The sequence below is a fragment of the Lonchura striata genome, chromosome 11 (assembly GCF_050655825.1).
Source record: "Lonchura striata isolate lonStrDom1 chromosome 11, ASM5065582v1, whole genome shotgun sequence".
In the NCBI taxonomy this organism is placed as follows: Eukaryota; Metazoa; Chordata; class Aves; order Passeriformes; family Estrildidae; genus Lonchura; species Lonchura striata.
Genome location: NC_140713.1, coordinates 11519216 through 11636549, shown reverse-complemented (window position 1 = coordinate 11636549; position 117334 = coordinate 11519216). Strand labels below are relative to the sequence as shown.

The 117334-nt window shown below is 42.3% G+C and overlaps 6 protein-coding genes across 26 annotated transcripts in view; 4 read left to right on the top strand and 2 right to left on the bottom strand.

Annotated features, from left to right (window-relative positions):
- Positions 1-1238: 1238 nt before the first annotated feature.
- HDIP1 (HDAC and MIER1 interacting protein 1) lies at positions 1239-16307 on the top strand. 2 transcript variants are annotated; one of them, XR_014957856.1, is made up of 6 exons: positions 1239-1347; positions 4880-4976; positions 6228-6410; positions 11818-12010; positions 13561-13691; positions 16238-16307. XR_014957856.1 is itself a non-coding variant. In XM_021540475.4 (4 exons), the coding sequence occupies exons 1-4, from the start codon at positions 1282-1284 to the stop codon at positions 11934-11936; spliced, it is 465 nt and encodes a 154-aa protein (XP_021396150.1). In that variant the 5' UTR covers positions 1239-1281; the 3' UTR covers positions 11937-12367. The 2 variants fall into 2 exon arrangements, 1 of the variants encoding a protein (XP_021396150.1); XM_021540475.4 differs by lacking the exons at positions 13561-13691; positions 16238-16307 and having other exon boundaries at positions 11818-12367.
- On the top strand, positions 16171-56637 carry MYLK3 (myosin light chain kinase 3). Of its 15 annotated transcripts, XM_085589540.1 has the most exons (18): positions 16903-16978; positions 20474-20538; positions 21530-21660; positions 23785-23905; positions 24173-24322; positions 39696-39761; positions 40691-40781; positions 42016-42454; positions 44485-45029; positions 46211-46316; positions 47357-47450; positions 47739-47848; positions 48485-48626; positions 49360-49430; positions 50870-50998; positions 51998-52150; positions 53913-54045; positions 54951-56637. In XM_085589540.1, exons 5-18 carry the CDS (start codon positions 24305-24307, stop codon positions 55020-55022), a joined length of 2169 nt encoding a protein of 722 aa, XP_085445666.1. In that variant the 5' UTR covers positions 16903-16978; positions 20474-20538; positions 21530-21660; positions 23785-23905; positions 24173-24304; the 3' UTR covers positions 55023-56637. The 15 variants fall into 15 exon arrangements, with proteins under 15 accessions (XP_085445668.1, XP_085445665.1, XP_085445670.1 ...); XM_085589539.1 differs by lacking the exons at positions 20474-20538; positions 21530-21660 and adding an exon at positions 16273-16307 and having other exon boundaries at positions 16873-16978; XM_085589538.1 differs by lacking the exon at positions 20474-20538 and having other exon boundaries at positions 16868-16978.
- Positions 56182-63046, bottom strand: ORC6 (origin recognition complex subunit 6). 3 transcript variants are annotated; one of them, XM_085589546.1, is made up of 8 exons: positions 62968-63046; positions 62519-62648; positions 61577-61740; positions 60428-60517; positions 59222-59334; positions 57936-58007; positions 57445-57590; positions 56182-56962 (listed from the first exon to the last, which is right to left on the bottom strand). In XM_085589546.1, the coding sequence occupies exons 1-8, from the start codon at positions 63030-63032 to the stop codon at positions 56936-56938; spliced, it is 807 nt and encodes a 268-aa protein (XP_085445672.1). In that variant the 5' UTR covers positions 63033-63046; the 3' UTR covers positions 56182-56935. The 3 variants fall into 3 exon arrangements, with proteins under 3 accessions (XP_085445672.1, XP_031361715.3, XP_031361714.2); XM_031505855.3 differs by having other exon boundaries at positions 57936-58004; XM_031505854.3 differs by having other exon boundaries at positions 56182-57590.
- Positions 63047-63181: 135 nt separating this feature from the next.
- VPS35 (VPS35 retromer complex component) lies at positions 63182-87485 on the top strand. Of its 2 annotated transcripts, XM_021540485.4 has the most exons (17): positions 63182-63226; positions 69960-70058; positions 71407-71503; positions 71981-72104; positions 73543-73725; positions 74027-74240; positions 75010-75093; positions 75536-75645; positions 78650-78746; positions 78838-78986; positions 79470-79677; positions 80185-80340; positions 81961-82083; positions 82950-83129; positions 84286-84525; positions 85233-85376; positions 86599-87485. In XM_021540485.4, the coding sequence occupies exons 1-17, from the start codon at positions 63224-63226 to the stop codon at positions 86776-86778; spliced, it is 2391 nt and encodes a 796-aa protein (XP_021396160.1). In that variant the 5' UTR covers positions 63182-63223; the 3' UTR covers positions 86779-87485. The 2 variants fall into 2 exon arrangements, with proteins under 2 accessions (XP_021396160.1, XP_085445657.1); XM_085589531.1 differs by lacking the exons at positions 63182-63226; positions 69960-70058 and adding an exon at positions 71151-71272.
- A 2179-nt stretch (positions 87486-89664) lies between these two features.
- On the bottom strand, positions 89665-93443 carry LOC110475975 (histamine H3 receptor). 2 transcript variants are annotated; one of them, XM_021540505.4, is made up of 3 exons: positions 93139-93442; positions 92906-93072; positions 89665-90806 (listed from the first exon to the last, which is right to left on the bottom strand). In XM_021540505.4, the coding sequence occupies exons 1-3, from the start codon at positions 93362-93364 to the stop codon at positions 89922-89924; spliced, it is 1278 nt and encodes a 425-aa protein (XP_021396180.4). In that variant the 5' UTR covers positions 93365-93442; the 3' UTR covers positions 89665-89921. The 2 variants fall into 2 exon arrangements, with proteins under 2 accessions (XP_021396180.4, XP_085445659.1); XM_085589533.1 differs by having other exon boundaries at positions 89781-90806; positions 92906-93443.
- A 19811-nt stretch (positions 93444-113254) lies between these two features.
- SHCBP1 (SHC binding and spindle associated 1) overlaps positions 113255-117334 on the top strand; it is an 11812-nt gene continuing 7732 nt past the window's right edge. The window contains exons 1-6 of one of the 2 annotated variants that reach the window (XM_031505852.3): positions 113255-113382; positions 113883-114071; positions 114569-114684; positions 115314-115522; positions 116311-116403; positions 117118-117334. The exon at positions 117118-117334 is cut by the window's right edge and continues 17 nt beyond it. In XM_031505852.3, the coding sequence (XP_031361712.3) occupies positions 113289-113382; positions 113883-114071; positions 114569-114684; positions 115314-115522; positions 116311-116403; positions 117118-117334 (918 nt within the window). In that variant the 5' untranslated portion in view covers positions 113255-113288. Of the gene's footprint in view, positions 113554-113882; positions 114072-114568; positions 114685-115313; positions 115523-116310; positions 116404-117117 lie in introns of both variants that reach the window. The other variant, XM_085589532.1, reaches the window with a different exon arrangement.

The following is a 117334-nucleotide window of genomic DNA, read 5'->3' as shown; positions in this document are numbered from 1 at the left end:
TGGACCTTATCAATTAAGGAAAAAAAATTAAAAATCCAAATGTAAGCTCAAGGTCCTGGTTGTTTGGATTTGTTCTGGATTCAGGAATTAAATCCGGATGTTGTGCCTACATAGAACATATTTGCATTTTGGCAGCAGTCACAGTTTATATGAAAAATAAACCTGTCTTTGTTGTATCTCTGGAGAAACACCTGCACCAAGGGACTGGTATAGGCTGGAGAACAAGGAAACAAATCCACCCTCTGAGTCATAACTGCAATACTGAGGAGGAAAGGAAAAGGGCAGACGAGGCAGTCTGGTACCTGAGCGCACAGCCAGAAAACAACATTCACCTGGGAGCCCCAGTGCCCACAAGGACAGCAGGACGTGCCCGTGCCCTCTGCGGGAACCGGGCTCAGGGCAGAGACTGGTGGAAGGGGAAGAAAAACAATCAACAGCTTGTCCTGGCACAGGAGAGGACATTGCGAACAGTGTTTGAGTCCTTATTCATCATGCTGTATTCATAGGTTGGAGAGGGCTGGTATGACAATCTGGAGGATACTCGCTAGGACATAAACGCAATATATGTGTCAGAAATGAACTGAATAGCTGTTCCAATGGCTGTGGTCCTGGTCCTGATAGTGGCCTGGCAGTAGCACACTGTTGTCTGAGGGCATTGTACTCGAAAACATCCCGTTTGTGACGGAACCCTCCAAAAGGCACGGCCAGACACCCGGCTCTTGGACCAGCAGTGCAGCAGGCGATAAACACCCGCCTCTGCTGCGGGCTTGTCTTTTTCTGAACTGAGGCGGACACCGGAGAAGTGGTGTTTGGTGCTTCCTGACGGCAGGGACGTTTCTGTCAGCTCCCTCATTCCCACTCCCCTCACAATTCCAGCCCCGGGGCCGTTCCCAGCGCGGCCGCCAGGGGGCTCCGAGCGCCGCCCACGCGCAGCCAATCCGGCGGCGTGGGCGGGGCCGGCGGCGCGCGCGCGCGGAGGTGGGCGGGGCTTGTTTTCTGGCGGGGGCGCGCGGGGCTCCTCCCGCTCCTCTCGCCGGCTCCTCACTCCCGCCCCTCACTCCAACCCCACCTCCTTCCCCCGCTCCTCACTCCAACCCCACCTCCTTCCCCCGCTCCTCACTCCAACCCCACCTCCTTCCCCCCGCTCCTCCTCTGGCCGCCCCCTCCCGCTCCTCTCGCCAGCTCCTCACTCCGCCTCCTTCCCCCCGCTCCTCCCGCCGGCTCCTCCCGGGGCGGGCGCTCCGCCGCGGCCGTGTCAGCCCAGCCACGGCAGCAGCGAGCATGTCCTCCAGTAGGGCCAAGAAAGTGAAGATGGCCACCAAGTCCTGCCCCGAGTGCGACCAGCAGGTGAGCGGCTGCCGGCGGACGCTGGGCTGTGCAGGGGCGGGCTCGAGTCGGTGTTTGTGTGAACCAAATGGTTGTTGCCTTTGCAGCTTCTGCATGGAATGCGGGTTGAACGCCGCGTCCCTCCGGCAGGGTAGTGGAGTGGTTGTATTGTGCTGAGGGGTGTCTGCGCGACTGCAGAACCTCTTGTTTATGTGCTGGTGTTGTTCAGTAACTCTGTGATGTATTAAAAACACAATGAACCGGGTGATGTATATAATGCAGTTTGTCCTTTGGATGACTGGTGAGCCCGGGTCTCGGCGGGAGAGGGCTCAGAGGTGTTGTTTTCTCCGGGGGTGGTCGGGGAGCAGCGAAATGGAGACCTTTGGTGCAATTGCTGCCCGGTCCCCGAGTGCCGCCCGAGATGCTGGTGTTGCGGGTTCCTGGCGTGCACAAAATGGAGCTGCTCGCACATACAGAGCTGTGCACCGCTGCCTTGCCGTGTCAGGAGCTTGTCTGGTTTGCTGGGAGTGATGTGAGTGCTGGAAGCAGCCGGTTCGTGCAGCCGAGCCCGAACAATGGCCCGGCGGTGCCGCGGGCTCGGCCGAGGGGCAGCGCCTGTCACAGGGACCCCGGTGCTGTGACCCCGAAAGTTACCCCTGTTCACTGCTTTAGCCACACCTGGAAAAACATAAACAGCCTCATATCATTTTTCTCTGCTTGCAGAGCTTTAGAAAAAAAATGGCATTTTTTGTTCTGACTTGCATAGTTTTTGCAGTATTGCTGCTCATCCTGGCACGGTTGGGAGCGCTGAGCTGTGTGTGGGCGTCCTTTCATGTTTTAACCAACAGAGCAACCGCTGCAAATGCACGTTAAGCACGTCACTGAAATGCTATTTCTGAGAAAGAAATCGTGTGCCAAGTTCTGGTTATTCAGTTGGTGAAAGGAGAAACGAAAACGAGGGAGAAATCATACACGAGAGTGGTGGTGTTTTTATTTTGTTTTCTTTTTTTTTTAATAAATGTAGTGAATGTCAAACTACCAACAATAAGTAAGGAAGCACTGTAGGATTTTTTAAGCTGACGTGAAAACTGTCACTTTGTTCTGCACTTACATGCATATCATGTATTTTAATATTTGTCAATGTAGATTTTCTGTTAGGAGCTCTTCCGTGGCTTCCATGGATTTTATGTGCTTATATGTCCTGCCCTGGCACACATTGCTCATAGGACCTTGTTTTCCACTGCCAAATATTTGAGAGGGAGCAAGGAACTAAGGCCAACAGTACAAGTCAACCCTTTGCAGATTTTGAGGAAACTCATATAATCCTTCTCTGACTGTGTCCAATGCTGGTGTTTCTTAAATGCTTCCATGAGCAAGGGCTTAGCATTTTTTTCTGATTTTTTCAGTAGAAGTGACATTAATGGAAATATTTAGACAGCCACAATTATTGGAGCAAAATATTGAGTTACACTTCTTAGACTTCAAAACATTTTTCTGTTGTAATTTAGATAATAAATTTCAGTATTTTCACAATCAAAGCACAGTTCCATTAAACTAGGGAGCCTGAAGTACTTGTAGGCAATCTGAGGAAACAATAGTCATTTTTTAATTTAGCATCAGGTAAAATGTCTTCTATGAGAAAAATTCCCTTTTTATTAGGAAAATGCTGAACAATGTGAAATAGTGTTTAGGACCCTTTTGCCTTAATTATGATGCAGGATGTTATCAGTGTGGATCTTCAAAGGATAACTGATAGGTTTCAGTGATAAGCCCCTTCCTCCAGGCCCCTTCACCCTCAAGTGCTGCACACCCCTATTGCTAAACCTGTAACACGAGAACAGTATTGTTCTGTTAAATAGACTTGAGTTCGTTGAAAAATACTAAAATACTGACCCTGTTCCAATCCCCTTGGGTGGCTTTGCCAAAGTTTTGTGGTTTTTTGTTTTGTTGTTTTTTTTTTTTTTTAGGCCAAGCCTGGAAAGGTAATTATTGGAGAGACCCAAGTGTTCAGAAATGGATTTAACTGGAATTCTGTATCACTTTAAGAACACACACAAATTATCAGTGAGATAGGAGGGCTTTAGTACTTCTACACTGGCATATGAACCAGGAGACAAATGTGCACACAAGTCTGCTAAATTCTGGCCTTTAAAGTTCAAGAAAGCTCTATTGGACTCGTTTTTATCACATCAGTGTCTCCATAAAGGGAGTTAAAATTTCTAGTTCTGCAAAACCCATGTCAAAAAGTCTATCTGCAAGCTTTTTGTAGGATGAAATGCAGGAGTTCAGATGTGCTACAGAAAGCAAAATAACTTGTTTATTTTGAGTAGCAGTTAAGTTCCCCTGTACAAATTCACATACTAATTTGGCAGGGGTTTTTGAGTCAGTGGAACTTTGGAACTTGGTTCTTCCTCATGTCTGGTTAAATTGAGGGGGCAGTTGTGGTTCTGTGCTCCTGTTTGTTCCAGTGGGTATTGGCAAACTTGTAGTGACCTGTCTTAAAGAATTACATTTGAGAAATTGCCTCTTTTTTCCCCCACTATCATGCTTCAGCATGACTCCACTGTAATGTGTGTTACTTAATCTCTTCCAGATCTCTGCCTAAACTTGCTTTGATTTGTGTTTTCAGTCTTAAACCTAATCAAAGCAACATGGTGTATTGCTTAGTACTCTAAAAGATCTTAAAAGATCTTGGCACTAAGGTAACGAATTTTGTAATTTATCAGTTTTTTTTTTTAATTGCACTGAGTGGATTTTTGTTATTTTTCATATTAAATGTGGCATTTCTTGTTTTACATTGTCATTTTCTGGGGGAAGCATACTGCTGCTGTCTGCTTAGCTGATCAGAGGCACTGTATTCTCTCAAACTCCTGGGCCTGCAGTCAGTTCTTGCCTGCCTGGGCTGGGTTATTTGCATTTTCAATTAAAGAGGTCCTTCTGTACCCACCCGGCCTTGTTGCCTTGTCTGCAGCGCTGGAGCAGAGCGGGCTACAGATGCATCTGTTTTGCTTCAGGCTCTATTGTGCCTCTAAAGCTGCTCCTCTCTAAAGGAGCTGCTTTCAAATGCTGCTGGAAGTGAATGCATTCACAATGTACTGATGGTTTTAACTCATAATTATTTTTTTTTACAAGTATATAGAGGAAGCAAAACTGGAAATGTCTGACTGATTTGAGTACCGATATTTGAGAGCTCTGAAAAGAAACTGTAATTCTGTTTTAATTCAGCCTTCTTTTAATGCTCTCTACTTTCCCCCACCCCCTTCCTGTCAGTATGGGGAAAAGAAGTGCAAAGCAGTCGCAACAGCTGTACATTTCAAGCTTGATTTTTAACAGCTGCATAAAGAAAAGGCTTTAAAGAAAGGTGAGTGATTTACAGCAGAATTTAGCTTTATGTTTAAATACAGTAACAGGACAGGCTGTAGTTTGCAGTACAGACTGAGTTTAAAGAGTTATCTCTGAGGACAAAATATGAGTTAGTGTATTTTTTTCTTCATGGGACAGGAATTTTGTCATAATTTGAAATTTCTGAAAAATTTGTCTTTTGTTTTCCCAGGTTCCTGTTGCATGTAAATCATGTCCCTGTGGCTACATATTTATCAGTCGAAAACTCTTGCATGCTAAACGTGCTGAGAGATCACCACCCATCACAGGTAATAATTGCAGAGGAGAGAAGAAGGGAGCAACAGTTCTTTCCCCTTATTTCCTGGAGACAAAAGATAGTGGGTTTTACTTCTCTGTGTAAATTGACTGTTGTCAGTTCACTTTCCTTCAATTTGTGCATGGTAGACTTTGAATATGTTAATTTTTCTGGAATTATGGGGAGAGGAGGAAAGCTGGTGTTTTCAGGCTTCCTTTGTCCTCATGATGTTAGCATTTATTCTGTGTATATTCCAGCTGCACACATTGAGCACTATGCAAAATAACCCCTTACAGAATGCTTTGTGTTAATCCTGTTTTGAAGCTAAAATGTGTAGAGGTCCCAAAAGGATCTGATTTCAGAGCACATGCTGATTGAAGCTGGATTTTCTGAAAATAAAAATTGGTCATAATGTTTTATCTAAAACTGGGTGGATCTTGATTCTCTCTCCATGATTAAATTAAATAGTGTTTTTTTTGTGCCTGCCTTATGTGTCTTTTGTTGATGGACACAGTAAGAAGTCAGTTGAATGTGCTTTCTGGCATGAATAGCATTCTCCTTGTGTTCATTTATATCGCTTCCTCCAGTGCTAGGAATTAAGTCAGACAAAGAGCCTGACAGGGGAATATATGTATTTAAAAAACTCCAAAAAACCTGACCCAAACCCAACAAATATCTGATCTATAACAGCTATTTTTTAAAATTATCTACCAGATCTCCAAAATGGAAGTCAGCCATTTTATGTTTTGTGTCAATGTTTTGAAGGATAGCTGTAGATTACCACTTGTAGGAATTAGGTGACATTATGCAGACAACTGAACTTTCAATGTGTTGGAAGTTAAGAAATGTCTCCGGTAGATTGAAAGTGTTGATCAATTTTCTTTCCTCCTCCTTCTTTTTTGATAAAGTAATTACCAAATGAAGCTGAAGGCCATAATCTGGTTGTATAATTCAGTTTTGCACAGAGGAAATGCACCAGGGGAGGCAAAATGGAAACATGCTGCTGGAAGGCAGCTCTTGAAAGTGCTTTTTACTGTGAGTGTGACCAGCACTGGCAAAGGTTGTCCAAGAGGTTGTGGAGTCTCCATCCTTGGAGGTACTCAAAAGCCTTCTGGAGATGGTCCTGTGCAGCTGGCTCTGTAAAGGTATAGGCATCTAAACACGTGAAAAGAAAAGGTTGATTGGGTGGGGTAAGCATTAAGAGTGAATTAAGAACAAAGGTGAAAACAATCCTGGATCATGCCGTTTCTGTTCATTTGCACAGAAAACAAGAATGAGGCCAAAAGGAGGCGGACAGAGAGAGTTAAGCGAGAGAAGATCAATTCTGCAGTAAATAAAGACTTAGAAAACCGAAAAAGATCCAGGTCTAACAGCCATTCAGACCATAGCAGACGAGGAAGAGGAAGACCTAAGAGTGCCTCAGCGAAAAAGCACGAGGAAGAAAGAGGTATGAGAGCTGGAGAAATCTGTTTGTTAGATTTTTCTATTTGTATCTTTTTTAATTAGCAAACCTTTACACCGTTCAAACCATTTAAGTAGAGTAGTTTAGCCAGTACTTGATACCTTAATGTTGGGAAGGGACTAATTTGCATATGTAGAGACCTCTGGTTTTATGTTTCAGTGTCTGATGAAACTAACTACAAAGATCTAAATCTGTATTTTTAGCCACTGTATCAAGTTTCAACATGTAGGTTGAAAGCTATTGGACTGAAGTGTTAAGTAGGTGTTGTTTGGTTTTTGTTGAGGTGCTGCTGCTCTGTATCACAAGAAGAAACCATATAATGATATCTGTTGTCAGAGAGGGGATTAGGATGACTGGATTACTTAAAAAGTTTCTGGAAAGCTTTTGGAGGGCTAAAGTAAAAAGGGCATCTTGAATCACTACTATGACCTGAATTTTTGTCCCGTGTTTCTGGAGGAAAGAATGATTCCTTGTCTGTTAAAGTTCCTTGGTGCCCTGTTGTTTTAATCATTTTACAATAAACAGGCTGTTACATAGCTCGAGTATTTCTAGAACCTCTCAAGAATGTAACTGTCGCTTAGGGTTCCTCTTGTTTTAAGTGCATTTTCTAGCTGTGTTTTTTGAGATAGTAATTTTAGACCTGAGTTATTATGAATCCAAAACTTAGCATGGGCTTCAGAAGGTTGGAAGGCACATAAAAGCGGAATGACAATACTTCATACAAATATTCAGCAGATATTGTTCCCAAAACTCCTGAAATCTTGAAGTATATCAGTGGCATAATTCAGAAATGCAATTATTTATTTCTTTCCACCTTACAAAAAAAAAAAAAAAGCATGTTAATCCATGTTGAAAATTCCTTCAATTTGACTTCTTAAAACCAAGTTTGCTATCTCTGCTGTTTAATGTAAATCTGTTTCTTAAAAAATCCAAGTATAAATTTGGATTTCATTGGGTTTTTAGTGCTTTCAATGTGGGAGGAGGAGGAGGTGGAATTTAATTTCTGTATATTTTCCAGATGGCATTTGTTTTACTGAAGCAGAAATGCAGTTTGTAGTATCTAATCTCTCCACTACTGCATATGCCTTATTGATGTGTGTAGCTTCCCTATTTGTTACTGACCCAAGCTGGATTGTCTGGTAGCTTTAGGATCCTTTCTAGGCATTTAAGTGCCAGTCTAGCTCACAAACAGCTTAAAATTCCACTGAGCTGGTTGGATTGCCCTTTAAAAGTGAATCTTCTTTTCTGTCCCCTGACGAAGAGGAAAGCAACCTAAGCAACCAAAGGAAAAGATCCGTTTTCTTAAGACATGTTTTATAGTTTTCAAAAAGCGAGAATTTGACAATGGGAGAGATATTAAGAGAACATGTTTTCCTATCTAAAACTAGGGTGAATGTTTCTAACCTTTTGCTGCAAACTCCAAAGTGTGACAATACTGCAGTGCTTGGAGGTAGAAGACACAATATCTGGATATAGTGGGATCTTGGCATAAGTGTGTGTGTGTGGTGTGCCTTTTCTTAGTGTTTCCTTAAAGTTGAATCTTACTTCATAAGATTGCCTTCATCTTCTTGTGCTGTTTTTACCGTTCCTTTTCCTTGATCTTTTTTCTTGTTTTGATGGCTGTTTCTTCCTCAGCCTCCTGTGTAGGGATTTGGCTCACACCCATTTGTCATTGTCTTTGCCCCAGTGTAGCTCATCTTATTGTTCAGGAGTAAGTAGGCTTAGAATATGTTTTTTTACTTCTGGTTATGTCAGGTTGTAATGTGTGTAGACCACTGTGCTGATTGTCAGGCAGATTAAAAAAAAATTGACATAAAAGGCTGCCATGGCTATAAAAATAAATTCAGCAGGGAGATAATCTTTTTGTAAGTAATTACTAAAACAAGTTAACATTGACCTCTTCCTTTTCAAGTTCCTTACAAAATTGAAACTACTGTATGTGGAGTAATTAGTGGGAATTTTAGAAATATTATTCCTTTACCACATGTGCTCCTTGATAGTGTTGTTTGTGTATATTAAGGAACTCTATTTCTACTACAGTTAAGGTGTTTTTTGTGTGAGTGGTTGCTAGTCCTTGTAGCAGTCTGTGTGTGTTGAAAGTCAGCTCTGGAGTGCAAGATGTCATGATCCTATTTCCTTGCCTGTTGTGTGTCTTGAGGATATTTTGGGTACGTGTTACTTGCCACTAGAGGTTGTGCTTTTACCCCAAAGACTTGAAAAGAAGCCCCTGCTTGCATGGTTTAGATAGTTGGTTCCTAATGCATTTGTAGATGGAAAAACAGGCAGACAGAAAACACCTCGTTTGTATTAACATGGAAGAGCAGATTATCTGTACATTTGAAGACCATCCAGCTGTGAAGATTTCTTTCCTAAAGACCCCGATGACATCTGTGGCTCTGCTTCCTTGCTTTTCATGCAATTCCATACACAGTGTGCTTGTTCCCAGTTATGTCTGTGCCTTTGACTGGTTCTTTTGTGTCCTTCGTGACTGGCTCACATTAGAACAAAGAGCTGCAGCAATTAAGAATAGAATAAGCAAAAAGGCTTTTTAAAACAAGCTATTTTCCCTGCAGATTTAGCAAGAAGGAATGGAGGGGGAGGAAAGAGGAAGCAGATGTAGATTGAGGGGATATGGCAGTACTGGGACCCAGAAAATTATGCTATCACATGTTTCAGAGCCATGTGATGACCCTGGAAAATAGGAACTCCTCTCTGCAGCCTTGGCTTGTCAAAATTGTAATTTAATTTCTTTGTCAGATGTACTACAATGTATTTTGAAAATACAAGCACTCCATAATAATTTGATTTGGTTGTGGAGGTGTGTTCTTTCTTTTACTCTGTGGGGCTGTGACACACAGCTAGACTGATTCCCAGGTTGCCTTGTTATCTGGGTAAAAACTCTGATTGTATTAAAGCAAACAAAAACCCTTATATGCTAGAGGAAGTGGTAGTGGTTGTTCTGAAAAAGGTTACGAGCAAGTAAGTCTCAGTAAGAGTAGTAGACTTGCTAAAGCAGACTTGTTACTTAGCAGGCCAAATCTTCATAAAGATACATACATACATTTCAGTATCCTAATAAAACTTAAGCTGAATACATTTTCATGATGCAAGTTTTCTTTTTCCTGTAATTTCCAGCTGCTTTACTCACACATTTGCTTGCCCAGTGTGCATATTTGAAGTAACTTGCTATCTTGAAAAATTAATCCATAAAAATTTTGTGAAGGGGGAGGTCCATATGTGAGTTATACATAATCGATGTTTTAAGGGCTGCAGTATAAGGGGGTTGCAGGAGATTTGGGGATACAAGAGATGTGATCCAGAAAAACTATTTTTGCCTAAATAGCCTCTTAGCTCTATAGCAAACCCCCTATTTTTTCATGTCTTAACTGTCTTGTACAAGCACAATACTATTTTTCTTTTGCTCATAATAGAGAAATTAGTCAAAACTACTCAGATAAGACTGAACTGGAAAGTTTTCAGAGTGTGTGTGGAAGCTGTTGTATCCTAGGAGTAGTGTAGGATAAAATGTCATGCAGGTGTGAGCTCTTCACTTATTACTAATGAGAACTACAATTGCCCTGAGAGTGCATGAAGCCTGCACACCTGTTAATCCCTCATACTCTTTGATACCAAGATTTCACTAAGCTGAAGCCTCAGAGTGATGCTGATCTGGGAGGATGGGGAGGAGGGGAAACTAAGAAGTCCACAGTCTGTTAACAGCAACCAGGGTGTGGTGCAGGGGGAGTATTTTTAATTTTGCTGGATGCTGATTTGTTCAAGTTGTGGCTGGATTCGTTTGGATCAGGAAGTATGAAACAAAGGGTGGGGCATAGATATGAAAATAGAAAAGGTTAATGTGGAATAACCAGTGTGTGTAGTGTCTGTACTCAGAACTACTCCCAGCATTGTTAATTTTTAAATGGTGAGAGGGAGGAAGTGTACATACAGAAGCTGATTTGTCTTAAACTGTGGGGTAGGAGTGGTAGCAAAACTCACTTTCAAATCCATTTCAAGCTCAATACTCTAGAGGTTATTGCCTTGCATAGCCAGGAAGTCAGCAAAAAGCTGATTTCTGGTGTTTCTGTGTCAGTATTAAATCAAAACACAGTGGTAAAGGATTTTGGAGCTTCTCCCACTCAGTTGTTGAACAATTTGATTTCACACGGAAGGCAGTGTGCTGGAGTTCTCTCCATAGCTGTAACACAAATGTGAAGCCAAATCTAAAGCCATTGTTATGAGTGTGAAACCATTGAAGGGTAATTGTGTGGGTAAGTGGAGATAGGATCTGCTGGGATCTTTGTTCCTGATTGTGCTTTCTGTAAGTTTACAATACTGCTTTTTCTTTGGCTTCCCCATGCTAGTTTAGGTGTCTTGGTGGAGCAGTTGCCAGAGTGTGGACACTGTGACTGTGTGTTAGTGAGACAGAGGGGTCTCTCAAGTGAGCTTTGTGTTGTAATTGGAAATTAGTCCAGGCCACATGGAACCTGGATTAGAGATGGAGTTCCACAGCTGAAAGCTCTGCATGTATTTCTCTCTTCCTTCTGTCTACAAGCCTGGTCTTCTGCTGACAAAATAGGTTTTTTGTTGGCTTTATTTTCTTAACCATTTGTGTGGCTAGCTAAACTGGGAGAGAACTAGTTAGGATCTGGAGGAGGTGGTATTTATGCAAGTGGTATTGCTCAAATTTTATGAATTTTTGTAGCATAACTTAGTTTATTTGAGCGCTGCAGTATGGAAACTTTTTGATGGCTTCCTGTTGTGTGTCTGTGGCTTTCAAGCAAGCCAACATCAGCAAAGGGGACTCATGGGCTTTTACTTGCTCAATGAGGTGTGTTAGCATTGTTCTACAGCTGGGATAAGATGGAAAGTCTGCAGTGTAGAAAGTCCAGAAATATGCACAATGATAAATTTGGAGCCTGACTGCATCCAAGTATCAAAGGCTCTTTGGCCTTTGTCGTTAAACTCTAGGATTTCTTTCATGTAGTTGTAAAGTAAGGGGGCAGATCTTGTGTTTAATGAGGATATTGTGAAATAACTTTGTTTTCTTGGATGGGAGGTGGTCATGTATAGAAAAAACCCAAACCACTAAAACCAAAAAAACCCTGAAGGAACACTTGAATACTTGATTATCTTTATGTTAACAATTCATTCTCCCATCAGTTTTTAAAGAAGAGAAATTCAGTCATGCTTTTGGCTGACTCATCCTGTGGCTCTTCCAGCACCTTTGTGTGCATCTGTTCCTTCCTCCTCTTTCTCACTCCCTCTGTGCATAGGAGTCGATTGTCTAACTTAAATTCCAGTACTTCACATAATTTATTAATTTCTGTGTAACTTGCATTAACTTGAAATAATGGAAAAGGCTTCTAATAGTGACTTTTTTTTTCTTCTACAGAGAAACAAGAAAAAGAAGTTGACATGTATGCTAACCTTTCAGATGAAAAGGCCTTCGTATTTTCAGTGGCCTTGGCGGAAATAAACAGAAAAATTATCAATCAAAGACTTATTCTCTAACTCGTGAGCACAATCTGATGCAGTTTTATGCAGGATGGCTAGCAGATTTCCAAGGTGCCATGGACTCTCGGAAAGTATGTTGTCTGCACCAACAAGGACCATAGCATTTCCTGTTAAAAATTCTACTCCTGTTCTTGGAAATCAAATTCTGTCTCTACAAATCAGAAAGAAAGTGGTCACAAGATTGTGCTGTGAAAAATCAGAAAGCAGATATATTTCACGCCTTGAAGACAAATGCTAGACAAATGCACAGAGAGACTGCACCCATTCCAGAGCACTTCTTTTGAATTTGCTGCCAGAAATGCAATATTTTAAATATTTTCAGAAATAAATGATTTTCCTTTAAAATTATATATTTCAGATTTTTCAGCTATATTGCAGTTTACGTATGTACAGTTCACATAACTTTTTAATAAATTGATATTCCAATATTTTATTGAATGGAGAATTAAGTACATTTGTGGTACTCAGGGTGTGTTGGTTTAATCCTTTTACAAATATGGTATTCATGCTAGGTATGACTTCAGTTTTACATTTTTTAATAGGTGTGATATGCTTCTGGTAGGAAAAAAATAAAAGTGGTTTAATTTGGGAGTATTATTTTGTTAGACAAAGAATTATTGCTAGAAAAAAAAAATAATTCTTGCTCCATAGAGTTGTTTTTTAAAAATCATGTACTTAGGGGGTCAGACTCCTGAGGTTTGAGAGCCAAGAACTTGTTCTGTAACAATTAATTGCTGAGTATCTGCCTTGTCCAGCTGGTAAGTTCTTGTCCCATACTTTTTCTTGGCTCATTACTTACTGGAGAGGGAGAGGAGACATCAGAAATGTAGATCTGCAGTTGGCATCCTGTGACTGGTATTTCCCAAACATGATGTGGTACTTCCTTTTACTCCCCATAGCTTTTTTTGACTGTCTTTTAAAAGTAAAATTCTTACTGGTATTGTGTTTGGATTGTTGACTATAAATGCCAAAGCAAAGTCTACCTGAGTGTGCAAAAATGAGCTGTTTTGATATAAATAGTTCTGGGGAAGACATTCAACAAAGTAGTCTTTCTTAAAGTGGTATAGTGGTTAGTCAACTAAAACTCTTCCTTTAATAACTATATAGGGACTTTATTTTACCAAGAAAAAACCCCAAAGCCTCAAGCTGTGTGAAATCCTGAGGGAGGAAGTGTAGGAGATAATTACATTCACAGAATCTGACACACTGGGGTTTAGTCACCTTTCATTTGCTGTATTCTAGGAGGGGGAATGCAACTAAATGTCTTTTTCTTCAGTATTACTGGTGGTTTTTCATATGACATTGAGTAATGAGAATTGCCTAATGAGGTTCAGCTATAGAACTGATCTCTGGGTGGAAGCCAAGATGTTTATTAATCAAGCTGGACTATCAAATACTGGCTGTTTATTAGTTACTGATTAACAGAAGGAGCTGTGATAGCTTCAAGTTAAGCCACAAGACACTGATCAAATGCAAACTCTGTAAGTGAAAGCAGGAAGCATGGAAAGGGTTTTTCACTCCTTAACTCCTAAGGAATAATTTGCATCCTTGTTAACACTGGATGAGAGAGATGGTGTGCAGATGTGGTTAAGCCACTAAAACACATTTGTCTTTATTCCAGTAAATGAGAAATTGCAAATACAAGATCTACTTCTCTGCATCATTGAACTTGTGCTTCCCAGAACTGTGGCCTGTCACAGATACCAGTAGTAAGGACAGATGAGTCTTAAGGATAGAGAATACATTTACATGGTAAGTTACAAGTCCCAGTGACAAAAGGGAAGTTCTGACTTAAGGGTGTGGTCAGGCTGGTGTTGCTTGTGATGCTGGAATGAGATGTGCTGTGTTAGGAAGGGAGAGAGGGAGCTGCCAAGGCAGTCTCTTTGGTTTCTGACCTGCTTTCCTACAGGTTTCTGTCTCTTTCTGCTCCTGCACATGGAATTGATTACCGTCACAGGACCAAAATTAATGTTGGATGTTACAAAACTGTAAATTAATTTCTACATTTAGATTGGTGCCTTTTCTAATCAGTACTTTTGAAAAACATATTTGTACCTCTCAAATGTGCAAGGCCATTTATTCTCCTTCATTGGTGGAGGTTCTCCTGAAACAGTGGTTGAGTTCTATTTCGTTATTTCTTCTCTTTGTATTCCCGAGGTCACTTCTGTCATCTCTTTCCCACGTATCCTCAGGCTACTTTTCTTCCCCTGATGGCTTCCAGTTTCTTTGAGAAAGCTGTGATGGAAGCAGGTGGCCTTGAAAACACTCTGGGGAGGGAATGGGTCTCTGCCAGGGGATCTGGCAAAGCAGGAAACCTGACTTTCTCTTCCCACCAACCAGAAACAAGCCATTCTTTCCTGTATAGACAGGACATTTCGGCCTCTTCCAAAAGCACTGGTAACTGTGGTGTGCCAAGACAGATTTCTTGGAACATATTCAGTAACTGAACTGGAAAGTGTCTGCTTTGTACAAAATAGGCATCAACATGATGGATCTCAAGAGCTCTTTCTTTTGTGTGCTAGAGATGATCCATGGATGAGACACTGGCAAATCACTAGATTATAATTGTAAATTGCATTTGTTCTCAGTTTATGAAAGTAAAATAAAGCCAGTGACAGCTGAATGATGAAAGTAAAATTCTATGTACTGCAGCTCTGACTTGCTTGGAAGCTGCATGGTTTATGAGAAGCAAGAATAAATATGGTAAGGCTTCAGGAAGTTGCTTACGTGAAGGTTTTCTTGTTACTAGTTTCAGTGTAAGATTTTAGGCTCTGCTTTTGACTGTCATTGTGGTTCAGGCTGACTTCATTTATTTCACTTCATTTTTTGTAGCCTGCAGCCTCACATGGAGAAATACTCTTTCAGAAAAATTGAATTAGGCTGCAGTTTTTTAATGAAAAAAGAAGATAAAGTGCAGTACCACTGCACCTCTGTACATGTTGACTTGCCTGAGTGGATAAACTGTCGTGAACCAAATAATTTAGGATTGTATTGGGAACTGTCTGTTTGTAAACCACCTTTTAACAAATTCTGCTTTCTGCCACTTCTTAGCCATTTTTTCCCTAAAGATCTATGCTTCCAGTGTTTATAACTTTGTGTAATAACATGTCTGACCATCAAGTGGTCTCACAGTTCAGATTTTGGCTTGAGATTTCTCTGCATTTCCTCTACTCTGCTCCTAGATGGCAGCCGTATTCTAAACAGCTCGCTGGTGTTCAGGCATTCTCACCATGGAGACCAGGAAAAGGGAGTGTTTATATTTCAGTGAAAGCAACCTGAAAGATCATTTTTCTTTAGAACATCACTCCTACCTAACAAGGGAAATTAAGATCCTGCTAATGGGTATTACAGGCTGTCTGCACTGAAACATTGCTTCATCAGTTGTGTGGGACATCAGTTCTGGAGGTGTGAGGATTGGTGGAGTTGGATAATTTGTCAGGACCAGAGAATTCTGAACTTTAAATTGGCAATCAAATAGAAAATGGTTTAAGGAAACCCTTCAGCTCTCCTGGAAGTCCCCTGAAAGTTTTCTTTGGTGAAATTTTACAAACATCGTTTAATGGTCCAGTTACTTTTATTCTGAGACTGCTATGGTTGATTTAAAAAAGGTGAAATTGGGACAAGGTATTGAGGAATACTTTGCAGATTATCATTGTCCTGTGGCTGGGCAGGGTTTATTGAGAAAGAAACTGAAAATGACATACTGGATTTGAATATCAATTTCCAAAGAAGGTCTTTAGGTTGGTTTTATGTAGTGCTTTTTTTTTTTTTTTTCTTTTGTAGTTTTTTTACATTTTGGGGTGTTTTAGAGTGAAACCGTGATCACGTAGGCTATTAGCAGCTCTGTGTCTATTCCTTGTATCTTGGACTATACTATGAAGGATGTTTAGCATCTTACTGCCTAGCAGGACATGGTGCTTGGCTTCTGATAATCTTTTAAGGTATTGACAACCTGTGATTAAACAGTGTGAGCAGAAAGCTGTGTTAAGCCACAGTTTAGTTTGGGCCTGTTTGAGAAGGATCCTGTGTGTGCATGAACAGCTGCAGGTGTGTTGTACCCCCTGGGTGTTCTGTGCAAGTGCTTTTGCTTGCATGGGGAGTGTGTGTTCCCAGCAAATCTCATGGTACTCTGCGCCTCCAGTGCTTAGATTTCATCATGGACTAGTCTTGGGAAGCAGGATTCTTCCAGGAGAATTGGCCTGGAAGGTTGTTCAGCTGCCAGTGGGTGTTTGGTCTGCAGGACCTGGACTACTTGTAGCAGGTGCTGGGCTCTCAGTACCAACTGTTCCACTCCACAGATCTCCTGTGCCTCGCTTCCTGCTTCTTATGGAAATACAGAGAGCCAGTGTTAACAACCAATGCTTTCAGGTGAGTCTAAAAGCAATTTGTCCTTCAAAGTATTGACAGTGCTGTCAGTGTTTTTGTAGTAGGCTTCTCATTAATTTCGCTGTGGGTTCTGGCAGATAACCTCTGGCAAATGTAACTGCAGCATTCCAAGGCATTGCTTTCCCCTGTTATTTGCCTACGCTTTAAGGAGGTTGCCACTTTGATTGCAGTGGTGGTAGGACAGCTCTAATATATAATTGAATAATTTTATTTCCTCTTTTTTTAGGTTACTACTTTCAAAACAGGTTACAGAATTTTAAGTCTGGTTGTCCCAATGTTATAAATGATTAAGCAAGCTGTTTGGTTGAGATAAAGATCAGTTTTTCTGCATTATGGCAGATCAGACACTGTGTGATTTCCACAGATACTGTGAGTTCATAATGAAATATACTATAGTGTTTGGGGTTTTTTTTCCCTTCACTTACTTTAAAATGGTTTCTGACACTGCCAGCTGTTGGTTGGGATGTGCCATCTAAGTAAGAGGCAAGGAATTGATTACGCAGGAGGCAATGAAACTAGATAAATCTCTGTATTTTTTTTTCTGCAGAAGAAAACCTAAACCTGCTTTCACCAATGTTATTTAAAATTTCAAGCCCAGAACATGGTTCACATGAATCATGTGGTGTCATCATGCAGCATTTCCCCAGGAAAAGGTCAGGTACCTCTTCTTCATCTTCCCCTCAGTCTCCCACATAAGCTGCATTTTTTGGTGCTTCTTAATATTTTGTATGTCAAACCTGAGCTCTGTCTTAGTTTATTGCCTTTGGTCTTCTACTAATTGTTATTTCTCTCAATTACAACTTACTAATTTTATTAATCAGAGTTAAGAATTAAATACTATTTTTAATCCTGGACAGTGTTAAGGACTATAAAATGCTGTTAAGAGCAGTGAGTGTTCCAAATACCAGGAGTACAAATATTAATTGTCTGGCAGCTTACCAAGTTTCTGTGGGGTTTTTTTGTCTTGGGAAAAAACAACTTATGAATATTTAATGGAAAATACCATGCTAATAAAGAGAAATCTTCGGACTGAGGTCAGAGTTGCTTTATTTGGAGAAGTTGTGGAGCAAAACGTGTGTCTGGCTGTGTGAGCAGGTGTAGTGATGGAAGATTGGAGTGATGGAGTTAGAGGCTCTGCTGTGGAGTTGCTCTGGGCCCCAGCTCCTGGTTCTCAGCAGCCCCAGAGAAGTGTTTCAGGATCAGTGAACTCGCTGGAGCAAGAGGTGACCCAGGAGTTCTGGTTTGCAGTAAAATGAATAAATGATTTTTTTAGCACAGCAGTGTGTAGTGTATTTGAAAGTAATGCTTGTTGTAGAAGTTTACTTCTTTGGCAAATAAAAAATTCTGATGTGTTAAAGGACATTTTTAAGGAATGGCATACAGTTTATTAGCAGCAGAGTTCAGGGATATTTAGCTCTAGACTTGTCATGACCTGCATGAGAGTGCAGGAGGTATGAAATCTGTGAAACCACACTCAGTGTCGTGGAGATGGTATGGGTTTTGTTGTACAGTCAGAGGAAAAGCATGAGTGTAAGAAACTCTGGAATAGAACAGTTGTTTATTTTGCATGAGCCTCTCAGCTAGGGACTATTAAAACTGTGAAACATTGATGTGTAGCTCAGGTGAATGAAGTTAGAATAAGGCTCAATTTGTTTTAAGTTCACCGAGGAACTGTGGACTGAGGCTTAAGGTAAAAGTGGTTTCACTGTAGCTTTCTGAAATGGTGGAGGACAAAGACTGTTTCCTGTCATCTTAGAAAACTAACAAAGATCTCTGTTCTTCAGGACAGAGCAATTCCAAAGGAAAAGTGGTGCAGGAACTAGGAAATGCTTAAGACAGAGGTATATTGAGTCTTTGCCAAGTACTGATTCAGAGCCTGATTCTGAGGTAGTTTTACCTCTGATCGTGTTACAAAAAAGAAACTAAACTAGAAACTATAAAAAATGTGTATATAAATTGCACAACTAGAATTCCTTATTAAACTGTGTGAACAGATGTATCTTAAGGTTAGAAGATGAGCATTAGAATTTAAGATTTTTTTACAATGGCAGGTCTTGACATCTAATGAAAGGTTTTCAAAGAGGTACTTTTAAAACAAACTTTTTATTTAGCTGAATGATCACAATTACTATCTATAACACAAAGAGGAATGTTTTGAAAATAATACCTCAAAGCAGCATATAATGGGCTGAGTGGAAATTGAGCAAGAAGCCTAATTTAGATAAATACCAATAGCTGCATTCTGAAATACAGCCTGAGTGTTCTGATGGGGAGAAGTGTCCTGCAGCGTTAGGATTACTCATGAGTCTGGTCATCTCCAGATCTATTTTTCTTTCATTGTTGCTCACACCCATTTTAAGAAGACTGGGAGTCTCATCCAAAATATTTAGCTTACATTTCTTGACGCTGAGCGAATTCCAAACGTGGCAGCTGTGGTGCTGTTGCTTACAACAGTGGCAGGGCAGGCTCTGGCACAGTTACTTAGCAACAGGGAAGCTCACGTTTGCTTACAGCTCCTGCGTGTGCATCTAAATGTAGTTCTGGAAAAAACTAAAAGGTTAAAGGACTTTGGAAGGGGAAACAGACACTTGAACAATTCATACTGTTCAGTGGTTGAGACTGATGGCGACAGTACATAGGAAAATTATTCTCAAGATATTTTGTCTTTTAAAATCTTTATTAGACTGTTAATATGTTGCAAAAAATTGAAATCAAAATGAACAGAACCCTACTCCTACCAACTACAGAAAGATCAAAAATAAAAATACATCAAATGGTAAAGAGCAGGAGGATGTGCTTGTTTTGAATGCCTGTGTTAAAAATGCATTCCTTGGAAATAAGACAATTCATTATTTGAACATTGGGAATCTGAGGAAGTAATAAAAATTATGTTTTGTGAGACTAACAGATGGGTTGAGATTATATTAGATTAATTACTACTGATTGTTGATTGTTGCTTGTCAGTTCACAAGTGCTTTTTAGCTGATCAAGCTGTGAAATCTTAATGGGTTTTTGACAGCTTGCACTCTGTGACTGCAGTAATACTCAAAAGCACAGTGACTTAAAAGGGCAGTGTCAGACTGTTCTTGGATTGTGTTATGATTACAGTAATCTCAGTTTCTGGGGTTTCAGGCATGCAGTTTTCCTTATTAGCCAGCACTGGAGCTGCAGTGGGGTTTCCTTATATAGCAAAGGCAGGAAGGTGATTGCAATTCACTCCAGACGTGAGGGGGAGGCAGGGACCAGAGAGAGCAAGCCTGGGGTGGAGAGGGTAGGAAAAAGGCTGGATTTGGCTAGAGGATGGAGAAAGGTCTGATGGTGGGAATGAATAATGAGTGTGTTCAGGCTGTTGGGGAGAGGGATGTGGAAATCTGCAGGATATCACTGAAGGAAGCAGTGCACTGCTTCAGCCTTTGGGAGCTGGGAGGAGGAGCAGGGCAGTTTGGAGAACAAGGAGAGTGACTGGAGAGGTGCTGAATTTACAAGAAGTAATGATACTGCTATTCCATCTGCTCCCAGAGTTGTGCAGTTCCTTTTCCTTCCTAGAAATTAAGTGGTTGCGAAAAGGAATTCTCCAGAGGCTGTGTTCTTTTGTTCCTGTGTTTGGTCTTCCCCATCTGTACTCTTACTTACGAGTTTACTGGACTTTTCTGTGGGAAACAGATTCAGACATGATATGGAAGGTGAACACGATCTCACCACCACTGGGAGTGGGATTGAGAGTGTTAATCCTTGCTTTTCAAAGCTGAGTCAAAATGGGGAAGCATCTTGTGAAGGAAGTTTTTAAGGGCTAGAATGAACCTGGTTAGGGGACAGTGATTTAAAAGATAGGGGAAGAAAGTCATCAATCCAGGCTGCCAGAGTTAAAGTCCAGCTAAAATATTTACCTTTGAATTTAAAATTCAATCTAGAAGATTCTATAATTCTGATTGCCACATGTATATTCATGTGCTTCATGTGTACTGTACGGGGCTTACTCACTTAAATGATGTCTGCCCTGGTTAATGGACCATTAAACGAGAGGCTGTAATTACCACCTCTCTGGCTGCCTCAGAGCGGGCAAGAGAATATGTGTTAATTCTTTATAAAAATGACGGGATAGTGCATCTGCAGAATAGGAGCTTGATAAAAATCTCTCACCCATGCAGGTGACAGCCTACTCATCCCCTGCTGGGAGAGTCTGCTCCTGTCCCTGCTGAAGGTTTTTTAGAAGGCAAGTAGAAGAATGCTGTAAAATAACTTTGTTTCCAGTTACCTCTCCATGTTTCAAACTAACAGGCTGTTGAACATGAAATCTGTGCTGCAGCAACTTTTACCTTTTGTGAAGGTAAAATGAGAAAAGTTTGGTTTTAGTTTTGCTGTTGATTCCTTCAGTAGTGGAGATGAAGGATGCAGGTGCTGTCAGGTTGACCTGTGTAACAAGGCTTGGGGTTTCACAGAAGGAGTCTGCTACCCAAAAATTGGACCCCATCCTTACAGAGAAGGCTTCAATCTCTTCTCTTTCGGACCTTTCTTCTGACCATCAAAGCCAAGTTTGCTGTGTACTATGATAGCTCTCAATGCAAAATCATCTACATCACCCATCCATGTTTGCCAGGAGACAAAGTACATGGAGAGTAACTTTGTCTTTTAATTTGGTTTTTTTAATGGTAGTTGTAGCTATTTTCAAGTCTTCCCTTGGTAAGTTGCCCTTTGTGAGTTTATTCAGCTGCAGACATTATATGCACCTGCTTTAACAATTGGAACAAAAGCAGAATATTGACAGAATTAAAATTTGCTGGCAGTTGTATTTGTGCTTTGCAGACAGGATTCGTTGTAGTGCAAATCTTTGTGGGCTAATGAAGTTAAGGCAGGGCTTTAGATAGTATTCTTTTCAACAAAAGCAGCTTGCCTAAAACTGTCTCTGCTAGTGTTTTCCTTCTGAAACAATGAGACCGAATGCTGCAGGTTTAAAAATGGAATATAATTTATGAGGCATCAAGCCATGGGTATGAGTCCTTGTGTAACTGGAATTTAAAGTCTAAAATGAATATTAATGAGGTGGGAAGGGCTGCAGACCTGTCCTTTAATACTAATCCATTGTGAGTGGAGCAGCTCTAGCAATGAGCTGATACTGGCACAGGGACAATCAGGAATTGACTGCTCTTAGAAAATGCCTCATCAGTCAAAGTCTTCACAGGCTCCTGAATACTTGTCCTGATCAGATACAGAGAGGCACCTGAACATTTGTGGTGTCAGCGCCCTGCCTGCTGATCTCCTGTGTGCATTTCCCTGGGGACACTCCTGTGCTGGTTTCAGCTCTAGCTCATGGTGTGGATGGAAGCGTAATGGAAGGGTAAGTTACCAGTGAGTTTGGAAGTACCTTTGGAAGAGAACTGGGAACCTTCAGGCTGATGTTTAGGGGATAGTCATGGTGACTTAGACTGGGTGACATCAGTGTTAGAAGCTCCCTGTCCTTGATTATTAATGACAAAGTTTTCAAATACTTAAGTGATTTCATAACTCTTAAGTGTGTGTAAAAGAAATGTGCCAAGTGAGAAAAGCTTTCCCTCATTTTCAGGAAGGAAGATACTTTGTATTAACCATTTGATCCAAGTAATGTTTAGATTATAAATTCCCTGAAAATGGGATGTTTGTGGACCAGTGCACCTCCTCCTAATTGACAGAAACTGGTGCTGGGAGATGAGCGAGGTCACCTCAAAAATGCTGAGCCCCTTCATTTTACTCTGTAGTTAGGGCAGGAATTGGCAAATCTGTCAGTCACTGGCTGGAGAAGCCAGTTATAATAAACCTCTTTGCCTCTTTCCTTGTCTTGGACTGTGCTCCAATGTGCTGCTAACATCTCTAGTTTGAGAGAGGAGTTTTGGAGTGAAAGTGTAGCAAATTTGAAGAGTTCCTCTAAAAGATGAAGTACTAACCTTGATTTCATTTGTTGTATGTTATGTGCATGAATTTTGGTAAAGTTCTACATTTATTCTATAAGTAAATGGTATCTTGTGACACCTACAAAGCCTATACTCAGAGTGATGGCTTTCCTTGCCTCTAGCTCAAGGGCAAGGCACCAAGATCTGTATTTCTTTATATGTAAAATCCATTAGACTTTACTCAGGTACTAAAGATAATGCAGCCCTGTGTCCATTGCCACAGAAATACATGTAACTTTGTGAAAAGTGGAGTATTTCCTTGTCAGGGATTGAAAGTTACATAGTTTCTACTAAATTGTTGCCTTTTAATACTCACAGAATCACACAGTTCAGATTTTGTATTGCAAGATTGTAAATTAAACTGAGGGAGAGAGAAGCGCTAAATTAATTATTTTTCAGAACCTAAATGGCAAAAAGAGCAGTCAGTGAAACTCATCATAATAATGATATTCTTAATATTAATTAATGCAAATACTGCAGGAAGGTGTTGTTTTACACTATGGTTCTGTATTTAGATCTGCTAATGGAAGGCTGCAGGCTGAGCATTGCTCATTCCAGAGTTCTTGCCAAAGTTTCTAAAGGATTCTCTTTGTCATGCAAGCCTTCCCCTGTGGCACAGTGCTTGCATGCTGTACATGCCTCTGCTACCACATGAAGTAATAGTGTCTCTTTACTAAATCTAGAGTAACTGCATGGTTATTTGTGCTATTGGAAGAAGTCGCAAATATATAAAAATACTTCTTTCCCTCCTTTGGGTCTAGGATCATTTAAGCCCTGCACCTCTTGAGCAGTTCTAATATTTCTTCTTTTCTTAGGTACTGGAGTGGGGGTCTTTAATTCCCACAATCAGTTACATGGTAATAAAAAAGCTGAAGGCAATGTTCAAGAGCTTGGTGCCCATGTGGATGGTCTCCTGTTCCACTGAGAGTGGCTGGGTGCTGTTCCCAGTGCCAGGAATGCTGCTGGAGGTGCTGCCACAAGGCCAGCAGCATCCCTGGCCTGTCCATGAGAATGGCTCAGTAGGGCAGGGCTTTACACCATGAGCCACTGTGTCCCTCTGCCACTGCATGCACCAAGCTGATGGGTCTTAAAAGTCTTGGGGCAGTTTTGACCTAGAATTTATGGTTTACCTCTGCCCTTTAAAAGGACAGAATGGTACTAATAGATCTTAAAGCTGTGAAAATATTCTGTAAGACAGGGAAAGTTTAACTGTGTTTTACAGGTGGAAAGGCCAAGGCACAGAGATTGAGTTAGGAATTACCCAGGGGTCTGGCAGTTGAGAGTGGTCTCATCTCTGGAGTCCAGCCTCAGTTTGCCTATGTCCCTTTAGCAGGATGTTACACTACTAGCATCTCTAGAGCTGTGTTCAAGTCACCCCAGGCCATGCCTGTTCTGTACTTGTTTGTTAAATAGCCTAAAAAACATTCCCTGCCAGGCCGTAAAGCAAGCACAGGCATCTCCTCCCTGGCTTTTGATCACTCGCCTGTTTCTGGTTTTGTCTGTACTAACGTTGGTTTAATTTCATTTTTTAACAGCATATTTGTTATTTTGCTGTACAAACCCAGCTGGAAACACACCACTTGCTGCTGTGAGAGGGGCAGCCAGCTCTGTACCCCCACGTCTGGACCTGAGTTCTCTTAGATCATAATGCTAAAGGTACAGTATCTTATCTCCATCACTGGCCTGATTGTTTCAGGGGAGGGTGCCTGTGCACCCATCCTGTGGTGGAACAGGCTCCTGTTGGGATTGCAGCAGTGAAGATGTGGCTCATGCCAGGCCCTGCTCCTGCTTCCTGAGGTGCTTGTCCACCTGCTCAAAGGCAGGGCTGTAGTGAGAGGCTGTCATTTTGTGTGCCTGTGCCTGATGGATTCATCTTAATGCTAGATCACTTGCAGCTTGTAATCAGAGATAATTCCATTACAGCTTGTTGGCTGAGTGGGAGAAGAAGGCACAGATTAAAACTGAAAGCAGATTTGCTTCTACTTCTCTAGAACTAATTTCATTCTTAGGTCATCCAGCATCTTGGTATCTGTTCTGTTTGTGTATTTATCCTCCATGGACACAAACTTACAGGTAAGACCTCTGTTAAAGCATATCTTACACAGGGCAAAGTAAAAAGGAATTCATTGGCTGAGAACTAAATGCATGAGGAACATCATTTGGGTGCATTGTGGCTGTGTATTTAACTGTGTAGGTAGAAATAAAACATCCTAGATCTAGGGGTTTCACAAATATGCCTACATGGACTTCATGGCAACATACACTTGTGCAAGTCAGGTATTCTAGAGGTTCTGTGTGCATAGCATCAGATGTAGAAACAGTGCTTAAGGCATAATAGGTATGTGAATTCTGATGGAGAATGAACCCTCCTGAATGGTCATTTTTATGTCCATTCATTGTTCCCTCTATTCATGTAATTAAGAAATTGGACATGCAAGAAATTCTCACATGTGTTATATTCATGTTGTGTTGAAGCAAATATCCTGGAGCAGTTGCCAGTGTCACTGAAAAATAGAATAGCACTTGGATAAATTACTGTCTTGTCACTACTTGGCTGAAGCCAACGTGCTGTCCTTAAGTTACAGCTACAGCAAAGTAAAATTGGATTAAAATAAGCAAAGGAACAAAGAAAAGCAAAGAAGGGACTGTTCAGTGGCTCCAGAGGTCTGGCTGTCGTCTTGTACTGTTTCCATGCCCTGGAGTATCTGTTATCAGTGGTTCAGGAAGTGAACTGCTGGGATGTGGATAGAACTTAGTACTGCTGATAAGGCAGTGAAATGATTGAAATGCCTGGTGTAGTGTCAGATAAGATGAAATGCCTGGTTTATCACACAAGCAGAATTCTAGCAAGATCCAGGGAGGCTGTGCAGCTTTATTCAGTGAAAGGCTGCAGTCTACCAGGGTGACCACCAGACAAGACAAACAGAATGGGGACTTTATATCAAGAATCTGCCCTGCACAGATCCCTACGTTTGAGCATGGGAGGATTTTGTGTTTCAGATTACATAAAGAGATTTACGGTAAGGGACCCCTTAGTGCTTTATTGTGAGCCTGGTTTGAAACAGGAAACTTTCTGGATGGCACAGAATTGGTTTCTGTGCCTTTTGTAACATGCTGTATGTGTTTGACATTCTTGGCCAGGTTGTGCAGCCTGTTGGCTTGCAAAACACCTGCCAGCATCAAGGAGGTGTTTCTGAAATGATGACTGCAAGCTTTGCCATTGTAAATAAATTTACTTTTCATGGGAGCCTTGGCACATTAAAACTTCTATTGTGACTGGAATATTGGTTGTATAGGATTGCAGACTGACATTCAAATTACGTAGAGGCTGGCTGTTAGTGCTTTTTGCTTGGCTTGCCATATGTCTGTGAGTTTTAGGACTGTGACTCTGTTGGGCAGGCTGACCCTGAGGTGATTTAGTGAGCAGCCAAGTTCTGCATGAGCCCATCTGACCTGCTAAAAGCAGTGCAATCACCTTGAGTGGTGGCACTCAGTGCCTCAAAGGGTGCTCTGGGGTAGTCCTGGAAAGCTGTGAGATCAGAACCCCACAGTGCACAGGTCTGAGGAGCAAAGCAAGAGAGAGCTCTCCCCAGAGCTGAAGCCCTGGTGGACAGAGCACAGACCCTGTAAGCACAGAGAGCCGTGGAGAGGAGAATGGGAATCTGCTTTTCTGCCTTTGTAAGCTACTCATTAAAACCCACTGTGTTTTCAAGCTGCCTCTGAAGTTCAGTTTCAGTTGCTACCATGGTAAAAAGCCTAGGAAAAGTATTTGTTTTCAGCAGCCTGTTTGCATTTACTTAATTTTTGAGCTGCTGAAAAGACTAGTAGCAGAAAATGTACTTAAGCAACTTTGAAAAGAATTCAATGGACATATAATAATGCTCAAGGAATTAAAAAAAATGTAGGAGTTGCATTTTAATTAGAATAGATCAGGTTGTTGTGAGTTTTTTGAAACTGTTCTCTTTCAAAATTTTGAAGAAAGGATTTCCTCATTTGTTTTGTTCAATAATAGCTGTAATGGCTTTTCTTAAAGAGCTTGTATTCATAATAATCTTTGTGTTTTAAAGAGCCAGTGGAGGAATTAAACTAAATCAATAGCAATAAACTGAATTCTGGCTCAGTTGAAAAAAGGAAAAAAAAATTACTGATTTCAATAAGTAGGATATTGTTCCAAAGCCTTAAATTCCTCTAATGTAACAACATATAGTGGATTTAATAGCCAGGTGTATGATGATTTTTTAAATCATATCTAATATAAGAAACAGGCTCGGTTGACCAGACACAGTTCATATCCCCATGACTGCATGTTTTGTTGTCTATTTATGGCAACATAGCAGAAAAATATTTTGGTCTATTCATTTGAATATACTACTCATCTGTTGTTCTCGTTGAAGAAGTAATGATGTGTTTAAATTGTTCATGTTCAGCTTTTTAAGTAATAAATAGCCTGAAATACGTGAGATTTTTCTCTTGGTTTTTGCTGAAGGAGTGCAAGTGAAAGATATTTTCAGGACTACAGAAGGTGACCCTAGAAACATAAAAACAAATGAGCCAGGATTTTTTTGACTAGTCATGTCCTGGGGGCAAATTAGTCAGTACTGCAGTTATCTGTCTCCATGGCATTCTGTGGCTTGGCTCTGTGCAGATCAGAGTTAGTGTTTTGCAATGAAGACTATAATGAGATTCAGAATATCTTGTTTCTCTGTAATTGATCTGTTGGGTGACTGAGTAATTATTTCATATTCATTACTTCAATTTCCTTTTCTGTAAAATAGTGATAATGGTACTTCTCTTCTGGAAATACATTAAGGTCCACAGGTGAAAGTTACCTTAAGATTTATTTTGATTTTTTGGTTTTCCTTGTCCTCAGTGCCTAACAGTCAAAACCAACTTTGTTTTGGATGTCTAGCATTGGATTACATCACTTTGGCCAGTTTACCAAACTCATTATGTTTATCTCTTGGAAAATCATCCTTTGTTTTGTTCACAAAGCTAGTACTCAAATTCATGGAGCACTGCAAAGGGAAGGATGCTTTTGGAGGAGGGGACTGTCAGAGAGCACATAAGGATGAATAGTCTTGGACCACATGTGCAATTCTTACTAAAGCTGGTGAGAACTGCTCTAATGTGTAAGTTTAATATTAACCCTAGGAAGAGCTCTCTTTTCCAGGTGTCAGCCTACAGGTCAGGTTTGAGCCTGTCCCAGCAGGTGAGTACAGTCCTGATGTCAGTGCTTGCAGGAGGAATCTGTTCTTTGTGTGTTTCTGGGCTGGAGTCTGCTGGTGCAGTTCCTGAGGCTCTGCCTGCTGCTCTCAAACAAGGGGCTGGCTCAGCTGTCTGGGCTTTTGGAAGGACTCATAACCCCAGGCAGCTCTGCAACAGTGCCCTGCATGTTTTACAGATAGATTGGAAATCTATTATTGCTCAGAGATACAGTGGAGGGGGGAGTTAGTCTCAAGCAATAAGATGAAACATTTTTTTTCTCTGAAATTAATTGGTCTCTTAGGAGAGGCAATGACAGGAGTATTCTGACATGTGCCTGAAGATCAAGGCACCTGTACTTCCTTCAGGCTTTTCCTTTCTGGAGCTTTGATGTTCACCTACATCAATCCTTTTAACTTTAGTGGTGCTGCTGTCTTTCTTCTGATTTGCTGGACTCGGTTTATTTTTTATCCTCTTTTAAGACACAGCCACTTAATGAGATACTCGAAGTCACCTAGTCATTCCTATAAGTTAATCTTGATGCTTCTCTGCTCATTCAAGTTTGTGACTAGGGGTATGTGTCCCACTCTGGGGTTTTTCTGGAGGGGCTAACATCTTGCTGCTTTTGCTGCTCAGAGTTATTTTTCTGAGTCCTATGTAGAGTTATTTAGACCTCCTCAGATGCTGTTGGTTCACATCCTGAGCTTTGTGTTCTTGCACAATTACCTTTAATTTCTTTAAACAGTTGTCTCCTGTTTTGTGGAGTTGGTGCTTGGACTGCAGAGCTGCTGATGGAGATCAGACCTTGGCAGCTGCAGTTCAGGCTCCTGCTTACCTGGGGGTCACTCCTCTCTCCTCAGCAGAGCAGCTCTGGGCAGTCCATGTACTGCAGGACCCAAACAGCCCTCCTGGGGTCCAGGTTCTTGGCAGGCTGTGTGCACACTGCTGTGGAGAGCTCACAGAGGCAGACAGACTGAAATAAATGGTTGGAATTGGTAAACCGTTCTGAAGGATTGGGATTTTTAGAAAAATACATGATTGAAGAATTTCTGACCATCTCAGTTGCTAACACTGTCCACCCAGGTTTTGTGGGAACTCAAGAGGAAGATGTCATGTGTTCCAATTTAAATTTTGCACCATAGTGGTCTGCAGGCTAAATATACTCTATTGAGTATCCTTTCAGACAGTTCATATCCCAGAAACTAAAGTAGTAAACTATATATAGTCTCTGACATTACAAACCAGGTTTGTTTTCACCTTCTCCGTGGCTGAATTGAGATAGCAGGAGCTAACAGGTCCTCCTGCTGTTGTCTTCTATATTTGTGGCTCACCTTTCACTCTCTCATTTGTGTCCTTGTTTTGTTGTTTAGGCTTGAGCAGCCCATGTGCTTTCTGGCCCACCTATCTTAGGCATACTTCTGATTTCAGGTCCTGAATGCTTCCCTTCAGAGACCTGATTCCTTCCAGCACTGTCATTGCACGATAGATACAGTGTGGGGCTGGACAGAGTTGAAAAAAAAATGCCCTTTTTCTATCAATAGCTCTGTTCTGGATGTTTTCTTGGTGGGTTCCTGTTCCCAGTTTCAGCTGAAATCCCCAGTGTGGGAAGCTTCAGGGTTCTGGTTAATTCTCAGCACCCCTTTAGGAATCAGCACAGCTTAATTTGCATCTTCCTTAACCTGTCTTGCTACAAAAAGAAAATAGTTTGCTACAGATTTCATGACTGACTGACCTGCTTGTTTCTGGGTTTGCTTTATGCAAAATTGTCAGGTTTAGGTCCAGAAAACTTCGGCACAGGCTACCAAATGGCTGTGGGTCATCCCACCGTGTGAGGCAATTGTCACCATGGGCAGCAGGAATGGCTTGGCTTGGCAAGCAGCTGCCAGTCATTGCTGTGGGACACTGAACTGCTTTTGGGGCACTTTTATCTGTTTTATGGTCAGTGCAGAATCCACTCTTCAGTTTATGCAAACTTTGTCAGAATTTGTGGTGGAACAAGAACATGAGACCCCTATATTTCACCATTTTCAGGATATTATGCAGGGACTTTTGCCAGCTGTAATTTGCTTACCTCTCTGCAGAACATGGCAGCAGTATTTTCTAGCATCCAGCCCCCTGTTTTAACTCCTCTCCTAATTTCTTGCACTGAGGAGATCTTGATGCACTGTTACTGGATTTCTGGCTGGCACTGCCCTGCTACCCATTAGTGACAAGTGCTCTTGGTATCAGCTAATATGAAATCCAAACCATTTATATCCTGGATCTTTTATCAGCTCTGTTATTTGCTTGCTTTCCTCTGAGTGATTTTGGCTTTGTGGTGCCAGGCCTTGGGGCTGTTTTTGTGGTCCAGCACTGATAATCAGTGTGTCTGTTTACACTACAGCTGTCTCTGCAATGCAGCTGGAGATTAATTTGTCACTGATCTAACAGCAGAATTCCAATCAATGATTTATTTGTTTTAATTCAGGAGCCTCTTATGAGTGCAGAGAAATGTCTGTGTGGTTGAGGAAAATGAATGCTCTGGGGTCTGTTGACTGCTGATTTAAGGTGGCGAGGTGGTTCAGAAGCAAAACTTCCTGAGTCCTGATAGAAGCTCTGCAGAGAAGCACTGGGGGGTACTTGCTGTTTTGGGAGTGGAAATGGCTGTACCAAATGTATCCTGTTCTTACTGGATATCTGTGCTGGGATACTAGTCCTTGATGGACAGATGGATCACTCTGCTTAATCATACCACTGGAGCCCTAATTCAAGGCTTCTAATTCACACCCAACTTTTTAGAGAGATAAAGTTAAAAAATTACCTTCTCATTCCCTGCTCTGAAAAACTTGATTCCTGTTGTTAGTTGCTTTCTACAATTCCACTGGCATGTGGTATAATGTTTCTTTAGGGAAGCTTTTCTGTAGATCACATTCTTTTTTTTGTTTCCTGTATACTTCTCTCAGCCTGATAACAACTTTTGTAAGTTTAGCTGGAGATATTTTTCACAGCTGAGATGGATGCAGCAATTTCTCTGCTTTTTGCCAGACATTGAAACATTCACCTAAAGGACAGCAAGTGGCTTTTATGTGAGCTTTGATTACTCAGAAGAGTTTGCAAAACCACTGCTTTTTGTAAACCAGTTATTTTATTCTGAATCTTTTCAAAGCAGTTTGTGTCAAGACTGATGGTTATTAAACCTGAACTGATGGTTATTTGTGAATGTATTTGTGATGGTATTTGTGAATGATGTCAAAGCAAAGTGTCAGAGATCTAAGTCAGCAGGTGAATATAGCACATAACAGACTTCATTATAGGGCAGATAAATTCTAAAATTAATGATCTAAAATTTTGTTAACGTGGTTTGGGTTTTAGTGAGAAATACCAATGTCAAAAAGTTCCTAAAAAATCCCCCCACTGTTAAATTCCTGTAAAGAGCATTATCAGCAAGGAGCAGTGAGTACAGTGTGTTGTACCACAGCTGGGGGCTGTCAGGTGGGAACGTGGGTGAGAGAAACAAATCAGGGACTGAGACCCAGCTTCCACAAGGCCTGACACGATGGCAGGAACTGCTTCTGTAAACTCCACCTGGGAGGAGTTTCTGAGAGTGTGGCAGTAGCCAAGGGATGCTGAGTCCAGTTGGCTGGTGCTGGAGGCTGCCTCTTGCAAGGCTGCCTGTGAACACTTCTGTCTCTTAATTCTGGTGCAATCCAGCATGATTTGAGTGTGTTTTACCTGTCAAACACCTAAACCACTGCACTGTAAAATTGTGCTCTAGGTGCTCATACCTCAGTCAGGATCCATGAAGGGGGGCTGGAGCACAGAGGTCTTGCCTTTCAACCTTGGGAATGTAAGTGGAGGAGCAAAGAAAATAGCATGATGTATTCTTACAACAATTGTCAGTCATGGTGGTGAGAAAGGTGAAGGTGGAAATGATAGTTACAAGTTAACAAGATAGTACAATTCTGAGTGTGCATTTTTGTTGTATCTTTTCAGACTTGAAATTAAAAAGATCTTCTGAAATAGGAAGGGAACAGAAATGCAGCAAGTGCAGTTAGGGGATTTGTATCTTCTCAAACAAAAGCAAAGTACAGGCTTTTCTGAGGGATTTGATTTGAAGCCACTCAAATTTCAAGTCAGCAAGAACAATTGTGCTGGTTTTAATGTGTTTTGGAGCAAACTCTGGATTATGTAAGTTTGTTTTTCAGAAAAGTTGACTGTCTAGAAATAACTCTTATGCAACAGGTCTGTTCCCTGTGTGTGTATCCTAAGAGCCCTATCTCATCACTTCAGTGAGGAGAATTTGCTTTTCCTGGTTTTATTCCTGTTGGCATTCCTGCACAGCCAGGGCCACTCTCCTGTTGTGGCAGATCCCCACTGACACAGAATTCTTGTACCTGAGCAAACTGCCATTGACACAAGAGCTTTTGGCAGGTGTCAAGAGGGCCTCAGGGCTCTCTGCTGAGCTCCCTGTGGTACTGAGAGAGCATCTTAAATGTGAGAGGCTTCTTGAATCTGAGAGAAGCTTTTGTGGCTGACCCTTAAAATCAGCAGGCTTTATGAGGAACTGACTACATTAGATATAAACCCACTGAAATTCAGGGGAAGCAGGAACAACATGACTTCTTTGTTCAGTTTCCAGAGGAGAGGTCTTTGTTGGAGGGTGTGGAGGAGTGGGAGGGTGAATCCTTACCACCACACTGAGGAAACATTCTCAGTTAGCACTCCCCTGCTCCAAGTTAGTTAAATAGTTTAATAGCTGCTGTAAAAGAAAGTAAATTGAAAGGATGAAAATTTCAAGTAAAAAGCTTTTAAATGTAGTTTCTATGAGTAACAGACTTGGTGGTGAGGAATAAGCTCTGGGGTCAAGTGAGTGAATGTGGATAGACAGCAGGTGCCCTGTTGGCATCCTGAGAGGCAGAGTAACCTGCTGCAAGGACTGTGGGCAAATGGTAAACAGTGTTATCTAGAAATCTCATCACTTTGATGTAGATGAAATGTCATAATTGATCTGTTCAGCTCTCTGCTGTCAGCTGCCTGAGTGAGATGCATTACAATAGTGCACATGATATCAGGCTCAGTAACCTATCCTTAGCCCTGCTGCTGCCTGGAGACATCCTTAGATTCAGTTGTCTGGAAAATAATGAAATGGAAGTGGGGAAGGAAGTCAGGACTTGCAAGGGTATTTCCTAATTGACCGTGTTAGCATTTTTCTCTCATTAAAGACATGGAAACCCCAAGTTTCCACAGTGATTGTTGGGTGTACCTGGCACCAGAGGTATGTTGTGACAGTGGCAATATTGAGTTGTCCTTGCCAGGGTCACTTGGGCGTACCAACAGTGTTCCATAGATCCTTTTACTGGGCAGGTGGATTTCAACCAGCAGGGCATGACTGATGCATTAACTGTGGGGTTCTTAGGTTCTAAAGCAGGTGTGGTCCAGTTCCCAGAGTGATCTGGTCCCAGCAGGAAAGCTAGGTGGATTTATCCAGGCTGTATGGCACATCTTGCCTTTGGAAGTTATTCCTCTGAATTAGAGCCAATATCTCTGTTGTGTTTGCTGTTGTTAGAATTGGTCTGTTGCTGCAGCATTACCCTGTGGACATAATAAAATCACCTTTTGTGCTGTTCATGAGAAACTAGGTTTAGTATTTCAAAAATTTAGGTACCCTAAAAAGGTTACCATTTAATTTGATGGAGAGAAAAGTAGGAAATGTATGTTAATGAGCTGCAGCAATTAGATGTAGATTAAGTAGATTTCCATTATAACTTGAAAAAGCTGACATCTGGTTTCTAAATATGTAAAAAATATTTGTAAAAAAATTTACTTTTTTTTCTTGCCTGAGCAGTGTTTATCAGATGTAGCCAGACTGCTTTGAGCTTATTTGCTTTGGTTTTTCCGTTTGTAATCTCCTGATGTTTTGCCACATTGCATTCTCCATCTCCTTGGAACTCCATTGCACTGCAAACTTTTCCCAAAGCCTTTAAGTTCTATATTTAGCTTTGGCTTTTTATAGGCCATATAAAAAGTTATTTTTTCATTTTCTTATGTATTGTCAGCCATCTCCAGTTTTACAATGTTGTTGGAAGCAATACAACAATCTAATGAGATGATCTGTTTGAGCAGCTGGTTTTAACCTCTGTGACATTTCTCATTTGGAGTATAAGTCTCTGGTTTCGCTTCAGCACATGGTGTAGATTTTAATATTTTGTTTTCTATTCACTCTGTTATTGAGGATTTTTTCCTTCCTTTGGGTCAGACCTCGCAAGGAGGAATTGTAAACTAAACTGCCATGTGATAGATTTTCTGTGTTGAATCTGAATTTTTCTCTTGTTTTCTGACATCTCTCTCTCCAGCTGGGAGTGTGTGAGAGGTGTGAGCCAAAGAGGAATAAACTCTTCTCCCCCTTGAGAATAGAATTCTCTTTGGCATCACTGGTTCAAGGTCACTTGTAGCTGTGTTTCTCCAGGATGCATGTTCCTTTTCTCTGCATTCCTGAGATACCTGATACCTTGGAGGTGTTTTAAAGGGATCAGGAAAGTTCATTTCAGTCCAGCAGACAGAGGAATCCTGCACTCTCCAGATCCCAGTGCTCATTTTTTGTTACCTGGAAGAAATTGGAGACCAATTGTCATCAGAAAGTGTGTTCAAGTTATGTCCAGACAATGTTGGAGTCTTGTGGGTCACCAGTTTTGGCAATGGCAGCAGGGGTGACTGGACATGACTGTGCTCTCTGCAGGAGTGCTGCAGCATCCCCTGGTATCTGTTGTTCCTACAGCACTCTGTAAATTTGGGGGCTGAAGATGAAGCACCCTGTGTTGTGGTATCTAAATGCAAAATGTCCTTGTAAGCAACAGCACCTCACAAAGCAAAAGTGACTTTGAGAGGCTGTGGCACTTGTCACAACAGCTGTGCTTTTTGTGGCGTCAGGCATTTTAGGATTTTTCCCTTATTTTTTGGTAACTGTTGAAAGACTTGGGACTAGCAATGGAAATAAATACTCTCTGCAGGCTGCTCAAGCATGATCTGAACACTGGGCACTGAACCAATGTTCTGAACAATTGTCTGCTTTTGTAATTCAAAGCAAAAGGAATAAAAGGGTTTTTGCCAGTATTTGAGCATATTATCATCCTGAAGGCAAGACAAGCTATTAGACTTGCCAGAGCCATTTTTTATGGTTGTGTGTTTGTCAGCAGTGCAAAAGGGGAGGGAGTGGAGGAGAAAATGGAAAGAATAAAGAATAGCTGACCTTAACTTTGTTACACATGTTTAAAACTTTTTTACTTTGGTGCAAATGAGGTTTCCCTCCATATCCTTCATCCCAGCTGTAACTTTGCAGTTGTTTATGGATGGACAGTTTGATGTAAGTAGTATAATAAGTCAAACAACTGTATCAGAGTAGGAGGCAGTTATGGCTGTACCTGCCCTGTTCCTCAGACAACAATGGCAAGGAATATTTGCTGCATATTTTTAGCAAGAATTCTCTGTAGAGCATTATTTCAAACATCTCTGTGCTCTGTGTGAGCAGTTGGGTGGTGAAATTCCATGTGGCTGAAATACACAGAGCATGTGGCTGAATCCAGAGGAGAAAGGGATGGGATTTTTTTTTTTTTTTTTTGAGCCCCACTTTTTGATTTACACAGCATTTATCACAGTCCATTGTACGTGAGGAGGATTAAATCAGCAATTACATGAATAATGGCACTAGATAGTAACAACTGGGCAGCAATCACGCTTTTTCTCTCAGTTGTTAAATAACTAAACAGTTCAAGGTTTTGCAGGACTCCTGTTTGGCCCCAGGCACAGCCAGTTGTGCTCCTGGTTGTACTTGCATTGTTTCCTGGCCTGTGCTGTGCCTGGAGTAGCTTCAGTTCTGTGTGTGCAGCTGGGGATGGCTTTCTGTGGCCGAGCTTCCTTGTTGAAGTATTTGCTGCAAGTTGTCTGACTTTAAATACAACACTCTAATGACTCTACCACTTCCTTCTTGTACCTAACAGGACAGCATTCAGCAGGTACTCTTGATTTAGTGAATTATGTTGGTTGTTTTTATTTTTTGTCATCAAGCATGAAAGAATTCCTTGGAGTCATTTGGCTAAAAACTCTTGATTCTTTAACTGCAGTAGTAGAGTTGCAAGGCATTTATTGCCCATGTCCTACACCTTCAAGACAGAGCTGTATATTTTACTCTGTTATATGGGATATCACAAAACTTACACCAGTCTATCCCAGACCACTGTGAAAACACCAGTCACTTTAAAATACCTTTTTGGTCAGGAGAAGTGACTAAGTGCTAGGTTTTCTTCTAAGGTCATTGCTTGGTATTCAAACTCTTCTGTGAAGGTGATGAACAGTCCAAGTCTCACAGCTTTGGCTGTGTTTGGTAAAGCTGATTATTTGCCTCTAAACGTCACAGAACCCCAGGGTGGCTATAATTATATGATGGCCATATAATTATATGGTCAAATTTTTTTTTAACTGTAAATAAAAATTCTCATCTTACAGAAGTGGCAAGGATTAAACATTGTCTTGAGAGGGTAACTTTAATGCTGCTGCTACTCTGAGGGAAGGGTTTTAATGTCTAGAATGTCCTATGTCATACAGGAAATTCACTTTGAGTGACATTTTCTTTCCATATGCCCTTTACAAAAAAATGAGGAAGGGACTGGAGGCTGAGGGGTGCTGGGTATCCCAAAGGCTTTGCTGTGGTTCCATTGTTCCTCCTCCCTGCTCTATGCTCATCAGTGTGACAGTGTCACAGCTGGTGTGGGACAAAGTGCTCTCTCCTGATGCCACAGTTCATCCTCTGTGGCAAAGAACTGACTCCCCTTCTGTGTGGTATTGTAAGGGTACATTCATTAATGTTTCTAAAGCATTCAGAGCTGTGGCAGTGGAGCCTGTGCAGTGTGAAGTGACTTTTTCTGTTCTCTGTGACTGCAATTTGTATATTAGATATGCTGTGATTCAGAAGTGAAAATCAAGTCAATAACAAATCCTTTAAGATTTGTAATTTAATAATTTAATTGCTAATAGACTAATTCTGTGCTGTGTCTTTGTTATGATAATTTTTTTTTACTTGGTTCTTTTTTATAACCTGGGAGAAAGATTTAATTTTAGAAGTTTCAGTTGACAAAGACATGCTGGTGCTAGATAGGTATTTCAGGTCATTGTCATTGTATTCTATTTTTAAATTTAAGTACCAGCCAACTGAAAGAGCACCCTGTATCTATGCTGGGTGTTCTGCATCTGTGCTACAGAGCTGAATTCTTCCAAGCTTCAGCACAAGGCCAGACAGTTTATTTTTATTTTTTTTTTCCTGTTTAATGAAGGGAAATGTTCTAGCACCTTTTCATTATCACAGAACTAAAATTGGTCATGAAAACAATCCCCCTCCCTCCAGAGGCCTGCGCAGGCATTGGCCATTGTTAAGATGCTTGCCTATCAACAGCCACTCAAGAAAGAATTTTAAATGGTTTTGTGACGTCAAGGATGCACAAAAAAACACAGTCTGGTGCCAAATTGCCTCCATCATTGAAAGCACACAGTAAGAAATAGATAACACGGAAATAAATCTTTTGTGCAGTAGCTATCTCACTATAGGCTCTAGCGGCTCCAGTAAGTGAGCGTGTCTGGTATAGGAATAGCTGAAGAAGATGAACTTTCAGAGCCGCATTTTCTAATTTATGATTCATGCAAAGCCAGCCTAATCTGTCTGACTTCCTGCTGTCTGGACACAATGTCTGCAGGGAGCTTGGACCTCGCAGAGGGAAACGCCCTGACAAAGTTTCAGCCTGCAAAAGTGAACACTTTAAGTACGGTGGACAAAAAACTGTATCTCTTGAACGAAAAGGTGGACAAACTGTTGCATTTCCAAGAAGACCTGACAGGCAAACTGCAGCGAGTGGACAGAGGCATTGCTGGTGTAGAAAATGGCATGAACAAGCTGACAGTATCCCGAGCAGCTCCTGCTGACACAGAGGCATTGCAGAAAGGCCCGAAGGAACCGGAGAGCGCTGCCCAGGCTGACGTGCAGAGCATGTGCTCAGAAGTCTTGAATTTGATGAGAGCTGCCCAGCTAGATGCCTCCAAGCATAAGGAGAGGCTGGCAAAGATAGAGAAAAGGGTTGATACACTGGATAAAGTTATTACATTTGTGGGAGAAGTATTAAAAAATTCTAAAGTTGTGGATTTCATTCTTAAGGGCATTGTGCCCTGGAAGAAGGGGAGTCTGCTGGAAATCCCTGTTGAGGTTGGTTTAGTTTTACTGTTCTTCATTTCACTTTATGACATAACAGGTCTTTAGGCTCTCCTGTCAATCTCTTGCATTATGTTGAATTCAAGTTTTCCTTTCTGTATTGCTGGTACAGGTTACTGCTGGGAACTTTGAATTGCAAGACTCTTAAGGCAGGGAGCAAGCTCAAAACAGTGTCTGAGGTTTCTGAAGGGTGCTGGGCAATCCTGTAATGGCTGTGAGAAGGAAATTGCTACTGGAAAGGAAAATTCAGTTTCTACCAGTGCTCAAGGCTCAGCAATGTCACCCAAATCAGTGACTAAATTGAGGCCCTAGTGAAAAGTATGAGTAGCATACTAGAAGCTTTTGGGGTTTGTTTGAGAGAAGCTTCTCTTTCCTTGTTTGTTCACACAGCACCAGTTCCTGAGACCTGTGCTGAGTTATGGTCATGTTACTGAGCAGATTTACACATCCTTAGACATCTTAGCTGTCTTCAGCTACGTTTTTGTGATGCAGCTGTGACTTCATCAACTCCATCAACATCATTTACTCCTGAAATCAAGTAGTTCTTGTGTTTGCAAGTTCCCAGACTTCAGTTCCCAAGCATTTCTTAATTATTGTGGACAGTGAGTGAGGAATAGGCAAGACCAGTACTTAGCTGATACGGTGTTTTAAAGTAGATCAACCTTGTTTTTTAACAGTGACAGACATCTGGAATTAGTTCTAGGTAATGGGAGTTTCTGTTTTTCACTGTGGCTTCTACCCCACCATGGGAATGAAAGAGAGGAAAACTGCAAGAGCTGGAATATGTTTATTCATTACAAATCTCCATGTATGTCGATATGTGATTACAGTAAGGAGAATTTAGCTCAAATGAAAATGTCCATTGGAATTTTCCACCAAAGCTGTAAAATCCTTTGATGGGAAGATACATCTAACCCATTAGAAGAACAGGGCAATGCTTGATGGCAATGTACCTTTCCAAGCTTTCAGTGCTCTCCTGGTCTCCCTTTCTTAAGTGCCAGAGGCTGACAAGTGAGTTGGGCTGTTAGGAGACAGAGGAGTTTATTAAGTGCTTCCATTAGTGTTGAGAACAATAAATAATGCATTAGTTATCAACCTTAAATCTGAATAGAGATAAAGCTCATACTTGCAGTTCCAGCTTCAGTTCTACAGGTTTTTGGAGAAATGGGAAATTCTGATGTGTTTTTTGTAAAGCTGTGTTATTGCAGTCACTGCCTGCACTCGCTGCAAAATGCCTGGAGACAGATACTGTCCTTTGCTTGATTTTGTGGATAGGTGGATAGAGATTGAGGTGAAATGACTTGCTGGTGACAGCCTGGTGGAGTGGGAGGGGGTGGAGTTCTGTGTCCCAGGCTCTAACACGTGCCTTGGTTGGAGAACAGTCAGGGTGTAGTGGGTGAGCACCTTTATGGCAAACTCCAGTTTTGCAATACGACCATCATTGTCCCCCTATTTTGTCTCTGGTCATGAACACTTTTTGAAATTGGAGCATGAGGTCAGTTATAAGACCTTAAGTCTGTGCTTTGATCACAGACTGCTGAGTGATACCTGAACTAGGCTCGAGTTAGATTGTGTGTACGTGACCTGGCTGGGAAACGTGGAGCAAAGCACAGGTGAACCAATTACCTTGTGCTGAGCCAGGGCCTGACTTGGTCTGGTTTTTGCAGCCTGTTGTGTGCCAGCAGCTCAGACATGTCCAAAGAGCTGCACAGTTGCAGGGGGAGCACAGAAAAAGAACTTGCTGCCTGCTTGCTCCTGTTTTCCAGCCTTTGCTCTTTGTACCAGAGCTCTGCTTATCAGGGGCTGGGCTGGGAGCGGGGAGGTCGTGTTTGCATTTCTGGGTGAAGCTGTTTGTGGCAGCATTCCAGGCATGCCTTGGGAATGCTTATGGAAGAAGTTTTGTGAGGTTGGAGTTAACAAAAAACTATTGAGCTTCCTAGGTTCCAAACCTCTAACTTCTTACTTAAAAACACCAGCATTAAACTGTCACTTACCCAAGGCTTTCTTTGCATGTAGGATTGTGCCAGAATAATGTTCACCCTGGTCATTGTTGCAGGTTTGCTTAGAGCTGTAATAAAAAGGGTAATGATTTTTTCCTACTTTTACTCTTTGGGTGCCTTGATTTTTTTGGAATGGGGAGGTGGGGAGGCTCTGTTCAATCTGTAGGGCTGGTGCATGAAATCCTTAACTGCTTTTACTAACAGGTGAAGGGCTGATGTGCAGCTGTCTTCTAATCAGTTACCTGCAGAAATACTTTGTGTTGCTTATTTGCTTGTACAAATCAGGATAGGAGGCTAGATCATCACTAGATTTTTAACTGTACACCAGCCACAGGAAATATTATGCCTTTTCCTAATTTTGTGTAATGCTTTTTGCTACATAGAAGTCAGTTGTAATTTGATTTCACATGTATTGCTGTGTGAAGTGTTTAGTGGTCCTGCTACAAAATATCCCTCCTCTCCAAGTAATTGGGAGAGAAGCACTGCTTAAAGATAAAAATCTGCTTCTGTTTTTAATCATTCTAAATGTGACATGTGAAATGTCAAGTACATGCACAAGAGTTGATATAAAACTAGACATTATTTTTTGGTATCACCTCTTATTGGGTCAAATAATTAGACAAATATGTTTTGACAAATATATTTAGAAACATTGTTTTTTGTTCTGTCACCAGCCAAAAAGCAACAGAAATACAGCATCATTTCTTTTTCTACTGTCTCATATTTCACATGTCATACTTTTTTTTATCAATGTGAGTAAAGATGACAGGAGGCAAAAACCCCGACAAGTGAAAATTTTGGAAAGCAGTGAGCTAATGTATTAATCTGTTATGTTGTTTTAAAAGGATGCCTGCCTGCAAAGGCAGGGAGAGACTGGAGGAAGGAAGTAAACACAGCACTGACTAATAATTCAGAAGAGGTGTAACTGTCCATTTTTCAGAGTCTGAACCTAGTGGGAAATAGACACTGTTAGCTGTAACTGTAATTTCTGTGTTGCCCTGTCATTTTTAGGCCAAAGATAAGTCTGAGGAGAGTGGTGCAAAACCTAAGCATGTGCTTAGTAACAGAGGAACCCAGACTGAAAGCAAGAAGCCTCTGGAAGGTATGTATCACTCCAGGCATGCTGCAAGCGTTGACTCCAGAATGTGCAGCAGACTAACTGGAAATTAATAGCCTGCTGTTTCCTACTACCTGAATTACTTAGATGTAATTCAGTAACTTTGCCCTCAGTATACTGAAGTAGAATTGTTCTCACCACCTTCACAAGATTATTTATCCCCAGGATCAAGCACTACAAAAGGCTAAAAGACACAGAAATTAAAAGGAACACTTCTGTTTAGCTGAGGTTTTTTGAGTTGGGTTTCAGTGAGCTGAATTCAGAGAGCAGAGCTTGTTTGGAGATACTGTGAAGATAGTGGCCCTATCACATAGCAAACCCAGTAAGTTCTTTTCCATTAATACCTCTGAAGCAGCCCTCCCTCTTCCCCCTCTCTGAAAAAGGGACGTGTTGACACTGGAATATCTTCTTTTGATCAGCAAGCTTCACTGGTGTGTCAGGGCCAGATTCCTATTTAGGGTGCATCTGTCAGGGCATTGCCCTGTTGCATCCACTGTCAGTGCCTGTGGCGTTGCAGCAGGGTGAACATGATGTTGAGCAGGCCCTGTCATGCTGCTGTCTTCACAAATTGTCAGTGAATCCCTTGCCTTATGGGCAGTCCCCTTCTTAGCTTCATGGCTTTGGAAGTGACTAAAACAAAGCAAATGGTCACAATTCTGACTCAAAAGCTACACAGAGTTGTGAGCTAACCTTGGCTGCTGGTGATCTGGGCATGCTGAATGTTAATAACCACAGCCACTGTCATGGGAAGGCAGTGGAGAACCTTTTAGTCCTTTTGTGGAAACTGCAAGTGGGCTCTGTCCCGTGCCTCAGAGTCCTGCTGGATGTGTCTCTACCCCTCTAACTGGGGAGAAGGCTGTATTGGGATCAGGAGGGTCCTGCAGGACCTGCAATGCCTTAAACTACCTGTTATATTTGCCCACAGAGTGATTTCAGATTTTAGATACGATGAACTTGAGCCTTACAGGTTTTTTGTTTCCTTTAAGGAATCCAAGTCCAATCTGTGGCACTGCTGGAAAGGCACCAGAACAGGTGAATCTCTGAGCATTAGTAGTAGTTTGAGCCTGATGGTGTAAGGATTTTAAACCTTTTGGGGAATTCTTGCTATCTTTTCAGGTGTAACTCTGTAGGTTATTTTGAGAGGTGTGTTGCTTTATTCCTCCTTTGTTTTGCCATCACTTTTGCCAAAGATTATTTATTAATGGATTATTTTATTCAGAGACAAAAAGCGTGAAAAAGCTGGATGAAAACAAGGGAGCATGTGAGAAGGTGAACACTTCCAGTGCTGTAGCCCACAAAGCTGACTCCAAACCCCAGCTTAAAGACAGGACAGCACAGCAGCAAGGGGTAGAAGGTGCTGGCAAAACACAGAGCTCTAAGAGCTGTCCACAGCAAAAGGACATCGATGTCAAAGCTGTGAATCAACACAATGGTCTTCGCTTCGTACATCAAGATCATGCAGACAACCAAAATGCTCCTGCTAAAGCACAGAAGGTGGACAGAGCCCCAGGCCTTGATGAGTGCCACAGGCAGCTTGTTCATCAGAAAGCTGGGAAGAATGAAAACAAAGCTCCAGCATTGGGTGCAGCATCCCGGGAAGCTGTGCCCTCCACATCCCGGGCCGTGTCTGACACGGGCTGTGAAGTGACACATACCAGGTAATGGCCTTGTGGTGGCTTTCTGTGGGACCTGAAACCTTTCTAGGTGTTACAAGGGAGAAAAGCAAAGCCAGGCCATTAAAGGAGGCAGTTCCTGCATGGTGGGACCTTACAGGGGTTAAGGCAGAAGGCACAGGTGTAAAGTTCTGTGCAGCCCAGGGCTCAGATGGACAGAGGGGTTTGAGGCGTCAGCACTTCTGTGTGCTGACATAGAAAGGTGACCACACAGAGGAGCTCAGGTGGTTATAAACCACTCACTCAAACCACTCACTCCCAGATCCTTGGTTTCTATAGCTATGGGGATGAAAGAATTTGAGATATTTATTAGTGTATGTCAAAACAAGAACTTGTGTTTGTTGTTTTCAGTGTTTTGGTCACCTAAAGATTGTTCATGTATTATTCTCTATCGGACTAATATGTTCCTCATATAGGTGTTTCCTAGTCCATTTTCTTCTGGATTATTTATCTAGTATTTATTTTAATCCCATTTATTTAAAATTTGAAAAGGCCACACAACAGAAAACAACAAAACCCACAACCAAAAAACCCCTCCCAACTAAACCCAAACGAATGGAACTTCTGTGGCAGATTTTAACTGCCAGTACTTCTCTGTCTGGGTGGGTGGCTGTAAAGTGGTTTATATGTGTCTATGTGGGGGTGACAGACACTCATCCATACACACCCACAAATGTATGTATGACTTGGGGTGGGGAATTTCTCCATTGTTCATGTGTACAAATTTGGTGTTTGAGCCCCAGATTTTGATTTGGGGATGAGGGAGGCCAGCAGGTAAGTGGAAGGCAGAAGCTGGAGTAAAGCCCACAGGCAGTTGCAGCCCAGGGCATTGTCATGGTTTGGAGTGTGAAGTCACATGAGGGTGGTAAACACCTCTCTAAAATGGATGTGACTTTTAATGAAGTTTGTAAACCCACACAGAGGCATCAGAGGAACATTGTGTTCCCCAGTTTGGAGAAATGCCCGAGAGTCCCACTGTGTTCAGGCTTGTCTAGATAGCAGAGGAAGTGTTTACTCAGAGCTGGTTTCAGCTGCTCTCACAGCTCACACCAGAGCAGCTTAGATCCAGCACAGCACCAGGGTGTTAAAGTGCAGAAAAATGAGACATTTCAGACTCTTGTTTTACAAAAGCAGAAACATTTTCTTCTGTAACATCTTTTGTAATGAGGTTGCTCCACCAAAAGAGGCAATTATCTTTGTGAAAATGAGGTGTGTTCTCTCCCAGACATCATTTGCCATTGTATAAAATCTGCTTTACAGCTTCACAAGTTTCAGTTCAGCCTCACTAAAATCAGACTGCTCGTGACAGTTGGAGCTGTAACAGTTGACTCAAACATTATCACTCAAATATCTTTAATGGAGTTTAGGAGCACAGAGAATTGGTTCTAACCTGTATTCTTTTTAGGCAGCACAAGAGGGAAAAAATCATTAAACTTTTCCAGTAGTTAAAATGCCAAGGAAAATAGTACTGATGGAGTGAGAGAGTTTGTCAAAGTTTGATTTTTAAGAGAAGGCTGTGGAAAGAATGCTATCCATCAGAAGACCCAAACACAGATGGCTGAGTGTGCAGGTCAGCCAGCTGAAAGAGGATACAAACCATCAGATTTGTGGAGGCATATGAGCAGCCAGCCATTTAGCTAATCAGCCTGTAATTTGTGAAGGCAATCACTATCCTCTCTCTGCCCAGATGATGATGTTTTATTAGACCAACCATAATAATTGCAAAAAGTGGGTAAGTTTTCAAATGTGGGATTAACTCTTTGCAGGGTGAGGCATTTTGTTCAGCAGAAGGGCAGACATGTAGAGAGATGAGGACACAGAGAAAGAACCAGCATGCTTTTTGGAGCTCTCCCCTTAGTGTTCATGGGTTGTTCCCAGCAAGATTGGTGCAGTTAGGTCTTATCCATACTATAGAAGTGTTCAGGTTCGGAAAAGTACAGATTTTTCTTCCTGAAAATTACAAAATCCAGCTGGCCACCTGCATCAATATCAAATGTCTCCTGTTTGCTCTCCAGGATATCCATCAGTGTACATATGACTGACATGAAAGAAAAGATTGAGATGGCCAAGGAGGGAAATGTAAGTGACAGCAGAGGTAAAAGTTCCAAAGTGAAATCCACATCAGCAGACTTGAAAGGAGTCAAGCCTGACAAATTAAAACTTCAACAGGGTCCTAAAAACATCAGCTCCAAGCCAAATTCAGAAGTTAAAGGGGACAATAAGCAAAATGAACTTGCACCTCAAACAGGGAAGCAAAAGCCATTCCTGAGCAAACCCAAACCAGGTGAAAAAGCTGAAGAGAAATCAGAATTAAAATGCGAGCCCATAACCTCACAGAATACCTCTGCAAAGGAGCCTGTGAAAGATGCAGGGGTAAAAGTGAAAATTCATCAAGAAACAGCAAAAGCAGAAAAATCCCCAACAGATACCAAGTCTGAGAGGAGGGAATCTGAGACTGCAGGGGGAAGCAGACACGATGCTCAGTGTACAGGAGTGGCACCAGAGAAGACCAAGTCTCTGGCAGCTGGCAGAGCTCTTCCCACTCTAGGAGAAATCATTGGTAAGTTGCTCAGAGTTACTCCTGAAACTTGTGTGTTGAGGATTTTGTGCTATTCCTGCCTGTTGTGTAGACAATAAGAGCAGGAGCAGTGCTCAGTGGAACACCCATGTCTTACACTTCAAGGGCATTTTGTATTGAGTACCTTTGACTATGTGACTAACAATTCACAGATTCTTTTAATAGTAACTTTCCTTTTAAAGTGTGTTTTGGGGAAAAAATAATTTGAAATAAAATAGCATGAAGTGTAGGTGTGATGAGAAGTGCGAGAATTTTGAAAAAAATCATTTTGTTTACATGAAGCATTTGTCCCTTCAGATAAGAGTGTGCAAACCAAGCACACTTTAGCAATTGAGCACAGAAAAGTACTGCAGGAAATGTTTCTTGTTGTGGCCTGTTGTGTTATTGGCCATGGATCTCTTGGTTCCTGAGGGAACACTTGGGTGCTTTGTCTCAGAGAATGCTTTGTTTCTCTCCTGGCAGCACATGTGTGTGTACATTCCAGAATGTACAGACATGGGCAGATGACCTGACTGCTCTGGCATGCTGAGCAGGGGCTGGAGATGAGTTGAATACATGTTAAATTGCAGCCTGAGATACCTGGAGATTAATTATAAAATTGCTTTTACTGGGGGACATAAAAAATGGGTTTGATGAAGCTTTACCCTAGAAAGCCTTGGATATTAAGTGATCACAGTTAACTAATTTAGCTTACCACAAACAGACTAAACTTAGTAGTTGTAATGCTAATAATTTTAGATTTAATTTGGAAATTGTCTGCAAAATTCTTGCTGCTAAGAGGAGCCTCATGATTTTATCAATCACTGTCCTCATTCCTCAGTGCTGTGTATTTCTGCTGGTTTTTCTGGCTGTCACATAACAAAAGATGTGTAATTTTTTTCAAACTTTCGGGTAGTAATTTCTGGTGGCCCTTTCTGTTAATGCATAAACGAAGATGTTGTTCTCCTAAAGGTGTCCAGTGGGTTAACTCCATTAAAAAACCAGAGTGGAGGTTCAGGAGGTGGGATGCTGATCTCAGTTCTGGGACTGTGTTCCTTGTCTGTAAAAGGCATTTAGGAGGGAAAGCCCCTCACATTCTGTGGGGTGAAATCCGTGGTGTGAGGAGGTGGAAGAGGGCAGTGATGAGTGCAGACATGTCAGTGAGCAGCCTGTCTCCCCTGCAGATGACAGCCCCTCTCCTCCAGCTCCCTTTGAGCACCGCATCGTGAGCGTCAAGCAGGCGGAGGTGACCACGAGCTACTCCGTGTGTCGTCACGAGGTGCTGGGGGGGTAAGTGTGGCTGTCCCCACTGTGCTGTGCTGCTGGGGAAAGGCAGCGAGCTGCAGGCTCTGCAGCTGGCCCCAAGGTGTGTGTGTGATGGACAGACTGCAGCCAGAGGGGGTGGGTTCATCCTGGAGCCCTTTGGGTGATCACAGCTGCTCCTGCATCAAGGATGTCCCTTAGATGGCTGGTTTCTGCCCCTGCCCCATTTTCAGATGCCTCATTGCCATCTTGGTGACTGTTTTTTTAATTTGTTTTAATAATCATGGCCTCAGTGTTGTGAGAAGAACCTGCAACCTTAAGGCAGGCAGATTCAGAGCATTTGAAAAGTCAGCAAAGCCTATTAGGTCAGGCAGCTTCCAAAATCTTTTTTTTTTTTTCTGTGCTGAGCTGCAATTACAGAAAACTAAGGAAAAGTTATAATTATTTTGACCTTATGTTTAGTTTTCACTCATAGGAAGTCTGCAGCTGCTTCAGCTTTTGTATTCTAGTATCCTTACTTATGTGACAAGAAGGCTTGATTTACACATTGATCCACATACAAATATGGCTTAATAAGTATAAGCAATATGATGCAACAGCAGGGAAGATGGTGCTTAGGACTCATCCCAAGGGGCATTAACATATCTGTGTGGCATGGAGGAGAATTTACAGAACGCCAGAAATGCAGGCTGTGGAGTGGCTACAGTTACTGGTCTTATGGTCATGTAAAAAGTTCTGGGATCAGGACAGAAATACCCTTGTTAATAGACCCACTAACATATCCCTGAAGGACAGCAAGGGGGTCCAGTTACAGAAGGGAGCCAGAGCATGGCCAGGCCATCATGCCTCAGCAGGACCAACGGGGCTTAATATTTTAATGTAAGCACTGAACAACTGGCTGGAAAGATAAAACTAATCCTTCATAAGCTGAGAGAAAGAGGAGCTCTGTGCTGCTGGCCACCCGACTCCGTTCACTTTGTACTGGGTTATTTTTGCTCATGATAAGAATAGTTCCAGGAGAGGATTCAGTGCTGAACTGCTTTCCCATCTTTTCTTTGGATCCACAGGGGGCGTTTTGGGCAAGTCCACAAGTGCACGGAAATATCGACGGGGCTCAACCTGGCAGCCAAAATCATAAAAGTGAAAGGAGCCAAAGAGAAGGTAACCACACTGCTGGGAGCTCTGGCCCTGCCCTCCCTGCCAGGGCCAGCATCCCTGCCCCGAGCTGCCCTGTGAGGAGCAGCTCATCCTTGGGTACCATCAAATACTGCAAAATCTTGAACTTGCTGTGACTCTTCATCATCTCCTGTTTTCATTATTAAACCCACAATCCCCTTGAGATTTGTGCTGTAGCTGTTGTTGGGCTTTATAAATAGTTCTGTTTTGGTATGTTGAAATTCAAGGAGTCTATTTTTCTCATTTTTTGTTACTTTGTTATTTTTTTTTCAGGAGGAAGTAAAAAATGAAATTAACATCATGAACCAGTTAAATCACGTGAATCTGATCCAGCTTTATGATGCTTTTGAAGCCAAAAATAATATCACTTTGATAATGGAATAGTAAGTTTAAATCATCTCAGGAATTGTCAGGTGTTGGGGTTTTCTCAGGTCACTAAAGCAAATAGGGAATGATAATTCTGAGCTGTAAAGAAGTGAATGGTTTCCCAGCCTAAGAGAGAGTTGATCTCATTTTCAGAAGGAAAAAACAATGTTTTAAAGGTCATTTCTTCAGGTTAAAAGCTTGTCAGAGCTTCACCTCTGAGTAATTTTTTTTTTCTGTGCAGAATTAAGTTCAGTTGTCAGCTCATGTGAAACAGCTTTCAGTTTGAGAAGTTCCATTTAGTAAATTTTGTAGGTTGAAGACTTATTTTCCCATGACTAGTAAAATGAGAGAATAGCAGACACTTTAGTACTCCCTGTAGGTTCTCCAGGTCCCACAGGATCACTAGGTCATGTGGGTTTGGGTTTGACATGTGTCCCCCCAAATACTAGTGCCAACTTTCCCGTTTTTGAATTTAGATTGAAACTTAATTTCAAGAGCAATAAGTCTCTTGAAGTCACTGAGGCTGCTGATACACTTTGTATTGGATGTTTTGTTAGGACCCTCAGTTACAGAGCCTAATTCCCAACCTGAAAATAAATCAGGCTAATGCAAGATTTTAGGGGTTTTAACGCTTTCCTGTGTGGAAATTTCAGTCTTGATGGTGGGGAATTATTTGACCGGATCACAGATGAAAATTACCATCTGACAGAGCTGGATGCCATCCTGTTCACCAAACAGATTTGTGAAGGAGTCCACTACTTGCACCAGCATTACATTCTCCACTTAGATCTGAAGGTCAGTTGTTTGTGCTCTCTGTGCTTTAGTGGTGCTGCTTTAGGCACCACAGCGTCTCTGATTACTGAGGAGTAATTTCCTATTTCATGGACTCACCTCGTAAAGGAATAGAATTAATAGCTGCAATGAATGGAGCTTTAGGGATTGATTACTTTTTTCCAATGTCTGTTCAGTAGCTTGCTTGGAATCATCAGGATCCCTGGGCTTTTGCCTGTCTTAAATGAGAAGTTTTTCATTCTCTGTAGCATTAAACAATCCCTTTTTATCATGGATGAAAAAAACCCCACCCAAAACCTCCTTGGCTAGAAAAGCCCACAGTCTTCCCTCTATTTCCCCTACCCTTTTTTAACAGTGTACAAATACCTGTTCAGTCATCTTCTATAGTTTGTACTTTTTACTGCCTGGAACCAACCTGCAGCAAAATTGCAATGTTTTCCTAATGGTCCCTTAATAATGGATATTTTTAAACAGAAATACAGACTTTTTTTCCTGCCTGTTTATTTAGCACCTTACGTTTAATGACATTAAACCAGGCTGGCTCATAGGCAGTTCTGCAGCTGGACCAAATCAACTCCCACATCCCACCTTGAAAAACATTCTCACTGGGAAAATAATAATTTTGGGTGCATTTGATCTGTTTTTTGTGGCATTTTATGGAGGGAATTTTATACTATCTTTTGCTAGATATCTCTCTCAAACATTTAACTCAAAATGCCCTCTTCTCTTTTTGTAGCCTGAAAACATCCTATGTGTAAATCACACAGGAAACCAGATTAAAATTATTGACTTTGGATTAGCAAGGAGGTAAGAAAGTTCAGTTATGAATTATTTTAAAAAACAAAACCAAATCAAAATCACCAAATCAAATCTCTGGTATGTTTCTGGTAGTTCTTTGGTGGGGGGTTGTGTTTTGATGGCTCTGTAATAATTCTGTGTGAATGAGTTAAGCATTATGCTTTTGCAGGCATGAGCTTTCTGCTGTGTGCATGAATTATCTAATTACTTTTTCAAATAACATTTCTCTTGGATAAAGCTTTACTACTGTTCTAATTATCTCAAAATTATTCCCCATGTAGAGCTTTTACTCTAGGGACTCTGTGAAGGCTCCCAGAGACTTCTTGACTGCAGGGTTTCATGGTGCAGGTTCTAATTGTAGAAATTATCTGCTAAACTCTCTAAGTAGCTACACTGATTGAAGGAAAAAAAAAAAAGGGAAAAGAACATATTTGAGCCATCCCATGTGAAACAGGAAACCTTCAGAAAAATAGACTTTTCTCCATTCTTTTACTTTGCTTGCATGAGTTTAAAGAAAAGCAGTGAGAGCATAGGTCAATTGCCTTAGAATAAAAAGGAGTTATTTCTATTATTAGGACAATAAGAGCAATAATATTTCTGTAATTATTTTCTAAACCCTTTAAGATTTTCCTTCAGCTAAAAGCTGGTACATTCATGCTTATATATATTTATGTGCTTGTATATAAGTGTCTGTTCAAGGACTTTGTCTCCATAAAATGCTTGTGAAAGAAAAATATATACATTGAATTTGGTTTTTTTTTGGGCTGGTTTTTAATTTGGGAGGGTAAAGATACAAGCTGCTACTGAAGCAGTTTTGGGAACAAAATCATCCGGGAGAAAGAGATTTCCTAGCAATGCTGTAGTGGTTTGTTCTGTCTGAACACAGATGTGAGTCCAGCTGCTGTCAGTGGCAATTGTTACTGATTCAGTTTTGTAACCTTTCCCTGTTTTGCAGTAGCAGAAAGAATGGTAATTTCCCCCTATATGGGGTCACTGTTACTTGGTCCCAAGCCCAAATAATCCTCTTCAGTCCCACCTCACTTACATTGTGTTCATATCTGTGATGCAGATGCTCACCCTGAGCTGTAGCTGGGGACATCCCACTGATCAAATTCTCTCCAAATCTTGTATAGTCAAAACTGCTTCATTTGTTTAATGGATTTTGGACAACATCTGCTGGAAACATCCTCTGCTACCTGGCAGAGGGTACAGCTGCTCCCACTCTTTGTGGGAGCCCTTTGCAGGGTTTAGTGTCCTTGTTCTTCCTGCTGGCTTTGCTCTGGCAGAGGGACAATGATGGAATATTCCCCTGGGCTCACCCCAGTGCTGCCCTGGCTGCCGGGCACTCGGCTCTGCCCCCCTGCCACGCTCCCAAAAGCTGTGCCTTGCTCTTCCCTTGGTGGGATCAGCTCCCCAGCTCCTGACTCGTGGCTCTTTTCCTGGTACAGGTACAAACCCTGTGAGAAGCTGAAGGTGAATTTTGGGACTCCGGAGTTCCTGGCTCCCGAAGTGGTGAACTATGACTTTGTTTCCTTCCCCACGGACATGTGGAGCGTGGGTGTCATCACATACATGCTGTGAGTGCTCCAGGGGCCCTGCAGGGCAGGCTGCAGCAGCCTCTGAGCCCATCTGGCTGTGACCACTCCTCATGAATTCTGTTAAAGCCCCCAGCTTTCCATGCAGAGGCACCTCTCTGTGTCCAAAATTCTAAACAACAAATGAGCCCTTTGATAAATATGTAAATGTTCTTCTCCCTTATCATTATAGCAAAGTAAAATAAATGGGTCAGGTATTTTTTTTTTTTACTCTGAAAAGTTGCCCGAATATGTGAGAATTTTAATTTTGATTGTGATTTTGAGGACTTGAATTAACTTTTAAATTTGTAATCAGATAATTTTATAATCTTAGACTTGGTGTGCATCTGCTCAGGAGAATTAATATTGTCTGTTGGGCCATGGGTCTAAGAAATGACCTATCATGAATAGGCCTAAAGATTTCTCTGATATCTGTCTGTCCAAAGTCTCTACCTTCTGATGAGCTTGTTTTGCATTCCAGAATCTTTCACAGACGTTTTCCGTGAACTGGATAAATTTCTGGTTTAAATTTGTATGTTATCCAAAACCCAACCGTATGAAGTAATAAATGATGGAAGCAATAAAGATGGGCTTAGAGACTAACTGTAAAAAGTAATTTGTTGCTCAGAATTCTGTTTAATTGAAGCCACATAAGGATATGGGCCCCAATTTGGGAAAGCTCTTGAGTCCCTCTAGCTTTCCTGTCTGGGAAAGCAATGAAGAATGTAACTAAATCCTCACTGAATCCATTCTTTGGGGATCTGTTAATGGTGCTCCCTGACCTGAGTGAACTGCTAGGGGGTAACACTAAATTACAACATTTAATTGCCCCTAACTGTTGCCTTGTCATGGCAGAGACTGAGAAGTGGAATCCTCCATAGCTGAGAGCTTTTCCCTACATAAGATAGCAGCAGTTAAAAAGCAGAGGATTCATACAAGGAAAAACACACCCTGCACCTGCTAACTGCTCTTCTCCCCCCACCCCATCTTTCTTTTTTTAAGGCTTAGTGGCCTGTCCCCATTCCTGGGAGAGACTGATGCTGAGACAATGAATTATGTAGTCAATTGCAGCTGGGATTTTGATGCAGAAGCATTTGAACAGCTCTCAGAGGACGCCAAAGACTTTATTTCCAGACTGCTTGTGAAGGAGAAAAGGTACCTGGGTCTGATTGTGAGAACAGTGGCACCAATGATATTAAATTCTTACCAGCCAATTGTTTGGATTGCAGCCAACAATGAGAACTTACTATGTGACATTTTTGTGTGCTGGCTCTGGGCTTGCTGGGCAGTTCCTCAGCGATTCAGAAGTCCCTGTTTTAAAGGAAAATGTCCGTGTACCCTGACTGAGGAAAGTTGCTTTTCACAGTAGCATCAATGCAGGCAGAACACAGGAAATCTGTAAGGATTTGCAGTATAGAAATCTCTCTCTAAAGATTTTGCTTCTCTGAGCAAAAACTATTTCTATTGTTAGTTTGGACTGTCACAGGCCTTGACAGAAATTGCAAAAATGCCTCTTGAATGCCATGGAGGATAAATGGAAGCTGCAGCTGTGAAAATATGCATTGTTCTTTTCTAAAGTGGTCTGCAGGCTTTTGGGAGACATTGGGGAGCATTTGGGACTCAACTCTGCTTGTGGCTTCTCATTCTTGGCTCTGCTGGGATAAAAAGTGATTGCACATGTGAAACAATGCAGAGAATGAGGATCAAACTGATGTCAGACCATGGCCGGGGAGTTGGCTGGGTACAGAAATTTTTCTCTTGCTGAGTAGTGATACAAAACTAATCAAATCAGGAAATGATGCATACAGTAAAACAGATTGTGTTTGAGGGGAATTCAAAGGAGTGCTTAGAATATTAACAACTTCCAGATCATTACCTAAATCAGACAAATCAGTTCTAGTACTAATTCCATTTTGAACAATAGGTTACTATGAAAAACAAAGAATTAGCTGACATTTAGCATATTGCTAGCAAGAGAGATCTAAGGATTTTTAGTCAGATTGTAATGATGATTTGGTGTGAGACTGTAAACTTTTGAGTCTTCAATTTTTCTGTGCAATAGGATTAGGGTATCCAGAGGGACCCTCTGCAAAATCTGGCTAGAAGTTGTGAATTAAATGAGTATGTGAGAGAAGAGTGTTGTCAGTGAGTTGCAGAGAGCAGTGATTAGCTGGCCCAGTTGTTCACAAGGTGTGTGGCAACCTCTGCTCTCCTGCAGCCCAGGCACCTTTGCCCTGCTGGGACAGTGGGTCTGGCCTTGGGCAGGATCTGCAGCCCCCTCTCCTGACTGCTGAAATTGGGGTGAGCAGGCAGGAGCTTCCTTTTCATCAGCTCAGTGACAGCTCAGACAGAGCTCAGGAGTTAGACATAAGCTTTTGATTGGAAAAAAAAACAAAGTAAACTTTCTTCCCCAACATCTCTACCTCAAGATTTCCTCTCTTATCATATATTTCCCAAACCTTTTAGGATAGGCCGTGGTATTTGGGCCCATTGTTGGATGTCAGGATATTAAGTATGCTTAGCTTGATCCAAGTTTAGGGTGAATAGACAATTGTGCTTTTTAAATATGAGGTGCAGAATATGCTTTTTAAATATGAGGCACAGCTTGTGCAGTCAAGACAGACAGATAACACCACAAATGTTACTTTTCTGTTAGCAAAGTTCTGAATTTGCATAATAAAGCGATGCATTACCCATGAACTTAAGCACAGCTCAGGCGCCGCACTGCAGAGCCAGCAGCAGTCCTTCATCCCGCTCACCCCTCCTGCTGGAGAGTGCAGGATGCTGGTAGGATCACGGGCATTTGCTCTGGTGTTCATCCACTTGAGGCAGTTTCTCCATCCCTAACAAAGAGGAGCACAGGGCCCTAGGAGGGGAGCAGAGGGGTTTGGCTTCTCACGGAGATCCCTCCCTGCAGCTGCCGGATGAGCGCCACGCAGTGCCTGAAGCACGAGTGGCTCAACAACCTCCCTGCCAAGGCCCAGAAGTGCCAGCGCCGCCTGAAGTCCCAGCTGCTGCTGCAGAGCTACATGGCCCACAGGACATGGAAGGTAAATAAAGCTGCTGCCACAGGGATCAGCACAGCACAGGCACAGCCATTCCCTCCTCTTGTGCTCCTGGTGCCCACAGGCTGCTCGGTTGTAAGAACCAGCTGTGAAGTCTGTCTGTACCTGTAAAGGAAGCGTTTTGTCCTGCTTCTATCTCTAGCAAGTTCGGTTTCAATTTTCGCACTGATTGGTGTTTAGAAGTTGTTTGCATCTTTCTTTCTGCATGTTCAAAAACTTCAGATGCAACTTTATATTAAAAGTTCATTACCTTTATACTGTTTCCAGTGCTAACAGTTGCATTGATTTCTTGTCACTAAGGAGTAGGGATATAATTTAAGGCAGTTTGTGCCTCCCACTGCAAAATAGAAGTGTGGGAGAGAGGAAAAAAAAACTAGGCTTAAACCCATTGAGAGAATACTTCAGGATCTTACTGATAACCCCAGGCTCCTTCTGAACTAAGTTTTTATGAAGTGATAGGTAGTAATTTGTGTTTGAGTCTCTATTTGATTGTAGATAATTGATCCTAAAAGGTGAACATGGCAATCTCGTTAGAAAGAAGCCTGTGGAATTGTGAGGCAAATTCAGTGAGGACCATTTCCTTCCCTTCTGTCACTGGGGAGTTGCATTTCCTTGCCAAGGAGTTAAACCAGAGGCTTACACTTTTTTCAGTCCTGCAATGCTTGAGGCAAACTTCTGCATTTAAAAGATGACAAAATCTAAAGACCCATCACTGTTCAATTCATAGTAACACTGAAGAACCTCACAGTGCTGTGTTGGAACCACTGCCCACACAAGCTGGGGGTCACTAGAGGAAAATGGGTTTACCAGGAAGAGAAATCCCTGTCAGCTGCAGAAAAATTCCTTTGCTTGATTGCACTCACGCTTGGACCGTTCTGTTCTATTCACAGAAACACTTCTATGTGGTGGCTGCTGCTAACAGGCTGAAGAGATTTCAGAGTATGTCTGTCAAGCTTTCATGAGCTTGTGTGAAACCTCCACCACTCCTGGAGATGGACTTGAGACCATGGAAGGAGGACTCAGTGTCTCCGAACATTTCTATCCCTGTTTTATAATGTAATGTTTTGGGACTGTCTTCCTCAATTATTTTGTGTGTTAGTGCTGTGGTTCCAGAAGAGCTTAAGGAAGAAACACAAGATTTCTAAAAGCAGAAGCTAATTGGTTTGTTTTTACAAGTTTTTAGTTGTTCTATACAGTGGTGGAAAAACGTGGCTGTCACTGGGGCTGACTTCTTGCTGAAGGCTTTGATTCTGCAGAGTATTGATGGTGTGTTTATAGCAGAAAACCCCTGGCAGTTTTCTGCTCTCTCACACCAAGCATGGGATCTCTAAAGACTTTCTTCCAGACTGATGTTTCTGAGCTACCAGTTTTAGGGAACTGCCACACAGTGGCACAACTTGTCCCTCAGGTGTTTGTTACTTAAAAGATACAGACATTGTTTTCTTCTGTATTTCTTTTCAAAAGGTAATTTCCCCACAACATGAAGATGCTTCAGTGCAACTCCAGCTTGGGTGGTTTTGGTTTGTTGTTTTATTATTCTATGCTCTCCTTTAAAAAATAGTCACTGCATAGTTAGGAACTATGAGGAACCTTGGTTTGAAGTAACTTAAGTCAATCCATTGCTGCTGTTTCTTAGGGCAAGTTGAATTGAGCTGAACCGATTGAACTTCTGGAAGGAGAGGTGTGAAACTGCCATGCATACAAATCACCTAATGACTGTTGGGTCTGTGTAAAAAGATCTCATGTTGTAGAGAAAAGAGGAGAGTTCCAGGGATTTAATGTTTTTAAAAATTATAAGTGCTTTTCATTGTCTATGACTGCAGCATTTAAGTTGCTAAGTTTTAATTTGAGGATTTGTTTCTCCTCTCTGGAAATTTTAATGCAGTATGAGAAGCTGGTATGGTGTGACATGCAAAACAGGTTTCATTTCTAATAGTTTCAGTGACAGGGAGACAGTGTGTTGCCAGACTCTGCCTTCAGTCCAGTTAGGAGGTTGAAGCCCTTTGAAACCCTTTTTTCTCCCCTCACTTAGCTCTTGAACATTAAACTTTTCCTTCACAATATTAACTTATTTTGGATTTTAAACTCTTTTCTTATGCATAAAGTGGGAGTCACAGTCTCTCAGATAAAAGTACAACATTATTTATTAAACCAGTGATTTCCTCTTCTGGATTCTGCAAAACTGTGTGAACTGGATGGGCTTTTGGGAAAAACAGAGATTAGTATTACTAAAAGTAGCTTTCCAGCAAAGGCATCTGTAAAGTTCCTTTGAACTTTATGGACTTTCACACCCCTTGAATTTGCAGAAGTGTTGGTTGCTAATGATAAGGTTTGTAAGACTGCCTTACTCTGGTCTAGCTATCTTTTCCACTCAAGTGCTTCTCACTTTGCATAGTCCTGACTTCTGCAGCATTTCCAGAATTGGGGCAGAGAAGAATCTTGATAATTTATCACCTTCTATGAAGGCCCACTTTTGTTCACGTTTTCCTTCCACAGTGTTTCTGCATGCTGAATGTCGTTGTATTCATTGGTCTGTATATTTCTGAATTAATACTAATAAATTTCATGAAAGTGGAACAAGAGTATTCATCAACATTGGTTTAAGCCCTGCTGCCAAGCAAACCTGAAAGTATTTCTGAGTGGGTCCAGAGATACAGGCCAGAAAGAAAACATGCATGAGAAATGGAACAAAGACTTCTTCTCTAAGCTTATGACTGTGAGACATAAAAAAAAATCTATTATCCAGTCAACATCCTTTTCCTCTGGATATCTTCATTCTTAAGGCACAGGCATCTCCTCCATGTTTCTTATTTTGTATTCCAAGTACCTGTGCCAGCCAAGAAATGTCATAATGCAAAGCTTTTCCTTCCAGTACTTATTGTTTCTTGGAGTATTTGGGACCCTACAAAAGCACAAGAGATTTCATTCCTATACCTGTAAAAATAATCAGATTCATTGACTGAACAATATTTATTTAAAAAAGCCCAAAAAATTAAAAAAATGAAGGCTTTATTTCTCTGCTGACTTTGCAGTTTAACAAGGCACTATTAGTCCCCTTCCTCTTATTTTACTGATTGCTTCTAGGCAGGAGCCCAAGGCCCTGTAACTTATAACTTATTTACACTTCAAGTAGCATTAGAATGTTACCTGCTTCTCACAGCAAGAGAATGAAGCTATTCTACCCCTAATGCCACAGCCTGGTGAGCACACACACACTTCCTGTAAAATCCCATCACGCCGTGGTGTCATTTATTAAAAAAAACATTCTTAAATACTTAAAACCTAAATAAAATCAGCTGTCTGCCAGGCAGCCACCATTCACATGCTACTGGATCTCTTGTTAAAGCAGAAGGAGAGTTAAAATTAAGAGCAAGCAGCAGTTACATTACTGGCTGGTGTTACAGAGTCAGTACTCCTTGTCTCTTGTGCCTTAGCAGCATTTTCCAGGATTTTCTTTTTCCATTCCTCATAGTCCTGATTTGTTTCAGTCTTTAGCTGTTTACATGGGAGTTCCTCGTCCTCTTCAGAGCCTGTGAGGAAACAAGAAATCCCATGAGAGGTCATCATGGGCAGCATGCTGCTGGGGTAACAGGTAGTGAGCAATCAGCAGGAGGGGGCTGTCCCTGTGCTATCCAATCCTGCGGGTACTGCTGTCCTCACCTGCTGGGACAGTCACCTCTGCACCTCTGTGTCTGAACACAGCAGCTGTCCTTCTTTCTACTGGGACTACTCAGTGGGAACTCCTCTGTCCTGCCACCTGGCTCTGTGTGCTTCCACAGTTTGCAGGATTGAGAGCTGCTGTGTGCTGGAGCATCGTGGCCATCACACAACTCATCCAGTGAGGTAATTTTCACTCACAGCTGAACACAACTTACCATCTTCCTGCTCACACTGCTCCAGGGTGCTCTGCAAGCTGTCAGGTGTCTCTGCAGCCAGTGGAACATCTTCTAAAAAAACAAGAAAGTTGTTTTGCTTTTGAATGGTATTTGGGGCTCCAAGGATGTTGACAGCAGTGCCACCTTCCACAAGTACTATTGTCCAGTCAGAGCAGTTCCCTGGTCCAGACTGATGCTCAAGCTCTAGAAGTGGTGCCAACACTTCAAGTATGGCATGGACTGACTGGCTGCTTTAATTAGCAGGCTGCTAATTAGCAGCAAACTGCTGCTGCATTGGTAACCACAATGATGCACCATGTTGATTGCCCCAAACCACACTTCTACCCTTCTAGGTCCCTCAGGCAGGATTATCAATTATTTCTTTCCCCTCTATTCCATTCCCACTATTTTCATAGATAACCACAACAGGCTGTGCAGTTATACAGATGCACAGTCTTCCCTGAATTCTTCAGGAAGTTCCCAGTTGTCTTTAGTTGCTTTAGCACTGGTCTAATGCTTGGGTTTTTATAGGGCACATGCCTAGGAGAAAGTAGGAGCTTTTGGGGTACATTTAGGCAGCATGTTGCAGAAATCATCAGGCTATGAAGAGACAGTGAGAGGGTAACTTTCAGTGGGAAAGTAAAAATTGAAAGCTTGGGAAAAGAAAAAGGAGAAAGAGGAGGCAGCAGAAATACAAGGACATTAGGGCACATATTGTATTTCAGGCTTTCTCCCCCATAAAAGGAACAGAGAGAGCTGCAGGCTCAACAATGGGCAAGAAATATTCCTGACATCTGTATGAGGAGGGGTGGTGCCAGGGAATGGCTGAGTTGGTACCAGAACAGCAAGGCTTAAGCTTGTTGATCTTGCAGTGGGGGAAAGCGCAGGAGTGAGTCAGCCTGAGAAGATGTTTGTGATAATCTGTGTGCCAGGTTACCATGTTAACAGGATGCAGAAACCAGGCAAGAGGGAGGAATCCAAGATAGGTCAGGTAGTATGGGAGAAGCAAGGAATGAATTGCAGCAGCAGAGGCTGTAAAGAGCAGTGAGCATTTGAGAAGAGAGGAGAATATTATTTTTGCCCTTGCCACTTTTCCCTGGTTTGTTCTTGCTAAAATACTGCAACTTCTCCAGAAGCAAGGACGGGGAATAGAACTGGGCTGCAGGAAACACGTTAGAATGTAATGGATGGGCAGATTTGGCTGAAATCACCAATGGAACAGCATGGGGCACTGTGAGGCCATGGGATGGGTGTGCTGTTTTGCAGGGATAAAGCCAAAAACTTACTACTGAGTTGCTGGCTTATCTTCTCCAGCTGATTGCAGAGCCGGTCAAATATTGTTTTTTTCACTCCAGATGTAGCCACCATTTTAGTTTTGTCCACTTTTAGCTTCAAACACCTACAAGAGAAAGTTATCTCTGTACAAAGCAACACTCCAGCAACTATCACTTAGGTGAGGTGATAAATTACTGTACCAACACTGCCTGTGAGAATGAGAAAGGCAGACCTTTTAGTTCCACCTATCCTTGTCTCACTCAGAAACAAATCTGGTTAAAAAACAGACCCTTATGTCACTATAGGACATGTGAAAGCATGATGCGAGCCACTGCTATTTGCAAGGCAAGGAAGAAAGTTTATTCTCCGACTCCGACTACTTTCCCAAAGGTGACATTGGATTGGGGAGTGAATGGGCCACCTCTCAAAAGACATTGGACAAACCACTAGTACATCAAGTTTCTCCACCCCCATAAAAGAATGTAAACAATATGTTGTTTACAGAAATTGTGTGGGAAAGTTCTCCAACAGAATGTAAACTCAGAAGGCTTTAGAAAATCTTAAGAATCAGGGTGACACCCCTACACTCTTCAGTCAACACAGCTCAACTGAAACTCAGGATGAGTTGAACTTACATATGGAATTGTTTTAGGAAAAGGTAACTTTTTAGATTTTCAGAGAAATCAAGACAAAATGCCACTACAACAAAAAGCTGAATGTGAATCTTTGTCAAGAAAGCCCTTGTCAGGAGCTGTGCAAATACACAGCACCTGTACTGCTGAATAAGACTGTCACAAGGTGTAATCTTTGCATACAAGCAAATTCTTCCCAAATGCTGGCTGAGTCACACACCTCTCTTAGCTGACATGGGCCTACAGCTATCAGAGCCATCTCCCAGATGCTACAGCATCCTCAGGATATGATGGTGTAGCTCTTGCAGTTTTTCCTGCTTCAGAATTGCTGCTTCTTGGTGCTCAGAAGCCCTTATTGTACCTTGAGCAGCATTTCACCAAAAGCCATGTAAGTTTTTGCTCTGTGCAGTGCACATCAAAGACTTCACTATGAGGAAAGGTCTGGTTTGCTCCAGCTGTCTCCCTTTGCAGGAGCAGGGCAGCAGGATATGCTAAGCAAGACCCTGAATGAATGAGCTGCTGGCACTGGCTGGTGTCTCAGCAGGCATTTCCTTTCAGCCTGCAGGTCTCCCAGGCTGCACTCACCTGCAGGCAGTGCACAGAGCAGCTGTCAGAAACAGGGGTTTGGAGAAATCCAGGTCTGCTCGCTGTGCTTCCGAGAGGCTGCACTCATACCTGGGGAACACAAGGGACACCTGAGCATTTGCCTCACAGGAAGCTCTCAAATCCATCTGTCACACCTTGAACAGGTCTGTTGGACCACCTGGGCCTCTGCAACCCAGTCAAGCAGAAACAGCTGCTACTGCTGAGAGAAGCAAAACACATGAGGGAAAAAATGAGGCTGGGATGACCTTCTCTTCTGGAATTAGAGGTATTTTAAACTGGGGATCTGGATCGAAGCATATCAGTAAAATCTACTTCTTGTGCTCCTGATCAACACAGCACTTTTAGCTCTCCCTAACATCTTAAAATTTACAGTGAGGTGCTTTCCAGGCATCCTACAATAGAAGGCAGCATTACAGTTTCTTTGATTCCTGGAATATGTATGTTACAGATAAATGGAAAATGACAAAGTAGATGCACAGCACTGAAAAATGTAATTTTTTATTGTCCACCTGCCCCAGGCTATTTTTTCCCAGTTTGTATTAAGTGCCACCAAGCAGGCACAGCCTTTGTGCACTGACCTAACAGCATTAAACCTGTGCTATCAGGATGACAGCATTGCAGAGCAGAGCTCTTCTGGGACTGCTCTACTTAAAGCAGCTCATACAGAATGGAACACTTTAGTTATCTCTACTGAATTTCCCCTGAAATGTTCTACCTATTGGTGTTACAGGTAGAGTACTGTGCATTTTAGGAGATGTGTATCCCCAAAAGGGAGGATTTATTTCTACTAAGCATTACTTCTGAACTGTGCCATGATCAGCAGTTAAATGGATGACAGTGTGATGCTATGGACAAATATAGAGATTAAGAGTCCTATATTTTTTTTACACTACTCCCAGCTGAAAAATTCCTAGTTGAACAATCAGTTGCTGAGATTCACAGACTAAATCTTTCTAACAGGTATTCTAAAAAGTGGCCCAGCTCATGGCTGGATTCTCAGTGCTGAGAACCCATCTCAGTGCTCCAATGAGGAGATATCTGGCCCTTCCAAACATCAAGCTCTTTACACACCTAAGGAGCTAAGAACCTTACTTGTGGTTCCCAGTGTGCCCACAAGAGCTTCCTCACCTCTGCAGGATCTCTGAAGCCATGTTCACTGCCTCTGAGCAGCAGAACTGCACAGCCAAGTCTCGCATCCCCAGCTTTTGGTTCACCCCTAGCAAACACTCCAAAGACTTCATGGAGCTCTGGTAGGTGGTCTTGTTCAAACCAGAGAGTTTAACACAATAGCTCTGTCAAGAAGACAAAGACAAGCCCCAAGAATTAGCAAGGGTCTTTTCTGACATCTTAATCAGGCAACCAACACAAGCACTAAGTTCAGCTGCTACATTAAACAAATTTGTGCAGTGAATAATGTATGTTTTGACTGCACATAGATTATCCACATAGGAATGCCTCATCTTTTAATGCAGTGATATTTTTAGGCTGTTTCACTGGAAGTGAGGTTTGACATTTCCACATATGACATGGCCTCTTCATTACTACAGGGTAATTAATGGCAAAATTACCAAAGTCTGGGTTGAAGACATGAGCAACACCTTCATGGAGTCAGGTTCACTTAAATCCTTCCCTGCTGTAAATGGACAATCAAATAGGTTGTACCAGGCATTATTTTGACAGCTCAGTGCTATTCACCTGGCAGAATTACAGGTGGAGGTTTACAGATACCCCTACAGTGAGAAGTTTCTTAGAGCAGCTGCTTTCTTCCCACAGTAAAAGAGACAGACCTTAAATTTAACATCCTTGTTGGTAATCTATTTGCTATTACAAGAGTTGAAATTAAATTGCCATTATACCAAAGCAAGCTTAATTTGTGATGGGACTGTGATGGTGATTTCAATTTTCACTGTTTCAAACTGAACTAGCAATGGTCTAACACAGCAAACTGCAGGATTGAGAGCAAAGTTAGTTACTGTTTCCCATTCCTGCTCCCAACACACACCACAGAACAGTGGTTCTGTGGAGTCAGGCGGAACGCACCGGCCAGCCAAGTCACACGCTCTGTCTTACTCTGTCAACTGGTTGTTTCATGAAACTCGCCGCCAGGTCCAGGCACATCACAGCACTGCTCGTCGCCGTCATCTGAGCCATTAACCCCGTGCACTTCACCTGCGACAGCCGCAGGTACTCCTCAGCTTTTCTGCAAAACACCCAGAACACAAAGCCCTCGTCAAAGCCACAGCTAGGAGACAGAACGTCCCACAGGACGGGACCCGGGGTTCCGCAGTGGGGCTGCAGCTCGGCCGCAGGGCCCGGGGCGCTGCCGGGGCACCGCCGCCCTTGCAGTGCTGCCGTGATGCTGTGCAGCGGCGGCAGCTTCGCACCGCAGGGCCGCCGGTGCTTCACCGAGCCCCAGGGCTCCAGCACCGCCGGCAGAGCTGGGTCGGGCCGCCGGTGCTTCACCGAGCCCCGGGGCTCCAGCACCGCCGGCAGAGCTGGGTCGGGCCCCCCGGCCGCACCTGAGCAGGGCGGGCTCGGCCAGGCCCAGCCGCGCCGCCATGGCCCGCACGGCCCCGCGCTCCATCGCCCGCCGCGCCTGCCGCGCGCGCCGCCCATTGGCCGCCCGCGCCGCCAATCACCGCCCGCTCCGCCAATGGGCGTGCAGCACGGCGCTTCCTCGGCGCGGGCCAATGGGCGGTGCGCGGCGGCGGGGCGGGGCGGGGCGGCGCAGTCACATGACGGGGCGGCGCTGGCGGGGGCGGCGGCGGCGCGACCATGGTGAGGGCAGCGGCCGCGGGCGGCGCGGGGCCCCGCCGCGGGCGGGCCGGGCACGGCGGACGGGCCCGGCCCGGGCAGCGCCCGGAGCGGCCACGCCGGGCCTGGCCGGGCCCGGGGCTGCAGCGGGCGCGGAGGCCGCGCGGTCCGGGCGGGCGGGGCTGCGGCGCGGGCCGGGCCCGCTGTGCCGGCGGCAGCGCTGCCCGCGGCCTGGGCCGGGTCCCCGCCGCGCCGCCCGCTCGCTCCTCGGGCCGCGGCGGAAGGCGGTGTTTTACCGGGAATCGCGGCCGTCCCGGCGGTCGGCTCCGCTCTCTTCGGCCGTGCTGCCCGCGTTAAACCCGGGCTTGTGGCATTGCCGGTTGTGTGTGCGTGTGCCGTGGCTGTCCGCTTTGCCTGCGCTCCGGTCCCTTCTAGCCCTCCAGGACCGCTGCCGTAGGCTTCCCGAGTAAAGTTCCTTTCTCTCCCGGCAGAAGAGGTGGTTGTGCATTGGTGGGCGCAGCTCCTTGGCGCTCTTTGCCGCAGATGTTGGAGATGTTGGTGTTTGTTATCAGGGAGGCGAGGGGCAGCCCCTTCTCCCAGGCAGTTAGCCGTACGACAGGAGGGCATGGCCTTAAGATGTGCCCGGGGGAGGTTCAGGTTGGACATTTGGAGGAATTCATTCACAAAGTGAATGTCTAGGGTGACTAGACATTGGAATGGACTCCCCCCGGAGGAAGTAGGGTCGCGGTCCCAGAAGGTGTTTAAGGAAAGACTGGACATTGGACATGGTACTCAATGCCATGGTCTGGCTGACAAGGTGGTGGTTGATCTTTCCAACCTCATTCATTCTGTGAAACCTGAAATTTTCACATGGAAATAATGTATACTGAGAAATACTTTTCAATCTTCAATGAAAATAAGGGGACAGGCAAGTTTCCTGCTAAAACCCAAATACCTTTAATTTGCCTTCAGTGGTGTGCAATATTCAATAAAATTTTAAGCAGCACTTGCTGTAACCACTGCAATGTGTAATTAGCCTAAGTGTGGCGTGTGAGCAGTACTAACAGTATATAGATAGTGGGACAGAAGATAACTGAATGCTTTATAAACAGGGGATTGCTAAGTTCTTAGGCTCTTGGAACAGACTTTTTTAAAAAGTTGTATTTATGTTGATCTCTGTATCTTTGAGGCTGGGCAAAACCTGTACTGTTACTTGAAAGGGGAATGTGAAATACTGAATTGGGTGAATGAGAAATGCTAAATCTATATAGCCACCAGTCTCTGTCCCCCACACAAATATTTTGTAATAGTCAATTATTCAGCAATGAAACTACTTTTCTTTGCCTGTCATTTCCACATGAACTGGCCAGACATTGTCTGGTCTCATGGCTTCTTTCTAAGAATAGCTGTTGTCAGGTGATTCAGAAAAAATAAAGTTACAGATGTTGAACATGGGATAATCACAGGTGTTAAACATGGGATAATTCCCTCTACCAAATTAGGCTCCCCTGTGATTTCCTGTGGCCGAGCTTGGTTTAAACCTTGAAGCTGAATGCATAAGTACCTTTAACATGACTTGTTTTAAGAGGGCTCTGGCTGCTTTTGATCATACCCTGAATAAAAAGTCCATCTCTTTAATACTTAATAGTGTCTTGTGGCTTCCTGTAGCAGTAAGCACCAGCTTCAACACGTGAAAAATGCTTTCATCTCTCTGAGCTCCTGTACTGTGAGATAGAAGTTCTGGAGCCTACAGTGTTGCAGAGAAATGCTTCCTGCATGGTATAAAATGTTTATGCTTTGGGTTTGTTTTTTTTGGGGGGGAGTAGTTCCCTCAATATGCTAACCAGCAGGGCACTGTGTGCAGCCAGGCTTCAGCTGTAGGCTGGCAGTGCCTTGATGTGCTGCTGTAGCTCAGCCCTCCTGTGTCTGGGGCAGCGTGAAGTGTCTCAGCAGTGATGTGTTGGCAGTGGTGTCAGTAGCAATGGGAGGAGGCAGGAAAGCCTCCTTGGGTAAATGCCACTTGTGGTGTTCAGTAGAGGCAGTGAGCAAACAGGAGGAAGTGCCATGTGGAACAGGCTGTAAGCACATCAGTTAACTCAAGAAAAGGACTTGAGGAGATTAGATGAAAATGCACCTCAGAATGGAATGGAAGCACAACCATTATTAATACTCTGCATGCAGCTTGAGGCACCTGTGTGTCAGAACATGAGCTTTTAGACTTGACAAGCTCCCTGGAACTCTGCTCTCTTTCAGTACTGTGTCATTCTTGAGTACTCCAAGGTACCAGGTTTTTAAGTGAAATAAGTCAGCACATTGGTTATTATTTTGGGCCCTCTCTGGAGTGCAGCTCAGTGTCAAATACGGAACTAAAAATGAATCTATGGAGCTGGTGTTAGAAAATGAGTAAATCTTGCACAATAGGTGCAATATTTGGTTTGTATGTTCAGGAGGAATTGCTGTTATGAAGATAGTAATGATCTAGAATAATGTTTGCTGCTGCAGTAATGCACTTCCCTAATAGTTATCTGCAGGATAACTTGTATAACTATTCTGGTCAGCCAGTTTCAAGGTGTTTTGGGTTTAAAAAAATGGTTTTCCAAGGCAACTTACAGTTTAGTTTACTAGCCTTTATTAAAAAAAAAAAAAAGCCAAAAAAACAAAACTTGAAAGGAACGAAAAGTACACCAAAAAAACCCACACCAAAAGCTAGCTTTCCTCACCCCCTCCCCCCACCAAATTAATCTGCTGGGAGTTTTGGCTTCCATAACTTGCATATTACCCTGTTAGCCCTGTGTTCAAAGCTAGCAAAAGGCTTTTGTCTCCTGTGCAGAAGCTGCTGGTACACCTGGGGAGGCAGTTCTCTGTCTTTTCTCCACTGCTTCTTGCTTCCTTGTTGCCTCAGAGGAGAAAATGAGTAGAGCAAAACTCTTCACATCAGCTGTCCGTTTTTCTACAACGTTGGCAGCGTATCTAGTGTGGGTATAGCTCAGACATTTCTAAAGTGTAAATAGCTGCATAATTGAAGCTATAAATTGCTCTCTTGTGCTCAGGCAGGGGTTTGTACCTTATTATACATGTAGTTGACAAGGCATGATATTCTGTACTGCTGCTTTTGCCTGGGGTCAAAGTGTCTTCCTCTTCAAAAGCTGATGTTCAAGATTGTTTTTGTAGATGGACCTAGGACTCCACAGTTGCTTTTTTGATAAAATGACACTTGAAAAAACAGTCTTATGTTACTAGGTTGGTAATTTAAGTGTAAGATACAGAACATAAACAGCTTTATTCGATATGGAATCTGACAGAACTGTGTTCCGATTCTGTGTGTGTCCTGCTGGGTGTCACTACTAGGCTTTTGCTCTATGTTCTCTTTCCTTCATTTGCTTTTTACCACCACATCCTCAAATTTCAGGCATTTGTTAGTAGGATATGTGTGTCTTGATGTGATCTTGTGTATCACTTGATAATAACCAGGTTATGTTTGGGAGCCCTTGCAGTTCTGGAGTTGAAAGCAGTTTGCCTTCTGAAGTTGGAAGAAAAGGGTAAGCTGATACATATTCAGACTTGAGAAAGTAAGAGTTGGAACTTGTTCACTAGTACTGCTGTTAAGATGTTTTGTATTCCTGCAGAAATGAAGCTGCTACAAGCAACCCCTCAAGTGACACAGCTGCTCCTGTGGTAGGCTTTTGACAGCAGTGGAGGTTATTGTGCTACCCGTGCCACAGTAGATGCTGCAGTTGTCTTTTCTTCAGACATGAAGTATAGTGCCCTTGTATTAATTTAGTCTGATCACCTTCTCAGTCTTCAAATCAGCACATATACAAACTTTCCTCTCTTAATTCTCCTTATCTTGGAGAGATATGGAAGAAATAAATTAATATATTGTGTGAATATGAAAATGCTTCTGTTGATGAATTCAGTACTTAGTCCCAGTGTTGAATACAGTGTGGGACATGGCTGTTCAAATTTAGAGCAGAAGTGGAAGTATTCTCTGTCTTCTGTTAGTGCAGACAGTTTGGTGTGCAGCTGACACTAAATGAATGGAGCTCCCAACTTTTTCCCAACTGCTGCTAAACTACAGTGGCTAAAGATCTCTAAGACACAAGTGTATCTGCTGGGCTCATAGCTGGTATCATGAAAAGGATAGTTCAGAATTTGTAGCTGTGATTCTACAACCAATGTGTTTGCACACCCAAAGTAAGGAAGCCAGTGCACATGGATTCAGCCAAATACTTCTTGGGGTTATATGTATATGTTTCAGTAATGCTTTGGCTTGGTGTTGCTGTTAAAAAACCTTCTTTTCACAGCCCTGCTTTTAGTGTTTTATGTGGCTCTAGGCTGAACGGGGTGAATGGTAATCTATTAATCAGCTGGGCTTGTCTTACAGATTTTTTTGATGGTTTACAGCCTAAACTGCTCTCCCAGCACTGACTAGCCTTGTGAACAGCTGAGGATGGAAAAGCAGGGTTGGTGGCTGTGTAAACTTAATGCCCATCAGTGCAAAGGGGCTTAAGAAGTTGTGGTCACTGTTGATATTGCTGTATTGTTCCTAGCTGTGCTTTAATAGAGATTTGATATGGTCAGAGCATATGGCATTCAGCTCAATAGTGATTTATTTTCTCTAAAGCTCTGCTATGGATTCAGGGCACTGTTAAGTGTAACCAATGTTCTGGCATAGACATAATTCAGAAAGTCTGTTATGTGATGTTCTGATATTGATTACTGCACACTAGTCCCTGCACTGTAATTTTATGTTCCTTAAAAGTCTGATCTGCCATTGAATAATTGAAGCTTAGCAATTACAGCAAACTTCTGCTGGCAGAACATACTTGTTTCACAGTTTGAGGTTGTCTAAGGGTTTGTAGCTATTGAATTGCTTGGGAAATAGGTTCATCTAACCACGGTTGCTGCTTTTTCCATATGCTTAAATCATTTTTAGAAGACCTGGACATTTATTAATTATATATAGAGAGAGCTTTGTAAGAGGTGGAGTCACTAATTAGCAGAGATGGATTTTTCTGCTGACTAAATACACTTCTTAATTAGTTATTGTGCATAGTTGGAATATTACTGAGGCACACAGACTCACAGAAGTGTTGGTTGGCAGGAACCTTTTTCTCATATAACATCCTTGAAGCAGCTGTGTCACCAGTGTTGGATCAGACCAGCCTTGGTTTTGTCCAGCTGGGTAATTGAGGAGCTTCAAGAGCAGAATTTTGTTAGGACATGATCAAGGCAGGAACACTATTGCAGAGCATTCTGTTTTCTGTATGTGGGAAGGGATAGTGGGGAGATTTCAACTGCAGAGCAAGAAGCCTGTTAAATATGGGAAATAACAGAGGTGTGAAATGCTCTATTACCATTAAATTGGTGTTAAACTAAAACTTCCCTGCTTTAATAAAGGCCTCAATTTTAATCTGTCTTCAACAGATACTTCTGGGGACTCCTCATATGGGGCATGTGGGAGTTAGTACTGAAGATAGAGTTTTTAAAAACATTAGGGTGATGGAATTCATGGCCATGAATTCATGGCCCTTCCAGCTTGTTTCTGAAATGTAGTTAAAAGGAGACCAGGGACCTTCTGAGCACAGTGGATGAAGGGAACAAGTATAAATAGCTGAGAATTTACTGAAGGTGAAGGCTCAGAGAACCTGCTGTGCAAATGATTGTGCTTGGTATTTGTCATGACTAAAGGAGATGTAGCTGAAAATACCACATCAGTGCATTTGTCTCCAGCAGTATTTCAGAGGCCATCTGAAAACAAGCTGCAAGACTGAGAGAGGTGGAGATGCTCTAATGAGATGAAGGCTGGTCCTGAACAAGAGGTGGATGGCACTGTTTCCTTGTAAAGCCTTAGGGGGAAGGCTGGGTGCAGGTGGGGACAGCAGTAGGGGTTCTGATCTAAGTTTGGACATCTTAGCAAATATCTTAAAGATGCTTGTAGAAATTGATCTCATTATTGTGGTAGAGGGAGGGTAGAAGCTGTAGTAGGAGAAGGCCAGTTATAAGTGGATTGAGGGGAAGTATAAGGATGTAAGCAATAGATTTATTTAATATATTAGGCAAATGCAGTATGAACCTTGGGAAGTCAAAAGATAGTGAAAGTTTCAGTTGAAGGTATAGAATGTGTCTCTCTGAGGGGAAACAAGAGTATCACTCTGACAATGTGACTGGGACAAGGACACATGAATTGTTGTTTCTCTTCAGCTTTCTGATCCAATCTGCGAGTAGCTTCTACCTTCTGGAATGCAGTAACTGTACTTTATCCTTTGCTTATCAGAAACTTGTCCTGAATGGAATGGCATGGCTCAGATAGCAGTTGAGAACTTGTGACTTGTGAGCACAGAAAGCATCTGTGCAGTTGCAGTGTGTGGTCTGGGCACTGCTTTGAAGCTCTGTGGGCAGAAGTAACAACAGTGCTTCCTCTCAGCATAGTTGTGTCTCTGCATTCTCTTGGAGCTTTTCTTTCCAGATACTTGCACTGGGTTCTTGACCTCTAAATGTTGGAAAGGAAAAGTTGGCCCTGCTCTGCCCCTGTGGCTTTGCTGTGGTGCTTGCAGGCTGCCTGTAACCTCTCTTCAGGTTTTTGCAGGGCACTTGAGCTTTCTCCATTACATGTCACACAGCTATTTCTGACAACCACTCAGTGGTCCCACTGCAGCGTCACTTGCAGTGCATTCTGAAGTGTGGGAGTCCAGTTTTAGTCAAGTTATAAGCAGCTTCATTGAATTGCTTTGTTTGGGTTTTTTTTTTCCTCCAGCCAACAACACAGCAATCTCCTCAGGATGAGCAGGAAAAACTCCTGGATGAAGCCATTCAGGCTGTGAAGGTGCAGTCGTTCCAGATGAAGAGATGCTTGGTAAGAATGTGACTTTAAAAGGCAATGAAGCTTCTTGTCTGCTAGGAATAAAACAGTAAATCAATACCAATCTCTAGTGCTATGAGGAAAATTAACCCTTTATGTATCTTTGTGCCAGAGACTTTGCCAATAAATGAGGCAACTGCTCATTGAGAGTGAGCCTTGGGTATTTCTTTGAATGTGTCTTCCTGATTTTGCTCCAGTATTTGACAAGATAAGTTAAAAGTGTACCTTTATAATTTATATGCTTGCATTTAAATAAACCTAAAATGAACTTTATTATGAGATCATTGTTTATGTCCACCGTTCTGCTGTTCTTTTTTGTGTAGCCTTTTCTTGGTGTGACAGACTGAGAGGCTGCTGATGAATTTCCTGCTGCATAGGATCAATTTTGTACTGATTAACTGTAGACAGATGTGTGAATTCTTCTGTGACTGGAAAGCACCACAGGCTAGTGTTGTGCTGAGATTTTTGTCTGGGAATTGTAGCCAATTCAGGCAGATTATGTAATCACACGTAGCATTCTTGGGTTTGAGAAGCCTCAGCTTTTATTTGGAGAAACTGCTTCAAGTTGCAATGAAAACTTAAATATTCCCATATGTTTTCATGTGGCTAGCCAAGCTAACTTTGTTTGCAGCCAAATGACAGTAGCAAGAAGTGTAACACCTCTTCCAGTTTTGTGCTCAGTGGAATGCTTTGGAAATCTTTAAGTAGCTGCAGCTGTGCTTTTCACTGCTCTCTGTGATTAAGTGGCAGTATAAATACACTGAGTGGATCACACTAGCAGTTCTTTTTGTTCTCCCTCAAAACGTACTGCTACTCTTATGATGGGTTGCTCAAGTCTGTATAAGTGGTAGATTAGAGGTTTGTGGTTGTATCCTTTGATGCCAGGTGATTAAATGCACCAGAAGTGTAAGTTAGATGCAGACTAGCAAGGGGTGGCTTTCAGTGAGGTGTTCTTTATGGGTGAGAAAGAGGGGAAGGTGATGATGGCTGTGTGTATTGTCTGTCTCCTAGAAGTTTCTAGGAGATCTGTGAGATCTGTGCAAAACAACAGACCAGATTTGGAGGCGGGAAACGCGTTCTATTTTGCTTGCTGGATAGAATCTGAGTGTTGGGTGGAGATTGCTGCATAGATTTTAGACTTTTCTACCATTAGCATTGCAATTTATTACTGTAGCTCTGTCTTCAGATGCATATTCTTATCACCTCAGGTAAAATGCTCACTTAGCATGGGTGGTGTAGTATAAGCTCGATATTAAACCACTTGAGTTTTTCTTCATAGATAAAAAATCCTGCAGTTGCCTAGTATAATTTCTAACAGACTTTTCTCTTTCCTCCTCTGAAGGACAAAAACAAGCTCATGGATGCTCTGAAACATGCTTCCAACATGCTTGGGGAGCTGCGGACTTCTATGTTATCTCCAAAGAGCTATTATGAGCTCTGTATCCTTTCAAGAGGAAACTAATAGTTGAAATATATTTGGAATCAGATATTCATCTGCTTTTTTTGGTACAATGTATCTTGTATTAAATACTTACTAGCACTTTTCTCCTCAGTGTTCAATTATGTGTATGTATTATAGGTTAATATACACTTTACTCACTCTTTAGTTTTTCTCCCTGGTGTAAAACAGGTCTTTCATATCTTCCTCTGGGAAGTTTCAGGAGTCTAATTCTAAAAACAATATCAGCTCTGTAAAATGCTTCTTTTATTCCCTTTTCTAATATGCTAAAAATTGATCAAAGGTTTGAGGTTAATTTTGCACATTTATCCCAATCATGATTACTGTTCAGAAGTACTGCCTGCTTAGGCATGTTTGTATTTGGTTCAGCATTTTTCTTCCTAGGTGTGAATGAACAAGTTACTATGGAAATATGTTGTAGACAGTCTCACTTACAATCCTTAACTATGAGGACAAGACATGGCAATTTCTGATGAGCTACACTATTTGGAAGTCTACCTGACAGATGAATTTGCCAAAGGCAGGAAAGTGGCAGACCTTTATGAGCTAGTACAGTATGCTGGAAATATCATTCCAAGACTGTAAGTGTGTAGATGTTGGTGTGTGGCTTTGTTTGCTTTTTCTTTTTTAAACTGAATAGTTGTCCAGCTCTGGGTGCAGGCAGTGATTGGCTTCTCAATCAGTTTACAGTGGTCAATAGTATTTCTGCCTATCTGGAGTGGATTACTGTGAAACTTCTGAGATTAGGCCACGAGTGCAGATGCAGAATGTCAGTTCTTCCTGTCAGTTTGTTAATTTTGCACATGACCAAGATGAAAGCACTTCAGTCTTGGCATGAAGTTGGCTTTTGGGTAAAGAGCTGGTCAGTGGAAGATAACCAAGTACTACATTCTGATCAGTGGGATGGACTATGCATGTATTAACTGTTTCACTTACCTGAGGATCTAGGTCTTGCCTTCTCCCACACAGTAGTTGCTTCATAACCTTCTGCCTTTTTAGAGAATAAGAAGGGTGAGAAGGAAGCTGAAAGTTTGTAATAGTCTTTGTGGGGTTTTTTTTTGGTGGTTTTTTTTTTTTTTTTTTTTTTTTTTTTTTTTTTTTTTGCAAAGTGGTAGCTTGCCAGAAATTATACTTGAAGGCTGGTGAGGCTTATATTTAAATATGTGACTGTTGAGCTGCAGTACATCTTTGACATAATCAGTTTTGGGATTTAGGTTTTGCTTGGTACTCAAGGTTTTCATTCCTGACCTTCTGTTCATGCCAGGAAGATGCTCTGGGCACATCAGGCTGTGTCTTCATGTAATTTCTGGAGCTTGGCTGATGGCTATCACAGTGTCCTCACCTCTGTGTGTAACCATCAGAGTTGTCTTCCTGCCTGCTTGTAGCCTCTGGCTCTCCATGATGAGACTTGTGGTGCTTTCATGGAGGTCCTGTGCATGGGACAGGCAGGGAGGGGTGAGGCCTCTAAACTGAATACCTGTAGGTTCTGAGTATTGTAGTTTTTTTCTTCTAAGCTGAAGGGGAGTCCAAATATACTGAAGCAGCAATCTTCTGCATCTCACATATTCCTGCTGCTTGTTACCTTAGCAGAGGTGCTTGAGGGAATGAGTACAAAGCCAGTAGTTCCTATCTTGCCAGACTACAGTGTGAGAGAGGTTAAACTACTTCCCCATCATAGGTTGCTTATCTATGTGTGTCAGAACTGTGTTCAGTTTAGTGGGATGGTGGAAGTATAAACGAGCTGTTCTGAGAGCATTCAGAACTTTGTGAACATTTACACATTCAGTATATCAAGCATTGTAATTAGGTCTAGTGGCTGTTCAGACTTGCTGTGCTCTCTAGCAGATGAGAATATGAGTTGAAAGCTGACTAAATATCCTAAATTATAGGACCTAGGTGATAATTTTACTGCTTTTTTTGTGTTTTGGTAATCCTGCCATAATGGCCAAAAGGAACTATTGCCTTTCAGTGTGATGTTGTTTCTTTTTGATTTATTGTTTGATTATGTGCCTTTTGCAGGTATCTGCTGATAACAGTAGGTGTTGTCTATGTCAAGTCATTTCCACAGTCCAGAAAAGATATTTTGAAAGACCTGGTGGAGATGTGCCGTGGAGTGCAGCATCCTCTTAGAGGCCTCTTCCTTAGAAACTATCTCCTGCAGTGTACCAGGAATATCTTACCAGATGAAGGCGAGCAAGCAGAGTAAGAAGGATGGACTATAATTTGATAAAATTATTGTTAATAGAGCCTATTTAAATTTTGTGTGACTTACTTCAGATTTGAGAGAAGTAGATATACTAGAATTCCACAGACTTGACAGGTGTTTTGTCTATTAAGAATTCCCTTCTAGCATTAAAGTTCCTCACAAGTGAGGATATGAACCTTTCTTATGAACCCAGAAATGGCACCCTCTAACCTCATAAAAACTTGTGTGTTCACCAGTGGCTGGAAGGATGAATCCCTCTGACAAACTTTTCTGTTCTTAACCTCTTATCAATTGCAGTGAAGAAACCACTGGAGACATCAGTGACTCGATGGATTTTGTGCTGCTGAACTTTGCTGAGATGAACAAGCTCTGGGTGCGAATGCAGCACCAGGGCCACAGCCGGGACAGAGAGAAGAGGGAGCGAGAGAGGCAGGAGCTGAGGATCCTCGTGGGAACAAACCTGGTTCGCCTCAGTCAGCTGGAAGGGGTTAATGTGGAGAGATACAAGCAGGTGGGATGGCTGTCCATCCTTTCTGACTTCTGCCAGCTCTTTCCAAACTAAACTAGTCTGGACTTCCAGATGAGCAGCTGGAAGTATTACAGCTTTGCTAAAAGTTCAGTAACCCCAGTGCTGCTCAAACTCTTCATATGAGGAAAATTTGTGAATACTGGTATACAACGTGTTCTCAGGCCAAGGACATGTTTCTCACATTCTCCTGTAACATTCTGTCTGTGACGGTGACAAGAAATTCTAAACCTTTCCTTCTTGATTGCCATTTTCCTTGCAGAATAGTGGGTTAGTCTAAGGGATGTGTACACATCCAGTGTTCTGGGATAGATTTCACAAGTTGTGAGGCTGGGCTTACCAAAGCATTCAAGAAAGCTGTTACTATGTGAAATGACAGTGAAGGAAATGTATTATTTAAAAGTCTGTCCCTTGTAAGTTCTACCATACAGCTGCTAAAAACAGCTTGGAGTGGTGCTGCTTAGACCCTGGGCATATGCCAGCAAAGTCAGTAGCACTGACTTACGAAATCAAAGCTTGCATAATGTATGAAAGGGATGGACTTCTGAGATCAGTAGGTTTTTTTTGGTTTTTTTTTTTTTTCTCTGAAGGATGGAACTGCAGAAAAATGGGACTTCTTATCAGAAAGTCTTTATGTAGAGAATCACCTGAGAGCTGTTAGAAATTCTGTTTTGCTTGGATTAAATGGATGTATGAATATAAACTTAGAAAGTAATTGTAAAATCACTGCAAGACCTTTTCTCCCCTATTACAGATTGTTCTGCCTGGAATACTGGAGCAAGTTGTGAACTGTAGAGATGCTTTAGCTCAGGAGTACCTCATGGAGTGCATCATACAGGTGAGCTGCTTAAGTTCAATTGCAGTGATGGGACACAAGGACACTTCTGTACACGTAGTCAGGTTCAGGTAGCTTTCACATCTTCCTCATGGACTGGAAAACTTATTCACTGGGACTTGTACACAGTGGCTTGTCCTTTATTTTTTACCAGATAGGCAGAGTGGAGATGGGTCCATTTTGTGCCCCTTCTGTTGCAGTAGCTTGTAAGCATCTTAGCAGTAGTGCCTGTGTTATGAGTTGTAATAGAGAGGTGGGCCCTTTAGTTACCCATTTGTTTTATATCTCTTGTTTCATGCATTTACCCACTCATGGTCAGTTTTTTAGGCCAGAGTGTATTTACTGTGTGGTTATCTGCTTTAGAATTATTCTGTTGCATTTTTCTTCTATGTAACAATGGGCAAATTCAGTTTATAACTTGATGACTATTGATCTAAAACTTCAGGTTTTCCCAGATGAATTTCACCTCCAAACCCTGAACCCATTTCTCAGAGCCTGTGCTGAGCTGCACCAAAATGTGAATGTGAAAAATATAATTATTGCTTTAATTGACAGGTGAGTGATCAAGGGGGTGGAACTTGACTCAAAATTAAGTTTGTGTTGTGCACAAGCAGATGATAATTCTTCTATCATTTGAATATGTTTAATTTTTGATATCACTTCACTGTTTCCATGTCTTTCTATCAGCTGTAATTAAAGCTGTGAAGAATATTATTTCTGTAGCTTCTACTCTCTGGACTCTGCTTTTACAGCTTCCAATGAAACCTGCTTTATGAACTGATTAAGACTTGTAAACAGATTAAGCCAGGAAGCAGCCCATTTAGTATTGAGCAGTTTCATGCTTCAGAACTGAAGTGACAGCAGTGCCCTGCTTTGACAACCACATCACTCATAGGTACCTCTTGGAATCTTGAAGATCCTAATGGCTAAATCATCTGTCAGGAATACTTCACCTTGCAGGGTCAGAGATCAGAGAACATAAAAATGCTTCTTCAGAACAGAACTAGTAGAAAATGGAACTACCTTCTTAATTCTTACCTTGACATTAGCATCTTGACTGTTCCCTCAAAAGCATGTTTTTCATGTGGAGATACTGCTTAAAACTGCTTGCACTGAGTTCAGATTTGGGGGAGAAATCATAGACTTCTTTGTGTTGGAAAAGACTTTTAAGGTCAAACTGTAGTTTTCATTTGTACCCTGAAAGGAAACAATTTTGCAGTGAGCACCTGCACTTTCTTACTGCAGAAAGGAAGTGCACTTGCATGGTTTGTCTCAGGCTGTAGAAAAATCTTGTCCTTTGCATTTGCATCCAGACATGTACCTTCATACATCTGGTCCATGCACCAATGTATGGACTTGAGTTAGCACAGGCATCTTAGATCCTCCTGGCATTCAGCACTGGGTAGAATTGCTGTATCCTCTCTTTGTGCCTGGAGAGGACTTGTGTGTATTGGGTATGACCAGTACAACTTAGGATCTTGAATTTTTTATTTACCAAGTCTGTAGCTTGTCTTCTCCAAGTTATGTCAGATTTATATGTTCAAGACTGTGGTTTTTTTGGAATCTTTCAGTGTTTGTGCATTTGGCAAGAGATACTGTGCTGTCTTTGCTGCCTTCATACAGGGATATTCACAGGAGTTTTTTAGTTTCCCACACTTAGATGCTGTGGCTCAGATTTTTTGTAATTTTGTTAGCTTAAAATAAACCTCCAAAACTGTAAACCCCAAATACTACCACAAACCCCCCAAATCCCAAAAAATGTTGCCTGTAACTGATTTCTGAGACTATCTTGATTACTTTTAAGAGAGGTCACAGGATATTTTGTTAGGCTCTTACACTGGAGTGTGACAGTGCCATTCTTGTGAGAAGGCTTTCCTTGTGTAGCTTTTGCTGTCCTGTTAAACTCGGTATCACCTCCACAGTAAGGTTTTTGTGTTGTTACTGTTACAAACACAAGTGACTGACCAGCAGTGACCCTCTGTCCTCCCAGCCTTACCACTGCTCAGGTTTGTTGGGCCACTGAAGGCTTCCAGAGCTCTCTCTTTGGGATGTGGGACAAGGGCAGAAAGGTGATTGTTATCTTTGTAGTATGGCAGCTTGGGATTTTGACTGTAATGTTCCTGCCAGTGTTGGAGCATATGAATGATCTGTTCTTGGAATCCATGCATGTAGGGAGGATGTTGCTCTTGTGTTTGGGTTGGAGTCAGTAGCAGCAATGGCCAGGAGCTTCAGTGTTGTAGTTGAGATATTAGGCTGCCCTGCTTAGGTTGTGCCTCTTGGCATTTCTCATCTTTGTTTCAGCTGGCATTGGCTAATTGAATCTGAACATCAATGACTGCTGAAGAAACTTGTGAAAATTTTATCCTTATTCCCATGGGGCTTTCTTGCTAAAGGAATCTCATCAGATAGTCTTGCTGCTTTGGGATCTTTGTTGCCTTACTAAACCATTCATGACTTTTAATTATGCTACCATCTGCCTGCAGCTTGTTCATACCTTGTAGCATTGCTGGCTTTACACTGTGCTGTTGCCAAGGAAAGCTGCCTTGTGCCTCTAAGAAAAGGCAGTGATTGTTTCTGGCTTTAGAAAGTCTGCTTCTTATCACCCTAATCAAATATAAGAATAGTTCAATGGCTTATTTTTCCTGGCAGTGAAGTTTTTTTTGCCTCCTGGGCTTTTCTTATGTGTCTCTTTATTTCAGGTTCAGAATCAAAATTGGGAAACCCTGTAGAAAGAATTCTTAAAAAATTAATGCAATGCCTTTTCCTAAATATTGTTGTAGTTCTTTTTCTAATTCAGAATATAATAATCTCAATAATTAGAAAGTCAAGATAGCAGTACTGAGCTTCTTAAGCTTCAACTCTGGTAAGGTGAATAGTGGTGCTTTCTATCCTGTATCTCATTTTTGTAGAAATGGTGCTTGGCATGACTTTCTCCTCTTACAGATAAAAATAGCTCTCACCATCTCCTGAATGCTTGCTGGATGGCAATTTCTGTTTCCAACCCCCAAAACCTAATATTCTTCACTTCTCCATTCTTCTTAAGTTCACTTTGTCTTTTGTTCTCTGCAAATAGTGTAAGTTACAAATATGTTGGTTGGTCTTTAGTGACAAAGAATAGTTAAGTCAGCATATTACTTCTGTGTGTGTTTTTTTTTTCTGGAGGCTGTTTTGTCGAGGATGCTATTGGGAGTCTAATTTCAGTAATGTCACTGAATTAATAAATGCAGGATATTTACTCTTCCATCAGCCTACTCTATACCTCTTTATCTGTTTGAAAAAACAGAGCACTTGCTTCTAGCTGAAGAACATCAATTAGGAAATGTCCTTCCTGTTCCTTCTTCACCTTGCCTTTTCTGTCAGCACTTTTTTCCAGGACTGATAGTTACCAGGCTCAGTTGCTCATAAGGCTTCTGACTTCCATTAATTTATTTTTTGCTTGTAATAGAGCTTCCAAATATACTTAAAGGACATGCTTTTTCTGTCAGTCCCTCTTTCTGCTCTGTATTTGAGGAGTGGAAAAGCTATCCTGACCAAGCTGCTTTCCTTGCTCTGTCACCAGGTTAGCTTTATTTGCACATCGTGAAGATGGACCTGGTATCCCAGCAGACATCAAACTGTTTGATATCTTTTCACAGCAGGTTGCAACTGTTATACAGGTATGTTGGATATCCCTGGATGCAGTTTTGGGGTTGGTTTTTTGCAAAGTTCTGTGCTTTAGTATCAACTTTGTGCTGTCTTAAATTTCAGTCTCGGCAGGATATGCCCTCAGAGGATGTGGTGTCTTTGCAAGTTTCTCTCATTAACCTGGCTATGAAATGCTACCCAGACCGTGTGGACTATGTTGACAAGGTGTTGGAGACTACTGTGGAAATATTCAACAAACTTAATCTGGAACAGTAAGTGCCTCTTGCATTTCCTTTGGCATGGCAATTAATACCCTAAAATCAGGCCTTCTGTGTTTCATCACGTTTGGTGAGATAGCAGAGTCATGCTCTGGGTGTGTAAGGTCACTGCTTCTGGACTGAGCTGCAGCAGCCCTGATAAACTCCTGACTAACCAGGACTTGCTCCCCTGTGCATAAGTTGTGCTGTCCATCCACACTACATGTGTGCCTTTTGTAGGCATCCCTTACAGCACTCTGGAGTTCTGCTATTGTTGTGTTTGCAGCAACACTCTGCTTCTGCTGGTAGCAACTTAAAACATGCATGTCCCAAAGAGCAAGATCTGACTTATTTTGGTACTCATTTCCTTTCTCCCTAGCACCAAGTTGCTCGGTGGTTGTTGTATACCTCAGAATTGATACTCTGAAGCAGATTTTAAACCTGTCTACATGTGTGAGCTGTTGATTAATTGTATTTTTTGTATGTATTTTCTTTTAGTATTGCAACAAGCAGTGCTGTTTCAAAGGAGCTGACTAGACTTTTGAAAATCCCAGTTGATACTTACAACAATATCCTGACAGTTCTGAAACTAAAACATTTTCATCCACTCTTTGAATACTTTGATTACGAGTCCAGGAAGAGCATGAGTTGTTACGTGCTTAGCAATGTATTGGATTATAACACAGAAATTGTGTCCCAAGAACAGGTATGATATAAGTTTATTTGAAAATCTAGGTATTTAAATGATTGTTCAAAGACCTGAAAACACACTTAGTGACTTCATGCAGGCCGTGCTTTGTTTCCAAGCCTGCATGCCCCTGCTTCCCCTGGCACAGGCCTTGTACCACTTGGTAATTCTTCCTCCTTTGTTCTTAAATGTCTTTGAACATCTTACCTAACCTCATCCTAGAGGCTACTTCTGATTTACCACACCTCAGCCTAGACAGTAATCTCTTAGGTGTGAAAAAAGACCCTGAATCCCTTTAAAACTGGGTCTGCTATCTAAAGAAGGCTGCATAGCCTTTGGAATCTGAATTTCTTCTGCACTGCTGTTCTGCCCTGTCCCACTTGTGCTGAGAGGGACTCTTCTTCAGGGTGTAAGGCACATATGTCAGAAGCATCACCATGATGGCTGTAAAGATGTTCCCAATTTCTGGCAGTTTATGCTTATAGACTACTGTAGTTTAAACAGAGCTTCTATTGCCTTTACCAGGTTGATGCTATCATGAATTTGGTGTCCACACTGATCCAGGATCAACCAGATCAGCCTGCTGAAGATCCTGACCCTGAGGACTTTGCGGATGAGCAGAGTCTTGTGGGAAGATTTATTCACTTGCTGCGTTCTGATGACCCCGACCAACAGTACCTGGTTGGTGACTGGTGCTTCTCAATGTCTGTGCTCTCTGAACTGTCACAGTTCTTGCATTACTGACTCTACAAGACTTGAGTAAAGCTGGGAGCTGGGGCATCACTGCTCTGGCTCTACAAACTCAGCAGAGAACATTATGTATGACACCTTTAGTGGTAGGATAATATGTTGTTTATTCAGAAAAAGCAGATGAGTACTTAAGCATTTGTTGATGGACAATTTTCATCCCATGAGGTTGCAACTATCTGTATTGGTTTGTGGAACTCCTAATGTTCTGACAACTTCATATAACCGTTTATTGAAAACACAGAGCAAGTGCTGTTTGGAGTGCTATGCTATTTGTGTATTTTGATACCAAGCGAATGCAAAAAACCTCAGAAAATACAGCTTAGTGTTTTTGGCCTTAGGAATTTTAATTTCTGTAAGGATGGAGTCTTCATACAGCATGTAGTATCCTGCAGCTTGGTTCCAAATGCTTTTCCTCACTGCTTGGTTCATCTGTAGCAGTAGATTTGACATGTCTTTGAAATTTGTGCATTATGGTACCTGTAATGGTTTGAGTTGATCTATGGCAGGTTAATGTAGTTCTGTTGTTAATTTGCTGTATCTGGCTTTAGGGAGGTCACTTCAAATAAACTATCTTGAGAAGTGTGTGTTGGAGTAGAGGGTCAGGGATATTCTGCCTGTGCCGGATCTGCTGGAGAAGCTGGCAGAAGCTCTGATGAAGTTGGATCTGCTACAGATGGCAGTTAGCTCATGTCAGAGTCAGGCCTGCTTAGGGACTACTGTGAAGTTACAGTTTGTGCCTGAAATAAAACACTGTATAAATAGTGAGAATAGAGCAACAGAATAAAGTGCAAGCTATACATAACACAACTAGCATTGATTTAGCTTGGCTTTAAGGTCTGGTATAAAAAACTTGCTTGAAGTGTAATGAAACTTCTGTAATGGAGAGAAGAATAACTTTACAGGAACTGCAGTCAGTTGTGTTTCAGGACTTTATTACTGGATTAAAGCAGAAAAGGTTTTTCTTTATAGAGAACAAAGCTTCCCTCAAAGGAATGCTGGCACCAAGGAAATTAATATTTCTACCCCAAAAGAATTTACATAGCTAGAGATGTTGAAGCTGTTTCTGCAAAGATTCTGTGTGTCAGTCTGTCTTTCTCATCTAGCAGTGCTTTGCTTTAATCATGCTGACCCCCTTTAAATGCCATCAAAGGACTTGTCACATTATCTTTTAGGTACAATTCTATGAGCTACTTAACACCTTTTACTAAAAATGCTTAATAGCTCCCTCAGCATCATGCATGCATCAAATTTTTCTACAATACAACAGCAGCAGGAAAAATCCAAGGTTATAGGATTTTCACAGTATCTCACTTTAAATTATGCATTCTGTATGGAAGAGATATGAAATGCAAATTCAAACAGCCTAGTCCAAGTGTGTTAGCCAGAGTGGCTAACCAATGTGTAATGGGTGATTACAGACCTCTGTATATTCATGTTATTTACATGAAATCCACATCTAATCTAAAAATACGTTTAGGATGGGGCATTGTACTTCCCTTGAGTGCATGTTTGTGTGAAGGATTCTCTGAGCTCACAGTGCTTCTGTTTTAGATCCTCAACACTGCCCGGAAGCACTTTGGGGCAGGGGGGAACCAACGCATTCGTTTCACGCTGCCGCCCTTGGTTTTTGCTGCCTACCAGCTTGCTTTTCGCTACAAAGAGAACTCCAAAGTGGTAAGTTCACCTCTAGCTTGTTCTTGTATGCTTGCTTGGCTTTATTTGCTTGAAAATGTATTTTGTCTGGCCGCATAAATATGATCAGACTTGATACAGAAGGCTAGTTTTGTTTGGGTTTTTTCCCAAGGTTTGAATGCTTTATAATTTAATGAAGATTTTTATCAAGTCATAGGAAATTACTTTAGTACTTGAGAAGTGAAGAAGTAGAAATTGGCTAGTTTTGTTTATTCATTTAGGTGACTGATTATGTAACTTTACTAGAGACCAGAACTGATGGCATGAAACTGATTTAAATCTGAATATTGAAATGTATCAATTTCTAAATTGTAGCTTCGTTATTGTAATGTTTCTAAAACTAAAAAAAAGCACGTGCTTTAACTTGTACAGTAATAATAAAAGTGTACGTTAAAATAATGACTGATCCATTTTGGCTCTTAAATGTTTTCTGATTGAGATGGTTACCTTAAATATGTATTTCCTTTATTGTGGCTGTTATATTATGGGGAAATAAGGTTAAATATGTGTTAAAAAACTCTTCAAAATTTTCTTCCGCTTCTGATTGCTCTGAAGAGAATTTTTTTCCCCTTGGCTAGCTAGGCTTCTGCTGGGTTATGTGCTAAGCATAGCAGTTCAGTGTAGTCTTCTGAAGAAGCCTCTTATGAGCTGGTAGGAAAAGTAGGTGTGAAATCTTTGTAAATTAAATAAATACTTTGTGCCGATCCCCTGAAGCCAGCACTACTGCTGGAGTGACTGGAGTGGCATCAGAGGGCAACAGACTGGAGCACTTAGCAGATCTTAGTACAATTGAGATTCTCTTTTCCCTGTAGCTCTTGTTCAAGCCTTTACTTGTTTTCCTTGTTTAGGATGACAAATGGGAAAAGAAGTGCCAGAAGATCTTCTCATTTGCTCATCAGACCATCAGTGCTCTGATCAAAGCAGAGCTGGCAGAGCTGCCTCTCCGACTCTTCCTGCAGGGAGCATTGGCTGCAGGAGAGATTGGCTTTGAAAATCACGAAACTGTGGCCTATGAGTTCATGTCCCAGGTGAGTGTCGCAACTGTTAGAGCTGGTGTCCTGTGCTGCCTTTAATTTGATTTGGGTAGGTTTGCTGGACACTGAACCATCTGGTGTGATTAAAACACCTGAAATGATGGACAGCTAATGCTACTAGGTAGAAACTCCTCATTTCATTCTTGCTTCCCAGGCTGCTGTGGAATTAAGCTCCATTGCTACTGATTTGAATACTCAGTCTGACAACAGTGGTATGTTGCAATGCTGCCTCCTGCTCGTGTAGTTGGCTCACTGGAGGAGTATAGTTTCTCAGCATAAAATGCTCCTTCACTGCTTCTGTCTCCAGCTCCTGATATCCAGCTGGTATTGCCCTGACCACAAGCACTCTTCGGAAGTTTTCTAAAATCTGCAGTGTTCACAACTGCTATGCTGGGTTTTGCCAATTAAAATCCTTGTATTGGAACCTATTATAAACTACTTTGAAAATCTGTTTGAACTTGTGACTTAGTCTTAAGCCTTATTTGTTGCAAAAACCTTCCCTTCCTACCCATCACAAAGAACCAATGTGTTCCATGTTATCCATGTTGTAGCTTTGTCCTAATTTTTCCTCTAATACTGCTACTAAATGCATGTTTTTAAACAGAGTTGCTGATAAGCTAGGTTTGCTCACTGTGTTGTATCAGTTACTGTTGTAGCACAGTTCTGACTATGAGAGCAGCATGGCAATTATATACGTTCCCTTAGAGATACTGTTCAAGATTTGTCTGTCCTCTGAAGATTCTTCATCCATGTAGCAGCAGTGCACGTGTTTTTCTTACCTACTCCGTCATCACTGACCTGCCATCAACTTCTGCTCTGCTATTTTGTGTATTTCAAAGAACCAAATCTTCTTCAAGGACTATTTCTGTTGAAGTTGTGTGTTTGAATAGGTGCTTGAAATGAGGAAAAGGTCTTCAGATTATATGTGGGATCACACTTGTTTGCTATGACCACTTGAATACTGTTTCATGTAAGACTTTTTTTGGACTGTGGATTTATTTGATTTTACACCCTCCATGAAAGATTTTTTTCCTGCCTGAAGCTTTTAACAAATGCAAAACTGGACAGTTTCTTGCTGTGTGAGTAGCAAGTGATTTTTTTTTTTTTTTCTGATGTATTCTGATTGAGTCTTGCTTTCTCCCTTATCTAGGCCTTCTCTCTATATGAAGATGAAATCAGTGACTCAAAAGCACAACTGGCTGCAATCACCTTGATAATTGGGACATTTGAGAGGATGAAGTGCTTCAGTGAGGAGAACCATGAGCCTTTGAGGACTCAGTGTGCACTGGCAGCCTCCAAGCTCCTGAAGAAGCCAGACCAGTGCCGAGCTGTGAGCACTTGTGCCCATCTGTTCTGGTCTGGCCGAAACACTGACAAGAATGGAGAGGAGGTAAGAACAAAGTGACAGCAGTGGGAGAGACACATCCTGCCTCAGTAATAGTTATGCCTTCCTTCTGTAGGCACTTCTGAAATAGATATATTGGTGAAGTAGGTTTGAGTGAAATTTATTCTAATACATGAAACTTCTAAAACTCACTGGAGTATAACCTGCATAAATAAAAATAATGGAGAAAACTCTAATTAAGGGTGGAAGTACCAGGCAAGCTTTTGAGTGTTAGCTAGTTAAAGGCTAGTTGACTGGACTGCACTTTGTTTGTATTTATTATGCATCAATTTGCATGTGAACTACTAAACTTGCAAATTACAGATACAAGTTGTTGAAGTAAAGATAAAAAAAAAAAACTGTGTTCTTCAGGGCTTGTCACATAAGCTGTTGTCATTTTAAAGAGCAGTGTTTGAAACATATTTTCCAAAGTATGCATTATGGTGCATGCTACAAAATTGAGTTAATTGATCTCATAATTGTAGGCTTTCAACAACTGTTCATGCTACTGTGTGATTTGACAAAATCTAAAAATCTAATGTTGGTGGCAGTCAGGCAGGGTGGGCTTTCTGTGACATCTTGCTCTTTGCAGTCTGCGTAGTTTTGTGTTTCTGTGGCAGACCCCCAGGAAATTACTTGGGTGCCAAGGGAAGAGATACTGGAGCCCCCTAAGGTTCTTTTATTTCTTGTAACTTTGGTGTTTTTCCTTCTAGCTTCATGGAGGAAAAAGAGTGATGGAATGCCTAAAGAAGGCTCTGAAGATAGCAAATCAGTGCATGGACCCTTCTCTGCAAGTCCAGCTTTTCATAGAAATTCTGAATAGATATATCTATTTTTATGAAAAGGAAAATGAGGCGGTGAGTGGTAATCCATTCTCTGTTGCATCTGTTTTAAATAATGTTTCTTTAAGCTCTTCATTCAAACTTACAGCACAAATTCTCTTCAGCTTGCCCTGTAGTCTCATGAGAGTTCTTGTGATAAGAGGGGAGTCAATTCTTGATGAGCAAAAAAAAAGTATTTGTTCTCCTCACATTGGGGGAAAATGTTCGCTGTTCAGTTATGAATTTAAATATTGTGAGACTCATATACCTAAAATATTTTAGATTAAAATTTACTGGAACTGAGGTGAGAAAGCAGTAAGATTCTAGCTTTAGAGGTACCTCACTCAATGTGTACATAAAGGAAAGAAAATTCTTTACAGGTGTTCATGGTCACTGCTGACTCTGCCAGGTTGGTGTAAGCTTTAGTTTCACAAAATAGATATGACACCATATGTACTCAACTTAAATTGTGTGTGTATAATCTGAGTTAGTCACCTGATCCATTTTCTGTTAATAGATAAAGAAGAGTTATCCAGTTTGAAAAACCTGCTTGGGCCAGTAGACATCAGGGTCTTCTCTGATGTCTGCTCTCAATCAATGACATTAAAGAATACCCTGCAGTTCTAAAAGAATTCCTAAAGAAATCTGAGGGATTTGCTGAATTTCCAATAACTGAACTGGCTTCTCAGTATAGGGGTGCTCTAGTATAGGTGATGCTATATCTGATGGAGATGAAAATAAAGCTTTGAATTTCAAAGCACTTGGCAGATGTAAAAATATTCTCTGGGTACTCTGGTGGCCCTGCAGCACATTTTGTGTAGTGCTGAACTTCAGCCTGTAGGCAGCCATGACTTGTTATCTAAGAATAACTTTAAATCTGATATTGCCATCCTGACTTACTTCTATAAGAAACAATTATCTCACAGTGGACATACAATCTGATGGTGTGTGCCATTTGTTTGAAGATTTTTAAATTTGTATTGAATACACTGGAAAGCTGGAATAGTTACAAAGCTGTCGGGCTAATGACAAGTTTTTCACCTTTGCTGGGATGGGAGTGTTTCCACAGAACTGTGAAATTGGAAGGGTCCTGTGCAGAACCAGAGAAGGCAGTCCCCAACAGTTTGTCTGCATACAGTCTTTTCAGCATTTTGAGGGATTGTCCAAATACAAATAGCTTAAAGACAAGTCCATCAAATCTAATGTCTGTGCACTTGTACACGGGTGGTGTTGATGACTTCTGTTTTATGTTCTGTAGGTGACAATTCAGGTTTTGAATCAGCTTATACAGAAGATCAGAGAAGATCTTCCAAACCTTGAGTCTACTGAAGAAACAGAACAAATTAACAAACACTTTCACAACACACTGGAGCACTTGCGTCTGAGGAGGGAATCACCAGAATCTGAGGGGCCAATTTATGAAGGTCTTGTTCTTTAGAAAGACACTCACTGTACCTGTTTTCATTTACATACCATATTTTTTTTTAAGATAGGTTCCTAGGTTGTGCCTTTCAGAAATGTCAAGTTAACATTCATGTGTTCAGTCTGGCACTTCAAACACTTGTGTTGAGTACTCTAACAAATTTGGAAGGTTGGACCAGCAACTACAGGTTTCATCAGTTAGCATGGCTGAAACTTTTTTGAAATCCATGTGACATGGTAGGGCTCTTCATTTCTGATTTCTGTCTGTTCACTGTTGCTTCTGTAGCACTAGAGCTCTAAACTGGCAGTGACTGTCAGCTGAAACTGTGTCTGATCCTTACAGAGCATCAGATTTTTGGGATTATTGTATGTCAAATTCTGCTTGTGCTTTTCTTTTAATGCGAGTTAAGACTAAGTGTAATATTTTTCCCTAAAACTAGAATATATTAATGCATGTTTGGAGAGTTTTAAAGTACCATGTTCAAAAACAGAAGTTATATTTTGCATATTAAGGCTCTGTGACATTCAGTGAGGGCCAGTACTGTGCACAGGGCATATTTATCAAGATAATTTTGTTCCAAATAGTATAAAAAAAATAGAGAAATTTCAATCTATATAGATATGTATAACCTTCATTACTGTAAATTTAGGGGAAAATGCATTACACAAGTTTATTCAGTATCATGATTTTGCACCGGTGAAACAATAAAGTTGCTATTAACACCTGTTGTTTCATGTCTCTTCAGAGCCCACTTTGAACCCAAAGCTGATGTTAAACCTTCTGATAGAAGTGAAAGACCTTTGGTTTTGTAGGGACAGAAAAATGAGGCAGTTACCCTGGCTGAGCTGGGCAGCTGCTGGCATTTCTAATGTAAGAGTTTGTGATACAAACCCAGTGTTTCTCCACATGGTGCTGAGGTGATGTGTGCTCACATTTCAGAATGCTTTTATGACATACTTGGAGTGAGGAAGAGTCCTCCCGGATTCTGTGCCCAGGGAGTGACAATTGAATGACAGTGCTGTAGGAAACTGAGCAGTAGAGCATGGCCAGTGGCAGCTGCTGTGAAGCTGGTCCCATCCGTGGGTTAATGCCAGTGCTGAAAGTTTTGACCTGTCTGGTTTGCCCTGACTGAACATGGTGTTCTAAAGATAACATTGGAATTGCATTACTCCTTGAGTGACCCCTGTTTTCTGAAAATGTGTCCTGGCTTGATTGGTTATTAAACGAGACTTTGGTGGGATTGTTCAGTAATTTAGTGCTATCTGTTTTCTGAAAAAAGGCAAATACAGTCCTAGGAAGCAATTGCAGAGTAGACAATGATTAGATTGTTAATATACTGATTAATAAGTCTGGCTTGGAAGGGAGGAGGAATGAATGGGGAGATAATTTAAAGGCTTTACTTCCCCAGGTTTATAACTGATGCTAATTCAAAAATCTTCATGTGGCTCTGTATCTTTTGAAACTGTTCCTCATAGGAGAACTGTTAAGCTGGTTTGTTATAGCACATCTGTAGCAGAATGTGGTGATAATGTTCATGTGGATATGTTCATAGTGTAGGGATATGCCCTCCTAGTTTACAGTATTTGCTAACCATGTCTGTTTAGTCCTCAGTGTCAGTCCTTGTAACTTAGGACGTGTCTTTGAAATACCAGGTTTGCAGTTTCAACTGTAGTCAGCCAAATGTTGTAGACTGGTGCTTTTTCACCCTCTCCCACTTGTTAGGGCTAAACAGTTACAACTCTTCCACAAGTCTTAATTACTTTTATTGAAAGTTTACAAAGTAAATAATTTTACTGCCTGTAAACTTTAAGATCAGTTGTATTACCATGCATTTTGACTGTGGCAATGGACAATTAGAGCTGTTCAGTAATTATCACTTGTCAGCAAAGGAAAGCATCTGTTAGGTTATGTAGTAAATGCTGGTGATGGTGGAACAAACTTGTATCATTAGTGATGCTCAATGTGACACTTTGTGGGACAAATCTGCTCCTAACTCAGAATCAGTTGTGTGAGCTGCTCCTGTGGTACAGGCACAATGGCGGAGACTCTTGGGCAATAGCAAGGCTGTAAATTGCAACAGATTTGGAATCATGCCAGGCATGATGCATAACCTGGGAAATATCTCAACACTTCAAGGGATACTTCCTTGACCACTGGTGACTTGATGGGTGGAAAGATTCAGTGGGTTGGGTAGGGGAAAGCACTTTTTTTTTTTTTTTTTAATCTAGCCAGAAGTAGTAAAGGTCCAACTGTAAATGTTTTAAAATTACTGGAAGGGAAGTTTACCTAAAGCTCTGTCATGGATCTCACAGACTACTTAGGCTTATTCTGTCCTTACAGCAAAGCACAGAGTAATACCCTCAGCCTTGTAAGGAGTAGAGTTTTGACCTCAGTAGATTCCTGCCCATGCAGGATCCTGGTGGGGGGCAGGAAGTCACTGCTGAGGAAAGGAACTCCTAGTGAAACTCCTCTAATGTGTAAGCTACCAATTCTTGTATCCCCTATTACAAAGCTCAAAACCCTTTTATACTTCTGTTCCTGGACTTTGTTCTACTAAATATTCCACTCTCTTCTATTTCTATCACCTTTTACCTCAAATCAGTGCTCCTTTACCTGATGCAGTTGCTCACCTTCTCTGGTAACATCACTGTTGTGCTGCCTCCTGTCCCATGCTTTTCCTGTATTTTCATCTTTGGTCATGCCTTGTCTGGCTTTCCACTAAGTGAAGGGGGGGAAAGCATCCTAGACTTAACTGAGACCCTTGATGTCTTGAAGTGGGTTTGGGGTAAGATACAACAGATCCAAGATTAATGCTTTATGAAAGTCCAGCAATATTTACAGTTATTAAAAGGGACAGAGCCTGAACTCTAATTATTAGCCAGGAAGGTTATTTTTTGTTTTCAGCACTTCAACACTAGTGCATGATTACCAGAAAATACACTGTTGGTGTAATTTCCCAAAGACCTTTGAAAAGTGACCTTTCTTTTCATTGCCGTGATTTTACCAGCTACATGGATGACTGTATTTCTACATATTCATAAATATCTACACTTGTGCCTACTTACCAGTATTCCATAAATATTTGCAGGTATTGCAATACTTGCTTTTTGGTGCTCCCACCAAATACAAGATACACTAATTTTCAGCCTTCTGACTTTTCACATCAAAACGTCAGGATGGATTTTGGCCTTCTGGGGACACAGGAGTTTTATGAAGGCTTTCCTAAAGCTCATGTGACAGAGTGGGTAAAGAACAGGGTTAATGGCCGAGTTCACCCAGAGGAGCCAGAATGAGATCTCATAGAGGGAATAGTGCACACAGTGCCCGTGGCAGGCTGCCCTGATGATCATCAGGAGTGTGTATGGAGCCCAGCACAACCCAAACACACAGACAATAACTGCTAAAGACTTTGCTACTCTTTTATCCCGGGAAAGTCTAAATCTGTTTGTCATAATGTTAGCAACATCCACTTTGCTGCTGGGGTGGCAAAGGCTTTCTGTTGCTTTGAAGAAGCCATTCCTGGGAGACCTGGTCTTTACATCCACCTGGAGGGGTGGAAGGTCAAGACTGGCACTCAGATTTGATGGCTGATTGCCAAGCTCAGGCGAGGCCTGAAGCCTTGGAGCCTTTCTTGGGGGAAGAAGGCTGCTTGCTCTCTTCTCATGTTTGTCTCTGTTAGCTGGCTTTACAAAAAACACAGTGTGTTCCCTTTTTCCCCCCTGGAAACTAATTTCACAGTCTTGACCAGGTGAAAGGTTTTCATTTCGGAGCAATGTGCGTTTCCTGATGTTAAGGTAAATACTTAAGTTAAAGTACATAACAGTGATGAAAGGTGTAAAGAATTCAACAGTAGAGGCAATCATTAGGAAATACCAGTTGTAGAAGAATTCTGCATGACATTCTCTTTCAGGGAGGATGCTCTTTTGGGCAATGTGCTCCCAACTGAGAATGGCTGGCCCGTAGAGGAGAAAAGCAGCAATCCATACAGTCATCATCTTCAATACTGCATTTCTGGTCATCCCTTGCTGAGCCCTGTAGCTGACCTGAGGGACAAAAGTCACACACATTACACATCTGTGTGACTGCTTTGGAGCATGGCCCTCTCTGTCACTTGTGAGGGCTGGTGAGAAACTGGTTTTGGGATGAGGGTTTTTAGATCAAGCTTACTGGTATCACAGAAGTGTTACTTCTGAAATATGCCTTTCAAGAAACCTTATTAAGGTGATTGGATAAGTTCTGAGAACATGCATCAGATCTTAAAAGCTTGAGAACCAAGTCTCCTTCAAAGCAAATAACCACTGCTCTTCCTAGAATTGGCTGTCACCAGTTGTTTCATATTTAATTGTATTAGCTGTGATACCTGTTCACAAAATGGTTAAAAACGTTTATTTGACCCTTTATTTGGAATTTTGAAATATGTAGAAGGGTTTGATTTCACAGAATATAATGCAAGTTCTTTTGTTTCTACTTTGTAGAGAGATTATTTTACTTAATGTGAAAATCACACAAAAAATTTACAACAACTTCTGTTTGATATACTTAATGTTGTTCTTTCATGAAGTACTTAAAGAATTCCTGTTTGCAGTTAAGGCGTTTAGACGGAGTGTTGTGGTCTGCAAAGTGCTTTACAGAAGAAAAACTGATTTCTGTTATTTGGAAAATAGAGAAGCCAAGGTGCAGAAATAATGTGTCAGTAAGCCATATTGGCAGTGGAATTAAACAGAATCTTAAAGTCAAGATCAGCTTCTCTATTTCTGATTCCCTGGAATGTTTGTCCCTTGAGGACAAATACTCATGTAATGGCTTGGAATTCACCCTTCACAACTCCACGGTGCAGCCACACAGCCTTTGGAATAGGAATTTCTTAAATTCTGTACAGGGTTCATGTTTACTGCCCCCATCTGTGGGCCTTGATTTCCACAGTTCTGGTAGAGGAGCCACAGAGCTGAGGAAACCTGAGTGAGTCTGAACTTGGTCTGATTTTGCAGTCCTTAACAAAGCTATGAATGATTTCAGGAGCAGTCTTAGAGGAAGTCACCATTTTCATTGAGATGGAGAATAATTTGGAACTTCAGATAGTCCTGTTTATATGTTCTCATACTGGCCTAACACAACAGTAATTTTCTGTACTCTTGCTTGGGGAGGGATTTTTATATGAGGGATTAATTAGAAGTATTTTCAAGTGGATGCTTATTTTCATTTTATTATGACCAGTTTCCATTTCTGTTTCTGAAACCGTCTAGTTTATATATTTATACTATGTGCATAGTCATGAGAGATTGGTTTATGAAAGAAAAATTCATGGCTAATTCAGAACCTAGAAAATAAAGGAATTCTGAGTGTTGACTGTTAAAGAATTAATTTGTTCATTTCTCCCTCTTCAAAAAGAAGTTGGTAAAACTGCTGAATTGATTCTGCAGTTTCTCTTTGTACTTTTTGTGATTGAAATGAGCAACAAACCTAAGTGAACACTTCAAGAAAATGTGGGTGGAACTTAACCAAGAAGCATGTGTAGAAGTGTGAAACCTATTAACAGGTAAAAGGTGTTATTTTGACACCGTCTAAAATACTTTGAGGCATTATGGTCTAGGTGAAAATTAAGTGCAAAGTCTAATCTTCCTTTTTTAATAGGTGGCATGCTGTAGACACGATTTGAGTTATATAGAAATGGCATTTCCATCCTCTGCGAGATGTTAAATTATAATCTGCCACTTTTGACCCACACAGCTGTACACAGCCAGTTCGGTACCCACTGCAAGCAGGTCTCTGCCTGCCAGCGGGGGCATGGCTGTGTCCCGAGGGAGCAGCTCTGCTTCAGCCGGGTAATACTTCTAAAGATTATTCAAGATGCAGCTGGGGAGGAAATAAGTGCACCTTGTTCCCTCTGCAAACACAGCCTGTGCCATTTCTAAAGCAGAGTGTCTCTTCCACTGTAAAAGTGAGAAGGAAATGCATTTTCTGGCAAAGCCGATCACTCCCAGAACTATTTCCAGAGAAATAGTTCTGAGAGAAGCTTGCCCCTGTCTCATGCGCTGTTCGGGAGAGGTTCAAGGGCGTTAAAAGCCCTAAGCACACCCCCCTGCCTGGAAGGGCAGCCCTGGAGCCCCTGCCGCCCCGCTGGCACCCCCTGCCCAGCCCTTACCGCTCTGGTGACACAGATGAACCTGTCGAAGCTGATCAGGACGATGTTGAAGACGGAGGCGGTGCACACCAGGTAGTCTACCACCAGCCACAGCTTACACAAGCCCCTGCCGAGCCTCCACTCGCCCGTCAGCACGTAGGGGATGTAGAGGGGGATGCAGAAGCCGCCTGCGGACAGAGCTCGGCGGTGACACGGGCGGAGCCACCCCCGCCCCGCGGCGCCCCGGCACTCACCCACCAGCAGGTCGGCGACGGCCAGGTTCAGGAGGAAGAAGTTTCCCTGCGTGCGGAGGCTCCGGTCCACCACGAACGCCAGAATGACCAGGGCATTGCCCAGCACCGTGGCCAGCACCAGCAGCCCCATGAGCGCGGCCAGCAGCGCGGCCGTGCCGGCGGGGAAGGGCCCACCCGCCGCACAGGCGCTGCCGGACAGGTTCAGCCACGGCCCGTCCCGGCCCATGGTGCGGCACAGAGCCCGCGGCGCTGCCCGCAGCCGGGCTCGGCTGCGGCACCGCCCTGCGAGGGGCAGCCCTGCCCTGCCCTGTCCGCCCAGCCCAGCCCAGCCCAGCCCAGCCCAGCCCAGCGCAGCCCAGCCCAGCCCAGCCCGCTGCTGGGGGCGGCGCCGGTTCGGCAAAACTTCCCGGGCTGCGGTGGCGGCGCTGGGCAGGGGGAGTGCGCCACAAGTGCCAGCCCACAGCTGAAGCCCGGGGCTCCGGGGCTGGGCAGGGGGAGTGCGCCACAAGTGCCAGCCCACAGCTGAAGCCCGGGGCTCCGGGGCTGGGCAGGGGGAGTGCGCCAGAAGTGCCAGCCCACAGCTGAAGCCCGGGGCTCCGGGGCTAGGTGTGAGGTCCCAGCGCCTCTCCCGGTCTGTCCCGGTCTGTCCCGGTCTCTCCCGGCCCTTGGCAGCCGCTGCCGGCCAGGCTGCTTTGCCTGCCCTGCTCCCCCCGCCGTACCTCGGCGCATCCCCGCGGCCCGCGGCGCTCCCGGTGGTCTCTGCTCGCTGCCACGCCGGGCGGGCTGTGCCCTCTCGCCCTCAGGGCATCCATCCTGTGCCTCTGCCGAGCTCTGCCCCAGCCTCTCCCTCCGGGACAGCTCACAAGGGCTCGCTGCCCTGCCTGGCTGCTCCTCCCCACAAAATAAAACCAAACCCAGGAGCAGCCAGGAAAGGGTCTGGGGCTCCCTCAGCCTCCGGCACGATGGCTGAGGCGGCCCGGGGCGCAGGACGGGACACAGTGACCCCTGAGAGAGCTGCTCAGGCTGCTGAGCTTTGTTGGCTGGGAGGGTAATTCAGAAGAGGAAATGCAGCTTTACCTCTGCTCTCCTGATTTAGCCCACTGGATCTTCATCTTCTTTAAAATACCTGACCACTGAGGGATGGGCTTTGCCCCCCTTTCCATGAGAGTTCCGTGGTGGCTGAGAGCACTTGGGGATTTGCTGCCTTCGGTAGGGGCCCTTTATCACTAAAAGACAACAGAACTTGCTCAAAACCAATGCATAATCTTCCCTTAATTCAGCCAATGTTTCACATGTGGTAAGCTCCTCTTTTATAAAAGATTTGCATAAATCAGCCGTTTGAAATAAGTTTAGAAGCAATCACAGCAGCTTTCTAAAGAACACTATTCCAATGGGCATCAGGTAAGACAACAAGAGCAGCTGAATAACTTCTCTCTTTATTTGTCTGGGGTGAAGCATGTGTTCTCAGGGTAATGGTGGGCTGACTTTTTCCTCAGGGGGAAAGATAAAACCTTTGTCAGTGCTAGAAGTACAAATTCCGGGCCAGTTAATCTCTGTAAATCAGGAGCTCCACTGAGGATAGTTTGCAATTTAAACTGCTTATGACACGGCCAGTCCAGAGACAGAAACGGCATCTGCATATCTAATATGTGTGAGGAAAATACTCCTTTTACATGTCCCCATATCATTTTCTCCCTAAAGCAAATAAGCAAAGCCATGCAAAACAAACATGAAAGGAACAATGGAGCTTGTGATTATTATTAAACCCTAGTTTGGGGACTCTTTTTCTCTACTCTTTGCACCTCATTGGCAGTTTTCCATTCACTTCAGTTTGTACAAGATCAAGCTTGTGATATTAACTGCTTTCTGATTGTGTTGTGGTATATAAAAGATAAAGAGTCAGCCAAGAGACTCCAAAGAGAAAAAAAAAAAATATCTCAAGCACCAGGAAAACATGGGAGGATTTATTCTTTCATGAATAATTGCTATATTCTTTAGCTGCTCTAATGTAAAGTAATTTTACAGCAGCTCAGTGAGTTTGCAGCATGTACACTTGTGTTCTTTATGTGAAGTAATGTTTGTAGTGTTTTACCTCCTGGCAGATTTTGAGATGTTCAGTAAGTCCTATAATTGTCTTTACTGCCTTTTAATGCTCCTTTATTATTGCTGCTTTGTCAGGGGATGATGTCTTAACAAAACTCTGTTCCTGAAAACATGAACTATCAATCCATAACTCTGCATTTTGGAGACTTGTTGTTGAAGACTGTGCTAGTGCTATCCAGAGACCTTGCAGACAGCAGATACAAGTGTGCATTAGGTGGGCAGCACTCAGAACAGCAGGTCTTGAAATCCAGCCTTCAAGCATTTTCTTGCTCTAAAAAAATGTAAATTATTAGAGTTAGTAAAGGGAAATGACAATAGCCCAAGAAAGTGGAAGAGGTAGTGTTGTTTTTCAAGGCATATCAATACTGATGTGTTCTGAAATTTTAACTTATTTTCCCCTGTGATTTCCTGATAATTGTTTTCACTTCCAAATACGTAATTCAGTAACTTCTGAGAGCTGTCTGAATCATGCCATTTCCCATGACTCGAGCATATGTGGGTGAGTATATCCAGAGCAATGACAGAAAAACAGAATGATTTTCCCGCATGGCAGACAGATAACACTTTTCCCAGAACAGGCCAAAATCAGGTTCCAAAAATACTTTGGAAACCACATGGAGAGAAGGTACACTCCAGCTGTGCTGAAGACCTCTGCTGGTATTTTCTTACAGTTAAGTATGGTAATAAATATATTTTCATTTGGTCTTTGCCTGCATCTGAACCCAAAGTTAAATCATTGTGCCCTTTCCAAATAGCACAGTGTACATAATGGTCTTCTTGTTGTTCTTTACAGAGAGACTTTCACATGTGGGGCAGTTTTCCTGGTATGCCACATGCTCTCTGGTACCAAAGCTTTACTGAAGCTAAAGGGCAATTGTTGCACACTTCAAGAGTGGGATGCCATAGCTGGAACCTTCACTTGTTTAAAATAAACTATACATTAGTAGTTTTGCAAATCTTGACAAAATATTTACTTGTTAATAGCCTCATTTTATGTTTAGAGGTTGTTGTCAACTATACTTTTGCTATGAGTGATTGGTATTTTGGCTAAGAAAAAAGAATGATTTTTAGACTCTCTGAGAAAATGCCTATAAGGCTTTACCACTTGGGAAATCAAATGTTGTTGTTGGAGCTGATCCTAGTTAAATGAATGGAGGAAATTAAATTCTGCCATGAGCATTTCCTATTGGGTTTATACCCTTTGCCAGCCAGGGCTTTTCTTGCCTATTGATTCCCTTCATTTTTTTAATGTTTTGTAGAAATCTTCCTGAATATGATGCAGTTCACATTTTCTTCTTGTTCCCACGCATGCAGAGAAAAGTCAACTGTTTGATCAGTGCCAATGGAAGGGCATCTGCTTCAGAGTTCACAGTGCTACCTGCCATTTACCAAGGAGGAACTTTCTTTTCTTCAGTAAAGAAACATCCACTAGACCTCAGTCCTGTGAGGGATGTGGCTGTGGGATCTCTGGTGTGGATGTCAGTAGCAGCAGCTGCTGTAGTTATCCCAGCCTGGCTTTAAGGCACTTCCAAGGGAATGGCTCTGGCTCAAAGAGAGCAGACTGCAACCTTTTCTTGCTGAGAGGCATCATCACCTGCTCAGACATCAATAAACTGGTTTCCATCCTCTGCTAGTGTGACTTGCTGCTTAAGGAAACCCCCTTGTTCTCACATGTGACAAAGAGGCAGAGCCAGGGAGGGGAGAGGGGCCAGGCTGGGGTGAGTGGGGTCTGCTCTGTGTTGTGCAGTTCAGGGGAGGCCATGATTTCCCACTCCATGGGAATTCATCCAAACATCACGAGCCTGAGGTCCCCTCAATGTCTGGCTTCATTGTTTGAATAACAATTTGTCAAGAAGTAAGTCTTGTGAGTTTGATGAATACAGACGAGAGATTTGAAATATGATTTAACTCATGGACTTGGAAAATTAGGCTGCAATAAATAGAAATAGTCATCCCATAGGCAATTGCATTAAGGTTACACCAGAATTTTATTAGCACTGAGAAGCATGGTAACAAAATACAAGCACTACAAGTACTTTTATTTCCTTTTTCTCCTTTTGGATTCCTTCAGCAGTTTCACCTGTTATTCCTGGTACCCTGTATTACCAGTTCAGCAGTCTGGCATGTTTGGCATTGGTGTGTTTCCCATCCTGGATGCTTCATGGATCAGTATTTCACTTAGGAAATTCCATTTACGTTGCCAGCATCAAAGGATGTCATCTCGATTTTGTCTCTTGGCTGAGAGTACATTACAGAGAACCAAATGTTCTCTGATTACACTCAATGAGGGCTAGACAGACTTCCAAAAATATCTCTTAACCTTGTATTGGTGATGAGAGCATTGCAAAAAACAGAGGTACCCAGACTGTGGCTTATTTCACATTTTTAGTTCCTTCTTCCTTAATCCTCAGAAAAGTTATTTTCCCCCTGGCACATCACCTTTTTCGTTTGCACTGATAATGTCCAGATACACAATCCTGCTAATCTGGCAGTTCTAGAGTGATACTCAAGTTCTAGGCAGACAGTGTTTCTGGCAGTTGAATGTATTTACACGACACTTCTTTTCCACCAGTAGATGGCATTCCCCAGGAATAAGCTGGAAGCATGGTTGTTTTCTCTATCTCCTGCTGGTCCAGCATTCCCCAGGAATAAGCTGGAAGCACATCTACTCTCTGTATCTCCCCTGGCACCAGCCAGGAAGGCATTTTCATGGCAAGCTGACCATAAGCACAGACTCACTGTGTTCTCCCCAGCATCACTAAACATGCATTGTATCAGAATCACTGGGCATAGTGGATACTGAAAATTAATGGAAATTCTGACCCTAAATTTATCCTTTGAGGGTAATTACACATAAACCTGCAAATTTATTCTCAAGAATTCCCTGTACTGCAAATCCTTGGAGACTAGGGGGGTTGTGGGGAAGTTTCATTTCATTCTGGGGAAGTAATCATTATATGATTGCTTTGTTTTCATGCTCTTTTCCCAGCAAAGCTTTCTGTGGGAGACAGGATTTAAGTCACTGGGCCTGATCTGGTTTGAATGTTCCTATATTAGCCCTTGGTTTTCAAAATCTCAACCTTGTCATAACCAGAGACAGATGATGAATTCATGCATCAAAGGGAAACATAATGAGGGCTTTGCTCTTGAAAGCAACCTGCATCTAGCAGGACAATGCAAGATTAAATAACAAATGAACATCAGTTCTGAAAACATTCATAAGCGACTAAATTGAGATACCTGATGTGTTGGAGGACAGGATATCAGAAACATTTTTATAAAATTAAAAAGAGAGTATCAGAATTAGCCATTTGTGTTGGAAGGCAGTGCACAGACCTGGCCTGATGTCAGACCATTCAAAGCTGAAAAGGCAACATGTTTGAGTTACACAGGTGAAATTTGGTTATATTACAATGTGCCTGAGGCTCATATTTCCTTCTGTGAAGTGGCAGAGGTACAACCATTTAGCCCTCTCTTCATTCACATGTTCAGGATGGAAGCTGAAAGACTGAGGAGAAAACTGAGCTTGAGCTCCCCAAATCTCTAGAGGTGCTGCAGTGACAGCTATTGCAGGGAGAGTGGGGAAAGAGGGAATTGCAGCCTGGTTATTTGCACGCCTTCTTTGGTTTTTGATGAATAACCCCTGGCCTTTTTTTTTATTCCCCTGGAGAATGCTCTAATTGTAGAATTCCAGCATATACACATTCCTTGCAGTGAAGACTTTGCCATCTAAAATTGAGAAAGGAAGTAATTAAAATCTGTTTATCTGAGAATTTTATTTTGGCTAGCTTTTGTGGCTTCCCTTTCAGTGTGCTGATTATTTGTGGACCTTTTATTGAAATGCCACATACACCAGAAGCACCTCACTCTGTGTAGTGGTGGGACTGTTACATGGGAGAAAAGCATCTGAGATACACTAGGAGTACACAGGAGGTGGTAAAACATAAATGTAATTGTAGAGGCTTTCAAGGTAAAGCAGTCTTGTCTTGAGGGGAAAAAACACAATTTTCTGAAAGGGTGCTATTCAAGAGAACTACAAGCTGGTATCTATGGAAACTTAAAAACTACTCTGGAGAGAGAGCTGAGGAATGGCAGGATAATTAGCATTAAATACCTCTTAATGACAAACATTCGAGTTGACTGTCTCACAGGAGACTTGCAAACTTTGAAAGAAATGCTTGATCATAAGGATACTCTTCCACCATCAGAATAGCAGAGAGGGCTGTAATTTATCAGCCCACAGAGGATACTCTGAAGCCATGGGCTGGCTGTGTGGGAGAATGTCAGGGAGGAGATAAAGATCACATCAGAGGTGAAGCCTGGAAAACTCAGCTCATGAAATGTATAATATATGAAGGCTCAGTTCACAGTGTGCTGTGAACCAGAGACTGGCACAGGGTGACAATTAAAGAATGAACTGTCAGATCATGAAGACTTCATTAGCAGATGGTAACTGACAGCAGAATAATAGGGGACTTTAATGGGTAATAACATTTCTTCTAGGTACATCTGTAATGATAAAAATGCCCTTTTCTTGCTAATACCAGGACCTGGTAATTATCATCAGGGTATTGTCTTGCCTTCAGATTTGCACTGTATTTTATAGTCATTGAACCAGCCTTCAATGCCACTTTAGGGTTGGGAATTTCATCCTCTTTTTTCTTCCTTTTGCTGTGTGTTAATATTAACACTTTGATTTAACTTGTGATTTCATGTATATTTCCTTTCATGTTCCAAGTGACCTCATCTTGTTTATGAAAAAAAAAAATGTTTTCTCCCTAAGCCTTTCAAAAAAGTTTTGACCTTTCAATCAAGAAATTAAAGGATTTTAATGTGTGTGTATTTATTATATCCGACTCATTAAAAAATAGCTTCTGACATTGCTCTGCATTTTTGTAGCTTTCAAATCATCACCTCAACAAACTTGTGTACGCTGTCTATGAGTCAAAACCCAAATTTCAGTGGAATATTTATTTGATCCTGACCATGAAAAATTTAAGAGATGTTCAGAAGAAGAAAGTGATCTGGGATTCATAGAAATCAATAAGACTCCTCTGTGTTTTTCATTCATCTTCACATCCCAGTCTGAATTTTCAGTGAATTACATGTCTTTTCATTTGCTGCTCTGCAGGGGCATTGGTGTAAATTAGCAGATTCCACTGAGATTATAGAGTACATGCCTCCCAGGGTTAATCATGACACCAGTGTTTGGGGTCTGTGCTTCCCAAAGACTATCCAGAGTGACCTTGGCTTTGAACACTGAAACCTGAATTTGATGCCTGAAGTTACTGTCAGTACTCACCCACCCATGTCTGTCTGATGGGACACAGTGTAGATCCATCAAATTAATTTTTCATCTTGCTTGTAAGAAGGATGATGAAAAATCTGCTGTATTAAAATTTGATACTCATCCTTTGATGATGAGTTCAGTTTTATTATTTGTACAAAGAATGTAATTGAAATGGAGTGGAAACACAGGTGCTGCACTTCTAGCTATGTGGTGAACTTGTCATCTCATCATAGAGATTAATGAGTTTTCTTCCACCACATCAACCTTCAGATTTTCTCTGATGCAGCAATAGCTTTATTTATTCCATGGACAGGGTGAGGAATTTTTGTGAAAATTTCAAGGTGAAAAAGGTATAACATTTCTCAGATACTCAAAGGTGTTTGGCCCTACATTGATCATGGCTGATCCATTCTGGTTTTTCTGAGAGGTGACACTATGGTAAATGAGAAATTATATTACAATTGCTAATGATAGATATTATTGGCATTTTTCTCTTCATCACCTGTTTAGTTTTCAAGGGCTCGTAACAGTTAGAATCAAGCTCTGGTGCATCTGTTCAGGCTGTGACCACCCTTTTGAGTCCAGCCTTAATGGGAACACTTAAACAATAATTAACACTTAACAAGAGGTTATTGGCTAAGAAGGATCTACTCCATAAGAAAAAGCTTCCATTGCCTTCCTATGAAATACATCAACACCTGTGGAAGTTTGCTGTGTGTCTCTTCTGCACTTTTTGGTTTGTTGGGTTTTATTGGTTTTTTCCCTGCTAGGATTCTCTTCTTTAGTCATCATGCAGAGGTTGTGGCTGCACAGAAACTTTTCTTAGAAGCAGAGATGCACAATGGATGGGATTCTTGGCAATCATAAGGTCAGTGGAATAAAACCAACCAAGGTGTCATCTTAAAATATTTTTCTACATAGTCAGCTGTGACAAGAAACTAAGAAAAATAAGGGTTGTTTTGTTTCCTGTGGTCATAGTCTTTGCTTTAACTAAGGCTCACAATTTGATATGCTGGTAGCAGCTTCATTTTCTTATTCAAAATGTCATATAGACTTTGCTCCTAAGGCAGTGTCAGGAGGGATGCTCCCTGAACAGCTGTGTTTTTCTCAGCTGCAGAGGCAGCAGAATGGCATGTTCATCACCACATCCTGAGCAGTCTCCTGTTCCAGTTTGCTAACAAGGCTACCTAAAACCAGCAGAGCTGCTTCCTGCTTTAAATGAAGCAGCTGCCTGTTCCAGATGCTGCTTCTGTGGGCTCTGTCTCCATCTGCTTTGGTTGCAACAAAACTTTTGTGTTTTTGAAGGATCTGCTTCTATCCCCAGATAACCAGACCAGGATCCCTCTTAAAAACCAACAGACTATGCAAAGAAATAATTTGGGCAAGGTTTCCTGTTTCTAAGCTGGTATTTGCACTTTTAAATGCTGTTATACTAGAAGTTTATGGCTCTGCAGTAGCTGTTAAGGGTGTTAAGCCTTCAAGAAGGGTCATGCTGAGTAGCTGCTTTGCAGTGGTGCCTATATAATTTAGATCAAAGTTACAAGGTGCCTATATAGCTTGAGTTAGGAGATATCTATATAACCTGGTATCTATATAACCTAAATCATGACTTTTTATATATCTCTATAATCTGATACCTATCTAACCTGAATAATAGCTTTTTATACCTATATAACAGATATAAATAACTTTTTATACAATGCAATGGCTAGTATATGATTAACTAGTTGCTTAAGCTGAATGGACAAAAAAAGAAGAAAAAAACTCAACAGGTGGATAGCTTAGAGATAGATAACTATAGTACTAATGAAAAACAGGCAAGTGCAAAGCCAATTAGCCACAAAAAAAAGAATTTTGTCCAGTTAAGACCAGAAAAACCAAGGAACACCATAGCTGTGAATGCTCTGAAGAAAAAGTTGAAAAGTTCAGATGTCAAGGAGATTTTGGAAGCCTTCATCAAAGACCCCCTGGTAATCCCCAAATTGGGGAGGCACAAGTGCAGTGCAAAAGAACTGCCCAATGACCATCAGATCATACCATGTGAATTAGTTCTGGTGTGTATGTGATGATGTTGTAGTGACTTAGTGACACTAGGCAACAGCTACTGTATAAATATACCAAGCACTTGACAAAGGTGGGTGAATTAGGTGGAGACATCCCCCTCACCACTGGTGCTGCAATAAACAAATACCTGCTCTGCAGACTCCAGTATGTGGGGATTTATTTCCAGCCTAGCTTTTGGGCATCAGGAGGGAGATGCTTTAGAAGAAAGCAGTGGTACCAGGCTGCCTTCTTATTTTAGAGTAAGATTATAATATAATATAATATAATATAATATAATATAATATAATATAATATAATATAATATAATATAAATTACATTTGTTATTTATGTCCATGGCCCCAGAAAGCTTAAATGAATAATGTAATGAGTAAAGTAAAAAAAACTTACCATATATCTACCATGTTTAGGCTAACCTGATTTCCCTATAAGTCAGTCCCTTTTCTACTCACAGGTAAAGTATTTGCTGTATTTTTCTTTCTAGTACCTAGGAGAGGGGTTTTGTATCACTTGTGCTTTTTTTGGGTGCAGCTATAATCTGCTCTGTTACTGATTTCATGCTGTCTTTTCCTAGACTCAGTAAGATTTCTCCATGCATGTTTATGTGCATAGATAAAGACACACCTGAAATGCATTTTCTGTCTTTTCTTAAAATTCATTGCTTTTGCTTGGATTTCTGCTACTGTTTTGGTCTTTCAGCCCCCATTTTTATGCTTTATCCTTGAGTTTTGTCCTGGCTAAGGAAGTTTCTGGAGGACTTTTTGGTTTCCATTCAGGTTCGATGTAAGTGGCATTGCAGTGTGATTCGCACTGAAAATAACCAGCCTTGTCCTGGCCTTTTATTAAGAGTTCCTGGTTTTTATCTTTCCCAAGTATGTATCAATTCTGGCAAGGAGCTATGACAAGTTATTTTTACCAGGCTAACTGGACAAGTGATGAGTACAGTAACTCCTTTCAATCTTTCCAGTGCAATATCTGGTTCATTTCATTTTGATCTATTAAAAAATTTGAAAAGCCAGGCCATGTGTTGGTATTAGCAGAGTTCTAGAAAGAACAATGTTTAATAAACTCAAGGAAATAGCTACAGGTCAGGATGGATGAGGCATATAGAATTAAATGTATGTAAATATGGGATATTCCATTTGAGACCAGGTTTGTTTGATACAGCTAGAGAAAACCAGTTGCTGTTATCTTCCTATTATCAGTAGCAGAGCTCTGAATAAAAATATTGTCTCTCCTAGCCCCTCTCAGCCTTATCTTCTCAGAGGTGAAAGATCTGCCTCAGTTTGGGTGTTAACTCCTGGAGAGCAACACCTTTTTGTGATACAGGGAATTAGGACTGTGCCATTTCTTGGCAGCTTTTGAGAGGAGTCTGTCTGCTGCCTTGTCAAAAGCAAGATCTCTCACTGGGCACGTTTGTTAGAAGCATATTGATGATATATTCCTGTGAAGGCTTTTCAGGTCATCGGCTGTATTTCAGTGCCTGCTCACTCCTCCAGACTTCAGCAGGAAAACAAGAGCTGGTGTATCACACAGGGAGCTGTGGTAGGGATGACTGAGGTACTGTTGCCACTGACAACATGGGAACCTCGCATTTTTGTACTTGAGAGGGAGTTAATGAATGGAAGGAATCTGGGATGAAAAAGTCAGTGACAAGCACGTGCTGGGGTGTGGTGACAAGTACTGCAGAATGCTTGATACCACGAAAAGGATGTTAGTAAAAGATGCTTTTTACGGACAGATATGGAATGCTGGAGTTTTATCTGTCTAGCAGGAGGATGCATATTTAGTGAGTTACTGAGTGAGCTGCTGAGATAGGAGACAGGCATGAACAAAGTCAGTCAGCCTTTATTCATCAGCACCATCATGAACACACAAGAAATAGTTTTCATCCCCTGGAATACCACACTGCCAGGCACTTCCCACCCAGCTGGGCACATCCATGCTTCCCTGTGCCACTAGCTCCTGGAGAAGGTGCTGAGTATACCACAGCAGTACTGCCTGTGAGCTGGGGGAATTGGACCACCCTCCACTGCCCGTGCTTTAATGCAGCTTTACTTGGATTTTTATTGCTTGCTTCCACCAAGCTTTGTTCCAGCCACAGGTGGGGCCACTGTCCTACCATGGATGGGGCTGAGCTTTCTCCCTCAGGAACACTCTGCTTATAAATTGCCCTTTATTTCAAACAGCATAACAGCTATTCTGTACAGAGAACAAGGATATAAGAGGAGGGGGTCTAAAAGGATGTAGTAAAAGAAAAAGCAATAAAATATAACTAAGAGCTCTACCAATCTAATAATTATTATTTATATTGTTATTTTCATACAGGTAATTTTTCATACAGGTTATTTTCATACAAGTAATTTTGTCATATATTGGTATTTAAGTGGAGTTGCCTTTGTATTAGCAAGAGAAGAAGTTGTGTTTAAAGTACTTAGTGGGGGTATGAGTGGAACACCACTCATGTTGGTGTTTGATTTTCCTGCTGTAGCTCCAGAAGTTGTAACTAAAAGGCCACAGCAGTGTCAGTCATTGCCCAGCTTGTGGAATTCGTGGTGCTGAACTGGTTTTCTTGCAGTGCTGCTTAGGGTTCCCCAAGCACAGCCCTGCTGGTCCCTGTGGGGACAGGGGGAAATGGGTGCCTGGTGCTGTGGGAAATCAGCTCCTCTGTGCAAACGGGATGGTCCAGACCCCACAGTGGGGGAGAGGATGGGCCCACCCTGGATCTGAGCCTTTGTGCCTTCCCTGTGAGCAGTTCTGCACACTGCTGGGGAGGCTGAGAGCGGGGCTGAGCCCGTGGAGATCTGCTGCCCATACAGTGGCACCTACAGAACGCTGTGTTTAAAAGGGACCTGCAAAATTCCTGCCTTTGCACCTTGAGAAATACTTTAGACTATTTGCACATGCTGGATATTTCCTATGTGTTTTTCCTGTGTTGGAAAGCAAGGAGGGAAGCTGGCAAGGGAGAGAGCTCATGAGCAGCAGTCCTGTTTTAAGGACAATCTCTGCTTAGTTTGTGAAGGCGCCTGACTGCACAGACAGAGCAATGGATTCTCATCATCACACACTGCTTTGCTTTGCTCCAACCAAAAAGGTTTATCTAAAGAAAGAACATAAAAACAACATTAAGAACTTGGAATTTATTTAATTTAACTTTATTTTATTTTTAGCTGGCCAAGATCCATTTTCCATCTCAGTGGAATATATTCTATATTACAGACACCATTGCAGAGTGGGGATATGTACAAATACTATTAAGGTGTATAATTTTATTTTTAAATAAATAGGGATCTATTTTTGAAGGGTAAGATTTGCAGCTAATAAAGGGTCACCAGAGAGGAAATTCATTTAGATAAAGCCAAAGGGTTTTTTCAGAAGAAAAATAGTACTTTATTTTACACTACTTAATAATTATTTTATTTATTTATTTGGGTATAATTTAAGGATAGTGTATATCTAGATCAAAATGCATCTTTTCATTGTCATATTTGAATTAAAACATTTCACTAAATAACCAAAATCTGTTTTGGAAAAAAAAAAAAAAAACTCATTTTTTTCACATAAGCTAAATTAACAAGAGGTTAATTGAATGGATTGCAGTTGTTTGGAATCACTGGGTCACATACTCTATTGTTTTATAAACCACAGACCTTAGAATGTACCCTAGTACCTACTTTACTGAGTAGAAAACCTGTATTTTGTCTGAAATATTTCTTTACTGAAAGGCCTTCAGCATATTTTTAAATTCCCAAGTATCTTCAGCATTCTGTTAGAAGTAGAATTGGCTTTATCATTTAAGCGTGTATGTAGTTATGTGTTCTGTCATTACTGGAGCATGTAGTAGGATCATTGCAATTATGCACAAATTGCTAAGGAGATTGCAGAAAACCAAATCAACACCAGAAAAGCAAATCCACAGGTCCAGTGTACTCTGCATTCTCTCTGCTGGCTTCTCCTGCCTAGGCTGAAGTGTCTGTGTCCTCACTGCTCTGCCTGGGGCTACAGGGAGCACACTGACACAGCTCCAGCTTCCCGACTGCCATCTGCTCAGACAGAAACCACTGACAAGTATTTGTCAGAAATCACTTCAGGCTAATTCATCTCTTCTCTGACACACTTGAGTAACTAATTTTTAAGATCTAAATCTGTCATTACTACACATTAGTTGTCAAGATAACAACACAGCTGTCCTCTGGAAAAAAGAACCTAAAGTACTTGAACTATCACAAAAATACAGGAGAATTGCCTTTAAATGGCCATGTTCAACATTTTAACTGAGATGAAAGGAAGCGCAGATCAAAACAACATATCCCATCTCCAGCAGCTGCATTCTGTTACATCATTAGTAAATTTAATTTTGTTTTGTTTACAATGAATGAAGAGGTGCAATGATCATACAAAATCACTAGTTCAAGTGATTTTCATTCTCTTCAATCGTGTCTTCTTCCTGACATAATTGTGCCTAACAATTTGTTGCATTCTGCATCTGGTGTTATCATGATTTCATCTTTACATTTAATCACTGCATCTTAGCTATTCTTTCAAAGATGTGGTCAGCAGCTGTAGAGGGGCAGGAAGTTGAGGAGTCAGTAATGGCAATGATGCCAGTGAAAATTTTGACAGTAATAAGGCAAAAACAGCATTCACTCTGTTATACAGTGCTAAATGCCTGATACATGAATCTCACAGCATTAGTCATAAAGCTGAAACCTGTTTAGTTTCAGGTTCTGCCCAAAGCCTCTATTTATTTCCATCAATTCTTAATTTCAATTTTAACATCTGTTGGAAAAATCTGCCTGCCTATTGTTTCTCTCCAAACAAAGAGAACATTTTGTTGTGGGCTGTGTTCCTATTGTACTCGCAGTCAGTTGAGGAACACCTTGCAGGAGCCTTGTTTTATGCTTCTGGTGCTCCTGACAATTTTGAGGCATCTCAAAAAGAGCTTCCTGGCTCTTTTAAGACCTTTCCCCAGAGACATGAGTATTTGAAGAAGGGTCCTTCTCGGTCCCAGGGGAACATGGTCAATAGCTCTTCTGTTGAGGGTGAGTCTTAGTCAAGCATTCTGCGTGAACTTGAATTTTCATCATTATGTAGAGTCCTGTGTAAATCAATGGCTGAATTTAAAGGTCCCTCAGGTGAGAGCATGGCTGAAGTGCAGATATGTCTCAGTATGTGTAAAATAATGGAAAGGAAAAAGGAGGAAAAAATAACCCCCCACCTATGCTGTATTGTGTTTTTATATTTCTGTAATGGTTTGCCCCTCCAGCCCCCATTTTCTCCCAGACAATGCTTGGTCACTTCCCTCTCCCCTCCCTGGTACCTTGTCCATCACTCGTCTCCACATCCCATTCTTCCAGAATCTTCTACCCTGGGTGTCGAGGGATTGGATGAGGGCCTGGGGTCCCTCCCTTAATTTTCCCCCACTGTTTTTTGTGTCTGTCTATCCTTCCACCTTCCACTCCCCCAAATCCCCCCATTGGTCAATGGGCATTCCCTTTCCTTCTTACCGCCCCGGTATTTAAGATGTTGGAAGAACCTCATGGGCACTTTTGGCTTCTGGATTGGGAGGTCCCTGTTTTCTGGATTAGAACTATTTCCCCAGCCTTGAGTCGATTCCCTTATTACCTCCTCGGATGCCGCCTCTCCTCCAAACAAGGCAGGCAGTGTCACTTTCTGCCTCAGCCGCTCCCCGACTCCCCCCGAGTCACAGAGCAGTGACCCCGCAGCCCACCGTGCCTCTGCTGGGCAGGGGAGGCTGGAGGCCTGCAGCTTAGCACAGCAGCACACCTGTATTGGATCAGTTCTCAGCTGTGCCCCATTCTGCTGAAGCATTTTCTCAGAATCACAGGATGGGTAAATTGGAATGGACCACTGGAGGGCATTAATCCAATCTCCCTGCTCAAAGCGGGGTCTTCTAGAATGTTCCTTTTTCTACTCTTCAGTGGATCTTGAAGACAGAATTGCAGTATCCTTTTCAATGAGTAAAAGGGCTAAAGTCTATTTTACCACATCCTTGATAGGAGGACACAAGTGTTGCATTCCAACTTGTGAAACTGTGAGTTCTTTTAAAAATAGATGGCCAAGAACGAAACTAAGCCAAATGAGGCAAGCATTGTGTCTGAGAACCATTTATTGGCAACAAAAGAGAAAAATTAAAAGGAGTTACCCTACTAAAGAGGGCTAGAGCAGACCGAGCAAGAGGAAGAAAAATGGGAGAGACAAAAAGAGGGCATTCCCAGCAGAGGCTGGCTGTGCTGTGATGTCCCGAGGCGGGACAGTGCATGTGCCAGCCTGGGCCAGCGGAGCCTGCACAGGGCGGTGCCAGGATCACGGGGTGATCAGGCTGGGCAGGCTGGGCACAGAGACACAGCAGGCAGGGCGCTGCTCAGCGACACAGGACACACGCAGGGTGAGCAACAGCAAGGGCAGGAGAGCCAAAGGACTGGGGCCAGGGCAAAAAGCTTAAGATTTAAAAAGCCCTGGCTCAAAACAAAGTTTTGGCAAGCAAGTCTCAAAAATGCCCCTTGAATCAATCACCAAGCCTCAGAAGCAAAATCCCAGCCCCTATCCAAAAGCCCACACTCGAAAAGCAGGTTCAAAAAGGCTCCTAAGAGTCAAAAGGCAAAGGACGGAACAGCCCCCAAGGCTGTTCATTTTTATGCAGTTATTTTTATGGCCTTGTCTCCTCCCAAAGTCTGCCTGCTGACAGGAGTGCATTAGCCCAGGCCAATGTCCCACTGCAGTCCATTGGCAGAGACCTTTTTCCATGGACTGCTGAGTATCTCTGGGGTACAGTGCCTTTGGGATTCTCCTGCTGACACATGAACTGGCTGCCAGGCAAAGCTCCCCAGAGACAGGGCTTTCCTCTGTCCTCTCCTCGGTGCCTCCTGGACATGGCACACGTGCACCCCCTCCTCATGTGCCTCTGACAGCCATTGTTGAGGCATAATAAACCTAAACTGGCTCCTCACAACAAGGTTCAGTTTGCAAGGTCAGTCTGCTGAAACTTGCATTTCTGAAAATTAGGTGGTTGGCAGTACCAGGCATGTTTGTGGTTAAGAAAAGCACAATGTCCAGCAGGCAAAGCAGTAAGAATTTTGGAATCAGTAAAGTGAATTGCAAGAGAAGAATGGTCTGTTAACATGAAAATCCAAATAAGCAATGCAGTTATTGGGTTTTTTAAAATATAAAGTCGCTGTTAGAACAATCCTAAAGCCACCCAGTATATTCCTGAAGAAGCCAATATTGAGAAGATTCTGAAAATAATTGAGAACAGGTTTGAAAAATTCAATTGCTTTCCTGGAAAGAATCAATGCATTTAGGTTTACAGTGGTTTAAATTTATACTGCTACAAAAGAAAATCTAAAGACTGAAGAGATACCTGTCAAAGAACACCAGTTACCTAACACAATCTGTAATGAGTCAACTAATTAACAGCAATCTACAGGTATGTGACACCATTCATCCCCTGCCATAAAAGTGGTTTGCAAATGCATTACTGAAACATGTGCAGTAAAAAATATTATCTGCATTTTCCAGCACAGAAATGGAGGCTTAGAAAGACTACAGTGATTGCCATGGCAACAAAGAAAATGTGTGCCAAAACGAGAAAGGTACACAGAAATGTTTTGCTGTCTTATGTAGTGGTCTCCTTCTAGTTTTTTTTTGTTTTGTGCATACTTGCTTCTTTCCCATCGCTGTCACATCTCTGCTGGCTTGGCTCAGCTGCTTATTCCGCACATTTCATAAACATTTTCTGATTTGCAAGCTTTATATTAACTAACAATTTTTGTCATTGCATGTAATTAAATAATTTGATATTTTGATTTGGTTTGTAGTTTAAGGTTGCCTAGTACTAAGACATGGTTAAGAAGATACTATTTTAAGACATCTTAAAGCAGAAATAGTTTCTACTCTCAAATGAGATATGTGTATGTCCACAAAAGAGAATTAGTACCAGCAGCAAATTAGAATGAAGATTTTTTTTTTTTTTTTTTTTTTTTGATCAGGACACTGGCTAAAACACTCCTATTTTTCTTCAGGTTTTTAACTCTGGGTCAGATTTTCAGTTGTCATGAACAGACATTGCTCCAGGGAAATCAGTGGCACAATGAAGGTCTGATTGAGAATGACCAAGTGAGTTTGTTATCCTACATATACTCCTGTAGATGGGGTTTTTTTCGTAAACCCACATATGGAAGGCAGGGATATCCTGGCCCTGTTGGCTGCATGCTCTTACCTGTAATAACTGGAGCCACCAGGCTGCACCGTGGAGAGCTGAGGCTCCTCTTACCTAGTGAGGTGTGTTAGAACCAGGCTTTGAGCCATCACAGCCTCACTGATGCCTTTGTGGCAGCTGCATTGGAAATTCTGTGATCTGTGATATGTCTGGGGACACCCAGAGGAGCCAAATCCCACATGTGGGGTTTGTTTTACCATTGAGCTTCTTCAGTTAAAGTTACTGAAATACCAAAAGACAATTATCTTTTAGCAGTAAGACACTAGTTCCTTTCTGCATTTCTTTAGGCTTATATAGCTGCACATGTATTCATTTCTGTAAAGCAATTAATGATCTTCTGTGATTTTCAAACCCTATTTCCTGTGTCAAGTTGTGAAGTGGAAGCCTATTTCAGATTTTTAAAAGACAAAGTTCTGCATATGAGCATCCCTCACTGTTTTAGCATTTCAAGGGATACAGCAGGTGAAAAAATCTATATGGGCTCCAAGATAAGACTGGGGATTTTAGAAACATCTCAGTGATCCATCCCTTTCACAGGAGCAACAGCAGTGAGATTTCATTCAGAAGTGTGAGAGCTGAGAACAGAGTGTGAGGGCAAGCACTTTCTCTTCCTCCTCTCAAACTCAGGAGTGTCATTGTTCCATGTAAGATACTGCCAGTCCTCTGGATTTCACACAGACCTGGTCAGTCTTACAGGGGAAAAAAAATAAGCTTGGGAAAGAGTGCAAAATAGAATAGCTGAGGTAAAAGGAAAGTGTGCTGTGCAAAAGGAGACGGTGAATTGCTAAATGAGGTTCAGAAGAGCACTAATTCATGCTCAATAATAAATTGGATGGATAAACATTGTAGGGAGAAAAATAACTGAGCTCAGGAAAATAACTGATTGTCTGGACTCTGCATGGACATGCAAGCTGAAAACTGGAAGGTTTCCAACAATAAGAGGACTGTTTCTATTTCCAGTATGATGGGAAGGAAACCACCTGCAGAGGAGTTTTTTGACCAAATGGAGCTTAGTATGTCGATGACACTTGGCAGCAGCAATCAGTGGCTCTGGAAATCAATGGCCAGGGTTGTGTTTCTTTGAAGTAAAGCAGCACTTTACAAGGACTGGGGATAATTAACCAAACAGTGTGTAAGTTTTATATAATGGAACACAATCTGCCCCCAGCTATTTTGTAAACAAAACAAATAGGGGTAAATGGGTTGTCTGATCTCAACATTGTGCCTGTTTCACTGTGGTGAGGAAGAATAGATCTTCCCACTGTACACCCTGAGGAGTCCCTGAATTCATTGTACCTATTTAGAGGAAAAAGAATCGAAACATCTAAATATGGGAACCTCCATAGCCATAATTTTACGGTTGTATAGTTGCTCATCCACCAACATCTCCAAGTTTCTCCCCAGGAATAGCCTCAGTCCATTCTCTGCCCAGCCTGTACCTGGGCAGAACCTTTTGTTCAAATGCTTGAGGTTGGCCAAGAGGCCCCTTTCAACCTGTGAAAATCCCACTGGTTGGCATCCCTTCCTTCCACTTAAAACATGCCAATTTAAACACACTATTTACAAACACACTCTGCTTCGAAAGCTTGACCTTGCCAATAACCTTTTGGGAAGGATTCAGATGTTCAACTGTAGTTTTGTAACCAATAGTGATAGATGACAACTGTATGTGTATGGTTAAACACCCATGCCCGGTATAATGGTTAAATTCTGGCAACATTCAACAGAATCCTCTTGGGGACTAAACCATTCTCTGCTTGGGGTTTCGATGGCAGGGCTGGTTTCAGCGGCCCACGGGAGCTCCTGCCGCGGTCATGTCGGGTGGCTCGGGCCGGCGCTGCGGGACGCGCGGCGCTCGGCGGCGGGCGGAGCCGCCCCGCCGGCGGTCCAAGGCAGCCCTCTGCCGGCCGCTGCTCTTCCGGAGCAGCTGCTTCGGCTCCCCCGCATCAGTCACCGCTCCCAACACGCGGAGTGGCCTCGGGAGAGGCGCCGGGGCGTGAAACAGACCGGGGTTGTGCATTCTGATCAGGGGCTTTCTGTGAACGAACCGGCAGGGCTGGCAGCAAAGCGGGGCTGCCCGGCGCTCCAGAGAATTCCGTTCTGTTAGCTGTGGGCTGCAGTTCGTTCATTTGTTGCTGATTTTTCTTTTTTCTTTTTTTTTTTTTTCTTTTTTGAGGGTGCTGATTGTTGGGTGCTTTTACATTTTTTGCGGCTTGGCCGCTCCTTCTCTCCTGGCGCTGTGCATCCGCTCCCGGCAGGGCTGACAGCGGGGAGGTCCCGCCCGGCCCCGGAGCGGCCCGGCTCCGCGCGCCAACGGCCGCCGCTGCGACAGCCAATCAGAGCGGGGCGCTGCCTGCCGACGGCCAATCAGAGCGGGGCGCTGCCGCCGAGAGCCAATGAGGGCGCGGCGCTGGCGGCCGGCAGATGCGCGGGCGGTTTGAAGCCGAGCGGGAGGAATGGCGGAGCTGCGGCCGCCGGGACCGCGGGGGGACGGCCGGGACTCGCCGGCGGCAGGCACCGGCCCTGGGGACCGCCCCGAGCAGACCGAGGGTACGGACGGCGTGTGCCTGCGGGCAGGGCCGGGCAGCGGGCAGGGCCGGGCAGCCCTCGCCCCGCGCTCGGGCGGTGCCCGAGGTGCCCTACATGCTGCGGACACGAGGGCGGCCGGCTCGGGCTGTGCTGTCCGCGCTGCTCCGCCGGGGCCCGGATCCCCCATGCAGGGTAAGCCCGCTTGGCCGCACGTCCCTGGCCCGGCTGGAGGCGCGGGCACCGGGCTGGAAACGAGGGGAGGGATGTCTCTGGAAATCAGCACTAAAATGTGGTGTAGTTTTCTTTTTGTTAATCGTGAAGTTCTAGTGTGTTTCTCAGTGCCTACCACGGCGCTGAAATGGGCGCCCAGGAACGTATGTGGGTTTGAAACGCTTCAGCAGGGCTAAGTTAAGGCGTGCTGTAGGAGCAGACTCGTGATAGACCTGGAGCTGAACAGGAGCAGGAGTGAGTGAGTGAGTGCTCGAAGTGACAGGGGTTTGCTTTACCCCTCCTCTTCCCAGGTCTGCAGCGGGAAGATGCCGAGAGTGATTGGAGTGCTGACTCCTGGAGTGACTATGGCAGTCGTGACAAACCAGGGACTGCTTTGGGAAGGACGGTGCCAGACGGGAACGTGCTTTTCCCAGATATTTTCCACACCAATCATCTTTTGTTTTATGACCGATTCAGCGCTTACCAGGATTATATCTTGTGTAAGTAATTTTTTCATAGGAAAGTAAGGCAGACTTGGGTTTCTTGTAGTAACTTTAAACAATTCAGTTTAAGTGGAGTTAATTGTATGTCTTAAGCCGTGAGATGACTTTAATAAAGGAGGAAAAGATAGAGTGTCCTGCCATCACTTATGCTGTAACCTCAGCTGCTCTAGCTGGTGAACCAGGAGGCAGTAATTTTGATATAAGTAAATAAACTATGAATGATGGAAAGGCAGAACTGTCAGTAAGCTGTGGATCGTGTACCTTGTTTTAGCTATCTTCCTAATTTTTTTTGTGTATTGTAAATCTGTTTAAGATAAGGCACAGGTTATGTGTTTAATACTGTTGTATTTAATATTCTGTTATCGTGAGCATAGTATAATGCAGTCCAACTTAGAGGCGGTAGAGGAACATTTCAATTGTGTTGACTTTCATTTTCCAGTGATCTGGAGTTTTCTTCCACTCCTTGCATAAACAGTGTCTTCAATTTCTTTTAGCTGACTGCAAAGCTTCTGAGGTGAAGCAGTTCATAGCTGAGTACCTGGAGAAGGTCCTTGAGCCCTCTGGCTGGCAGGCGATCTGGCGCACTAACGTGTTTGAGGTCCTCCTTAGGGTGAGTGGGTTGCTGCTGCTGCTCAGGCATTTGTCTCCACTTAACATCACTTACCTCTCTAACAGACTTCTAAGTCTCTCAATGTCCAGGTCGTATGTCTGTCTTGCAAACCTTGGATATTTAAACTTGCGGTACCATCACATGGTTGAGGAGGGAAAAAGTTTGTGACCCCCTCAGCTCTTTTCTGCCCAGTTAGTGACAGAATGGCTTTCACTGGCCCAGACTGTCTCTGGATTGTTTGTGTCCTGTGGGCACTTTGAAAAATGAACCTCAAAGGAGTCCCAAAGGGCTGTGAAATACTGATTTGAGTCTGAGGATATCACTTCTGCCATTTTTTAAAAACACCAACACAAAAAGAAAGGGAGGGGTGGAAGCAACTTAATGGCCTTGTTAGGAGTATTATGAGGGATTTGAATGAAATTTTGGATGTGGGAAAGGCTCTGTAGCTGTCGGGCTGTGAGAAGCTTAACTTTGGGTTATCACTTCAGCTGATGAGATGGCCTTGGCTGTATGGTACCGTTTGTGTGGGGTCAGTGGGGACCCGGCATGGCCCTGGCTGAGGCACATCACGTTCCCCTCCCTCAGCTGATCCGGGCTTCTGAGGGATTCAGAGCTGTTTGTTCCCACAGGTGGTTGATGTGAACTTCCCAGCCCTGAAGGCAGTTGTGCAGCTCAGTGAGCCCTTCCTGTGCGAGTCCCAGGACAGCAGCTTTACCCTGGAGTGCATGCAGGAGCTCCTGGAGCTGAAGGAACATCAGATCCTGCTGCAGGAGCTGTGGGTTGTATATGACGAGTCAGGAGAGTTTGACCAGACAGCACTAGCCATAGAGCATGTCAGGTAGGACAACTGCACCCTGCTGGTACCCAGTGGGTTCTGTCCTGAATTCTGGGGCCATACTGGCAGCTCCACAAGCCAAGCTTTCCAAAGTAAATCTGATGACTGGTGCTCTGAGGAGACTGCTTTCCCTCTCTCTTTTTCACCACAGAGTTCCTTGGACTGTATCACCTGTTGACTAGTATACTGTTCTTTCTCCTCAATAACATTTTGGTGGATTTTTCTCTTTTTTTTTTTTTTTTTTTTTTGTCCCATTCATTTTTCTGCATTTTGCCTCTTCCCTTAAATTTGCTCTTTATTCTTTAGGTGTCTCTTCACATATTATTTTTTTTTCTTCTTTATTATCTGTCTCTTTTCCACCTCCTTTTCTTTCAGGCACTACATGCTGTTTGAAATCTCTACAAATAAGCTGTAGGACTGGACAAAAAAACTGATATAGGAGGAATGACCTACATTGTAAGAAAGAAAGATTAGCTGAGGGGTGATTGGCCAAAACCAAGTAACCAGAAAGCCTCAGAATCTGAAGAGTGTCAGTCTTGCTTTTCAAAACCAGGTTTTAGCTGGTTTCACTCCTTTTTGAGAAAGTAGAACACAGGTTATTATGAATTCTGAGCTTAGACACACAGAATAGAACTCTATGATGACTTTGTATGTACTGAGCAGTGTATGGGACAGTAATATGAATTTCTAGTGAGAGGTGATGCTTTGAGGTGAATTTTCAAATTGGTTACATTGTGTTTCCAGTGCTTTGACTCTTCTCTCCTGTGTGGTTTGACACTTTCCTTCCAAAGGTTTTTCTACCAGTACATCTGGAGGACCTGGGATGAGGAAGAGGAGGATGAGTTTGATTACTTTGTGCGATGTGTTGAGCCCCGACTGAGACTGTGAGTGCAGCACCTTTGCTGTTCTTAGGGCAGAACCCCTGCAATGTGTCAAGTGGGAGGAGTGACTCTATTAGGTGTAAAAAACCCCTGTTGACTTGTAAGCCAAAGCAAGTTTGTTTTAACAGCATTCACTCTCTGCTGGTCAAAATCTTGTATGGAAAGAGAACACAGCTGAGGCTGCCACTTGATTTCTGAGCCTTGGAGTCCCATCAGATGGTTCCCCAGACCCAACAATAGTCACACTCATACAAGTTGTAAACCTAATAAAAGCTGGTATGAGATGCTCCATTTTTTACCTCTGGACATAAAATGAAAACCATAACTGAGCTGAATGTAAAAGAAAACTTGTAAATTGATCATTCTCCAGGAGGCATGTGTGTGAATATTTCTCAGTTATTCTAATAAGGGCTTAGATACTGCCTTCTAAATTGTTACTCTTTTTTATGGTTGTGCTTATGACCTTTTTTTTTTAAGGGTGAGTTTTTAATAGTAGACAGTCTTTCAAGCTGTGCGGGCAGCTGTTTAGAAAGTAAAATATTTGTGTTTGTTCTGATTTTTCTGGTTTTGCTGCTTCAAATAAAATGGAGCAGTGTTGATGTAGACTGCAGAGAACCTTGACTCAAGTATCTGAGGCAGAATTTTCTCCAGTCTTATGTTTGGTCTTTGAGGATTGTGAATGTGCCATGCTGACCTCTTGCTCTGAATTAATTGCAGGCACTATGACATCCTGGAACAGCGGGTGCCTTCTGGGCTGGTAGTTGATTACCAGAACTTGTTATCTCAGTGTGAAGAGCTTTATGACAAGTTTTTAAATGTGAGGAACAGCATCTCAGGCAATGATTCGGACTCAGAAGCAGGAAACGTTTCCATGGTGGAAGGACTAAAATTGTATGACAAAGTGGAGCACATAAAACAAAGGCTAAAACTAATT

What these genes read in the sequence shown, in the direction of transcription:
- LOC110475975 (XM_085589533.1), bottom strand. Translation starts at nt 93,364, where the DNA reads ATGGGCCGGGACGGGCCGTGGCTGAACCTGTCCGGCAGCGCCTGTGCG. An exon ending in TCATCTGTGTCACCAGAGCG is followed by an intron (nt 90,807 to 92,905) that starts GTAAGGGCTGGG and finishes TTTGTCCCTCAG; the next exon opens with GTCAGCTACAGGGCTCAGCA.
- ORC6 (XM_085589546.1), bottom strand. Translation starts at nt 63,032, where the DNA reads ATGGAGCGCGGGGCCGTGCGGGCCATGGCGGCGCGGCTGGGCCTGGCC. An exon ending in GCCGAGCCCGCCCTGCTCAG is followed by an intron (nt 62,649 to 62,967) that starts GTGCGGCCGGGG and finishes GGTGTTTTGCAG; the next exon opens with AAAAGCTGAGGAGTACCTGC. An exon ending in CTGTAACACCAGCCAGTAAT is followed by an intron (nt 56,963 to 57,444) that starts GTAACTGCTGCT and finishes GTGCTTTTGTAG; the next exon opens with GGTCCCAAATACTCCAAGAA.
- HDIP1 (XM_021540475.4), top strand. Translation starts at nt 1,282, where the DNA reads ATGTCCTCCAGTAGGGCCAAGAAAGTGAAGATGGCCACCAAGTCCTGC. An exon ending in GCCCCGAGTGCGACCAGCAG is followed by an intron (nt 1,348 to 4,879) that starts GTGAGCGGCTGC and finishes TTGTTTTCCCAG; the next exon opens with GTTCCTGTTGCATGTAAATC. An exon ending in AAAGCACGAGGAAGAAAGAG is followed by an intron (nt 6,411 to 11,817) that starts GTATGAGAGCTG and finishes TTTCTTCTACAG; the next exon opens with AGAAACAAGAAAAAGAAGTT.
- MYLK3 (XM_085589534.1), top strand. Translation starts at nt 37,161, where the DNA reads ATGTCTGCAGGGAGCTTGGACCTCGCAGAGGGAAACGCCCTGACAAAG. An exon ending in TGTGAAGTGACACATACCAG is followed by an intron (nt 42,455 to 44,484) that starts GTAATGGCCTTG and finishes TTTGCTCTCCAG; the next exon opens with GATATCCATCAGTGTACATA. An exon ending in CTGCTTGTGAAGGAGAAAAG is followed by an intron (nt 52,151 to 53,912) that starts GTACCTGGGTCT and finishes CCCTCCCTGCAG; the next exon opens with CTGCCGGATGAGCGCCACGC.
- VPS35 (XM_021540485.4), top strand. An exon ending in ACCCCGACCAACAGTACCTG is followed by an intron (nt 80,341 to 81,960) that starts GTTGGTGACTGG and finishes CTTCTGTTTTAG; the next exon opens with ATCCTCAACACTGCCCGGAA. An exon ending in ATGAAAAGGAAAATGAGGCG is followed by an intron (nt 85,377 to 86,598) that starts GTGAGTGGTAAT and finishes TATGTTCTGTAG; the next exon opens with GTGACAATTCAGGTTTTGAA.